The sequence below is a fragment of the Corapipo altera genome, unplaced genomic scaffold, assembly GCF_003945725.1.
Source record: "Corapipo altera isolate COAL_440 unplaced genomic scaffold, ASM394572v1 239, whole genome shotgun sequence".
In the NCBI taxonomy this organism is placed as follows: Eukaryota; Metazoa; Chordata; class Aves; order Passeriformes; family Pipridae; genus Corapipo; species Corapipo altera.
This window is the reverse complement of record NW_020884938.1, coordinates 2,842,706-2,986,884: the sequence shown is the minus strand read 5'-3', so window position 1 is coordinate 2,986,884 and position 144,179 is coordinate 2,842,706. Positions and strand designations below refer to the sequence as shown.

At 41.8% G+C, this 144,179-nt stretch overlaps 1 protein-coding gene and 2 long non-coding RNA genes across 9 annotated transcripts in view; 2 read left to right on the top strand and 1 right to left on the bottom strand.

The window, feature by feature from the left end:
* The window catches only part of RASSF8 (Ras association domain family member 8), an 81,089-nt gene extending 66,127 nt beyond the window's left edge, over nt 1–14,962 (bottom strand). Inside the window, exon 1 of one of the 2 annotated variants that reach the window (XM_027660764.1) lies at nt 14,850–14,962. The gene's annotated coding sequence lies outside the window, so the exon portion shown is untranslated. The remainder of the gene's footprint in view (nt 1–14,849) is intronic. The other variant, XM_027660762.1, reaches the window with a different exon arrangement.
* Nucleotides 14,963–28,138: 13,176 nt separating this feature from the next.
* Nucleotides 28,139–37,945, top strand: LOC113955338. 5 transcript variants are annotated; one of them, XR_003530502.1, is made up of 6 exons: nt 28,139–28,715; nt 29,250–29,322; nt 31,268–31,408; nt 35,181–35,279; nt 35,368–35,558; nt 36,931–37,945. It is a non-coding gene; the product is annotated as an uncharacterized LOC113955338 (long non-coding RNA). The 5 variants fall into 5 exon arrangements; XR_003530500.1 differs by having other exon boundaries at nt 35,349–35,558; XR_003530503.1 differs by having other exon boundaries at nt 28,139–28,676; nt 35,181–35,558.
* A 23,379-nt stretch (nt 37,946–61,324) lies between these two features.
* Nucleotides 61,325–143,761, top strand: LOC113955395. 2 transcript variants are annotated; one of them, XR_003530520.1, is made up of 3 exons: nt 61,325–61,426; nt 140,078–140,272; nt 143,455–143,761. It is a non-coding gene; the product is annotated as an uncharacterized LOC113955395 (long non-coding RNA). The 2 variants fall into 2 exon arrangements; XR_003530521.1 differs by having other exon boundaries at nt 61,331–61,513.
* The last annotated feature ends 418 nt before the right edge of the window (nt 143,762–144,179 follow it).

Here is a 144,179-nt window from a genome sequence, read left to right as displayed (position 1 = left end):
CACTACAGAAACATTTGACAAGCTCAGAGCTCCCAGATCTTTAAACACCCTTTGCCATTTAAATGCTTCCAGTAACAGCAGTGCATTTCCACACACGCTGGCTTCAGTATTGTGAATACTATGGTTTGCAACTGATACTACCAGAGTAGGCTCTCCAAGCCCTAGTATGTCCTGCCTGTAATAAGGGCTTACTCATCCCAGACAGACACTTAACTGACCTCCAAGACCTTCTTACCAGGGCTGTACAACTGCTTTTACAACAGCCCTGGCAAGGAGCCTGCATCTTATTGCAGTGCTGGTAGCACCAAAGTACTACAGTGTTTATGTCAGCTCCCAAGTGTTACACCTACACCTCCAGACAAACACAGGCTCTACTCTAACTCTTCTATTCCCATCTATCTCCTACAGGCAGTTAAGTCTTACTTCTTTAACTAAAATCAGGAAGCAAGAGAAAACCAAAAAATCCTCAAGAAACCACCTGAGACACCACAGTGGCTCCAAATCTCTATCTAATCTTGATTTAGAAAACAGAAGTTATGATTAGAGTAGATAACTATTGATGCACACAGCTAAACCATCAGCAGAGGATGCCAGAATATACCACTGTCCTGAGGTTCCCCTTTTAAACTCCCCTGACTCATGGTGTAAGTTCTATTAAATGAACTTTTAATCTACTGATTTTTAAATTAAGAAACTCAAGATTTTGAAATAAAGGTGCCTTTACATAAATAACTAAACACATGCTGTTCATGTATTTACACATGATACATACATGCTCAAGTATTTGCCAAAATGTCCAAGAACTGATGCTGCAGCTGCTGAGTATTTTTGCACAAGTACCCTTTTAGGGAATTTCCTTTTTATTCTTACTCCTGCAAAGTTTCATTCATCTCTGCTCCACCCACCATTGACCTCTTGCAGGATTACTTTATCTAGAAGTAAAATAGTGACAAATTAACTTGCCCCCTTTCTCTTGATAGCATGTTCTAGCATCGTTTTACCAGAAGAGAAAAATATCAGGTAATCAAAAGGAAGAAAATCAGCTTACCACAAAAAAGGTACACCAAGCAACCTACCCAACATCAACTACATAAAAATTGTACTCCAGCACTTGAACCAAAGGGGAATCCTTTCCCTCAATAAATAAAGTGACACTAGAATGGTTTGATCAAGGATTTAATTTCAAGAAAAAAAATTCTGATGATGGAGCACCCAGTGAAGCACAGTTATTAATCACTTATTCCCCCTCAACTTCATTAAAAACCTGTTCTTCTCTTCCCACTTCAAAGCTTGCAGCTGAAAGCTTGATTTATCTTGTTGGGTCCAGAGTGGGATGATTCTCTAAGTCTCAGAGTTATCATCAGTGAATGACAGGCTCGTCTGTGACACAGCCTGCACAAACCTAAACACACAAAGAAACACCCACTCTACTCTTCCTTTCACAAAGCAAGCTGGTGTGTGAGCAAGAAGACCTGAAATCCTGGATTCATTACCAGGCATATATATTTTTTCTTTTAATATGCACCTTACTCAATCAGGTACACAGACTAATTAGGACAAAGATCCCACTGCTCCTCTCCTATAGAAAAGTCTGTATTTTCAACTCCTCATTACAGGTCTCATCAGGTAAACATATACACTGTATTTTGTTAAACTACCCTGAAGCTTTTTTTCATTCTTTATCCTCTCTAACATTCACTGTGTTTAAAGCTTTTTTTCCCCAACTAAATAATTCATAGGTAACTTCAATATATTATACATCTGTGACAAGTTTCCCTAAAGCACAGTTTGTTTGTCTGTTGCATTCAAGTACAGAATCATTAGATTCCATATAAAATTTCGGCTCTGGAAAGCTAAGAACTTACCCTAGAATTTAGAGAAAGGTCATAATAACTTGCCCTACTCCCCCTCTTTAAACCTTTAAAAGATTCTGCAGCGGGTAGAACAAGAGATGCAGCGGGTAGAACATGTTCTGCATTTATGTATAAAGACAAGCAAAAAAAAAATGTTATAAAAAAACTACTTACAAACAAAGATTTATTCACCCCTCTGGTTTAACTGCTGGCAGTATCAGCAAAGCAATCCCATTACAGCTAATGGTGGTTGTGTGGTACAAACACTCTTTAAAGGAAAAGAAAATAAACAAGAAGACAGAATCCTTCAGGTTGGAAGGACCCACCAGAGCTCAGAGTCCTGCTCAAAGCAAGGCCAACACTCAAATCAGACCAGGTTTCTTTCACCAGCTGGGTTTTGAAAACTGACTCAAAGGATGAAGATGCTTCCTTAGAAAATTAAAGCCTCTGATTCCTTACATATGATCATTAATAATGACACGGTTCAGAGACCATTTACTCCCACTCGCCCTAAGCCAGTGACAAGTCTTAATTTTCTTTGTGAAATACTTTCACAGTTAATGAAATTCAGAGCCACTGAATTACTCCAGTCTCCCAAAACATTCCAAACAGTTTTTACTGAAGTGCAAAAAGTATCCCCTGTTATTAGTGTTTAATACATTTTTAAGCAAGTTGTGCTCACAAGTGAGTCATGGGTACATTGGTACAGAGTTGGGAGTCTCATCTCTGACGACAACTACTGTTGACTTATTTAAGAGAGCAACTGGATTTCTCATTGCCTGGAACCACTGTTTTTAAGGGGAATGAATCAACCTGAATTTCAGGTGATTAACCCACGTAAATAAGCTTGCACATTAGTTTTTAACAGGAATCATCACAATCGCCCTGCTTTCCACTCTGTCCAAGATACAACACAGATCAGTTCCCACAGGCAAACCCAAATAAGCAAACACACAAAAGCAAACTTACCCAAGTGATTTGTGTCAGCACTTGTTTGGCTCAAATTGACTTGCACCACATCGCTCTTTACCTCACTCTCTACATACATTTCAGATGCTTCAAATAAGCTTCAACACTTACTGACTGTGAGACCATCTCACATGAAGACCAACACATTAATTCTTACACACAGTGTATTTTTGATAGCATAAGCTGACAAAGTAAGCTTATTTTTACAGGCCTATATAAATCCATATTTTAAACTTTTTTTTTCCCTTTTCAAATAAAAGTCTTCACATCTCTTAAATGCATATGAAGCAGCTCATTCCACATACAGATCCCAGGATGTAGATGATAAAATAAGTGACTTGAGATCCAGCTTGGGAGTTTCAATGCTCAGTGAGCAAAACTTGGCAATAATTAATTTAAAAGAACAAAAAAAGACACAGAAACAGCCAGCAGGGTATCAGTGTGAACCCACAATCAAACTGCATCTTTTCCCAGACCAAACCAGGAAAGGCAATAAGGTAAGAGGTGATCCCAACAACAAGTATTGAGGACAAGCTTTGAGTCCAGTTTAGGCAGAGAACAAGGATGATTCTTCCTCAAAACCTCACAGTCAACTCATAGTCCTCAAAGAAAGTCCCTTTTGGATTAAGTGATTATATTCCATATCAGCAGAGTAATGAATAGAAGTCTTAAATAAAAGTAAGCAAGTTAATAAAATACTAGAAATTTTTAATTAACAGAGACCTAAACCAAACCCCCTGAAATTTCCATAGGAAGAGGCAAATGTAGACACAAGTCACCAATTCCCACGTATTCAAGCTCTGCCTCAGGTTCACACACTGTCAAATTGGTGACAATGAGCAAATAAGTACCAGCAGTGCAAACAACAGTGTTACAAATTTCAGGACATGCTTGGCCTTTGCTTTAATTAAATTAAGTCACATGAACAAAGCACAGAAAGAACATATCTCAGTACATCCACAGGTTTCAGTGTGCATAATGCCTTCGAGATGACTAAAAACCATTTGCATCCCAAGAACATTAAAAACTACAAGGTAACCAGTCAGACACCCTAGTGATGGGCTCAGCAGAGCAAAACAGAACCTAAAGTCCTTTTTTTTTAATAAAAGTGATGTTAAGAATTTCTCTGCCATGAATTTGCTATTATATGGGTTTTAAAAAACAAGTAAAACAAGTAAAAACTTGTAAATTAATATTGTTGATTCTTTATTTTGTGATCTCTTTTGAAGGTGTGTATCAATTCTCAACATCAGGAATAAATTGACGCAGGAAATCATATGACAAGGTCAGAATTTTTGGAAAAGGGCTAAAAAAATGCACAGAACTCAAACTACTCACTGAATTTACCTTGGTTTTAATGACTCACTTGAACACCAAGTGTCGTAGAAAGGACCCATGTTGGGGCATATGATTATTCCCTTTTTCTAGTGACAGTTCACCAAGCACAGGGCTGACTTTATTACAAAATTGCACAAGTCAGTAAGACAAGGAAAAAACAACACAGAGCAAGATGAAAACAGTGGATACACAGCAAGATTATTTTGAAATTCCATCAGGGATAAAAACACACAAAGGCACATAAAAAGCTGTGTGTGCCTTAACAGGAGCACTGGTGTTGCGAGTTACTATTTTGTAGGAAAAGCTGAAGTAGAAGCTGCAGGAAAAGATGTAAGAATAGCCAGTAGTTTATTTGCCACACAGTATATATGTGTCAACACCTAAATTACACTTTACATACACACTAAAATCAACAAGGTAAGCTAACAATTCACCACTGCCTCCAAAACCAATTAAGGGGTTTGGTACAAATACTGACTTTCTACTTGGCACTTCTAACATCACTGTGTCCACTTACAAGATGAACCTTTCCTTTGACACTTGTTCCCTAAAATGCTGTTAAGTATGCCATGAGATCACTGAGTTTTAAGTTTCTCTTTGCTTGAGCCTCTTGCCAGGGGAGATGCTGTAGCTTAGCTACAGGCCTGCTGTTATCCCACTCAGGGTGCCAGGTATTATAATATTAAAATCAAAGCAGAGAGATTCTCATCTAATTTGTACGTGAAATCCCAGCAAGGAAGAGGCTCAACATTACAGCTACACGTTGTGACATCACACTTTTTATGATCACCACAAGGGAATCAAATAATACATTGACCTAAACAAGTTCTTTTTTTTCCCCTGAGAGCCCAGTTTCGGATGGTGTCCAAAATTCTATTATCTCCATTTCCTAACTGCGGGGCTTGGAAGTCAAATTCCTGAAAGCATCAGAGCTGAAACAAAGTCCTGTTGGGGTCAGGACTCCACATGGATCACGGTGCATACGAGGGAAATGCTGTCTATTCACAGAAGCCACCTACCCAGTCGCTCTGTTGAGCGACAGGATCCATTCTCAGAACCAGGGGATGATGAGAAATATCCTATCTGATGGAAAACTGGAAAGTCATTACCCACCTTTTCAATTTCCGAGAACACTTCCAGGGATGGAGCAGCCACAGCTTCTCTGGGCAACCTGTGCCAGGGCCTCACCACCCTCACAATAAAGAATTTCTTCCTACCTTCTTCCTTCTAAACCTACTCTCTGTCAGTTTGAAGCCATTCCCCCTTCTTCCCTCTTGTTTTATTTTGCACTCTGTTATAGAACTGTCTTTGCTTACCACCTGCTTTATGTCCATGTGAGCAAGAAAAAGAAGGGTATATCTTAAAAATGGTGTATACATCAAATGCTATCCTCATTCATCCTGGTCAAGTTGAAGTTAGTTTGAAATGTTGTGTTCCAAAGTAGAATACAGTTTGTCCAGAGATCATTATGGACTATTAAAATAAAAGGTTGGGAAGCATACAGGCTTCCAGTTATTCAGGTTTTTGCATACACACTTTGGATGACAAGCATGAAGGGCACCACAAAACAGGGAAAAATATCCTTGCAGCATATATTTAAATAAATCCAGTCATGCTCTTCTCTGCTACCCACAATTAAAGCAAACTTTTTTTACAAAAGCTGAAGTAAATTATTTAAGTTTTGCAGAACAAAATATTGTCTAAAGGTGACAGAGCATTTCTCAAGCAGTTAGGAAGCCACGAGCCTAAGACAGGAAAGTGCACTTGCCATTTCCTTCTATTTATGTCTCATTTTTATCTTGCAGTGTGCAAATATATTTTAAGCCTGAACTCACGAGCCCTTACTACAGTAGTTATGTTCAGGGAGGGAAACACAGGGTTCTTGCAACTGGTAATACTGGTATATTGTAATATAGATATATAGCCACTGCAGTTCCTTACCCTTTGCTAAAGATGGATATTTTTATCATGAGAAGTAGCATACATAAAAAATATTTACCTATCATGGGCATTTTAGTATCAGAGTCAAGAAAAAAAAACCAAAACACTAAGGAATGTGACTGTATTTAACTGTCCTGCACATCTGTAATGGTTAATGTTTCTAAGCAGCTCCTGGAAAAATAATCAAAGCCAAACAGTGAAGGAAAAAGCAGCTGATAAATGAAACTAAGCATCTTGTCAAGAAAGATAAAAATGTGGTTAGAGGTCAATGAAGGATAAGGGGATAGGGAGGGGAAGGATTCTAGAAAATTCCTGAGTGGGATTTCTTTTAAGGGTAAGGCAGAGAACTGCCAGCAACAAAAACACTGTCTCCCAGGGAGCAGGGGGAATGAGCACTGACAGGATGTCAGGATCACAGCAGGACAGGTGCTCCATGTAAGTTAAACCCAACTCCTGGACAAGGAAATGGGAAAGCAAGTGTTCCCCCGCCCTGGCTCCGAGCTGAACAGCTCAGCAGCAGCGGAATTAGAGGAATGCTTCTCACTGTGGCTGTGAGGGAAAGTGCCAGTATCTTCCCCTCCCATCAAAAAGCAAATGCTATGCAGCAACCAGAGAAGCAACTAGGAAGCCATTATTTCATGGCAGAGTACTTAGGAATCCCACTGGCAGAGCAGGAAGAGGTGCCCATGCTGTCAGACACAGGGAGCACATTAACAAGTCACTAAGAGAAGTGCTACAAGAATGGCAGTGAGCGCAGCAGGAAGCCAGCAAGGGTTGGAAAAGAGCCTCTTATTTCAAAAGGCACATTGCAAATCCAACATAGAAATCATGGAACCACAGAATGGTTTGGGTTGGAAGGGTCTTTAAAGATCATCTTGTTCCAACCCCCCTGCCATAGACAGGGACACCTCCCACTATCCCAGGTTGCTCAGAGCCCCATCCAACCTGGTCTTGGACACTTCAAGGGATTGGGCACCCACAGCTTCTCTGGGCAACCTGTGCCAGGGCCTCACCACCCTCACAATAAAGAACTTCTTCCTAATATCCAATCTAAATCTCTCTTCTTTTAATTTGAAACTGTTTCCCCTTGTTCTATCACTACTGCCCATGTAAAAAGTCACTCTCCCTCTTTTTCATCTGTCAAGTCAGACCAGGAAAGGATATTCTGGACTGCAGACAAACCTGCAACAGACGACCCAGGGCAGTGGCCTCCAAGCAGGACAATGGCCAGGAAGGCTGCAGACCCACACCACGTAGCCAGTGCTCCCTGCCAAGCCCCACAGGCAGGTCACCCTGACATTCTCACTGGCCACAGTAGGAGAGGAACGCTCCTCTCACCAGGTTGAGCCACAGAGGTCAGGATTTCACTCCACGCCTCCCAACTCTGCGGCTGGGAATTATCCTGATGAGGCGTTTTGCAATGTGTGACAAACAGAAGGCCAGCAAGTCCTAATAGACCAAACACCTCAGAACCCTTCTGTCTTGCTAGGAGTTTAAAACAAAGTCCACCACTGGAGTACTTTTTAAAGCATGATTTTTGGCTGCTGGTAGGAACCCAGCTCCCTCCCACCCTCTGTAGGAAAGGTGAGCCTCTTCCCTTAATTTCTGCCTCAGAACGCGACCAATCCCTTGTCCGCAGAGCCTCAGCTCACCATCAGCAAACTCACACTCAGCTCTCCTCTTATGGCATGTACCACCTCCCCAAGGTATGTGTCCTTTACCTTGCCCACAGGGACTGCAAGTTCCTCTGATTATTTAAAACCACCAAGGAGGCAAGTAGTCAGCTTTCCCTGCTGGTAAGCAGCAGGTCTAAGGTAGAACATTATCTTAATTCTTGAGTTAGGAGGTTTCTTTCGTTATCCCCTTAAGTCTTTCATTCTTGGAAAAAGAAAAGCACAAACAATTGTAATTTACAGTATATTTCAGTTTGAAGCAAAGGCTAAATTCACAGGACATGAGATGAGCATGCAAACTACTAAGCAAATACAGGAACTGCAGTGAAAGGAACTTATTTTTCTATTCACACTATTTTGTAAATTCTTGTTAATTCAGTTATTTTCAAACAGAACTTGTTCACTAGAATGAGTTCTGACAAAAGATTTTAAGGAGCTGATAAATAGTGTAGTAAAAAAAAAAATAAATCAATGTCCCTTGTATGCTAAATAGCTTTTGTTATCTCTGGAGTATCAGGTTACCAATTCCAATCCCATTAACGGCATGAAAACACTGCATTGTAGGCAGTGTGACTGTTCTTTGTTAGTCCTGGTGCTCATCAGTGCCAACTCCACTACTGGAAATATACAGTCTCAAACACGTACCTTATTCATTCCAAGTTTCTGTCCTTGCTCCCAATGAAACCAGTGCAAAATGCTCTGATTGACCTGGAGGCACAGATGATGCCCAAAGCAAGCACACAAACCCAGTGTGGAGGGGGCCATTCTGATGGGTGAGAACATATTTTTTAAAAATAAAACCAACAAAAAATTCCACCACAAAACCTCTTTCCGACGGGCAAGGACAAGGACATTCAATTATTGCCATATGTTTCTCTCTGGATGCGAATTATTATTCCAGGTACAAGTGCTAATTAATATTGCCAACCACACAGCTGCAATGGCACATTTAAGCATTTGGTCTCTTGATTCCCAATATAAACTTTAAAGCTGTGGCATCTTCCTACTTTCTTCTCCAGGAGGAGTCTGATAGATGCAGACATCTGAGGAGTTTCTTTCTCCCCTTCCTTCATATCTCACATAGAGTCAGGAGAAGACAGATAAGGATAGACAAGGATTTTACAAGTCTTAAGAAGTACTGGCCAAAAAAAGGTGCTATTTAGCATGGAGGGGGGGGGGAAATCTGCATCTAAGAGTACTCTCCCCTCTGTTTGCAATGAAAACTCCTTTCTTTATAATGTTAATTTAATCCCACATTAGTCAGAATTAACATTAGTATTAATCTACTGCATAATTGCTCTAAATTCACTAATTGTCAAATTGCAAGCAGCTTAGTATTACAAAGCACAGACCAACAACAAAAATATCTACTTTTTAAAAAGCAACAAGGAATGCTTTGCTCTCAGTCTCATTTTCCTTAGAAGGAGGTGATCACAATCAGTACAGGCATGGCAGGAGGGAGGGGAAGGGAGAGGACAGAAAGCAGATACAATCTGTTGAAGATCCCCAAACAGTCCCGTGACAAGACCAACAGACCCTACAACTCCTAAAAAGCCACACTGTCTCCTCGCTTCGGCACAGACACAAAACATCTGGCTACCCAGTGGAATTACAGCCTTTCCTTATCCATGTTCATGAAACTGCTGACTGATAGTGAAACCTAAAAGTTTTAAAAGGTTGTTCTGGAAACTCCAAACTCCTTTTGAATAACAGCTTGAAAACACTGACAAACACTTCAGGGGTCCCAAAAAAAAAAAAAAATTCTTTTGGCAAAACACTTTCAGTTCAGTTGAAACAGAACTTACAGCTCTTAAAAGTTATTGAGGACAATAGAGTATCAACACAGCCTGGACAATCTAGAGACACAGCAAGGTGCACACTGGAAACACATCAGGTGCTGCTGTGGTAAAGAGAGTAAGACTCAAGGTTACCCTGAGTACAGCTTTCAAAGCAAGTAAGTAAATTCAAACTACAATGTCAACCCTGGAGCAAGGGTAGAAGCTGAAAGTCAGTTGCATTACATATTTCTGGAAGTTTCCCCCCCCTTTCCGCTCAAAGGGGTAGTGAGGCATTAAAATCTGACGTCTCAAAATACCAAAAAACCATCAGGACTGCCAACACTGGGAGAAAGAACTATCCTTTCAAAGGTATAAATGTCACATTGCAGCAGAAAGGCAGGAGCAATACTACAGCAGAGAACAACATACAAGCTTACCTTCAGAGCTGTGCTGCTTGCTTGCAGGTGAAAATCAAATCCTGGAGTGCCTCACAGTTTTCCCAAGCTCAAATATCCTCTTAGCGCATCTGCATGAGCATTTTCCCTTGACAAAGAAGGTTAAAGCCTCTTAACTGAAACACGTTGCTCTACCTACAGTACTCATTGCAAGCCTCAAAAGGAGGGTCAGTCCCACATGGAAAAACTTCAAGGGTCTTCACAGGTTATCAAGAGGTTATCACTTGTAGTCTCCCTGTTAATATTTCCCTCCAAGTTCCAGTATTTGGGACTATGGAGAGCACACAGGCCGTGATTTGAAGATTCAGTTGGCAACTATAGGTGTAGACATGTCTTGCATGTGGACTCCAATACTGGAATTTAAGTAAAAACAAATTATAATGCTTGGAATTGGCAGCATCCTAGTGCATTATAATGCAGGAGTACAGTGGGAGGGTTTTTTTAGTTACTGTGGATGAAGTTGTGAAGTGTTTCCCCAAACTCAATCGGAAATAGCACAACATAACTGGCTCCAATTTAACTTTACTAGTTGTGTTTTGGAGTCAAAATTAATCCAGTAATGTGTATTACTGCCTTTGGAGACATGAGTGATCAACAGATCACTCTCTGTGAACTATCCCAATCGTTTTGGGGGGGAAAACAAGAATTCACTAACTTTGTATAAATATTTACTTATTTAAATTACAGACCTAGTTTGCTACATGCACACAGAGGAGACTACCGGAATGACCGTCTGTCCTCATTACCATTCTTCCCTTCTTGTGCTAAAGATAGCATAGAGAGTAAAAATAAATAAATCCTCAACAGCATTAGGAATTAGACAATGTCATGTTGAAAGATTCCCCAAATGACGAGCCTTATCTCTCCTCCCTGGCTGGGAGGGCAGGGTGGCTCTGACCCATGGAGGGGAGGTAGCACTTAAGCCTTCCCTAGGTGGTCTCCTCGCAGCAGGCTGTACTCCCAGCTATAATTGCTTGTCAGTCCTGACTGGATGCCTGTACACTCTGGAATAGTTCAGCAAAGTATTTAAACAGATGGATGGTACAGGCCACTGGAACATAACTCGTTTTTCTCTGGCTGTGGCTCTCTTTCAGCACATTCCTTTGAAGTCTGTGCCACTAAGGAATCAACAACAGCTGAGAAACATGTGTTATCATACAGCACTGAGCACAGCGACAATATTGCACAGCAAGATGCTTTTGTTCAATAAGCCTGGACTATAGAAAGCATTACAATGTCTTTTGTTGTAGGAACGCCCTTTTTTATCAAGCACAACAAGAAAGTAAACAGATTCCTCCCTCTTTAAGGAGCTACTCAAAAGCAGAAAGGTGAATTAAGCCGATTTCTCAAGTGCCTGCCATCTGAAAGCTTACAGTGCCTGGAGTCCTCACAGATACACTCTCCATAAACATGATATCACAAAGATTCTTACTGAGATCCCAGTGAAATGCCAACCCAGAGTAGCACAGTCTGCAGCTCCCATGGTAGATGTGTCAAATCCACCTTCCCTTCCCAAGCAGGACAAGTTTCATGATCTCAACTTCACAGGTGATGAACCGGAGAGAAACAGAGTAGGAACGGCACCACTTGGCACACACAGACCAGCCAACTCCCTCCCCACAGTCTATCAGCACAGAGAAAGATAACACACAGTCCTCAGGGGTGGGGGGGGAAACAACATGAACATCCTCTTATCAGCCAAGAAAACTATTCTTGTCAAAGCTGTGAGATCACCACTCACTTTGAAGGGGGTCAGGAAGGACAGAATTATTTATGAAACTGAGTTTGAAACTAGACTGACTGTCCAGACTCAGAAGCATGGAGCTGGCTATATGCATATGCAAGAAGATAGTAAGTTATTTATATAAAACCCCCACATATATACACACACATACACTTGCCTAATAACAACATTTTATAGAGCCAAGTCTCATTTTCACTGAAGAGAAACAACTCCGTCCAACAAGGTAAAGCCCTGCATTTACAAAGTATGCAAGTCTCAAACATTACAGGAAGGTAGGTATTGAGATTATAATAAGTCTCATTACACTCTAAAGTCCCAACCCCATCATGAAAAAAAGTACAAGAAAGTAAACAAGAAAACCTAGGCTTTCAAAAGAGCTCCAGAAAATCACACATTTACATTTAATTTCATGACAGAAGTCTTAAAAACTCAAGCAAAACCCTGAAGTTAGAATGTAAACACATATGTGTGCTAAGCTAACTTTATAATTACAGAGCTCACAAAATAGAATTACCAGGAACAGAATGCATCACACTGAGGGGGATCCTCAGCCCAGTCCCCACAGAACAGTTTTCCACCCTGCAATTCAATTTAACAGTTTCTTTCTGGAGAGGTCAACATTGTCCTTCATATTCTGCTTGAGGCAGACTTAAGGTAACATAGAAGAAGCGTGCATTGATACCATCAGAGATATACAGGAGATAAAAACAACCTCAAAACCTTTACAGCAATGCAAAAGTCTTATGTCAGTGATGCTCAAGATTTCTACTTTACAACTTTCAAAGAATGAGTACTAGTCAAACTACCACCTGATCAGATCTCAAAGGGACAACTGAACAAGGAGTAATATATTTACACACAATTAACCTTAAAAATCATGTGTAAAAGCACTCAAGAGATTCAGGAAAATCTCCGTATCCTATGAGGTGCAGGCAGGAAGGCAGCTCAGGCAGAGGTCACACTGCCATGCGATGGTAGAAGCAGGAACAGAACCCACCATCCTCAATACTCAGTTCTGCACTTCCAGCAATTGCATCTTCTTTGTTAACACGTTCCTCTTCAGGGTTTCCCTCAAAAGGGTTTTAAAAAGTGACATAAATCAATTCAATTTGGCTCTTTAGAATTATTGATGGTGTTTTCAGAAACAGTTCAAGGTACAGTTTAGAGAGACTTAAACAACTTGCTAACATAACTTGTTATCCTTCTCCTTCTGTTTCCCCCTATCCCAAAGTTTTTCATCTCCAGGAAAGATTAAAACACAAGATTTATTCGAAAAATTGATCAAATTCTGTCGGGCTCATGAGGGTGGGAAAGGATTAAGTAATTGCAAGAAGCGAACAACCTCACACCTCAGTTGTCCTAAAGGGCACACAACTAAACACGATGAATCCCAAGCAGTTATTTCAGTTCCCTCAGCAATTCATCCCATATAGTTTTTTTGCTCTAAGACTCAGAGAAGTACTTCCAGTTTAATGTCCAGCCTACTTTCTAATTAGATATCATCACACAAAAGTTAATCTGAAGTTGTTTTCTCTCTTCATTGGGGGGGGGAAGTAGGGCTGACTTTATTTGCATTTTAGCCACATAATGTTAAGAACCTTTCAAATGCTATCTATCAAGAGAGATAACATAACACAACCAAGACCCATTTCTGATTAAAAGAGTTGACATCTTATTCACAAACTACATACTCTCTACCGAAAAAGATACAGCACTTTACTTCTACAACACTTAACACAATCACACCGCTCCCAAACACAATTAGCTGGGAGCCCGAAAGCCCTTAAACAGGTGTCTTCGCAGAAATCATTAGGCAATTGATTTACTTGCTCTCCACAGCCCGGCACATACTTAATTTTACCGTGTGATGCTGACTAGAGCTCAGGCAGAAGCTCTCAAGTTCCGAATCAGACTTCTTAAAACCACACGACAGCACTTTCTGACACGGATTTAAGCACTTGCCAGCCATTCTGTTAATGTATCTGCCTCCGATACATTTGCAGTTCGGGGATGGAAGGCGTGACAGGTGTAATTCTAAAGGGGACACCGAAATCCGTAACCTTCCCATGCCTCCTGATTTTTCGACGCTGATGAAACCCACGAGCAATCCTGAACTGCAATTTAGCACACCACTCTCCTGGCATATTAAATCACCCCTCTGCTGAACAGAAAACAGGCTGGCGCACAACCCCAAACCGGACCCTGACCCAGACCTTCCCAACAACAGTTTAAAGCTGCAGAAACCAAGGACCATAATCCTTACCCTTTAAAGTTCATGCCTCTCTATTGTCCTACCGCACTGTATTTGCTTAAGCTTTTCTCGTCAATTGTACCCCGGGAAAAAAAAAAGTCTCATACATTCGCTGCTGGCAAAATAGATTTTCTGCTAATCTTTTTTTTCTTACTGGGGGAGAGAAAGAGAGAGGGAGGAGTTGGGGCAGCAATAAAAGAGATTAATCGTGAAACAAACCGACACTGCCTGGAGAGGGGGGAGAAAAAAAAACCCACCAAAACAGTCCATGTAAAAAAAAAAAAAAAGGGGTAAAAAAAATAGGTTGAATTTTCTTTTCGAGCACAGAAAGAAAAGCGGGGGAGGGGGGGAAGAAAACTACTACAAAGATTTCCCTGGGTAAAGAAAAGTCGCTTCTGAACTCCCCTCCTCAAGGACACAAGAGAAATATCCCTTACTTTTTCCACGCGATGCCCAAAAGGAAGAAAGACAGAACGCCAGGAGAGAGAGAGCGAGAGAGAGAGGAAAAGCCGGAGGAAGCCGTGGAAGTAGCAGCAGCGAAGGAAGGAGCGAAAAAGGACGAGAACGGGCGCGAGAGGGCTGGGTAGACGCTTTTCGCTCTCTCTCTCCTGGCGTTAAAAAGAAATCCAAGGAGAGGTGGAGAGGTGGGAAGCGGACGGGAAAGTTGGCGAGCGAGAAGGGGGCAGCGGGGAACGGGGCGGCAGGGAAGGGTCACCAAGCCCCGCAGCAGCGGGGACGAGCCGCCAGCGAGAGGCAGGGGAGCGGGGCGGGCTGCGGGAAAGGCACGGAGGGACCAGAGGAGGGAGCCGAGGAAGGAAGGAGGGCGAGAGTTTGGCCGCGCACTCACCGCTCCCGCTGCCCCTCGCTCGTTCCCCTCCGTCCGGCGGCGGCTCCGCGGCGGCTCCCGGGGCAGCGCCAGCGCCCGCCGGCCCCGCCTCGCTGCCCGCGGGGGGCGGCGCGGCCGCAGCGGAGCCCGGGGGGGCTCAGCCCCGCGGGTGGGAGGCAGGGCGAGTGCGAGGGTGGGTGAGTGAGGGGGTGTCCTCCGCCTCCTTCCTGCCGCTCCCTCGCTCCCCTTCACCGGGGGAGACATGTAACGGAACTGGGACGCCAGCACGGCATTGTGGGAGCTCTTAAAGCCGCAGCCGCTCCCCCGCACGCCGGGGCTGCCCCCGCACCCTGCCCCGCCGCCACCCCCGCCCCCGCCGCCACCGCGGGGCGGCCGCTCCGGCGGCCTCCGGAGAGCGGCATCGCCCCAAGTCGCCCCCAAATCGCCCCCCATCGGTGGAGCCCCCGCGGCGGCCGCGGGGCGGTGGGAGCTCGGGGCCGCCCGCACACACCCGCACCTCGGCGGGGATGGAGCCCTGGGGTCCCGCTGCGGTCCCAAAGGACAGCGAGATGCTTGGGGTTCTATTCTTGTTTTCCCTCGCACCCCCGCGGGCATGGAGTCCTGGGGGTGCCCCTCCAATCCCAACGGACAGCGAGAGGCTTGGGCTTTAGGCTTGAGATTGTATTCTTGTTTTCCCTCGCACTCTGACGAGGATGGAGCCCTGGGGTCCCGCTGCGGTCCCAAAGGACAGCGAGAGGCTTGGGCTGTAGGCTTGGGATTTGTATTCCTGTTTTCCCTCACACCCCGGCGGGGATGGAGCTCCGGTCCCCCTCCCGGGTCCCCCCTCCAATCCGGTTGTATTCTTGTTCTCCCCGAGATTTTCCCCTATTGTTTCTGTGAGAAGCAAGAATGAATGCCTTTGGTGCTTGTTTTAAAGGAAAGCCGGCAGTCAGGGTGTTGGGTGGTTTTTTTCCTATTGTTTTCTGCTTCGGGCTTTTGATGATGGAAAATTCCCTGTGAGAAAAAAATAATTAAAAAAAAAAGTCATGAACCTCGGAGCAGTGAACACTGCAGATGCGCTGTTCGGGGCAAAAAAAGTTTTGAATTAGAAGTTTTAATCAGTTTTTTGTCTTTATGCAATTTGGAATAAAAAAAATGCCGTTAGAAAGAAAAACCAAACTGAAACCTATCTGAAAATGAACTTCAGAGCTGTGATTCACAGGCATTTTTCACTGTCTACAAACATTGGCGCTGGGTCTGCTCTCAGCTACCAGCAGCAGCAGAGCAGCAGCCGTCATTCCCAGCTCTTCCCTGGGCTCTTGGCCTTTCCAAAACTGCCTGTGCACCATGTCCAGAGGTCAGGGCACACTGGTCATTTAAAGAAGAGTCTCATCAAGGGAACTCTTTTTGTTGATTTTGTTATGATTGTGTTTTAACAATATTCCTGTACTATTCCTCTTATGAGTTTTGAGTGTAGCAAAGTGGGTTTCTTGTGTTTTGTTTTTTTTTACATTCCTGATCTTACAGACGAGAGCAGGATTTTGCTTCTCTGCAACTCTGCATTGATGCTACATGGAGGACATTTTTCAAGAGCACACACGTGCTTCCATTAAATGCAAGCAAATAAATATTTTCACGATTTGTGTTTGGAGATGTTTCTATAAATACTTCCAGTAAGTCTGGATCTTGGGTTATGATCACATCTTCCTTCATAGGCTTCTTGCCTGCCAAGTGTATTTTTTGTAAGCACACCTGGCAAGATGTAAAGCTCCTGCTTAAAAAGTCTTCAGGGCACAGAAGGACACTTTTAGTTCTTTTCTATGTCTATGCCTTTTTGCCCTCTTTTGCACAGAAAGAGGTGCTAAGCAGTGTGTGAGAAAGGCCTTAAGCACAACATGAAATTAGGTGTGGTTAGGAAGAAATCGTTAAGATCAGATGATTCTGTTAGGGACCATGTGCTTTACATGGTCGGCTACACACAAACAGGCCTTCAGCTTAAGAAACTTTAAAAAACAACAGTCGAGGGATAATCGTGGGAGAAAAGAATGGTGCTGATGGCCAGTTCTGCAATCTACCGGATGAGATTTGTTTGCACCGCGGATTTCTAACTATGACTTTCAAGAGTGCCAGTGGACAACTCAAAATCGGGAAAAAAAGGATGTGTTTTCCAGGTAGATTGTTTGTTGCAAGATATTTAACTAAATATTGCTGTAAAGCTCCCATGGATTGCTGTTCTCAGAATATACTGCTTCCTTTTTTTCATGAAGCCTGTAAACTCGTCAAGGGCTGTAAAACTCATGGAAGATCTTTTCTCAAAATCCAGGCTTCTCAGGGACTCCTATGAAGGGAGTGATCTGGGAAGCTATTGAAACTATATGACCTGGGAAATTATTGTTGGGAGGAGAAAAGCCTTTTTCAAGGAGTTAATGGTTTACTGAAAACACGTACTTGATAAGTCATTGAGTTTGTATTGTTTGCCACTGCAGGTGTTCAGCAGAACTGGGGGCTGAAACATAAAACATCAAGTTTTCTATTGAAAACTCACCCTCCGATTAGTTTCTAAAGCCCAACAGATGATTTTTATACACTTGATATAATTTCCTGTTAGAAAGTTTAGTGAATGAAAATCACCCTTTTATAGAGGAAAAAGTAGTGGCCACAATTAAGAGATTTCTGGATGTTCAGCACATGCATAAAATCTTTATGTTCAGTGTTGGTGTGGTGTTTCACTTGCTGGCTGAGCGCTGGAATTTTTAATATTCTAATGTCTTCTTTTTTCCTATTTCCCTTTTGTAATTCAATTATGAAGGCGTGGAAGAGAACACATTTCTACTGCTTCAAAATAACATTTGTGAATTTTTCAGAATAATTTTTGCACAGGTTAATAAGCCGGTATGTCCAGGGAGGGCATCAAATGTTTTCAGAGCTATTTGGTATATCAAAAATCTAACTCTTTGGGAAGGTGAGGTGATGGCAAAAAGAGAAAATCGATTTTCTGTGTTGCTGAGTTTGCATAAATTTGACCAAGAATTTGACCACAGCTATCTCAAGGAAGATGGCAATGGTCATTTAAGCAAAAATGAGGCTCAAATGGGGAAATGAGGCTCAAATCCAGCCATGAAATAGGCCTGAAATTGTGCAAATACCTCCCTTATGTGGCATAGCAGTCCAGCTGCTCTTTGAGCTATAGTGAAAGAACAGGATGCCCTGTTTCCCCGGAAGATTTGTTAGGACAGTATTATGGAGTGATGCTAAATTGTACCAGCCAAGGGCACAACTTTGTCCTGGCACAGAGTGAGTCTGCTGTGACAGTTCTTCATTACTGGTGCCCACCCCTATCACTTCCTAACTTTGTTGCTTTTTATGTAATCCTAAATAATCTGTGTGACATTCACCTTCAGTCAATCCTTCCTTCCCACATTGCTGGAGAAGGATAGGGACTCTAATTCAGTACAACACTGAAGCACATCCTTGCACTTATGTGGCAATCTTGAGGATCTAGCCAAAGAAGTTTTAAGATCTGTATCACTAGTTCTTAGTGGGAGGCAGGTCTCCCATAAAGATCCTACTTTGGTTTTGCCAAAGAGGTAACTAAACTATCCCAGGAAAGGGGTGAAATGAACAGTGAATTACTTACACCACACAGACACACACACACACAAGCAGAGTCTCACACAGATGTTCCTAATGAGGACAAAAAGGAGAAAATAGCCCCACATGCCTTTTGGTTATGCAAGTTTTCCAAGAATGATGCTTTTTTGACCAAAATCGGGAAGAGAATGTTTCTGAGGTTTCTTAGTTTCCTCCTCTCCTTGACCTACCTTCAGCTACCTTTGCCTTTTCTTTCCACTGTCATTTCACCTTGGGAAATCCAATGTCTTGGTGGGCTCTTTACATTTAATCCAGACTACAAAATCTGGCTCACTGAGAACAGAAACAGCTCTGTGTGACCAGCTACAAGTGGTCAACGCAGTTTTCACTATCATGTATTTGCTTACTGCTCTTCATGGTCAGAATAGAACAACTCTGTCTCTGCAGATGCTTTCTTGAGGAAAAGTAGGTCTGGATTCAGCAAATTATTTAACTGTGTACGTGTATTTAAGCATGTGAATAGTCTCAGTGGGGCCACTTGCATGATCAAAGTTGTGCATGTGCTTAAGTGCTTTGCTGAATTTGGTCCATGGCAAATAAATCTGAACTGATACTCAACAAGCAGAAAAACAAGCTGATTTGGAGTGGGGTTAATTTATGTCTTGCTCTGTATTTGCTTAACTGCAAAATGAACATTTCAAGAGGCTGGTTTTTTTTTTTTAATAGAGCCACTGTCTGATATTCAGAAGAAAACAAACATCAGATTAGAATTTAAGTGCATTCTTCAAACTCTTTCGTCTTAGTTTTGTTTTTCTTTTCAGTTAATATTTATTTCTTGGAGCCTGAAGAGCAATATGTCCTGGTTGTTTGTCCTCTGTATTTTCTAGGTCTTGTCTTGCTGTGTATTGAGTGTGAGTGGTGTGCTGTGTTAAATATACAGAAAATTGCAATCTCCATTTAAAAATGGTTGAAATTCAAAAGACTGATATTCTAAGATGCAAAATATGCTCTATTTCCATGTCACACAACAGGTTCTGGATACTTCCAGAGACTGCAGAGTTCAAGACTCAGTTCCATGGAAGAAATCCAAATTAGCTCGAAAAAAGAGTAAAAAAATCCCAACCAAATTCCTCCTTCTTCTTCTTGACCTGGCCATGTATGTTAACTCATATTAACTAGTGAACTAGCCTTGAATAAGCAATCAGGGTGATCTTGTACTCTTATTTTTGTTGTCAATTCTATCAGTAATACCTAGTAGCTCCCCCAGTTCATGGGTCCAGCCTAAGCACAGCATGAACATATTAAGAGATAATTACAGACAGGCAAGATACTCATTACTCATGAGTGTGGTTATTCAGTTTATTGCACAGGAATGGGAATCAGGCAAGCCTGCCTCTATCTGTTCATCAACAAATGGCTCTTTTCCTCTGATTTTCCTGGATTAGTAGAAAGTCATATTCCTCCTTCAGAGATAGATCAGTTTGCTTAAGTTAGAGGAATATGTTGAAATTTAAGATGGAGGAAGGTTGCAGAGGAGTAAAACATTACTGGCAGACCTCACCCCTGTGCATTAGCCATAAGATTATAAGATTTGGATGAACACCTATAAACCAGGCTTTAAAGGTTTCACAGGCCTGCTTAAATCAATAGTTCTCTGGCATGGTTGATTGTAAACTGCAATTTTTGAAATATTTTTCCTAAAGTTCTCTCTGTCGTAGATCATTGCACAAGAAAGAGTGTTGGCTTTCATTAGAGAAATAAATAAGTTTGTAGTTGTCATGGTTACAAAGAGGAGCAAGAAAGATGTGAACCTTGACAGTTCTAAAACCAAAATGCAGATAAGAGGAGATATAAATGTAGTATGATATGGGGGGAGAAGTTACCAATACCAGTCTTTAGACATTTAATTTAAACATAATAACAACAAAAGTGCTTAGCCTGTTAAGTTTCATGCAACTACTTTTTGCCAATTCCTGGAAAGAAAGATAAGTATAAATCTCAAGCAATTGAGAAAAGAGATAAAGACATATAAAAAAGGCATATAATAAAGATCTGAGAACATGGACAGATATCAGTTAAAAAAAATTAACATCCCTATGGGAATTTGCATCTGTCTTCCCTAGAGGAGCTAAGTGGTGACAGTATCACTTCCCCAACCAAGGACTGAGAAACCATCTGAAGATCAAACTATCTAAAATAAGTCTTCTGTTGAAGAGTTGGCTTAGTATAGAAAAAAAAATCACACCTTAAAAGAAATCAAATGACAGGGACAAAAATAGTTGACTTAACTAGGAGGAAACAACAAGAAGAAGATTTTAATTTAGGATCCTGGAAATGTGCCCTTGAAACGGGTATAATATAATGTAGGAGTTAATTTGCTTGATGTCTGGAAATCTGTGCCCTTCTCTGATCAAGGACATTTAGACAACAGAAAAGTTTTAAACTCTTTGTCATTCCAATGTTTCTTTGGTTTTGGTGTTTGGTTTTCGTTTTTCATCTCCTGTAAAACTTAAAGGAATCCCCTCTCTCTCCAGTTGTGATACAAAGCTTTAAGATACTAAAATGTCCTTCCATGAAGTTCACAAGCCAGCAATATTTGAAGGGCCTGACATGGTGCTCTTGCTTATGATTTAGAACAATTACCATTTCCAGTGCAAGATATGGCTCTATGAGCAATATGTTTAAATACATTTATAACTATATTCACTTTCAGTTTATAAATCACTGTTTTGTTATTTTTCTCCAAAGCTGGCAAAAGTATGCCAAAAGACATGCCTACTTTTTTATTATGCACAGATCTTTATCATGCACATAAAAAGAAATACTGAACCTCTTTCACATTTTGCCCTTGTCAATAAACTTTAAACCCTCTGTTTTTCCTACTGCACAGTTCTTCATCTCCATTGAAAATCATAGGAATTACCTGTCCCCTGAAGCAGCACAATCAAATCTAATATACTTAAAATACAAAGAGTGCAAAATTTCAAAAACACTTCAGTAATTCCATAGCTTAAGCCCCATTTTCATAAGTAAGTTGGGGCCAGATTTCCAAAGCTTTTGGAAAATGCAAATAGATGCCTAGAGGGCTTTCAAAACACACATCAAAATGGAGAAGAGAAAAAAAAACAGAATAAAGTATTGCTGCTGAGGTTTCCATGTAAAGAAGTTTGCATGGGAAAAAGAATTTTTTACTTCTCAGGGATTTTTGGAAAAGCTTGAGAATAAACACTAAAACTTCACTGTACACCAGGTCTTTGTAGCTTTGTAATAGATGTTTTAGGCTGGCCTAGCAAAAATTGGTGCTTTGCTTTGCAAGGTCTGTACTTAACATGAGTTCAGCAGATTCATTTCTTTGTTGAAAACAGTTTCCCTGTTGTTTTGTAAAGTCTTTTTCTCAGTCTCATTCTCTGCTTTTGTGGTCCATAGGTTGGGAAACATGAGAGGGCAAGATACCTGCTTTCAGCAAAGAACTAATTTCCTGATCCTCATGACCCTAGCAAGCCAAGCTTCCCTACAGAGAAACAAATTGGATGACTGTTTTAGGATAATTGGGTAGTTCTATGCCTTACAAGTAAGTTATTGGAAATCAGAGCTGTGAAAAGCTCTTTCCTGGCTTTACCTGTCATTTCCTCTCTCGTCGAGCCCCTTGTTTTCAAGAGGTTTCATTTTTTTTGTCTCCTTCAGACACAACTGAAAAAGAGCAAAGAGAATGGCAAAAGCAGGTTTGTGAGAAAGTTTCATATACGTATATTGTAAACTGATTGTTATTGGGATTAAAATTTCCTTCCTACTGCTTTTCTTGTCCATTCCTTTCCTTTGAGATGGTGTCTTTTTTAAGGCCAAAATCTTCAAAAGGCTCGTAGGCCTGTGTGAGACTCCATCCACAACAACCACACATGTATTTACAGATCTATACATGTCTTTGCTGGATTAGAGTTTTCTGTATTTAACTTTTACAGCCACATATCTTGGCTTCTAATATCTATTGGGAATAGGTAGTTCACTGGTGAATCAAGGTGGGAGATACTGGTTCGTGCCTCACGTTCTTCCCACAGCCACAAGTTTTGCAAATTTGTTGTGCAATACCCTAATTCCTTGTCCTTCGTGGGGCACCCTACACTGGGAGCACTGATGGATCTGATCAGCCATGCAGAGTCACAGCCTGGGAGAGGCTGTGCCAGGATGGGGTGCAAGATCCCTGAGGTGTTTGACGGGGAGGTGTCCCCGTGCGACTCTCCCTCCTAATGCCATGTGCAGGGTGGCCTTACACAGCCACCTGCTTTTACCTTCACCTAACCCACGTCTGGGCTGATGTTTCCTGACCTAAGAGAGAGTAGGAATTGGCATATATTCCCTCAAGCTGTTTCCTGGCCCAGGAGAGAGCAGAGGTTGGCGTCTCTTCCCATACACTTTTCTGCACAACCAGCGCTCAGTCTCACAGGAGCATAACGAAGGTGCATTTTCCAGCATCCTGATACAAGGGAGAGGGCTTCATCCAGGCTGGCTGAAGACTAGGGTATGGATATGCCCACAGGATTGACTGAATCATGGTATAGTGATGCCTAAATAGCTGTAACAGTGGTGGTGTAAGGTCAGGTCCAACCTGAGAGCAGGGCAAGCTAATTTACTTTCCTGGGAAATAAGCTGAACTCAATGTTCTCTTTTCTATACAAGCAAAGTATTTTAGTGCAGTTATTTAAAACTGCAGCTCTGTTGCTGAATAGCAAACCCATTCTGGCCCAGCCAGTTCCCTATTTGCAGCCCCACATCTTCTGTAAGTGGGAAGGACTGGTGAGCTGCACAGGGGTATCAGGAGGGGGGTTATTGTTACTTGTATTCCCTTGTGGTGGTAGTGATCTAATGCCTACCTGGGGTCCCTTTGCAGTAAGGATTAGTAGGGTACAGTCATCCTACAGAGCACACAAGTCCCCATGGGCATTCTTAGAAGAGGGAACAGCAGAATCCTGGTGGGAAGGAACTTTCTTTCTGAGAAATTCTACTGGTGGTTAAAGGCAAGTGGCACCTTCTCCTGGTTTTAAGTCCACAAGAGAGCTCAGCTCTACAGTAATCTATTTTTGTCCAAGGGAAAATACCATGCTCATATGTGAAAATATAACTACAGAACCTCTGAAAATGTCCATGCTCGTAACTATAATGCCTGGAGAAGGGTAATTTTAATTTTGGGTCCAGGGCTACTTTCTCAGAATTGCTTCAAAAAGACATATAACAATTTATACTAAATGAGGATCTGGTCTGTAATTTTCTATACCAAGTAAAAATAAGCACTGGTTTCAGTTTTTTTCCCCACTGCTTCTGAAGCACAACCCTCCAAAGTGATGAATATTCCAATGTCCTGAACATGATGGATTTCAATTTCTTATTAGAGGAAGCAGAGGAAGAGAGAAAGTAATAGCTTTAGAGAGAATGGCTCTGTTTGTTTTTTTAAGTACCTACTTTTGCCTGGTAGTCTGCTATGTAAGTGAATTTCCTTGAAATCTGATTATTGATGTACCATTTTTCTATTATTATCTCTTTTATGTCAGACAGCCCACCAGTGTAGTTCCTCAAAAGAGAATGAAAGTGGTGTAAAAACTGAATAGTGGCTGTAATGTTAAATGTCAGGGGAAAAAATATTATTAAGTATAGCTGGTCAAACCCCAGCAAAATAGTTTTGTTAAATTATCGATGTTTTTCTAAGAAACCCAACTGCAAAAGGAATCTGTTAACGTGACATGGTAGAAATTTCCATCACAAAGACATCACTTAAATTGTTCACTAAAACTTTCTATGTAAATGTAAGCATGGGAGGTGTAAGTGATTCAACCACAACCCTCTAACTGTATTTTTCTTCACTGCTGTAAAATCGAAGCTCCAAGCGGCTTTCAAGGGTCTGAACACTAAGTAAAGGCAAACAATGCGCCAAGCAGGAAAGCAGTAAACACGCAGTAAATTGATTTAGGCCAATTTTTATTTTTTCAAGCACTAGCAAGTAACCTCTAATCTCTCTGTTTTTCTGACCTGCCCCTGACTTCCTCTGCTGTTTGTTTGCTTTTTCATGTCACTAGGCTTGTGTCATGCCTAAATAAAAGAGCAGACCGATCTTTTGTTCTTGCTCACTTTTTATTTGGTTTCTATGACCTCTACGTGCAAATGGGAAGCTGAAAACCCGAGTCTTGAATAAGACTGACTTTTTAGGCGTTTGTAGCAGAAGAAGGTTTCTCAGCTAATTACCCAGCCTTTCAGCCAAAGACAGAAACAAAGGAAGAGTCAGGCTGCTATAAGATAATCATTCTGTTTATCTGTGCTGTACAAACACCGCTTGTAAAGTAATGATAAGCCCTCTGCACTCAGATAACAGCAGATCCAGGCATCTCTTGGAGATGCTCTGCAGGTCTCCCAATTCTAAAGAGGCTTTTGCCTACACTCAGCTGAGAAATGGTTTTCCAGATGGTCCAGTGGATATTTTGGAAATGCCAACAAATTTCTTCTTCTACAGTCTACTGAAATGTACATACTGGGATGTGCATCCCCATTCCTCAGGAAAGGTCGAAGGGTCTGGGGTGCAATTAGTTCCTTCTCACCTCAGCCTGCCTTCGTTTCCCTGCCAGGCCAGTGGGCTGGTTCACTACAGAGAGCAGGAGCAGATCAAGGGGCCAATGCTCTGTTTTGCTTCTGTGCTTTCACAGAATCACCGAGGTTGGAAAAGACCTCCAAAATCCTCAAGTCCACCGTGTGCCCAATCCCCACCTTGTCCCCCAGCCCAGAGCAGACACCTCCAAGGATGGGGACTGCACCACCTCCCTGAGCAGCCCCTTCCAATGCCTGACCACCCTTTCTGTGAAGAAATTATTCCTGAATTCTTCCTTTGAAGAAGGGCAGTTTAACCCTGCTCTGAATCCCCACACTTTAGCTTCTTGCTGTCCTTGGGGTTCTCTGATTTTAAGCATGTCACAGCTGAGGAGCACTGACAGAATCTGTGTTGAAATATACATTTTTAGATTGGCTGATAAGGTATTTTCTGACAAAGGCACCCCAAATCTTTCCTGTTGGTCAATACCTTCTGGCTGCCTCTAGATGTAGGAGCTGAGGAGTGTCTGCTCCAGCTCAGCTTCCCTTACACAGGCTGGCAGTGAAATCAGAGGCACTTTAGGCAAGTAAGAATAGTTCCTGTGGGCTGAAAAATGGAAGAAAGCAGTAACAGGACTTTGTTACTTGGAACACATAGAGAGAGACAGGCTGACTATAAAGAAAATTAGGTTTAGACAGAGTTTTGATTCTTAATAGTGAGAGGGTTAAGAAGATGATCCTGTTTGCTTTTTGCCAGTTAAACCCTGCTGTAAAACTGCTTTTGTTTTCTGAAGGCTTTTTTTCTTTCATCCAAAGGCACACTTCTAAAACAACGTTCCCATCCCTGTTTCACACCAAACTTTTGGAGGAAGTTTGCCAAAGTCATACACCTATTTATGCCCAGCGCTGTGTGAATATTTTGTCTTTCACAAGCTGTGCCAAAGAGACCCATGATGAAAACAAAGATCTAAATAATTTTGGGACAAATGAGGGCTGTTTTTCTCTTTTCCAGTATTAAATGTTTATTAACTTCAAAGGCGTAATAACCTTAAAAAAATTACAATACCAAACATTGCTTTGAAAAATCAATGCTTTATTTCAGAAATGCTGCCATGAAGCACCTGTAATGGGTTTGCCTTTTTTAAAAACACACCCTCCCCCTCCACCTCATGCAAGCAACTTGTAGATGGCCACAAGACCCAGTGTCCTCAGCATTGGCCTGGCATCTCTTCTGTGAAAAAGAATGGAATGTAACGAGTTCTCAGGAGAGCCTCATTTAATGTGTGCTACTATGGGCCTCCACTGACAGAGAGGGTAGGTTGCATGTCTGAGCAAGTATTCCTCTTTAATTTGTTTTCTCCTGGTCTGTATTTGCCTTCCAAGTGGGTGAAAGAGTGCTGCTACCAATCATCCCATGGGAGATGCCTGCCCAGACAGACTGCAGCTGAAGGACAGGGCTGTTGCCCCTGGGAAGCCTTGGTAGGTGTCCTGTGGGTCATTCCCTTAATTCTTGGCCTCCTGGACCAGGTACAGCCCACAGGACAAACAGCTGTGCCTGACGTGGTCCCAAAGAAGAAGAGAGGTCAGGGACCTGTGGTGTAAATACATGGGAGAAAAGCCAAGGGGCTGAGGGATGTGGAGTGGTGACTTGTGCAGAGTCCCCTTTTCAATGTGTGACACTGGATAGGTCTGGTTATCTGAGTGCTGAGACACTTTATGAGGAAATGAAGGGGCCAATTTCACCTTCTCTACTCTTTCTTCAGGGTTTGGCAGTAGTTTCAGAGCCTAAGAGCATCATGATTTGCTTGGTTACATGGCAGTCTAATGCAGGGCATCATCTGGGATGTGATGGAAATGCTTTTCAGTCAGTACCATGAAAACTGCAAGAGTATCAGCAAACCCCCTTGCTTCCTGCTGACTGAATCTGTTTCCATCTTCCTAATTTGAGCAGACACAGAAATCCCCCAGACCAGCATTAGTTTTCAAAGCTGTTGAGAGAAAATACCTACTTTGCTACTAGAAAAGTCTGTGGGTACAATCAGGTGCCCTTTGTACCTGCACCCTTCGTGCCCTTACGTCCGTGTAACAGAGAAATCCCTCCATGGAACAGCTACAACACAGTATGATTGTCAGGCAGCTCCAGCCAAATCATTCCTGACTCGAGCCCCCAAAGAAAACTCTGCACATCTGTAATATATTTGTGGCTCTGCTTGCTCATCTGTCCTCCCTCTGGTCTTTCTTAATGAAGGGTGTGAAAAATTAAATTCTCACAGACTCCAGCAAACTAAACAGAGGGAGCAAATGAAAGGTATGTTCCTTAAAGCACCGTTATACCAGTTACTGGTTGACAAATTTATGTTGATACACGGAATGGGATCTGTAATGAGTTTCCCGCAACCCATAACACAGTCAGGGCCAACAGTGCCCAAAATGGGACTCACGTGACTCCCCACGCTGTGACTGAGGGTGGTTTTACGGCCCTGAAAAGGGCAGCTCTGTTTCTGCAGCACTAAGTGAATTTACAGTACATAACTCCAAAACTACGTTTTTTAATTGCGTAGCATCAAAACAGCCCAGAGAGGGGATGTGAACCCAAACACCCCTTATGGTGTTTGAAGCAATGAAAGGGGAAGGTTGGGGCTGTCGTTCCCCTGTGCTGTGTCTTTAAAAACTGCGAGTCTCCTATAAGCTGGAGGCAGCCTGTTCAGCCTTTTCAAGGTGGATATAACTATCACACACTGCGCAATTTACATAGGACTTATCTTTGCTTAAATTCTTTTAAAAGGATACCATCAATTTAAAGATTACATTTCCCTGGGTCATTAAAGTTAGGCACATACTAATTTATTAAAAGGTAATGTATTATATCTAGGAAATGATAGGATCTGCCAGAAATTCCAGGGAGGCTTTAGAGGTCTTGCTGTGATGAGTCAAGCTGATAACGGCATACGGTGAGACAGCTGCATTAATGGAGCTGCCTGTTCCTCACTGAACAGGGGTGCAGTGCGGCGGCAGTAATCGTTTGGGAAGGTGGCATGGAGAGGCACAGCAGTGGAGCCTATGCAGGGAAGAAAGGAAACCCATCAAGCCTTATTTACTGGGTAACATTGCATCACAGGAGTGGCCGCTAACTTCACTTAGCATGTGCCAAATGCTGCCCAGCCATGTGCAAATAAAAAGCTCCTGCGCTGAAGGAGTTTTCTCACAGTCACAATGTGCAAAAAGCCTGTGTGGATGCCCCATCAAGTAACTAGCCTTTCAGGAGATTTAAGGGTTTGCCATTTAGATAACCCTTTCCCTAGGTTGTCTCTTGGTGGATGTTTGCAGTTAAAATGACCCCAGATCCAGCATGGTGGTCGTGTTCCCAGCCCTGTGACATCAGCAATTTCAGAAGTCAAGCCTGAAGGCTACACAAACCCCATCAGAGAGAGGATGAGCCTCTGAGGTGAGCGAGAAGCTTCAGTGTAACAAGCACTAGGGGAACGACACACTGGAAAGCAGCAGCGTCAGCAAAGAGACAAGGTGACAGATGTGAACTGGAGGAAGGCTGATCCCTCAGGCTCACTCAGCACGCTGGGATCATCCCTGCAGGCCCACTGCTGTCGCTGAGAAACGCTGAGAGTAGAGCTGTCAACTAGGAAGAGGAGTGGGGGAAAAAATCCCTGTTGGAATCAATGTTGAATCGCAGAGGTTGCTGTGCAAACTGGGATGGAAAACCTATGGCTCCGGGTGAGGAGGAAAGAGCAAGGGCTGATGAGATGAGACGGCAGCATGAGAGGCCCCGGAAGTTGGTCTGGTCTTGGACTTGGCCTCTGTATCAGCAGGATTGTGTAAGCAGGGAATTCCTGCCAGCGTCTCCCTCCGGGGCTGGGGCTGAGAGCGGAGCCTGACAGGGATGGTATCGCAGTGCAGGCTGAGCTGCTCCTGTGGATGGGTAATGTGTTCAACAATTTCCCTCCTGTGAACGCCAAACTAGACTACAGGGAGAGGGCTGAGGCAATGAACATGAAACTCCCATGCTTTATGCTGAAATTATTAATTATTGCAGCTCTAAGCTGGTCCCAAGAATTTAAAAATAACGCCCTCAAAGTTCAGCATTAAGTGCCGTACCTGATGTCCACTGTTTTGAGACCACAAATCATTTCCAGATCTTTGGCTCCTAACAGGCACCGTCAGCACAAACCTTTTCCTCAAACATTCTGTTTTTAACCCCTGAGAGGGTCTGGGAAGCTGTGTTATTGTCTGCTTTTCCCTAAATCACAGGGAGCCATCACTGAGAACTGAGAGGTGGAATGCCTTGGGGCAGGAAAGGAATGTTCCAGGGGCCAGAGCAAAGGTATTTTTGTGCAAGATCTACTCTAGGCTCCATCATCCCATGCAACGAGTATCACACAGCCTCCTCCTCTCCTGCCTAGGAGCAGGAGGAGCAGAGAGGCAGGATTTGGGCAGCTCTCCAGCAGCAACATTGTGGCAGACCCTGACTCAGGGTATGAACAACCTTGCCCTTCCTGTGGATGTTTCCTTGAAAGGAGTGATTTAGCCTTAGGCAAAATTGGAACACCAAGATATCATTTGAATTCAGGAATCACTTGCTTTCTTTTTGCAAGGTTTGGGGGGTTTTATTTTCTTTTTTTAAGGATGAGACTTATTTCTTCCACATGCTTATCTTCTGGTATTTAGCAATTTTTAATGTGAGAAGGACACACAGAAAAATTAATACTTCAGTTTCTGAATTGTAAGGCAGCTTTCAGAGGAACTGAATGTAGTTTTTTCAATGTTACTGTCAAGAAATCCTTAGGGTTTTGAAACTAAAATCTCTTTTCCTCATTTGTAAAAAAAAAATTACCTTCACTGTGAAGTTTTAACCTGAGCACAGACTCTGACTTGTGTGTTGGGCACTGACTTGAGATGGTTTGTGGCTTAAACAAGGAACTTCAACTTCACCTCTTCCCTAGTTTTCCTATTTGAATTATTGTTTTTCTTCCAGCAGAGCTCTATAAACATCCAAGCAAAAAAAACTTGGAGAAGGATACTGTTATACAACTGCTAATCATTACTATTCTTCTATTGTATTTGGTGACGTAAGGAAGTCCCAGCCAGATGCCTTAAAATCTGAGGAAACGTCTGCAAGGCATCTTTGTGGTAACACATGGGTGCAGATTCCATTCATCATTTCCTTGACAGTTTAACTAACTACTCCCAAGCCAAAAAAGATCCCTGAAATCCATCCCAGAAATATTAGCTGAAGGACAGGAGCAAGTCACTAAAAGCTCAGGCAGCCTGTGTAGCTGGAAATGCTAAGGCCCACAGACTGTCAGGAAAGGATCTGCAGAACACAATCAAAAAAATGCTGGCTTGCTATACATAGGCCTAAATTCTGTACACAGGGATTTACACCTCCACCAGAAAAAAAAGAAAAAAGAAAAGGAGGGGGGAAAAAGTTTAGAGCTCTGCACATTGTACACAGTTGGAACCACTCATCCAGAAACTTGGGTTTGAACTTTCCGAAGTACCTGTGGGATTTAGAACAAATCCCAGTTAACTTCAGTAGAACTGGGGCCCTCACATGCTTGAATAATTGAAAGCTTGAGTCAGAATCACCAGAAACATGTTTTTCAACCTTTTACAATTTGTAGCACCTTAAAACTTTTTTTTTTTTTTACCAGTGGAAGTGTCAGTTCCTGTATAGTGATTTAATACTGCAGAAAATAGGTTTGCTTTTCTTAGCTACCCTCTGCAGACCCCTTAAAAACAGCCTATGAACACATAGATTGCAGGTCAAAAACTGTAACTTTGACATATCTCAAAATATTTGCTGTTTTCTCTAGAGCCCTTTGTCCTGATGTCATCCAAACAAATATACAAAGGGCACTGCCTTGTTCTTATGCTTAGAAAAAACTTAAAATGTTTAGTATTTATTTTTTTTATTTGAATGCCAATTTCATGATTTTTTGACCTTTAGCTTACAATTTTTGAATGTTTGGTGTTGGTAATGATGTACTGCTGGTATTACACACTTCATCTTGGTCCTCTATGCATTTTAAGTCAAATGTTAAAAACACAATTGAATATTGGAATATGGGGAGAAGGACACCCTCTCCACACTTGTTTTCTGCTGAGTACTTTAGACAACCTGGGGGAGTGATCTGTCCAGCACCATCAGAATATAACATTATAAAATTATATAGTGACACATCCAAACTTGAGGTGCAGATCTATGCTGTCTTCTGGGAAAAACTCTGTTCTAACAAATCTGAACTCATCTCTACTCTCTGTTGAAGCCTACAAGAATGACAACCTGAGGATAACCATGAGAGCCAGGAACAGGCCATCAAACACAGCTTTAGAGGTCATATTCCTTTTGGCACCAGAAAGAATAATGGCCATAAGTGATTTGCTTTGCATTTATGGCTTTTACCTTGGTATGTTGTTTGTCTTCTAATAAACTTCTTGACTCACTAATCATCCATTCAGAGGCACTTTCTGAGCTGTGACTGGGGAAAAGATGAATGCATCCAGTTCTGAAATTATGCAGTGAAATGCTGCTCTGCATATTATAGCTACAGCATGATATATTAGCTAATAAAACACAGCATGGAAAAGGCTTTGGGCGGAGCCCTGAGCAGTCAAGGGGCCACTGAGAAAAATGGGAAGGAGGGATTTGGTGAGCTGTGTGATGAAGGGAGGCAGTCCAGGGGAAAGGCAGAAGGTGTTAGCCTGACAGGTAACGGGAGGCGATGGATGAGGAGCTTTGGAGTGAAAGATCTGTGCTTGGTCTGGTCCTAAGAGTCATCACGGGACTGTAAAGAGCAGCAGATGGAAGTGATGATGAGCTGTGTGATGCAAAGAGACAGAACACCACAAAAATCCCTGCAAACCTGCAGAATACCCCAGCTGGACACAATGGGAACTGAAAATCACAAGTTGCCACTCCACCACGGACAGCTTGACCACAACAGGAGTATTGTCACCACTCTTCCCCACTGCAGTAGTGCCTGTAGGCAGTAATAGGATTTCAAGGATTTGGGAAAGCAGTAAGGCTCTCTCTGAGACAGGGTGCCATTTGGGAAAAAAGTAAAGGGCATTGTTTAAGTGTTTAATTTAGACTACATCCTGCCTGAAGGGAGTACTCAAAAGAACTCGAGGTTCTCCTGTGTGCCAGGTCAGATTTCTCCCTCAACCCCGAACTCACCAAGCATTGCTAGTATCTGACCTGAAGAACCTTCCTGGCTGTTTGTCTAATGGTTTGGGTCACTCTGTTTAGTTTGGTTGGGTTCCTCTAAATAAAGCCTTAACTGAGGGCATTATTAACTGGAGTGGCTGCGGTGTTGGTTGCCTGGTTTGGTGGGCAAAAAGACAAGCCTAAAAATGCATTTTGGCATTGGAAAGAAATTGTTAATTGTTGCAGTTTGGAAAAACAGATTTCTCCAAGGTTAAATATCTGAGGATATTAAAACCATGAAACAGAGACTTTCAGTTCTGAATCACAAATTCAGACCCAGCTCCAAACGAGGAAGAATCCAAAGTTTCTCCTTGTAAAATGCTTGGTAGCCTACATGAAATTAGTTAGCTTGCCTTCCTTAGATGAGGTCTGCCCTTTGATTTCCACCAATTTTGTCAGTTTTGAAAGTGATTGAATTATTCTAGTCCATAGCTATGCTGAGGTGTTCAGCTGAAATGTAGCAATGTGAGCAGAACTGCAGGAATTTAAGAACTTGTTTCATCTGTTCATTTGTTTCAGGGGTTAGTCCCATGGCTTAGTTCAAAGAGCCTTTCATGGCTGCTAAATGAGGGGAAATCTTGGGAACTTGCAGCCAACACGGCAGTTTTGGGGTCACATTTGCTTCTAAACCTTTGGGGGTTAGCTATAGGGCGATGTGGCGTAACAGTGTGACTGAGCATAAATGTTAAACAAACCATTAAAAATCATTTCTAATCTGAAAAGACAATTTTTTAAGGGCCAGGAAAGGCTACTGAAACCTTTATCTGGTCCCTTGTTCACAGCCACTCTGAACATGTCCTTACTTCCATGACCTTGTACTTTTTTTTTGCTATAGAAAAGCAACGGCCTCATTAAATAAACCTGACCAAACTGGTCCCTATTGCACACCCATTCTCTGCGTGCTAAGGGTCACAAGGACGGAAATAAAAAGGTATTACTCCAGTGAACCTTGCCATATGCATAAAGAACCTGAAGTAAGATTATCTATATTGAGAACTGGAGTTTTCTGAAATTCAAGTACCTATTTTTACACTGGATTAGCATTTCCCCTGCCCCTCCAAGCCTTGTTAACAGAACATTATACAGCTGTCCAGGGTGATCAGCAGCAGGAGAGGGACAGCCTTTTCTGCTGAAGCATTTCTGCTCTTTGGGCTTATGGAATGCCAGTAATGACTGTGAACTTGCCACTGGAGAGTTGTGACGCGCTTTGGAGCAGGTATTTGCTGAGAGCAGAAAACAGTGGACTCTTGATTTCCTCTCCAGCCTCCAAATAGGGATGTGCTTTGGTGACCACAGCCTCCTCACACTGCTGTACAGTTCTGGCAGCTTCCTTCTTCGTGGGGTATATTTGGGAAGAGAGAAATCCTAGGAAAGCAAGAAGGAAGGAGTGCCTGCTCTTTGCTTTGGTGTCCCATCCACAGGCTAAAGGAGCCACAACCACAGAATCCTAGGATGGTGTGGGTTGGAAGGAACCTTAATCATCTCATTCCAAGTCCCTGCCATGGGACCTTCCACTAGCCCAGGTTACTCAGAGCCCCATCCAACCTGCCCTTGAACACTTCCAGGGATGGGGCAGCCACAAATCCAGAACTGCAACTGAACTGAAAGTCCTGCTTGCCCTTAGAATACCAGATGCATAGTGCAGATGAGCTTTATTAAATCTGTAGAAAATCAGGCTGCGAGGCTTTATTGAAGCTGGTTTGTGTGCTGATCTAAGAGCTCACTGCCAGCAAGTGGGAGGTCTCCCCACCTCCTCTTCCCTCCCTGCCTCCTCTTTGCTCCCTACCTCCTCTTCCCGAGGGCTTCTGCCACCATTTGTCTTTCACCAGTGCTTCTATCCCTCGGACCTACCTCTGACAGCTGTCAGAGCCATTTTCTGTGAGATTAGTGAGCTGTGTAAGGAGCCCGATAAGAGTGAGAAGTGACACTGAGGGGGCTGAGACACCCTGGCCAGGAGAAGGAGCCGGGGAGGGACCTCCCCATTCTGTTCCCTCGACAAGCTGGTCAGAGTGTTGCAGTCTCTGGGTTTGCTCAGACAGTGCCTGCAGTTTTTCAAAGCCTCCTAATGTAGTTAAATTGGGGCAGGCTTTCACAAAGGCAAATTTCGTGTTCCCTTTTTAAAGGCTAAGGGCATTAAAGCCTCCCTGAGAAAGATTACCAGGGTGTTTTGACAAGGCAAAATATAACCAAGCCCTGGTCTTAGAGATAAGAGAGACTTCTGGTTAAGAGTTTCCAATGTAATTCAAGTTTAGGTAAATATTCAGAGTGGAAATTTTTAGCTAAAATATCTAATGTTTGGTAAATGTACTTAAGCAATATTAACAATAGAGCTGCCAGCCCCACCTACAAGAAGTGGTTTGCACCCTTTTGGCAGAAAGATCTAAGATTGAATGGATATAAGGCAAAGCTGGGAAAATTGTTCACTATTTTCCAGTGAGTCATCAACAGGTTTTTTAAAACTTTGTAATAACAGAGGTTTTTTTAGAGCACATGAGATGCTTTTCTTCAGAAAGTAGCATTATAATGAGGGAGGAGTGGGGATGCATGTGCTTTTCATCTGCATGGAACACAAAGAGACTACGTAATGTAAAGCAGACCTTAAAAGAGACAAATACTCATGTTAGAGAAAAATGCTGGTAGGATAAATCAGGGAAAAAAAATGTTTCAAATGCACACTGAAATCCTTTCATATCATCTGAAGTGTAAGAGCCAGGCAGAGAAAACTACACCCAGAGTCACAGCAGGGCTGATAGATTGGCTCACACGCCCAGGACTGATAAACAGGTTTTGTGCAAATCCCTTTCCTACCGTTTTGCTTTTCTTCTGATAAATATTTTAAAAAGAGATTTGTCTTACCGAGATGACTTTAGTACGAGAAAGAGAAAAGAGCAGGGGTTTAATATTAATGGGTCTGAAAGAGCTTTTGCAAACTCTTTGTTTTGTTATGTTGTGTTTTACTCTGTTTTATACAGCATGCAACTCGTATCACTTACAAACTCCCACAGAGTCTCTGCCACCCCGAGATGTTGTTACAAACCACGCACAAGCAGAAGTCTGAACGATGAGGGCAGGTACTTTTAAGGCCTTCCAGTTTCCCTATTTTTCCTTATTTCTCTCCTACTGCCCCTGCCTGTCTGCAGAGCCCTGGAAACGCGATAGCCCAGGCTCCACCCTGCTGGTGGAAAGTTCATGGAAACCATCAATCAGAACCAGTTGCCTTTAGCAACCAACAACAAATCTGCCCGAGTTCACCGCGGGGATGGACAGTGCGTGGTTGTCGCTGTGCTGATGTTCAGCTGAGGATTCCTGGCATCAGGAAAACTTAACCTGTAGAAGCTTTCAGAGAGAAAGTAAGTATTAAGTAATGTCTTTAGGGTGAGATGGAGGTCTCCTCCAGCTTGGCTGCACCCCAGTCGCTGTCGCTGAAAGCAGAAAGAGATCCTGAGTGAGTCTGGAAACTACTGACCATGAGGTGCTTGTCTCAGCTGTGGAGGGGAGGCGTGTTGTAAGTTCTCAGCAAGGCTTCTTCTGGTTCAAAAATCTGCAAGAGTGGATATATCACAGTCAGTCCTTCTAACAGCCTGAAGTATGTTATTGCTGACTTGTTATGTAAAACCTTAAACACCTTGTAAGGGGAAGATACATGTATCTATTTATAGCATATTTATAGGGGGGGTGTGTGATCTATTTGTATTTTTTTATTCGGAAACCATCTCTGATTCTTGATACCTGACCCAGGTAACCCTTGTGTTTGCAGTACCCTCTCCAGGCTCACCTGGGAACACTTCTGTCTCCTCACACCAGGGTGAAATGCACGAGCTGCAAAATTAGGAATGCACAGGAATGCACATGAAATTATATCCATTTGAAAGCCTTATCCGCGGACCAGTTGCTGCCTCCCTCGGAGAGGGTCTAAAAAAAGTGCAGCAGCCTCTGAGGGTGGGTGTCAGCAGCGGGATTATGGATTCTGACCCTCCCAAACCCAAAATGTTTTCCCAGGTCAGGGCAGTGTGGGTTTCAGCAGCTGCCCCTGTACTAACACCTATGCCTTTGGGAACAGGGGGTGGAGAGGAAGGGAAAGGAAAACAAGGACATACACTTCAAAACCAGCTCAGGTTTCAAGGGGGAAGGATTTCTCTTCGTTCTTTTCCTCCCCTGAGCGCCAGATGTGGGGAAGGAGCCTGTCGTGGTGCTGGAGGCAGGCAGAGCTGTTGTTATGCAGATCCCGGCATCTCTGCTCAGTACAACTCATCCTGCCTTCAGGGAAGTTCAGCAATTTCAACACCATCTTCGGGATTTTCCAGGGGGCACGATCTGCCAGTTAGTCATTCAGCCTATTCTCCTACTGCTCTTTTTAAAGAACCGCGGCATTTTCAGAGAAGTCAGAGGTCAGCACTGGCTTGGCTTGACATTTACTCCGTATTCTTTATCAGGAGATGGGGGAATGGTTTTCAATACCGGTAAACTTGAACACAGTGGGTACTTTTTCTCCTGAAGAGTTGTAGAGCTCAGTTCCTCAGACCTATTCACAATCTAAAAATAGCTCTGTTTTCATCAATTCATTAACAAAACCACATTGCAGTGCACTGCTCCTTGTTATTGACATTCTTAGCAATACAAATAACTACCTGACTGCTTCTGCTGGACAATCAAATGCCAGAGCATATGTTCATTTCACTGATAGATCAATTAATTTTTAACTTCCCCCTTCTCTTTTTACAGCTGTCTGAAAGCTACAGGAACACCTGAAGTCAGAGGAACTGCTACCTACCAGAACAGGTTCTACTACCTGGGTGTCTGGTCTATCATTTGGTAGGTCTGGGCACCAATATCCTTCCTGAACACAGGAGGTGCTGCAAAGGCAAAAGTGGAAGAGCCTAAAATAAAATACACTGTTTTGCATTCTTTGGACTTCCTGGTGATAGGGTGGTGAATTTTTATGTTTTTATTTAGATTTACTATGAAGCGAATGTATGCAGTAAATTTCCCAACAGATATAGGGAGAAATATCAAACAATATTATTCTTAATTAGCAATACATGAACATTATGAGGACTTCATCAAGCTCAAACTCTCATTCTGCTGGGCTAGGTAAGAAGGCACTCCTTGCTTTGAAGAGTTTAAAACTTCATGACCAGAGTAATGAAAATCAGGGACTTCTTTTCACAGATCGATAAATTAGACCTGCCAAAGTCCTGTGTCCTTCTGCACAAGATTAGTCCTTTTTCCAGACTTTCTTTTAATAATAATAAGACAAATTTTGCTCATTAGCAGAGTTGTATACATGACCTTTTCTTTGGCATGTGTGTTCCTTAATGCGCCAATTAAAATAATTCAGTTACCTTTGGCCCTCTCATTTTATTTGGAGACCTCAAAGTACATCAGCATACACGCAGTAATAACTGATAAGGGAATAAAGTTATAAACAATCCTAATTTGTATTATGCTGGGTACACCAAAAAGCTACTCTTCCCTAATCCGCTTATTGCTTTTGTAATCCTCACACAAGACCTCTGGAAATCTCCCCAGAGCATAAAGATAGAAAAGAATCAAGTGGGGAAGGGAAAAGGGAAGGACGTTTAATAATTGAGGAAAATCTTATTTGAGCAAAGGCTAATTTGTGAGCACACGAAGCTTCGTGTGGTTCCATGTAAAGGCTCTAAATATGGCTGGAAGGGAGAAAAACAGTTGTGTCTAGCAGATCTAGATTATATATCTAGCAAAACCTGAGACTAGGATGGAGGGACTTAGCTGTAAAAGATATACAAGGAAGCAGGCAGAGCTAAAGCAATTTCAACTCTCCTATCTGCTTCAGAAAACACCAATTTCGTATTTGGTTGCCCTGCTACTGAGAACTCATCTGTTTCCAGCACAAGTAAACACATCTTTGCTTCACATGGGGGAACTTTATCCCTAACATATAACCTGTCTGTGGGGACAGCCCTCTAACCATGTCATGGAAACTGGGTAAATCCAGTTATTTCAGCTCTGTTTTCTTAGTGTTGAGCCCAGAGTGAAGGTGGCCTGACAAATCTTTGTGAACAGAAGCTGCCAGGTTTTGGACAATCTGGTTTCAGTGCTGGTTTCTCCCATATTTCTGTCTCACACGGTCCTTGGGTAGGTCCTATGAGCCCTCTGAGTGCCAATGTGGTAGATGAATACCCAGTGTACAAACAAATGCTAGACTTTGGGAAGTATAATCCATACCTGTGACTTGCATTCAGATAGGTTTAAATGTGTTCTGAATTTATTCTTCTTTATTTTGGGATTAATTCCTTGCTCAGGACAGCTTGCTCCTAGTAGTTAATCTGCACCCAAGGGGATGACAAAAGGAGAACCAGCCACAAGAGACAAACAACTTCACAGAATTGACTGAAGCCAGTCTACGGAGAAGCAAATTCTGAGAAGCATAATGCTCCTGGACAGGCTCTGGGGCTCTTAGGGACCCTGCTCTTAGGGACCTGGGGCTCTTAGGGACCTGGCAGACCCTGTAGCAGATCCCCGAGGGCAGTGCTGGTGCTGCTTTTCTCCCCTGTCCTTGCAAGATTTTGGAAGTAAAGGCTGTGCAATGAAGGCAGCTTTTTTTTTTTTTTTTTTTTTCTTTTTTTTTTTTTTAATGTGGTCTTTCTGAAAGCAGAACACAATTTCTTCAGCTTTGTAATTCAAAAGTATTTTAATTCTATAATGGCATTTATTCTCCAGGCTGTGAATTGACCATAAATAGTTCTCTGCAAGAATTTGCTATTGGGACTGTGGTATTTACTAGAGAAAAGTCAGATAAAGTACTTCAGGCTAGACTGCAGCCCTTTTGGTCTCTGTTCATCACAGAAAGGAGGCTGGGAAGACCTTAGGGGATCTCCCCATCCAAGAGCATGTAACAGCTTTCCACACTGCTTCCTCACTGCCTCTGCAGCATGGGAGGGCTGGGAGACAGAGAGGGAATGACTTGAACCCACTACAGACTAAAAACCTGTGCCCCAGAAAAGCTGACAGCAGCCAGGTGAGTATGTTGTAAATCAGAGCAGCTTCTTGGACTTCCAGAGAGATCTAGAGGAGCACATCTACTCTAGGAAGTGGGAGAGACATCAATACTGCCCTTGTGCTCTCTGACTTCGGAGTACACATGTCAATGGAGTTTGGCATCTTGCACAAACTCTGAATAAATGCACTAACCCTGAATAAATGCATCAAGTAATCATGGTCAGTGCTTCAAGGAACCTGTATTCACAGACATCTGAAAATAGCAGTGATTAAAACAAATTGCCTTGAGTCAACACAGTGTCCAGGGCTGTCATGCACACACTGTGGACAAAACAGTCCTCTGCTCTTGGAATTCAGTGGTCAGACACTTCTTTAGCACATTTTAAAGTTAATAACATTCTTTATCCTCAAAGCAGACCTATTTAATTGCGAGTTGATTTTGCTGTGCAGCCATTTTGACACCTGCTTGTGCTAACTCATCTTTATGCAGGCCCAACAGTGAGATCCGTAGGGCGGGATCACTCTTTGGTTACAGAAATAGTTGCCTGAGCGTTGATGTGCTATGTCACTACCTTTCACATCAAGAAAGGCACAAATCCAAATGTCAGTCAAGGCAAATCTGCTGTCTCTGGTTTGAGTTTCCCAAATATTTCATTACTTTAAACTTTTACAGTGAATGTAACCTCACAGATGAAGCCATGACATAGCAGAAGAGAAAACAGCTGAACAATTTGTCTCCATGGACCAAATGTTAACCCACTTTACAGGCAGGTATGAGCTTGAAGACTGATGTAGCAGCATAAAAGAGTCTCCCTGCATAGGATAATTCTTTTGGAAGCAAAGCAGCCCAAGAGTCAACTCATCCACCAGTAATGTTGTCATTTTTCGTCACTTGGAGAAAATATATTTCAATGATTACCAGTGTGTCTACTGTTTATTAAAAATAAATTCCATTCTTTCTGGTCTATTCAAGAACTTTCTGAAATTCTTTTTTGCTACAAGAGGGTGACTGAAGTGGGATGCAGAGTGTTCCTATTTTTAGCTTTGTAGCTATACTTGCCAATCTTTGAAGTGCACTGATACGAACCAGAAACAACTGGATCTTCCGTCAGCAAAATGGCAAAGATAGGTGGTGCACAGTCATTGAATTAAGAAGCTTCATTGCTGCCCGTAATCACTGATTGCATATTATCTAATGGCAGAAGAAGAGATATTGTTAACATCTGATGGTTTCCATTTCAAGTATTTTTAGGAGATGCATCAATTGAAGCACTGATTAGACAGAAGTGGACCAAAACTGTCAGTTGATTGCTTTTAGACTTTACAATCTCTTTTTAAAATGAATGAAAACAAGGCTATAAATTTATTCAGCTGTAATTTCAGTCTGCTCACATGTTATGATCTTGCTCTGTTTTGCAAACACCAAAGGGAACTGATTTATGTAAAATGACCGACACTTTTCTCCCCTACATAAATAGTTCCTGTAGCTGATTTCTGCTGGGAGAGAGAAATGCCTTTTATTCCTGTTTTGTGCCCAGACACAGTTTAGAGCAATTAACTGCATTTAGGACACTTCGGATTATTGTCTATTCTTCCGACGGGTCAAGGAAAGTAGCCCAGCAAGCTCTGTTTTCAAAGAGACATTATGAACATGTCCAAAGCAGTGTATACAGCTGGGTTCAAGTGCTGCATTTCCAAGTCTTTCTCTTGGAAGGAAATGATGATTGATACTAATGCCTGTACACATTAATCAAAACGGGTATTTTCTTGACTGCCTATTCAAACAATGCCTCTGACACCGTTTCCAGTCAGCATCCCCAAGGCTCACAGCAGATGTTTGTTTGATGGCCTCTCATCTCCACTGTTATTTGGAAAGTCCATTTGGAAATAATAGCTCTATTTCAAACCACAGAAAGCAGAGGCAACATTATCAAAATCATTTACCCTGGGCAATCCAAATGAAAGCCCGGGGGAGGAAGAATGTATAACCACCACATCCATTAGAACTATTTTGGGAAAGTGCTAAAGGAATAAATGTGAGATCCCTTTGTCTCTCCTTCTCAACACTGCTAATATATCTCTGTGCTGCTGGGTGTCCCAACACACAAACATCTTATGTTTTTAAGTGTTGTGTAGTTGTGGCCATTGCTATAACATTTCATATGATAAGGCAACTTTTGTGTATTGGAATAGGGAAGTGGTTTAGAACATGATAATGTTAGTTTGTTTTTAGTGGTCTGCTAAGATAACCCTGTGTTCCTCAATCTTTTCAGATCCTTCACTGTGCCTGAAACTGAAGCTGCTGAGAACTGTTTAAACAAGTATTTAATAAGCAGAGGGCTGACATGGTTTCCTTGACCATCACAAGAAAAGGTTTTTAGGTGCCATCAGCTCCCCATTTGATTTAACGTCTGAGTCACTGGCTCAAGCAAAATAGTCATTTAACCTTGACACAGCTCAGTTTAATCTTGCCTGTGTAAGTAGGAGCAAAATGGTGCAGCACGGGACTTTAATGTGCTTTCAGCACGACTTGACCTTGTCTCCACCTGCGTGACCAGCCTGACCTGTGAAAGTCAGGATGCTGTCAGCTGGACTGTGACTTCAGCATGACTGTACCATTAAGAGAGAGCTGATCTATAACAGTATTTGGCTCTCATATGCTGCCTTTGAGCCAAAGTATTTTTCTATGATAAGATTCATTAAATCCAGTTGAAGATTTATCTTATTGTTGTTGATGTTTTTTCATGAAAAAAAAGGGAAGGTTTTAGGGGAAAAGGATAGTTTTTTATTTTTCCCTTGGACTTCATTGAAAATCTAAGCATTTTCCATGCCAAAAATGAGAAATAAAAAAAGGAGAAAACAAATCTGTCTTTTGTGATTTTTTTATTACAAACAGCCCAAACATTTATACAAAAATAGGAATTTTCTTGCAAACAGCATCTGTTCTACCCAGGGCTTCCTTTGGCTTTACAAGCTTTCAGACAGCTCTAATTCTTATCTCTGTCATATCATTAGGACATCTGGGGCTCAGACATTTTCCCTGCATGCCCTGGGTGGCAGAGCCCAGAAGAGTCCTGCTCCTTGACATCCACTCGCTTGACTGGGACTGTTCTCCATTCCCAGCCCTTTGCAGGACGAAAGACGTTTATCAGTGCTGCCAAGACAGCTCCAATAGCAGGAATAGTCTTTATTCCCAGAATGGAGAACTAGCCTGATAATAGTATATCTGCCGACAAACGCTGCTCTTATTTGGATTTAAGCATCCTCTGGAAAGGTTCTGCTGCAGGCTGAGGCATTGAGACTGAGGAATATTATTTAGAGCCATATGTCTTTCTTCTGCTGCTGTCTGCTGAACACTTCCTTTGAGAAGGGGTACAAAGGAGAGGGAAATGTAAATGATGTCACTGAAGCCTTCCTGTCCCCTGTCAGATAAATGGCACTTAGCAATCAGAGTCTTTGTCACACCAGCAGTCATTGGACATTTTAAATAGCAGTTGGGCTTAACTGGAATACATCATTCTTCTGTACCTGTGTAAACATTAGACCCTATCTGTCTATTGTATAAATTTCCTCTTTTGGGGGCAGCAGGAAGGGTCTATTTCCACACTGTCTGCTGCTTCTTTACCTACCCTGAATTTTCCATGAAAGTGGATTTTGTGCCTTGAGGTGATTTATTACTGTGGCTTCCTCGGCCTCATTTGAATCAGGATTTAAATAATTGGATTTCCAATCTTTTCTTCCTATTTGTGCTGTTGCTGTGTGCAGGCAGCTTTTGTAGGACATGGGGCCTGTTATAACTAGAAAAGAACGTCTTTTGAATGTGATAATCTCTATTTTAGCAAACAGTGTTAATTTACTAGGATTACAGTTTGTGGATTTTCACTGGTTTGTGAATGCTTCTGGAGAAAATTCCAAGAAGAAACCAAGACAGTAGCTCTTAATATATATATATTATATATATAATATATATAATATATGTATTTTTAGTGTTACTTGCCAGCAAGCTGTGTCAGCTCCTTTTTGTATATAACATGATATATACAAGGTAATATATGTATTGTAATGCTTTTGCCTCAGGAATATTGACCGAAGAGCTTCCTTTCTCTTGGATTGGTAATAGGTTACAAGGCTTGTTATTCCATCTCTTCCTGATTTATTGAAACGAAGCAAAGCTTCAAGTGTCTGTACGGTGTTCAAATGTCATGGGTGACTTCCATTAAAAACTGCAGTGATAAGTTTAATTTGACATTGACACGATCAGTGGGAGACCAGGAGCCACAGTGGAAAATGCGTTGCAGGGATTAGCATGAGCATATGGAAGTCACAAATAGATGTTCTGTTCCCAGATTTGATGCTGTTCTTACCTGATGAGGTGGGACCTTGGAGGGAATGTGAGGAACCAGGCTCCACTTGGGAAAGTGGCTGGCTCCCAGCAAAGAAGTTACAGGTCAGAGGTTGTTCAGGATGCCCTGTTTGAGCATGAGTCAGGTAGAGCTGGCACTGCTCCTGCAAGAAAAGGTAAGAACGGTCCAAGCAAATTTTCCTGAGCAATTGGTTGGCTACAACAGTCACTCCCAGTAGAAAACAAGCTGCTTTCAGTTATTTGTGCTCAAATCCCTTAGGTCCTTCAGAAAATGGCTTCATTAACTAGTCCTAACTTCCTATTTGGTGTAGACTCTAAAGTTTGAGTGTGTTCCCTTTTCTTTTAGGAAGTGTCTTTGAAGGTATCAACGAACTTTATCTTTCCTCTGTGCTTTCTCAGCCTATTTAAAGTGACTGGAGAAAGGAAATAGAAAAGGTAGCAATTTAGAAATCCTGGAGGTGTATTGTGAGACTTTTCTGGACTGTAGTCATCCATCCTCCCTGTGCTCCCTGGAAGCCTGCTGTTGAACTGACACACTGTATGTACCCAGTGCATACAACAAATAATGAGCTCTCATGGTGAATTCGTACACAATCACAGAGAAGCCTCCAGGTTGTTCCCAGTACCAACATCCATTATGCAAGTGAATGTTCTGTGGTGTAATTGTACATCACAGACCTTCCCTCTAGACCACAGTGCCTGGCTCTGCTTTGTTCGCTTCAAAAATACGAACTATGGATTTGTGTTCTTGTAGCATAACAGATGCTTTCCTCCTTGTGCCTTGGAAATGCAAGAGCTGGGAATGAATCCTGTTGTAAGAGACACACAGCCTTGAAAAACATTTTTCCTGTACCCTGGGCTCTCCCTGTCGCAATGGATCTCAGTCTTTTTTGGATACCTTTACAGCACCTTTCCCTGGGGGCTTGTGAGCCTGCCATGAGGGAACCCCTGAATAGCACAGGAATTAAGGAGTTCTCAGAGCCTGGGCTCAATCTTTGCAGCCAGTTCTGTGAGGAGAAGCTGGGCAAGAGCAGGGGATGTGACTCTTGAGCAATGCTTGCTGTATTTTGAAGTTAAATGCAGTTGTCAATACACTTTGGTAATTACACTGATGCATGGGCATGACATGGAAGTGAGGTTTGATAAAATTAAACATACAGATGAGTTTATACTGTCTTGTTAATCACCTGTCAAGTAATACAGCTTAAAAAGTGCCTGTAACTCGTACAGGGCCTTGCACAATGTCAAGCTCTTTCAGGTGAGAATAACCAGGAGAGCATGATCATAACATGATATGCTGGATTGGGTTGGGGGTTTTTTTTGTTTGTTTTTTGTTTGGATTTGGTTTTCTCTTTCTTTTTAATTATGATAAATCATCTAGTGAATAAGATCACCTCTTTTGGAAGGCATTTATAATGATCAGTGTCAATATTTATGATGAAATAAAGCACTCTAAAATTTATTTGTAGTCACTGAGACTATTTTTCACTTGGCATTAATTCACTGAGTGCATAATGCAGTCAGATGTGTTAGCCAAGAATAAACTCAGGCCCTAGTGTAGGGCTAAGAATGTTTAATGTATCTTGACAGTCATTAAGTAGTTGGTAAAGGACTAGCAATGAATTCATTATTCTCCTTATGAATCAATTCCTATTTATAGCCAACTATCAAGAATTCCACATTGTAATATGGAGATTGAGATCATACATAATGGTTCTTTCACCAGAGGCAGTCATGAAAGGACCGGTGAGACTAGAACAAATTACAGTTAATGATAGACTCTTTCTCAGAGAATTAAACACTTTAATTGGTCAATCAGGTTGGGCATTTGAGAAAGGAAGACTTGCAATTATGTGAAAGCCTGCCTACTGTACTTGGCAGCCTTATGGGCCCCTGGCAGTTTTTCATGAGGATTTAGATTTGTCATCATGTTCCAATCCTCATAGCTACTCCTAGCCAAGAATAAAAGCTGCTTCTTGTCCTCCTGGGGTTTTGGGGTTCCTTTGGAGAAGTTGGTACATCAAGATGTCGGTATGGATACACTGCTGTCTTGGGGTACAATTTATTCTCAGCATCTGTGTATCAGCTGGAGTGTCTTTTGAAGGCTGAAGTGAGATGTGATACCCAGACCCTTCTGCTTCAGAGTGAATTTCACCCTCTTTCCATACACAAGAGACAGTGCATCAGTTCCTTGGGAGTCACCTGTGCTTGCTGCAGCACTGAAATCAGGGATATCAAGGTACCAACACTTGGTAAAAGTGCTTGAAAACACAGGATTTGTTCCATATACTTCTTTTTCAGGTGAGAGTAGGCTTACATCTTGCATCTAATTCACAAGAGCTGCATTAGCAAACATTAACTGAAGACCCAGGTATGTGCAACCAAATTTATTACGTGCACTACTGTGGGAAACCTCTCTTCACTCTACATTAGTTGCCCTCCAGTTAAACATCAAAATAACTCCATAAAATGTTCTGCCTTGCAAGTTTAAGTTTGTCATCTGTCCAGAGAAGGGTTTCTCTCTCAGTCTGTGTTTTACCAGCCTGCTGTCTTCGCTGCCCTGGTTCTCAAAGCTTTGAGTTGCTAATGTTGTGTTGCTTTTAACAATCTGTGTTACAGCATCTGTAACAGAGCACCATTGTGCCTGTTTCTAGGTGTCCCACATGAATCAATGGGTTGGAGCAGCTGTTCTACATCAGAAAAAGCTCTACCTTCTTTCCTCTGGAGAGTTTCATATTAGAAGCGAGGTGGGATTTTGTTCAAAGTGAAACAAGACTCTACCTTGCAGCAGAGAGCTGTTCTTGCTTGATGATTGTGGGGAACATGATGTGCTTCACGTCTGCCAGTTACTGCTAGAAATGATTGCATTACATTAGTGAAAGTTCATATTGCAGGCTTTGCCCTGTGCTTATTCAGTGAGCTTAATAAATGATCTTTTGAAGTGCTGGGAAAAGGTAGCTTTTCCCCACGTGGATCTCAGAGGAGTGGATCATTTTGGAGATGACACAGAAGTCTCCGCACTAAGTGGTGCAGTCTCATCCTCAATCAGGGTGACAGACCAGTCTGCACTCTTGGATCAGGGGGCATAGGACTGTTTGGGCCCAGCAGGGTGATGCAGTGGAATATAAAGCTTCACAGTTTGGACAGTTTAGATGTCAGGAGAGAAAGGGGAGCTGGATCTTACACTCCATCAGTCAGAGACTTACCATGGCAGGGCCAGGTTTGAGGCGCTGCGAAGGCAGCAATTCGATGGTGTAGAAGCTTAGCTTTGCTACATTATCCTCTGGGACTGATGAATGTCACATATCCTCACTTTCCCCAGGCAGGTCAGTCCTTCATCCAGCACTCACCATCTAGGAAATGAGGTGTTTTTTGGTCCTGACACAGAACAGTTCCCGGTGGCAAGCAGAGAAAAGTGAAGAATGGCAACAATAAAACCCCAGAGAAAATCACATACCAAACCAGGTTTGTTCTCTGCTGCCTTTTACAGAGGAAAAAACACTTTATCCTACAGAAGGTCATTTCTTTCCTTTCCCTAAGAAGAGGTCTCCTCTCAGCTAAGCAGAGCAATGATGAGGGCAGGTCATCCCTGAACTATGCCAGGACAAGAAAGGTGCTAAATGGGGTGCTAAATGTGGCTGTAACATGACTGCAGTTGGACCTGGGGCCTGCACAAGAGAGAAATCCCAGCCCATTACTAGATAAAGCTGGATTTTGTGCGTATATGGGGCGGAGGAGTTCAGCACTGGAGCTCTGGCAACCACTCTCAGGGCAGCAGGAGGGAAAGCTGTGGAGCCTGCGGGCTTGAAGGGGAGCCTTCCTGCTGCTGGGTCTTGCCAGGAAAAGAGCTTAGGCATCAAGATAGGGACATAGTGATACCTTGAAGAAGATAAGAAACAAAGCTTGTCAGTGCAGAAACAGAAGAAGAAACACTGGGCAGCTGAAGAGCCCCAGTTACAGCTGCCCTGTACACCTCTTTCCTGGTGGGCAGCAGCAGCCTGCCATTGCAGACAGTAGGACTGTGCCACTGCCCCCAGCAATACTGCCTCATGTGAACCTCTGCTTCGCTCCAGCCTTTAATTCCAGCAGGCAGCCCCTTTGGGAGCTCAGGTTTGCTGAGGTGTAAAGGAGTTTGTTGAAATTCACCATGGCTTATTCACTGAATGCATTACAAATATTATTAAATTAAATGTAAATGCTTTGGAAATACAAACGCCACCCAGGGTTTTTTATCTCTCATGTTTTGCTTAGACGTACAGGATAGGGGAGCTGGCTCATGGTAGGGTTCTCAGGAGTCTCCAAGCTTTTAGTGTTCTGGCATTTAATACCTGTAACTACACTTATACTCAGATGACAAATTGGCCCTGCACCAGGGGAGCCCATGTTTATTCAAAATATCCCAGCCTTGCTCATTATTGTGACAAATCCATACTCCGGGCTTGCTGCCAGCTTGAAAGACTGGGTCCTGATCAGCAAACTTTGACGACAATCAATTCAATATAACTTGCTATATTAGCAGATGAAGTGGGAATGAGCCCCAGGGAGATGAAAAACCAGCAGAACTTCTGTTAACAATTAGGCAAAACTGCTGCCTTCATGTGTGCGTTTGCATGAGCAATAGCTTTTTGATGCACTGGGCCTTCACCTTCTGTCCTTCCTCCACAGAGAGATGTATGTCATCTGACAACTCTGACCTTTTGGCTTTGCCTACTAGGAAGATTTTACTGCTGTACCTCAGGATAGGTTTGAGAACTCTGTATTTTTCTATCCTGTAAAACATCAGTACTTCTGTGGGCTTTAAAAAGCAAATTATTTGTTGCACTGTTCTATGTCTTCAGAAGGTACAGGAGCACCCACAAAATTATGCTGGTCTCAGCTTCATACTGTGTTAGAAAATCAAAGGGTGTCCAGGTGTATTTTTTTCAGATGTCCTCTGTGTTTTGAACTTGTCCTCTTCACTCTACTTGTCACTTCTCAACTCTTTTTGCTGTTACTTTGCTGTTTTTCCTGCCCAGCTGGAAGCAGTTTCCCACAGATGTCCTATGCCATGTAATGATCCTGGTAAAGAAAATATGTTATATTGTCTTCTTCTTCCCCACTGTGGCAAGCAGGAAGTTTGGCAGATGATGTTTCCTGACAGGAAGCTGATGCAGGGCAGAGGAATCTCTGTTATCTCAAAAAAAATATCACCAAGTAAAGCAATTAAACGTGAAACTACTTTGGTGTGATCTGTTATTCATAGCCTGGTCTCACATTTGCGTTGTTATCTACGAATGAAATTGTCACATCTCTGTCCCATGTAAGATTTGTGATTGCCTTGCAAGCTGGAAAGTCAATTTAAATTGAAGGCCCCAGTTAATAATGTACAAGATAATCAGTTTCACATGGCTGTTCTCAGAGATATTAGGGAAAGTATCAAAGAAATACAAATGCCATGTGACATGATTGGCATCATACAGAAGAATTTGGGATCAACACAGTGTCTTTGGTACCTACCTGGTAATTATTACTATGTTTCTCTGGTTTAATTACATTTATACCTGTAAGATTACAAGATAATTGTGTCTGAATTTATTACAGGAAACTAGAAATTGCATGGTTTGTTAACAACAGACAAGCAGAGTATAATTGGCAAACACGACATGGTTATTTGTGTGACATCTGAGAACATGTATTATTGCTTCAAAGATCCAAGATTGCTGTGTGAGAGGCAAGCGTGAAGCCTGGCCAGTTTAGCACCTGGTAATAGGAAAGCAAAACACCAAGGAAAATACTGCATTGTAAAGCCAACCTGGCAGTTCTCCAGGGCTGGAAGCAAAATCTTAAAAATTAGGTTTCAGAAATGTAGCAATTTACTACACCCTATTTCCCCTTCTATTTGTGGATTTGGGTTTTTTTTTTTTTGGTTGTATTTTCTCAGCTGGAATGCCAAGAAGCATTTTTACCTTTTGCATATATTGTAGGCATGACTAAAAAATGTCTTTGTGATTGTAGCCAGCTGGCCTTTGATGACCGTAGCAGTATCCATGTGAAACAGGGGGATGTACATCTGGTCACTTTTGTTTTTTGAGTTCAAGGCAAGATAACATATTCTGATGGAGAGGGCCCAGGGCAGAGTGACAGGACTTGCAAGTTATTTTTTGTCCTGTTCCTGGAGGTATTGCCTTTTGACTCCTGGAAACAGATGCTATCTCTCTACTGAGACCTACACATTGCCTCTCCAAACTCAGCTAAGCCTTCTGGGCACTGGCAGAACCTGTAAAGGTTAATAAGGATACAGTGGAAACGGGCCCTAGTCAGTGATGTGGATGGTATTCTCAATTAATTGGCAGAAGCAGTGAACCACACACTCCAGGGCTGCATCCTCCAGGCATTGATGAGCAGGTGTTGCTCTGGAGTCAGGGGGGCACTTAATCTGAGTGACACATGTAGGATTCAGCTCAGGTCCTGTTGAGTCAACAGCACTGGTGTGGTACAAAAAGTCACTCATTTGAGACTCCGGCCATCACTTGAGCAGTTTTGTCTAGGAGTTGCCCCGTAGTTATTGTGCTTTTCTAGATAAATATGAAATTCTCTCACCCTGGCTTTTCTTCCCACGCGTACTTACTAAAAAATAAAAACAAAATGAAAGAGCGAAAGCCTCTTGAAGCTCACAAGCCAAGAGGTCATCTAGAGTTACCTCCAAGTTTGCTGAGTATCCTGGGACTTCAAGAACATTGAGCAGGGTGTGGCAGCATCCAGGGTCAGCATAACCCCAGGCATTTCTACACATCTTAAACTCTGTAGGGTATCAAATGTGAGTACACTCTGGTGTTTGTGTGCAATAACAGCAATTGGACTGTGTGATGGCATTCTGCAGTGTTTTGAAAGCGTTATTTTCACAATGGCAATGTTTCATTTCATCTAGAAACCTTGAAAGAGTTTCAAACATATTTAAGCTTTGTGACTAGCCAGCTAATGGATAAACAGTGATACTCCTACCAAGAGACCTTGGGAGTGAGGTACCAAGAAAATGAAGAATTTAGTTTGGTACACAGAAATTGTTATAAATAACAGAAATCCAATTCAAGAACAAGGCTAGAAACAAGTTCTCCTACAATGAAGCTCAGTGGAAGAAAAATTATGATTATATATAAAAAAGCAGAGATTTTCTTTTTCCAAAAGTGTTTGAAGAAACCAGATGGCTTCTGAAAAGAATCTTTCCTTATTTGAAAACAGTTTTTATCCCTTCAGAAAAAGAAGCATAATTGAGATTCAAGCAAGCCCTAGCTAATGAATTTTATTTGCCTCTGTGGCGCCTTCAGCATCCAAATAATTCCTTTGGTTAGATATTCTGTATAGCAATGGGCTGCATTATATGGCACAGTTGTCTTTTTGCAGTGTGTATTCAACCATGCCAGTGAAATTGGGAAAGATCTTGGGCCAAATTCTGTGATCCTCAGGCTAATGTTTTACATCACTTCCCACCCCTGAAGTTTCCACTCATTAAAATTAAAATTAAACCAGCAGCAGTTTTTAATCTTCAGTGACAATGTGTGACTTGTTTACACAGTGACAGTCTCCCTATTGCTCCCAGAAAGAAGAGCTTGAGTCTGGCACGGGAGGATCGGTCCTTGCTGAATTAGGGTTCAAGGCAATGACATTTCTTACCTTCAGAAATTTTAGATTGGTATCTACTACCCTGTAGTAAGTAGTTTGCTAGCCAAAAACTGAGCCAGGAAGTCAAAAGCTTTCCCCAGAGTCACTTTAGGAAAACAGGCCCCCAGCACCAGTTTCAAAGAGAGGAGGAAAGCAATGGCTCATGATCTATTCAGGGCAAAGGAGCAGCAACCAAAAGGGTCCTAATGCAAATAACAATTTTCCTCTCGGCCAGATGAGCTCTTCCACCAGACTTGTTAAGAAACAAAGGAGGATCTAAATCTGTTTGCACCCACTTGGTTTCTCTTTGTCTCTTTGCAGGGTCAAATTGATGTGTTTTAAAAAAACCAGCAAAAACTGCTGCTTTTGTGTCACATCTCTTTTATAAATCATCAAAAGTAATCAGCAGGCCAACAGACCTGCACTGGCTGTGTTGACCTCATAAAAGCTTACTCTGTAAAGCCTTGTTGAGCAACATCTTGAATTTTTAATCTTGACACCAAGATTATCAGCACATGATGCAAAAGGAGAAGCAGGGATGCAGGAAGGTGATAGAGAATATCTTTGTCCTGTTGAATCTGCCCTTTGCCACTCCACAGACCCAAATTAGGGTATCTGAGAGACAAAGCAACACTGGTCACATGAAATTCCAATGCCCTTTCCACCCCTATTTCCCGATGCAAGTGAGTTGGACTTTCATGTTTTTCACTGGAATTGGTTCCTTGAGAAAAAAACCAACCAACCAAACCAGAGCAAACCAAAACCAAAGCAACACTAAATCACACACACAAAGAAAACAAACATCTGTTTATTTCTACTTTCCAACCCCCAAACATCAGGCCCATGAAAGGGTTTTTCCGACTACTGAAATTACCAGGTACTGCAGTTCCAGCACCAAGCTGAAGTTCAAAGACACAATTGCTTACAGGTGCAAAAAGTAACCTTGGCCTTAAAAGAGACATCTTCAGTGCCTTTTGATTGTGCTGTTGTTGCCACAGAGCTGACTTTCCTTCCAAAGCAGATGAGCACAGACTAATTCAACTGCACTGCTGCGGTGGTGCTAGAGAGCATTTCCATGGCCACACTCTTAAAAGCTAAGGCACAAGACACTCCTCACAGGGTACAATGTTTTGGGAGCTCTAGGTTTCTCTCATTTTTGTCAACTGGATCTCTGCGATACTGGGACTCAATAAGCCACATTTGATGCTGAGTGGCCCCAATTAAGCCATTGTGCCTAATTGTTAATCAGTCACACCTGTTGATGCTTCCGAGTAAAGGTTTCCTCCCCCCCTTCCCTTTTATTTGGCCAGGTAGAGTTGCTATTTAGGTCTTGTGAGAAGGCTGAGATCCTTTGTCTGGTCCTGAAGGCTGTGTGTGCTATGAAGCTGGTTCTTTGAGGTTTTTCTCTGTGAGTATATCATGCTTTATTAACACTTGCGATATAAGATACTAAGTGATTTTGCCTGAATGTGAAGTTGCTCTTACTTTGTGCTTTATGGAGTTACTTGTGGAGGTGTATTTGTCCAGCGAGTCTATGCCTTATGTCATATTGCACGTGCCAACTCTGCTTCATTTCACTTCTTAATTTTGTTCATGGGTGACTTGTCACAGGTCCTCTACAGGAGAAATAAATGCTTTTGGAATAGACAATAGTTTAAGATGACTTAGGAAGTTGCGTGTAGAATTAAACTTTGCTTGGGGTGCAAGTGCTCGTACTGCAGGAAGGAGGAATAGCTGGGGAAAGGGCTATTCTATAGATCTAATTCCTTTCATCCAAGGGCATTTCTATAGATGAGTTTGTGGAGTTCTCAAAGTGCTAAGGAAGCTATGACTCTGCTGGCTGCCCTAGGGGTCCAGCTCTGTGTGAATTTAAACGAACTTTTCTATCTCTGCAAATTGCTGTCTGAAAGGAAGAAAGGAAGAAACTGAAACCTCCATTCTGACGTTCCTTCCCTGCTAAAATGTAAATTTAAAGAGCCTCAGCCCTTGCTTCTTCTCAGGAGCAGGTTGTTTGTGGCTTTATTTCTTTTAATAAATTGAACAACCCAATAGGAACTGACTTGTAGCACAAAAGAGCTGTTGCTTAGGGCCTGATATCTGTAGTATGTGTATTTTGGGCTACTCTTACCTTCATCCAGCAGACTAAGTGTCCATTAGCAAATGGAGCTGACTATTCTGTTTAGCTTCACTTGAAAGAAATCTTCTCTATGGGCTCTCAGCCCCTCTGTGTTATCAACTCGAACACAGTGAGTGGGCTGATGGGGAGCTTCTGTTCTAACACCTAATATAGAGTGACCTTTATGGCCAGCATGTGGTATTACTTCCTGGAGCCCACCTGCTGATGGCAGGAAAATAATGCTGGACTTGGAAACGACTGAGCTTGTAAAAGGCGAAAAAATCCCTTTTTCCACTCGTTGATTCAAAACGTCTGCTTGGCCCTACGTCTGTAGCGGGTTGGGCTGTTTTGGTTGCTAAGGGAAGAGTGGCTGTTCTTCCTGAGGAGAAAGAGAAAGCAAATTGTTTGAATTACCCCAAGTGCAGGCAGGAAAATCTAATGTGTTATCATGGTGAATTCGGTCACTTGGTTTGGAAAGTGATGTGATGCTTGATTAATTAGTGTTTCCTAAGTGTTTTTAAATTCTGTGAAGAAGTTACCTGAGATTTGTAGACCTTACTAGTGGTCTTATGCTGAAAGTTTTCAGGGCCGGATTATTATTTAGCTTATTATAAACTAAGTGCTAGAGCTGTTTGGTTAAAGTATTAAAATATTAAAATGTGTTTTAATATTAAATCTTGTTCCTGGTGAGTATTAGGGGAACACTTCTCCCTGGACTGATGACTTCCAACCCCACCAGGACTGAGGGGTATTTAAGTTCTTGTTAGTCCTGGAACTGCCTCTGTCAAACTTGGAAATGAGTAGAACCTCTTCCCTCCTGAGAGAATAGTTTTTGGTTGTGATCAGTTAACTCACTACAGCTGAGACACAGGAGCTGGTGGTGGAGTGATAGTGGAAGGGGATGGAGAATTGATATAATATAGGATCACTTTTTATTTGTTTTATTTGGGTTCTTTTCGTAAGAATATACACCCAAGAATGAAAACCTGAGGTTAAAGGGAAGTGAAAGAAAGGTCCTTGAAATGTCACTAAGTCAAGCTGCAGATACTGTGCCAAAAGTAGTGTCCCTGGGACTCTGTTAGCTGGAATCAGTATTGCCAGGTTCAGGTTTTCCAGGCTTCCTCCTGAAACCTCAGGGTCAACTTTTCCCTTTAGTCTGCTTTTGTTTTCCTGATGAAACCACTGAAATGACAACTTGGCAACAGAAATCTTTCCTATGCGTGGATTTAAAAAGAACAAGCAAAGCATGAATTAGCATTTGTATTAGAGAGACTCTTGAGAGAATGGCTGTCAAAGTCACAAGACAACAAGCCCTGTGTGTGTTTGGTAGTCACCTTGCTGATCCATAACGATGCTCTTGGCGCTGACAATGGAAGCCCAACAAAGGAAAAGAAGTGGTTCTATCTTTAGGTCTCTGACTTTGTACTCTAGAGACCCAAGCATCTCTTTCCATTTCTTTATCCCTGGGCAGGCAGGAACAGCTTTAGAGCACAGCTGGGTAAGGAAGAGCCACTTGCAAGGCAATGGGTTCTCATTAGTAGGTGGATATTGATGGCTTCTGCAAGAAATGAAGGTCGTGGAGAGCTGCATTTCTGAGTCTTCACACGAGTCCTTTGTAAGCTGTTTTAAAACACCATTGGCATCGCTGGAACAGCTATTAAAGTATGGCTCTGCTCTCCCCTTTAGCCTGGATGTTTAGCCTGACTTAGGCAGAGGACAGATAGGTTGTGAGTACTTGTGTCCTGTATTTAGGATACCTCTTCGTGTTCTACCTGAAAGTGAGATGCTCCCTGCATTAAATGGTTGCTGGCTAAAATGATGTGGTGTTTGAATGCTCTGATAATGGTTGTCACTTTGGTTCCTTGTGTAGATGGACAAGAGGTTGCTGGGAAGAAAATGTAAGAATATTCTTGAATCAGGGGAGGCTTTTTAATTTTAAAATAAGTTCACTTGCCTTTTAAGCTTACTCTGTAGTCTATGCACTATTGTCTTTTATTTATTTTCATTTTTATAGCCATTCACTTTGAGACTCTCTATGGGAACAGAGTAGGACTTGTGTCAGTAACTGCTTGGGCATTATTTCTTTTTTGTGTTTGTGTGGTTTGTTTTGTGTGGGAGAACACTTAAAATTGCACAAGGTGAGATGAGATCTAAACTTGTTGATTAGGGAACTGGTTTCCTAGAAGTGGCCAGAAAGAAATCCTGTTTCTGTATGCACATTGCAAAGGAGCTAGTGCACAGTAAGGAGGCTTCAGCCTTCCCTCAGAGGCACAGAGCCTGTGCTGGTGCCAAAAGCAGTATCATTGACTTTAAGTTAATGATCTGAGTGGGAACAGCAAAGGTAATAATCAGCATTTGCTGGGTTTAATAACTTGCACAAACACAGTGATATTAAAGGTACATAGAATGAAGAAGCCAACAGAAGACTCCTGGAGTCTTCCTTCAGACAGGAAGCAAGATGAGTCTGTTCTGTTCCTCAGTGTTGTCTTGTATGTAACTTTGAATAGCCCTGCAAAGCTTCTGGGAAATCACTGCTGGTCTGAACATACCTTCGTGCTGCTCTTTCATGTCTTCTGTGGTAAAACTCAGCCCTCATCAGTAGCTGGTTTGTCTCCAGGTACATTCAAGAGTGGAAACAAGAAGAACATGATTTCAGCCTGTGTGCAGAGTGAAAAAGAAGCATGTCTGAAAGAAAGAGCTGACTCTTAACACTCCAATGTTGCAAGCTGATAGAGAAAATGTGACTGGTCCTTTGCAATGCATTGTGTATGGCTGGCTGCTTCCAGAGCAAAGTGGAACACCAAAACATGGGGCTTTTTTGTGTTCAGTGGGCCTTTTCTTGTTTGGTTGGTTTTTTTCACCTGCCCCCACCTCCTCCTTTTTTTGTGGGGCTGGGTAAGAGCTGGATATGGCACAGGCAGAAGATTTCCTGCATCCCTGGTACAGGCCTGTTTCCATAAGGTGTTCCACCTCTCCATCTCTGTTGGCATGGGTATAATACAACCCAAAAGCAGAAGCATGCTCTTGTCCCTCATATCCCTCTATCACTCTGTGTAGAGGCAAAAGTATAATTATGAGCTGACAATCTGCTGCTTATGACCTGTTCAGGTGTTTTATCCTCTCCCAGTGGAAGCATTCAGGGCAGTGAGGCTGGGGATCACAAAGCCCAGATGGATATGAGGTGCTTTTGGCAGTGGTGGTCAGCCCAATTTTGCTTTAGTTCGGTCCGAATTGTTTTCTGGGTCTATTTGTAAAGCAGTCACCAGCTATGAGCTACTTGCTGCTTTTGTGGGAAGTTTGTTGCCACCACCTTTGACTGGATGTTGACAAGGACACACCATGCCTCGTGTCAGGATTGCCTAGTGGGAGGCACTCCAAATCCAAGGTGATTCCTCCACACTGAGCGTGATGAAGCCCTTTGAGAGGAGCAATGAGAAACAAAAGGTTCTCTGTTACAGAAACAAAATTGCTTTAGAGGAACATACTTAGGGGCATGCTGTGAGTGGGCTGCCCCTTCCATGAGGATTAGGGCAGCACTGGGATGGTTTGTGTGCCTGCAAGTGTGAGAGAAGTTGGAGCTTGCTGTCAGACCTCTTCCTGCAGCTGGGGTGGAAGGACAGTGTGCTGGCTGGCAACTACATCCTTTCCTTTTCCACTGCCTGTCCTGCCTCCTGCTTGTCCCAGCCCAGGAAGAGCAACCTGGTGCACTGGGGCTGTTTGCTCTGTGGCAATTAGCAGTGAGCCCAATGGACCACTAGGAATACAAATAGCAGGGCACAGCTATTCTAACCATCCCTGCTGTTCTGCTGCCCTGCTTTCCCTCTGTCTTGGGGCAGCAAAAACCCCTGCATGGCTGCCAGCATAAAGTTTTGGCACCTGCATCAGGTTGACACCAAGTCCTGGCTGGTTTGCAGCTGGAGGTGAGGGGTGAGCAGGAGAGGGTGGGAATTGCTTATTTTCTGTCTTTTCATTAGTTGGTTCTCTTGGCTGTTCCTGTGCATATGTAAACATTTCCTCCCTGTGTTCCCTTGCCTTTGTTGTTTCCTCTGGTGAGTTGATGTTGCTGTTATTGAATGATGATTTTTTTTTCCTCCTCTTTGTTTTCAAATATGAAGTGAGGTGAATTCATGTGTGGGCCAAAAGCAAGAAGTGTTTCCCTTGGCATGAAGGGGAAGATCTCTGCCAGTCTTCCTGAAGTCCTCCGCTGCTGGCAGGACTGTTCTTGTACCAAGGAGAGATGGACACACATCAAAGCACATTGGGTTTTGTGCGTGAGGGACGTGGTCAGAGCTGAAGCTTGATTTTTACATATTTATTGCCTCTCTTGGCCCCTCATTCTGTAATGGCAGTAACTAACGGTCTAGATCTGGCTGCTGGGAGGTGTTCTGGATCCAAACCTCACAGACTTGGCTGCAGCATTAACTGAGGTCACTCTGAGGAGGAGTTTGCTCTTCTTCTGCCTCCTTTCCCCCACAGCAGCTCTTGATGCATTAAGCAGACTGTGTTGGAACCAGAACCATGTGTATGATGTAACTGCCCAACACGTTACAGAACTCTGTGAATCTCATCAGCCAGAAAGTCTGACTGTGCCCTCTCCAGTGCTGACTGCTATTTTTCCCTTAGCCCTTCCTCACAGAGAGGGGCTTAACTTCTGATACTGTGCACAGAGCACTCAGGCTGTCTCTGACAGCACTGGAGTGCTTCCTCTCACTCCAGAAGAGTGTTTCCATCTGAAGCATAAACTCGTACCTGCAGTTTAAGCCCCAACTAAACCTCTGAGGCAATAGAAAGAGCAGTGATTCACCTCACCCAGCTATTTGATACAATTCATATAATATGCATTTGTGTGTCATAATAATGAACACAATTGCTTTTCAGTGCAGTGGAATTTCAAATCTTTAGCAAAAATAAGTATTGCATAAATTTTTTTTTCTATGTGAAACAAATAGCTGGAGCCTGTTAACTAAAAGATAATTCTTGGAGTATTAACATCTAGTATTGTTGCATAAACAAAGATACTTTTACATGGCTGAAAGGTTTTCTGAAAACTCAATATTTTTCTCCCCATTTTTGCTTTTAAATTCTATCCTGGAAAATTTTTGGGGTTTTGTTTTGTTTGGAGTTTTTTGGTTGTTTGTTTTCTCATGTGTTACAACAATGTGTACAGAGATGCACAGAGATGATGGGGGATTATATTATATATATGTAATATTGTATATGAGATAATATTCCATTGGTTTTGAAAGCACCAAGTTATTAAGGCTGCTGTGGCCTCGCATATGTGTGGTGACAAGCCATCCTCTGCTCTGAAAAGCAGGAGGTGCTGCACAGGACAGGACCATGAGCAATAAAAGCATTTTTAAGGGCTGTCTTCATTACTTGGGGTGACAGTCTGCTGCTCACTTTTATAGGTGCTTAATTGAAAGGTATGATCTGAAAACAGCTTTATGTTAAAAGTAATGTATCTCTTTAGTCCTTGGGAAGCTGTAGGTTACGAGTGAAACTTTTTCTTTTCTTGACTTCAGAAGTATAGTCAATCCTATATTTCCTGCTAGATTTTTTTTTCCCTCGTACTTTCTACCCTTTTGCCCACAGCAATTTGTAATTGAGTCTAGCAAGGAACTTAGGCATATTAGAGGTTCCTCTCTTAAAACTGGGCTTAGCAATCAGATAATTGGTTTCCTTCAGCAAATGCAAGGCTACAGAACCTGAGTGGTTTTGGTTTTGTTTTTTTTTTTTTGGTAATAAATGCTATGTGGTTATGTTCAACTAGTTCTTTACAGCCTGTCCCTAAGACTGTGTCAGTTAATCTCCTAAAATACTACAGATTCTATCACAAGAGTGAGGCTTGTGAGGTCAGAACCTCTTTCCATCAGAACCTTCAGAACCTGAGCGATATAAACTTAGATTGAAAAGCTAAAGTTCAGAAAACTTAAGAAACCAATGCAACAGGGGAGAAATTAATTGAAAATTAGGCTGCAGCAGCCTACCATCAAAATCTGAGCCTCTAATGTATAACATGTGTTCCTGCTTTCATTTGTCTACTTTACAAGAGCTAATACACAGTGTTTTCAGGGTTCACAAGGGGGCTTTTTTTCCCTCTAGGCTATTAGCTCCAGCAATGGCTTACTTAGGAAGTTAGACTTTCTCCCAGCTGGGGGAAAAAGTGGCCCTGAAGCAGAGGAAGAGGAGAAAACTGAACATTTTGTTTAAGCAACTTAACAACACAATGCCAGAGGAAATGAATCAGAAGAGAGTGATTTCTGCAAGCATGTATGTTTTGCTTTAGGAAAACAAAGAGTTTTAAACCCTGGTCTGATGAGAGTCAATAAGGGCCCATGTTTAACTCAAAATGGTAATATGGGGTACTGTTTCAGTTGCTATGGGCAGAGGAAGGTATTTCCAGAGGCACAAAGGGTGGTTAGCTAACCTTCTATCTAGTAGAACCTTCTAGGGGTACTTCCCAGGATTCTTTTGTTTGGTTTTTTTTTGTTTGTTTGTTTTATTTCCATAAGAAATAGCCGCCTTCTTCCTTACCTCACACCTGAAAACACACAGTTCTCTTCTAATGGCAAATCCTCCAGAAAATTAGGTCATCTGCACCTGATACAGTGTGGTCTTGTCTTGTTGGCACTTGGCACAATTCTCTGTCTCCTTCCTGCTGTGGGCTTATCCCAGCTCTGGGGAGTCTTAACACAGCTCTAAGCTGTGCCCCTCCAAGGAGCTCTAAAGGACCATCTGGCAGGCAGGGACTTCAGAAGACTGTAAATAAACTCCTACTTTTCTTGGACTTGTCCTTTGTGAGGAGGTATGAGGACGTTTCCCTCCTCTCCGTTTCCTATGTTAGTGGGATTTTGCTCCTTTGGAGGAGACAGAATGGGAGGGTGTACTCTCAGCCCCACACTCAGCGTGGCTTGGAGCAGTTTGGCTGTTGGATGTATAGTCTGTAGATTATTAATTTTTTTTTTTGTTAGATTGCTCATGTGGTTTTGTCTTGTATGTATTTCCAAGCCATCCTGGCCCTTTTTAAAGACAGTTTCCTGGAATAAGCCTTCTGTGGGCTTGAGTGACTGATTCATGATTGCTGTCCTTAGACTAAGACTACTGGTGTTTAATCTTGACCTTTCACGATATGACTGACAGATATTTCATGCCTCTGGTGGTTTTCCACAGTGCCTTAAGTAGGTACTGATGTTGAACTGGAAATGTTGCTGTTTTCCCTTTCCATTAGTGCATCTGAATAATTGACTATCTCCAGGTATTTTGAGACATCAGCTATTCTTTTCCCCTCCACTCTAAAAAACCTTTCTATTGCCTTATTCCATGTATGTTGGTACTTTCCAGTGGGCTTTTTGGGTTGTCCAAGTCTTTTATTGATAAGTAGTGACAGTAGTCAGTGAGTGAAATTCTGACCTGAACTTCCATATCTTGTGTCCTACCTGCCTCCCTGCATGAAGTATTTCCTGGATCCTGAGTGTAAGCCTCTGAAAGCAGCAGCTCAATGTTTTGAAGCGGGTCTTTGACCTCTTCTCTTGCATGTTTGGAGTGAGTAGTGCTTTCCTTGCTACAACCAGGCAGAATGTGTGTCCATACATAGTGTGCAAGTAGGTCAAGGGGAAAGATGTTTTTGGATGTTCTACATTACCCTGTTATTCGAGTCACAATGCAAATTCTTGTGTTTTTGTCTCAACCCAATGTGATGGAGCAGCCCAACAGGGGCTGGGCATGGGGGTGATGGGCTGTGATCAAGGGTGATGCCAACACAGGCCATGCAAGACCCTCTTTCCACAGAGCCCAGGGTTGCTGTAGCTGGTGACTGGTTGGCCTCTTCTCCCAGGCAGCCAGGGACAGGACAAGAGGAAATTGCCTCAAACTGCACCAGGGGAGAGGTTCAGGTTGGACATTGGGAGGGATTTCTACCTGGAAAGGGTTGTCGGGCTGCGCAGGGAGGTGGTGATGTCATTATCAGTGGAGTGTTCCAGAAACGACTGGATGTGGCACTCAGTTTAGCTGACAAGGTGATGTTTGGTCAAAGGTTGGACTTGATGATCTTGGAGGATCACCTTAGTGATCCTGTGACTATAGCAAGCTCCTCTGACAGACCTAAGCAAGGGGAGATGGTGAGTCAGATCTGGGATATGTCTAGAAGATTCCAGTTGGGAATGGAGTCCAGGAGACTGGACTGGAGATGGAGCTACCCGGTGTTGGTAAAAGAACCTTATTTCTTACTTTTCATACTGGATAAATAGCAGCAGCATAGGTCTGGGGCTTTTTGGGGAGCCCAGTTAATGAGCTAAGATGGGGCAGAAGCCCTAGGGCTGAGGTCTCTGAGGGCCAGAGCCTGATAATAGAGTTCAGAATTGGTGGGCTTTTCATTTTTATGAAAAAGCAGTAACTAGTCAACATAGTGTCATGAAACATAGTTTGCAATTTCCTTTTTTCAAGGTAAAGCATAATTACAATTTTCTCCCTGATCAACAGCCTACTTTCTGAAAAAGGACACCAAAATGTATTGGTCAGAAACCAGTGAAAGTAATATGCCAATGAAGTGTGTGTATGTATGAGAAATGAAACAGAAGAATAACAGGAATAAGTGGTTTATCTTCTTGTAGGGTGAATGAAAACCATTTTTTCCAAAATACACAAATTTGGAAAAGTCTGAGAAGGTCCAACGGTCCAACAGTGTATTCTGTCATTCTAAGCCGTGTGTCCCTTGTCTTATTCTTGTCATGTTCTCATGGATTTCTCTTCAGATCCCTCAGTGAACAGTTGATTAGTGAAGCATCAATTCTGCTATCAAATAAGTAATGCCTCTGAATGTTAATAGGCACATCTTCATTTGAAGTGTTATTTCTCTTCAAAAGAACCTTATTAAGAAAATCTAAGTGACAGTTTCTGACACAAGAATAGCAATGTCAAATCTTTGAAATGCTGCCCAAAGGAATCTGTGTCTTGTTCTGGTCTTAGCTTAGCAAAAATGTGAGGAATCAAAATAGTTTTTTCACCGTTTTAAAGAGCAAATCCCATCAGTGCTGCCTGTGGATGAAGTGTGCTGCTGTATGGAGTTGGGCCACAATATGCACACTTTATCCCAGTCTTTCTAGACCATTTTGGGATAGGGAGAAGAGGAAGAAGTGGCAAAGATCTAAGTCCTTACTTTAAGCTGTCCCACAACTGAGCACTAGAAATATCTGGTCAAGATATAGGAAAGGGCTTTCATTAAAAATATCTGTGGAAAAAGTGGCCTTGACTCTTTGAAAAATCTTTGACAAATGTGGGCTAAGGTTACTTCTTGCTGTCAATTTTATTGTTTCAGTCATGATGAGAGATGCTAAAACACTATTAAAGAGGTTTCTCAGCTGTATTTCCAGTTCAACTAGAGTTAGGAAATCCTGCGAATCTCCTTGGGTGTTCCTGAAACTTCCAGCCCCAAACTGCAGATGCAAAAAAATCTGCATGAGATGAGTTATTTTACAACTTGTGGTACATCATTCTTGGGGGATCCATTAACCCTTTTCTGAGAGGCCATAAAAGATAATTATCATCATGCTTAGGTGCCCTAAACAGACTTGCACTTCTGCTGGAAAAAGTGCAAAGATGCAAAAACGTAAAAACTAAGTCTTGAATGAGTGCTTTGAATATCTCTGTCTACAAGGAACTCATCATGTCGCAAGTTTATCCTCAGTCATAACTTACATATGAAGACAGAACTTGAAGTTTTGTTTCTTGTTATGTATCCCTGAGCTTGTTTGCTGACTACTAATGATGGTAGTTTTTCCCTAAGTCACTAATCTTGCTTTTTTTCTCTCTGCCTGAGCACTGAGCTTAATTTCAGCTGCTCTATAAAACCTGTTTGAAATTAGTCAGTAAGTTCAAAAGCTGTTGGAGGTGAGAGGGACCCTGTGTGTGTACATGCCCATCCACATGTGTGGATGTGTTAATAAGCTGCTTAAGCTTCATTTCCTTAAGAAACAAAGCTAACAACCCAAGAAAATCAGACTAAAAATTATTATTTTTTTTAATGGAACAACTGTAGAAACAGATATTCGATAAGTTAAGCAGTTAATGGTGACTGCAATATATTAACAACCTACATGTCATAAATGCATAATGCTATGTGACCTTTTCACAGATCATGGAATCCTCGTGATTTGAAGGACGACTTATTACAGGATGGATGGATGGCAGGGAATAGATCAGAACTGTCTTCTGATAATAACACTGAAACTATTATTTGCCATGTCAGGTTATGATTTGTGTGTTTGCTCAAAGCATTCATCCAGTTGAGTTTGGGGTTATTTTGACTATGTGTTATCTGAAGTTACTTGCTTTGTGTGCAAGACTGAGAGCTGCCACAATTGTAATTATCCATTCTCCTTACAGACTCTGCTTTTAACACCCAAACTTACCATCATATGGCATTAAGTCTGGCAACACCTCATAGGTGTGTTTTACCAACAGATCCACAAAACTGGGATAATTTTAAAGAACTTGGTGGGTTTTTTCACATATGACTGTGTATATAGATGAAAACCATATTTGACTCACTTATAAAATATTCTGCTAAACTGCTTATACTTTAATAGTTACTAGTTGGCTCTTTTTTTTTTTTTTTTTGCAAGAGGAAGGTCAGTGTTTCTGATTCTTAGTAACATGTAACTGATGGAATGATAGCTTAATTCCCTGCCTCGACCATGAAGGGGATCCCAGGGTGCAAAGCTCTGGCATGGATAAAATCCATTCCACCATGGGGAGAGTCTGCAAGGCATATGCTCCCAAGTTGGTCAACGTTCCCAAATAAAATCTCCCTTGCTATTTGATTTGGGGGAAACTGCCTCGGCTCTCTTTGCAGGGGCTCTGATGATGTGCGTCAGTGGGGAAATTTGAGGAGGTAAATGATCACAGTTCATCAACAACTCTTCTTTTGCATCGGGTTTGTGATCAGCGGGTGTGCTGCTCCTGATGAGCTGCAAATGTGTACTTAATATTATATTAGCTGTTAACTCCCAAAGTCAACAGTTTCCCTGGTAAGTTCAGAACACTTAAAACATTGCTCTGTTTGAAAAAAAAAAGTAATACTTTTTTCAGTGCAAAAAGGCCTTATTGAAACATTTACAGATACTTTTATGATGTTACATTGCTTTCCTAAAACACAGATCAACCGTGATGGATGTGTTTGAATGTGTGTCGTCATCCTCCACCCCCTGTAGCCTCCAATTCCTCCTCAAGAGGGGAAAGCGTTTCTGCTTTTCTGGGATCTGGAGAAGGCCCAGGCTTGTAATGCTCTGTTCTAAGCATGATTGGAGCCTGAAGACCTAAAAGAAACATGTGGGGGCTAGTGGGAGCTTGCAGGGAGGGTGAGGGGTTTTGTCTCTTGAGTGTCCCATTTCCTGCCTGTGGAACACCAAGAGGAGAGACCCCTCAGTGCTTCCTGTAGCAGTCAGCCTGCTTATCCACCTGGGAGGGGAAAATGGGAACACCTCTTCTTGTGTATCACTCTTCTTGTGTTCTCTGTGACAGTGTAAGGGATTTGCCATAGGAACTCTGCTGGGGCTGTTGACTGCTAGTTCTGTGAAAGCTGAATTCCTGCATCTCTGGGTTTAGACTTCATGGCTATGAAGTTCAGTAGACAAGATGTGGTTTGATTCCTGATTCCAGTAAATGTCACTGATTTCTCTGTGGTAGCAGTAAGGGCTTGCTGTGGAAATGACAGTGCACTTGCAGCAGGGAATAAGGGGCCTGATCCAAAGCCCACTTTAACTGAGAGAAGCTTCTCTGTTCTCCTCAACATGGGGTGAATTAGGCTCCCACGTAAATATCAGTTCCTCCCACAGCAGCATTCACCTGTTTTAATGCTGCAGGAGGGATTAGTTACAAGCAAATGGTGTTTACCCAAACTCCAGGCTGGCAGTAAATCCTTATATAGGTACAGGAACAGAAGTGTGTGCTCTCACTGTGTGTTGTGCAGAGATGACAAGTAGTCAAATGGATCTTTGCTGCCTAAATAGCAGGGAAATGGTGAGCAGGAGAACAGTGGATGTGTGCATGTGTGTCCTGGGAATGCACAAGCATTCAGTGCTGCTCTGAGCATTCCAGAGCACTGCCATGCACTGTTTGGTTTGATCCTGGTGTGTAGCAAAAGTGGTGGGTTATGATCCCTCAAGCAGATGTTTAGAGGTCTGCCATAAACTTGGTCAGGACCTCAGATGCTTTAAGGGGGGTGGTAGGAAGGAGGATGGCCCTGACAGTACTGTTACACCTGAGATGGTGTGTCCCAAATGGTGGGTCCTGAGCTCTGGTGGGCTCTGAAGTGGTTCAAAGAGGTCCCAGGTTTTTTGGGTGCAGGTACAGCACTACCTGCAGTGAGTCCATGGTGTTCCTGGTCTAATGTGGTGTCACTGACCTATTGAGGTGGGGTTTTTTGTGTGGTTTTTTTTTTTTTTTAAATAGTGTGACAGTTTGATGATAATATAATGTAAAAGAGATGTTTGAGGAGTCTGGGGTTTCTCTTTGACCTGAGTTATTTGTCTGGAGTTTGTGTCTCTGTGCCACTGAATCATGTGTCTCTTTTTCTAGACTTCTGCAGCAGTTGATTTCTTTCAGGGTAAAAGGGATGAGAACAGGCTGTAATTACTGGCTGCAAGTGTTTAAACTGGTGTTATAATTGCTAAGTGCATTTAATGGATGGTAGGAACTCAGCACCTATGGGGTTGGGAGAGGGTCAGCTCTTGCATTTGGTGTTTGCAGCTGGTTTTTCTTTCTCCTTTCCCAGCCAGAGCCAGACTGCTGCCCAGGTTGTGTGAAGGTAGTTAAGCCAGAGGTGTCTGAAAGTCTGAGAAATGATGGTCAACCCTACTTGTTCATCTGACATCACAGGCAGGAACATATCATTGGGTTTTTAGAAACAGCCCTGATGAGAAACTAATACTCAATGGAAAGATCATTTAACTAGATAAAGTGGGAAATGGTGAATCACATCAGGAGTGTAAGAAGATAAAAATGCTTCCCAGGACACTTGTGCAGTTGAGTGAAAGGAAATCACAGGATGATTAATTCTACCTCGAGAGAAAACAGGGTTATTTCTAAGAATTTGGTAATGTAATGCAGTAATTACATCTATAAACTAGTAGAGGAATGCTGTGTGTTAAGGTCTTTAAATTAAAAGATGATTATGTGATTCAGAGATTTTTTTTATAAAGCTTTTCCTAATTGATTAGTTTAACTACTGACCCATTAGACTTTCTAATAAATACTCATTAATAGTTCTATAAATCAGTTAGTAGTTAAGACTAAGTAAGACACTAAAAAGTATGTTATTTCTAAACCTTATAGTATAGGTTGAAAGGAAAAAAATACGCTGCTCCTGTCTGCAATCACTTTGTAGTGGAGTTAGTCCTCATCACAAATGGAATTACTCCTGACTTGTTAATGTGAAGGGACTCAGGCAGTAGGTTTAGGTCTGTACTGTCTCTGTGGGTACTATATTTATAGTAAAGAGTGATATTTATGGCAAAGGCAGTTCTGTCATGGGTGGCATGAAGGTGCAGCCCATAACTCATCCTTTATTACAATGAAGGGAGAGCTATCTAAGCAATAAGAGATGCTTTGTCTCTCTTTTCTGGCACCTTTGTAGTGTATTTTGGAAGCTACAGGCTGGCAAACTGAGACTTGTCTGCAATCAAATGATAAGTACTGTGCAGCTGCCAAGGCTTGAGTTGAACCTCCTTCCACTCCTGCATTTTAATTCACCTCTGTGAGTCTCCCAAAATGGGTCTGAGTAAAAGTAACTGTGAGAGGAGGTGAACTCAAACAAGAACACACTTGCACTGTTTGCAGATGTGATAGCTTCTGCAATTTAAAGCAGCACTGAGGCTGCTCTTCCTTGTGACAAGGGTTCTTGGATCAGTTTTCAGCCCACCCTAGAAAATGCTGTCGGTTGGGGATACCCCAGAGTGTCCTTATTCACCTTCCCATGATGTGCTCTCAGTTGCTGCACTAACCCAGCATATCTGTGGGTTTAGCCCTGGTGAAAGGTGGTTTGCTGACAGCTCTGAAGACACGTGTTAAATCTACAGCCAGGTGTGAGCACCAGCTCAGCCCTGCCCTGCGGGGTGGCCTCCCATGGGACCAGAGAGCTGCCAATTCCTGCTTAATCCTTGGCCTTGCTGGGGCCACCAGCAAAAACACTAATGGGTACCACTTGTAAAGGCTTACTGGGACATGAATCAACAAGCCTGACCAGCAGCTGCCCCACAGCAGCTCCAGCACAGCTGCTGAGGGCAAGGACTTGCTGTCACTGCCGAGCTGAACTATGTTTGTGCCTGTGCTTCTGTGTGGAAGCTGTCAGTGCAAATCCCTGAGCATCCAGGCTCCTCTGGACCACAGCAACGGAACTAACAAAAAAAAAAATCTAAAAGAGGCATCTCTCCAAAGAGATTTGCCCAGAGACAAACAGAAGCTCTGCTACTGCCTGTCTTTCTGCTGAGATTACTTTCAGGCTGTCTCACACCTCAGAAGAAAGATGCTCTGTGACCAGAAGAGGGTTTTTTAGAGGCATGTGTGTATGTGTGTGTGTATATATATAGTGTCTCAGTCAAGTGTCTGGAAAGCATTTGAAGTAGAGGGCTAAGGGTGGGAGAGTAAGAAAACGTGTGAAACAAATTAAGGCTAAAAACTCCAGCCTTAAATCTGTGGCTCCAAGAGTCCTTTGTCTTTGATTCAAGGGATGTGAAATACCCGTGAGACAAGCAGCAATATTCTCTTGCGATTTTCCCCAAGTAGCTTTCCAGTTGGATTGACTTTTTGTGTCCTAGTAGTGTTCCTGGTAGTGAGGAAAAATGCACGGGGCTGTTTCCAAAGGTAATGCAGCTTCTGGAGCCCATAGATTTCTTATTCTGTGCTAGTGTCTGTAAACACACCAGACCTGTTTTAAATATAAAAATATGGGTTTTTTTTTTTTGCTCAGAATATAGTTGCTGCTTTTAAACTTGCACTGTACTTTGGTATAATGGGGGTAAACTAGGTTTCCTGTAGTCTGAAGAGGAAATGCCCATGGGAGATAGAAGGAAAGGAGAGAAACTTGGAATAGAGATACCTAATTGGAGCTTTTAAGGAGGAAGAAAATTAAACTTGCACTTCACTATTACTTTCATAATGTTACTGTATGGACAACATAAGAGTAAGATGAAAAGGCTTTAACATTCAACTTCTCTTTTCTATAGTCAATTTACTCCAACAATAGTCTTTCTCTGCAACCACCTCACTCAACAGAGGTCAAGTAAAGAAAGAAATGCAGAAATAATTGAAAAGCACTCCACTGAGGAATAACAAGTGTGTGTTTTTTTTTTTTTTCCCCTGTAGCCAAGACAGAGATAAATAATTATTTGTTAGAGCTATGAATCAACATATAAACATTAAGGGGGAAAAAAAAAAATCACCTGCTGGTTGTTGTATTTGTGATGAGACACCTGCTAGTATTTGGTACAGGGGTGACTGAGGTAAGAGGAGCTGCAACTTTGTGCTTCCACTGCCACAGCAAGTCAGCATATGTTCAGCAGACCACCTTGCTGGAAAATACCTGTTTGATGAAACATGAATTCGTTGGTTTTGTAAGAATTTCTGATTATGGAGACATGGGGAGAAGAGAGTACATGGACCATGAATTTCCCCAGAGATGCTACAGAAATGCCTAATGATTCAGATAACATTAAATGTCGGGACTCTCTCCTGGTGTTGCCGAGTAACAGATGCTCAGCAAAGGCTAAAGCAAGAGGGCATGACAGCCTTTCTCTTGAATACCTCCCTTCTTTCTCCTCTGGGCTTTCCTGAGGCAAAAGTTTCTTCTGGGTCACTGTTTAAAAGCCACTGATGGACTGAATCTTTCTCAACTTCTCCAAGTTTTCCTTAAAACTCCGTTACAGAGAATATCTTGTATGTGTTTTCTGTTTGTGATACTATAGAAATAATAATCCTGGTTTAGTGATGTTTTGAAGCCCAGTGTTACTTAGAGCTAGGGGGTAATCTCAGCTGACTTTAACAAAGTTACTGGCATGCTCAATATTTGATAGATAACTAAATAATCTGAGTCAGAAGGAGTGTGGTTTTTATCAGCCCTGCTAGAGATGAATGAAGGACATGTTTATAGCAACGTTACCCCAAACAGTACCAATAGGGATCTCTAAGAAAAGCACTTAATGCTTTGTATTTACACTTCTGCATTCCCAAATATGGCATAAGAAGTCTGGGTAAGACTCAGGTTCTTTCTTATTCTAAATACTTAAACCCACTATCTTGTAGTAGTGACTCGTAGCTCTGCTATCCAGGAGACAATGTAATTCGATGTATTTCTTTACTAGTATTATTCCAGAGGATTATGGTCTTGCTCTTCCCTTAATTTTGTCCAATTATTCCTTCAGAGATGATAATGTATAAAGACAAGCGATTTATTCCTGCCTCTTATCTACTACTAGAGTTTTTGGCTTCCTCTGGGAGGCTGTTTTGCACTCCAATGGGTTTGTTATTGCAAGTCAGTAATTCCCTCTTTTTTTTCCCTCACTACCTTCCACTACAGCATCTCATGAAAGTCCTCAGGAAAGCTTTTCTCTGCTCTCTGAGAGCTGGAGATTGTGCCAGGATCCACCTCTTCTCTACTTACCAGGGTGTTTATTTTGCTTTAGCTTTGCTGTCTTCACGGCTGTTGCTTTATCTTAATTGTCGCCTATAGTGGTGGGCTCTACAGGTTAATGGTGCAACAGATTATTAAGTAGTCTGCCTTTTCCAGTCTCACCTGACTGCCTCATTCACTACTTCATGCTCTTTTCTACTTGATGCTCTTTTCTTTAAAAAAAAAAAGGCAACAAAAGCAGACAGCTCTTTTAAATTATTGGTTTTAAATGAGTTTTCCATTCTCCTGCCGTGTCAATACCTTCCTTTGCAACTTAGCCTTTGACTTTACAATACTTGCAGTACTTCCCAAGCATCTTGAGTGTCTCTGTTGTAAAGATTTAGGTACTAAGCTAGTTTCCAAGTGTTTTTAAGTGCATTAATGGAGGATGTAAATCCAGTTGATGGTGACTGTCCAGACCACAGTAAGCCATTATTTCATCTTCTTTTTCTTAGTGGTGTATGTATGAGGTGATTTCCTAAAAAGGGGGAGAGCTTGTGACATATCCTGTAGGTCATTAAACATTCTCAAGCTGAAGATGAGAATCTGGGGGTGGGGGGAGGAAAGGCTGTGCTTGCTCTGGAGCTCCTTCTTGGGAAATAAACAAATCTGGGGCTTTGCATTATGCTTATTGGAGAGATCTGTGTTCCTATTTCTGGAAAAAATTCCTTAGTTATCCCAAACCCATAAAATATTTATATCTTTGCAAGCTGAAAGTAACCGTCTGACTAGGCATCAGTAGCTCTCCCGTAGGTTTTTCAGAGCCCGGTCCCATTGAGCTTCCTCCTCTTATTCCACTTCTCTGTTATTCTCCCAATTTTTGTTGCTTTTCAGTTTAAGTTCAGTGAGCATCATACTTCTACTCTTTTTTGCCTGCATGAAAGGGTGGTACAGAGAAAACGTCTCACAGTAAAATACAGCCATTATGAAGCACATCTTTGGTAGGTAAACTCTTCTCCAGGCTTTTCCCATTTTCTGTAGTGGCTCCTTGGGCCCTAAGCAGGTTGGCTCTGTATATATATATTACTTGTATGTAGTTAATAAGTTACTGGGAACCACCTATGTCTGAGCAATCTCATCACTTAGATACTGTGTGTAGGGAAAAAATGCCCTCTGTTTCTCTCTCTCTATATCACTGTTTGCAGTTCATAACAGGAAAAGAGTGTCAGCTCCTCATGCTAAAGAGTTCTTGCCTCAGGTCTATGCTAACAAGAATAGAGGAGTTTTTTTCCTCATTTAAAAACCGCTCCTCTACCTCTACACTTGAAGGTTTTGTGGTGGTGTTTTTTCACTATTTTTTCTTTTTTGTTGCCTTTTTAATGTTTAGGGGACTTGTTTAAAATTCCTGATCGTGGTCTTTAAAATAACTCTCTAAATTTAGGTATGCCTTGTCCCCTGCCCTGGGACTAGTTTGCATTGCATGGTACAGAGCTGGGCAGAGGCCATTTGAGTTAGGGCTGAGTGGCCCAGCTTGGACAGCAGGAGCAGGCAAACTGTGGCTCTGGATGCCCTGGCAGTGCCAGTTTAATCTGTGGTGTGGTTTTATCCCACTTCCAGGATTCAAATGTGATGTTCTGCCTGGAGCAGTAAGATGGACCAGATCCCATGGAGTGCCTCTGGGCCCTCTGCCTACTGCTGCATTAGGCAGTGTACCTGTGCCTGTAAGGAACTGGTTTTCATGGGGAATATGTTTTCTTATCTTCCAGAATAGGTTTTCTTATCTCATGTGTGCTGGCAAAGGGTCAAAAACGCTGTGTAAGCAGAACCATGCATATATTTGCGGATCTCCTAGAGCAAGGAAGAAAAGGGATGCCTGTGTGTGTATGTAAAACAGTGCCTTGTTGGCTTCAAAAATATATATTTTATTTCTTTAAGGAAAACTTATCGTACTTCTGTCACGGCTCTCCCTGCACCGACATATACTTGTGATAATTTTGTTTAATTCCCTACTTTGAGTGTTTCCCTGCTAGCCCTGGACCTAAGAAACCCCAAATGTGGAGCTTTATGTGGAACAGACATAATGCAAAGGAGATAAAGCAACTGTTAAGCAAAAAGTACAGCAATTCAGTATAGCATAACCAACATGCTGTCAGCATGAGTGCTGCCAATAAAATACTGCAATAAGACAGGCACAGCACTGAGAGGTGCTGGCTGTTAAAATCCATACTCCTGATGAGGAACACATGAGCAGCAAGCTGGTTAACTGCTGGTGCCTGCTCTCTGAAGCCCCCCTCTGTTCCTGGCCCTTCCTTCAGAGCTTGTGAGTCACTTCCCCTCTTCCCTGAAGAGAAGCTCTTTAGAAAACAGTGTCCCAGGGCGCCGTGTTTATTGACTTTTGCGGACTCTCAGAACAAAAATCATTCCACATACCTGCAGAGATGTTTTTCCCTAACTGCTGACTCCATAGATTCTCCCTGAGTGTTGAAAGTCAAGCTGTTTTCCTTTTGATTTAGGGTCTTGTTGAAGATGCAAACCCCCAGGACAAATGTTACTTTTGGGCATGCCATGAATGCCTCTGAAGCCTGGCTCCCCACAATCTTCCCCCAGCACACATGTGACAAGGGCCAAAGGGGTTTGCAGCCACCTCTTCCTACAGGGTGGAGGTTGACATGACTACTGGGAGGAGGGTGTCAGTGATGATGATGATGGGCAGCTTGATTTGCCCATGTTCAGTAAAACAGGGATTTACCCAGGAGGGAGTTTTGGAGTTGAAGGGCTCTATGCCAATTCTTAGCCTGGGACTGAGTACTCCTGGTAACAATTCAAGGTCTCTGGGAATTCCAATGAGTGATCTGAAGGGTCAGACATGCTTGAGTTTTCTTTCTCCCCCTATCCCTCCTCCTCCTCCCTTTTTTTTTTTTTTATTTTCTTTAGGGTAGAAAAGGTCCCGAGAGGTGTGATTGCTTCAGTTCATAAACCCTTAGTGGGAATCTTTGGGAAGTGCTTGATACTTGCTGCTCACCATCAACTGTGAAGTTGTGTTGCTTCTGTAGCAACCAGGGATGTTATCAACACAAGACAGACCTAACTTTAGGAACAACCAGATGCAGAAACTGCTGTGTAGTGTCCCCAACTCAAGGAAGGGTCAGCAGCTCTGCCATCCCTCTCCCAGCTCCCCTGCTGTACTGGGGACTGGATTGAACCTTAACAGCGTGGGCCTGGCTGGCTTGGAGTTTATCTCCAAACCTTATTGATGTACAGATTAGCAGCCTCTTAGAGTTGTCCGTGTTTTATGCCCTTTATGTTTGTTTCAAATAGTGGCAGTGCTCAGGAGCTCTTTGTATAATAACCACCAAGAGAGTATTGAAAACATCCCTCTGTGTAGGGGGAAAATAGAGAATCTGAGAGCATGTTTCCCTGGGAAAAGATAATTTATATGTGCTTTCCAGTACTCTCTGCAGTTAAATGGCTTCTCGGTCTGATTCACCAGTATATTAAAGCTGTTCTTTAGCTCTCTGAAAGCACAAAATAGCTTTATAGTAGATCAAGTAATCACTGGAGAGTATCTCCTGGTGTTGGAGGACCTTATGCCTGGTAAGGTTGTCATGGCAGCTCCAATGTCATTCCCTTTCTAGGCTGTCAGCATCAGGGATACACCCAGTGAAAGATCCAGCATCAGTTTTTCCTAGGATCACCACCTCCCTGGGATTTTCAGCTGGTTCTGGGTCTGGCAGTTGCCCTGGCTTTTAGTAGGGACAGATAGAGCTCAGCTAGACTCTGCAATCAAAAATCTTGTTTAGACATCAATGATTGTTTCTTTTTTAGTGTGGAATGCTCCTTGGATGAATCGGAACATTGGGCCAACCTGTTTCAAATTTAGTGTACAGGTTTCCGTTTTAAATTGCAATAGATGATCATTAAAACTAAATTATCACTCTGGATTTGAAAGTAATTTAATTGTATATATATTTTCACTTCTCAAAGCATGTGTGTGTTTATTTTCATACAGAGAAGTATTAATTTTCATAATGACTGTACTGAGTCTGAGTGCAATTCTGGTGAGAAGGATTAAATTTGATTTGCAGACTTGAGCTCAGTCATGGAAACAGGACCCAGGTGTTCCTCTTCATTTCAGTCTTTTTTTAACAACATCACTGCTTTTAACTATGAATTTTTAAATACACTGTCTAGTTAATGTGAGTAGCATTCCTTGTACACAATGGATTTACATCATACAAAACAAAGTTAACATCCAACAGGTTATGGTATGGCCAAGACCACTATAATATTGGAAGAATAAAGGGTCTTAATGGCATGTGCATCTTGCAGGCAGCAAAAGATCCACTGTGGGAGAAACTTTCTTTTCTTTTAAGCAGCAGTATAAGCTACTCTGTGCCTATAACAGCACTTCTTTCCTGGACTACAAACCACCCACATCTCCACCCTCACTAAATCCAGAACGCTATCACTTAGAATACTGTTTATTAGTTTCTAGAATCAGTCAGTAACAGCATTCTTCTGCTCATAAAGTTCAGTAAATGACTCTTTTCAGACAGAAAATTTCTTAAATTTTGACCAGGATGCATGACTGGAAAAGGCTTAGTAAATTAAAATCTGGGAGAAGCAGCAATGCCTTATTTTTAATGGAGAGAAAATTGTTCTGTAGATGCTTTTCTTCATGCCTTAATTTTGAGCTCTGCAATATTTATTGGATACGACAGTGAAGAATAATCATACCTTTTTGCTTTCCCTGTGTTTTTTAAATGAAAGGGTGAATGTGGTGTGTAAGCACCATGGCCATCACAGCCAGCTCCTCCAGGAGAGGTCACAGTGTGTGGTCTGGTTGCTCAAATCATTAAGGTACAGCCTGTGGCATATTCTGAAGTGATCACATATCACTGCTGGGATATGCAGCCAAGAATGGCTTCACCCACCAGGATCAGCTGTGAGGGCTTTAGGGTGGGTTGGTTGTTTGCTGCTCTAACCCCCAAACAACTTACCTTTCCTCAAACACATGGTACTTGGTTTGAAGTCTTTTTTTATGCCCGATTTTTTTTTTTCTGTGCAAGACTGCAGAAAAAAATCTCAATATTTTGTTGCTTTTAATATTTGTAGTTCTTATTTTATCTTACCTTGGTGGTAAGATAGGCCCCAGAACAGTAGAACTACTAGCCAAAATATTTCTAACCTTTTGAAAACAACATTATTTCCACCTGGATATGTCAGCTGATGCTCTGATTTTTGAGGTTGAGTGTTTTTGTATGCAGACAAAGCCAACAGTTGCAGTTTTCCAGATTCTCTATTATTATTTGGGACATCATCCAATTACAGTAAATAGCACAGGGACAAAACTGACTGCTATAACCAGGCAGATATGTTAATTGAAAATGAGTTAATGATCTAGAATTCACCTCTTACTGCTGAAATTATTTGAAGACCTAATAAAACTGGGGAATGTTGTAAAATTGCTTGAGGAAGGTTAGGGCAGCTAGTGGCTCATGCTGTGTTGCAAGGGAAAGTTTTTACTGTGGAAAAAACTTGATTATGGGGCAGATGGAAGTGTTCAGACACTCTTTGAATGCGTTCTCTGATTTCATGTGGACACTTTGAGTCTCTGGTTTTGGGTGTCCAGAGGGTAGTAACCTCATGTCACTGAGAGAGGAATGGTTTGCAGGTCCTGCTTGCTTCCAGGTGGGGTTTGAAGACTTCTCATTGTGTTGGGTCCCTGTCACCTCAGACTGGTTATCTAAAAAATGAGGCACTTGTCACTTGTGTGATGGAGGTATTTAAAAACTGTGTGAATGTGGCACTTAAGGGACACAATTTAATGGTGGCCTTGGCAGTGTGATGTTAGTTAAGGTTGGCCTTGATGATCTTAGAGGTCTTTTTCAACCTAAATGATTCTATTCAGACTGTAAGAGGTGTGCTGTGATCTAAAGATTTGAGGTGTGATCTCTAACAAATTAGGAGGGATAGTTAAGGCTGGCCCACTGTGTCCCCTTAATAAACTGTTCCTAAGCCCAAAACTTATTTCATCTTTGTACAGTTTGAATAACAAATTAAATTTTAACTACTATTTTAAGATTATTTACTTGTATATGTGCATTAAAATGTAGCAGTACTGGCTTCAGCCTTTTTGATGTATTGAATGGTACACAGACTGAATATTATGGCTTTGGTTAGTCCTAATAAAAGCAATTTTCCAGTTTATCTATGTATCCACACACTTATAATTGGGTAAAAAAAGCCTTAAAACTAATAATTACCATCTCAAATGCTTGCATCAGGCAAACACCCCAAGCAACACCTCCAGCAGTACTGCTCCTGGAACTGAAAATTGCATCCTTAGGTTCCCATTTACCTCCCAAGGATTTCCTTGGGACTGTTCCTCCCTTGCCTGGCACTTGTTTTCAGTCTACCTCTGCATCCTGTCCCTGGGTGGCTGTTGTACCTATGGAACAAATTCCTTGGCAGACAGGAAGAATATCTTACTTACCTTCTTGACCTTTATTGCCTTTGCTGTCTCTAATCTAGAATCAAACTTCAAGGCTGGCATTTGTAGTTGCTCTTTTTATACAGAAGAAAATGTTGTAACCTGTCATAATTAATACCCAGTGTGTTTTGCTAATAGTGCAGCTCACTAATCTGCTCAAATCTTGTGTTGGTGGGAAAATATTTTGGAAGAAGAAATAAAAGTGAAATAACCGTTACATGTGTAAAAGTTTCATGCATTTTAATGGAAATGAATAGTAGTAATACTGCTTAATTAGAAGCTATATTAGGAGAAATCAATTGCTGAAAGAAAATATTTCTGATATAATGCACTGCAGTGTTAAGGGAAATCCAAACAAATCTGTGCACGTGTGTTACTCCTTAGATGCTTCCCGGGCTTGTTTTTAATGAGGCTTTTGTCTCCCACAGTCACTGCTAACACAGAGAAATTTGGAGCCACTTCTTCTCTCTTATCGTGCTGTGTGCCTGAAACCTGCCAGCTGAGGTGTGGCTCATCACACAATAAATGTTAGCATTGGATGTCCACTCTGATAATCTTACAGTTTGCTTTGTTTGACAAGTCTCTCGTGTATGGATGTTTGTTTAGTTACGGTAATTTCACGAGCTACAAATGAGGCTGCACGTTGACCAAGTCGTGCTGAAACAAGTACAAGGGGAGAACCAGTGCTTGAATCAGCAAGTTGCCAGTCTGTCAGCTGAGTTTATGGCTCTGCAGAAAACAGGGAGATCGATACAAGAACAATAGAGGCTGTTGGAATGTTTGAGCCTTGGAAGCAGATTAAACCACTTTTTGATTTTTGTAGAGTTGAGGTTTTGCATGGACACGTTCTCTCGTGCATGTTTCAGAACATAATTCATTGTGTGACTAACATTCCAATGCTATTTACTTGAATACATTATGAAAAGACAACCTGGTGTTCTCAGCCACACATGTTTTTGGAAAGCTTCCAAATGCAACATTACTGTACCTAGAATAATCCAGAGGGGAGTTGGGAAACTTAATGTAGGTTTATTCTTTTTTTCTTTTAAAAGGAATTGAAGTCTGATACAGTTTCATTCTTTAAAGGGAGATTACTGAGCAGTTAAAGTGTGGGAGGTGCTCAACCTTTTCGTGTCTGTAGAAGGGGAAAGGCTTTTGTTGAAGGCAACAAGAGATGCTCTGCACTTTATGGCTACTGCTTCAATAAATTTCCTTCTGGTACATTTTACACATGGGTAGTGTAATGCATTTTTTGGTATAATATAAATCTATGCAAACTGTGTGCCTAAATTTTCGGTCGCTGTGTGTGGATGCTTATAGTTGTTTGTTGTGTTAAGCATCAGTAATTCTGCCCCCTACCCCCAAAAAACCTGTTTTCACTCAGATTAGTGCATGCTCAGGTTGTGCTGTGTGTGGATTCCTTTCTCAATAGAATGGTCAATAAGAATTAAATACTGCTGAGTTTACACATGCTTCATTCTTTTTTTTGCCACTGTGTGCTGGTTTTGGTTGGAGTAGAGTTAACTTTCCTCATAGTAGCTAGTACAGGGCTGTGTTTTGGATTTGTGCTGGAAACAGTGTTGATAATTTGAGGATGTTTTAGTTAGAATCACAGAATTATTTAGGTTGGAAGAGAACCTTTAGTCCAGTGATTTCATCGCACTGACAAGGTCACCACTAAACCATGACCTCGAGTGCCACATCTGTTCGTCTTTTAAATACCTCCAGGAATGGGGACTCAACACTTCCCTGTTCCAGGGGCATGACAACCATTTTGGTGAAGAAATTTTCACTAATATGCAACCTAAATCTTCCTAGGTGCAACTTGATGCTGTTCCCTCTTATCCTGTTGCTTATTACTGAGAAGAAGACTGATCCTTACCCCCTTTATAAGCTCCTTTCAGGTAGTTTTATAGAGCTGGTTGATGAAACACAGAGAGGAGGAGAAGGAAGCAATGCTGTTCCCTATCATCTATGATCTCTGCAGTTGCAGCTTCGCCCAGCATGCAATGTGTGTGCATGGAATTCCATAAATCTTGGTGAGGTGGATTTGAGCCCAGTCTCTCACACCTGAGTTTTCTAACTGCCAAGCTGCCATTGGGAATTTTGGGATGAGCGTCTCTATGTGCCTTTCACTTATGCTGTCAATGCCCTGGTTCTGGGTGAGGATGTGTAAGAGGCTGTGGATTCTGTCTGTCTCTGGAGACAGAGAAGTCTACAGGCAGTTAGTGTTAAGTGCTTAATATTGAGATTTTCAGAGTAGCACAGAAAAGCCAAAGGCTGTTCTTCATCCATTCAACAATCTCAACCCTTGATACTCCTGCAGCTTGTTTGGTTTGTGTCAAACATCCTTGTTGGAGACTCCAAAACAAAGGACTATTTTCAAGATTTTTTGTTTGAAAAGCAGCACATGCCCCTTGCAACGGAGGGTAGAGGTGCTGGTGGGAAATCCTGGCTGCATGTGCTCAAGTACAGCCCTTGGTTACACAGAGTTTCTCTTCCAAAGCTGAGCTCCTGAACTGGGAACTGGAGTGCTGGGACCGGCTCCTATTTCTCCCATCTCCACACTTATCTAAGGCATAACTTAAGGTTTAACTCCTGAGATGTGTGTAGACCAAGCAGTGGCAGCAGGAGGGGAGTCACCTCTGGTCAAATGTGTAATTGGCTGTACTAGAAGACCAGGGCTGGCTTAATTCTCCCTAAATTTACTAGCACAAAAAAAAGTTAAGAACCAAGTGGTTCTTAGGTGGATATCTTCTCTCCTCCTGTAGCCAATGCAGTGGGAATAACCTCTTCTAACTTCCGGAGCTTTCTCAGTCCTCTCCTTAATCATTGGAAAGGTAAATGTGGTGAGTCATTTCACAGATGGCTGTTGTAAAATAAGATGAATCATTCTCTGTGAGGACTTTTCCTTTGTCTATAGGAGCTGCTTCAATGACCAGAGGGTTCAGGTTAAGTAAGGAGGTGTTTGTCTATGGTCTCCCTTTTCCAGTGAGGATTGCTTCTGGAGGAGATAGCTAAGGATGTTGTCCTCCTAATTCAGATGTGTATCTTAGATTCTTAAACTTAGCTTGTCCAAAACCTGCCTTTTGTTTAAAAGTAGGTTAAAACTTTAATGGATATAATTTAAGGGATAACTTTTATCTTGGTCTGAACAAGATCAAAGACATCTCAAAATTACATTGTGGAACAAATGATGTGCTCTTTGTCTCTTTGGAAGCAATAATGCAACTGAAAACCAGTTTTTGAGCCTGTTTTCTACTCAGGGTATTGAATCCCTTATGAATACTGCTGTGCTGCACGTACTGAGTTCTTGTAGAGTAAGGTAGAAACAGAGGTTGATTTTTAAACATCTTTATTTAAAACCAAGATATGTTTGGCAACTCAGAAAAATGTAGTCAGGGAAATGGCAAAAGGACTATAACACTTTTTTCCAACTTGGTACGAGCTTATTGCATCTGTTTGTTAAATAATAAAAAATCATCCTTCATTAAAAAGGAAGTCTGAAGTACTCCCAGCACCTAAAAAATGTGTTGGTTTTTTTTTAAATATAAATAACAGAAGTATAAATATGATGTCTGCAAAATCAGAGGCTTTTGACTGTCCCTGTTTACAAGTTGCTGTGTCTCCAGGGTGGCACAGGTGTGCCATCAAATCTGATGTTGCTGTCCTTGTTGCATAGCTAGGAAACGAAACCTCTGATATTATGCTTGGCTTTTCACTGATAAATACTGAAATATTCCAGCTAGAATAGACATGAGTGCAGTGGAACAATCTGATCTCCCTCCATCCTGAGGATGTTGCTGACTTAGGGCTGCTTCATAAATTTCTACTGGTGTTAGCAAGAAATAAAAGGCAGATATCTGGACTGCTCATCTTGGATGGTGTAGTAACTTCAAAAAAAGATTGGTGTGCTAATCAAAGGCTAATGCAGAGGCTGCTGGGAAAATATCAGAGCAAAGGACTGGTTTCAGTAGTTTTCTGTGTAGAGTCTTGAACTAAAGGAGTGAATATTAATGGAATTGTGATGCCAGGAGCCTTTGCAAATGTGTGTGTGTGGTGTCTTCAGAGGTGACTGTGTTTTCCTTTGCTTGGCAATCTTTTGTTCTCCTGCAGGCAGAGCAGTACTTTGACTCAGGAGCTGGCTGGTGTTTGATCATAGAGTGGTTTGGTTTGGAAGGGACCTTAAAGCTCATCTCATCCCAACCTCTACCATGGGCAGGGACACCTTCCACTAACCTGGGTTGCTAGAGCCCCATCCAACCTGGCCTTGGACACTTCCAGGGATGGGGCAGCCACAACTTCTCTGGAAGTTTCTCTCCTTAGCTTCCAGGGCCTCACCACCCTCACAGAATTTCTTCCTAATATCTAACCTAAGCCTACTCTCTTTCAGTGTGAAGCCATTCCCCCTTGTTCCGTCCCTTCTAAACAGTCTCTCTCCATCTTTCTTGTGGGCTCCCTTCAGGTATAGGAAGGCCACAATTAGGTCACCCTGAAGCCACTCCTTTTCTGTGTATGAAGAACAAATTTAGAAGCAGTTTCATGTGGAAGGACAGCGAAATCTCCATTTCAAAGATCTTCAAACTCAGACCCTTAAAAATATTTCCCTGGTAAACATTGTGCCAGGCTTGAAAACATCCCTCAGACTGAGTTTATAGTAGAAGACAATGGCACTGTTATTATCTCCTTGTCTGGAGAAGAGATTACAGAGAAGTCGTCCTTGCCATGCAAATCTGCAAATCCCTGCTCCCAGGGGGATCCAGCAGCAAGGCAAGAAAGCAGGTACTGAAAAAGCCATAGATTACTAAAATAATTGCATCTAAAATGTATTTCAGTTTGGTTTATTAAATATATAATTGAATCAGGGAAAATAATTTTATGAAGTGGTATTTAGAGCAGAACTGCCCAAACAATCCAGTAATGACTTAAAAATCAAATGGAAGAATGTTTTGAGGCAATATATCAAAAGTTAAGGTATTTTTGAGTTGGAATCAAGACTATTCTCATAGGTAAAGGACTAAGTGCTAGGTCAGGACATTGTACAGTGTGTGATAAAGGTGTTGACAAAGGTGTTAATATTTATATTAAAACCATACAAACTGTATTCTGCTTTTTGTTTTCTGTCAGGACTGTATAAAATTTACTTTTTACCATATTACCTCTGAACATGATGTCATGATATGCTATGACACTTGGGTCAGTTTTCTGCTAAAAACATGGTTGTAGGAGTCACAGAAAGTCACTTATTGCATATATCTTGATATATAGTAGGAAAACCCATCAGCTCTCCAGAATGGATTTCTCCCTTCCTCTAGATGCTCCCTCTGGAGAAGGTAATATGGTAAAAAGCAGATTTTGTGCAGTCCTGAATACAGTTTGTATGGTTTATTATAAATATTGAAATAATAACTTGTGTGTTTGTAGCTGTAGGATTTTTTTGGGTTTTTTTTTAAGTGGAGTTTCATCTCCCTATTTAAGGAGGGAGTGTGAAATATCTGTAGAACTTCTGATACAACTTTGATTTGGTGAACTCTGGGAAATACATAAGCAGTCTTTCCCAGGGTATCCTGTTACTCTGATCAACCAGAAGAGGACTGGCCACTTCATGAGTAAAAGTGGGTTACAAGATTTGAATCCCAGGTTGGTTTTGCCTTTTTTTTTTTTTCCTCCCTACTGTGACTTAGCTAATTTGCCTTTGCTGAATCCTGAGCTAATATAGGTGCTGCTAAAACTTATCCAGGTGTATTTGTGGCATTTCAAAGTTTCTTGCACTTAAATTTTTATTTTGGAGTCTGAAGTCAACCAGTCCATGCAATCACCATAAACTTTCCTTTGGGATAGGGACACTTAACAGACTTTATCTGCACTCCTCTGGTGAGCTTGGGGTGTGTGAGACATTCATGCTTCTCTGTTTCTTTCCCTGCCCTAGATTTGGTCCTAGCTGGCAGAGAGAGAGTCAGGCACCTCATGCTCTGACGGCTTCATGTACGTAAAGAGTTGATGTTTGATGTGACCCTTTGGTAACTGTTCTGTGAATTGTCTGTTTTCTTTCCTTTTACTCTTTTGTAGCATATATTGCTGTTACATCCCAATTCTACATGAAAGGGACCATCTAAGGGACCAGCAATAGATGTCCATTATTGAAAAAGAATGGCAAAAGCCAAAAGGGTTCCAAAAAGAAAAACTCACAAGGTTTATTAGCAAACTACACACCAGGCATGGAAATTGGTATATGTTTTGCCCCATCTTCTGATAATAAGAATAAAATAAAAGATGGGACAGAGGAGAGGATATCACCAGTCCCAGGTCCAGCACTGAGCCAGCCAACAGCGAACAGACCTCTTTGCAGCCCTTGGCTCTTCAAGGTGAGCTTCTACTCCACCTTATCTGAGTTTTCACAAACACTAAACAGTCTCTAAAAATTAATACTAGTGCACCATATATACATCAGCTCCTTAATTATTGTTATAAGCAACCTGCCTCTTCAAACATACTTGCAAGGATATGCTACTGCTTTCCCCCTTCCCAGGGCTGTGGTATTATATATTCATAATGACAAAGCAGAAGCAAGTCTCAGATGCAGATGCTCTCCTGTATCTTAAAGGGACTACTTCCTGTATCTGCCACACCAAATTAAGACTAGTCTTAAATGATGCTCTAAGAACCAGGCACAGCGGTAAGGAAACCTGTAACATAAAACTGTAAGTAGCTGGCAGAACAAGTGAAGTGCACAGCACATGTTCTGTGTGTCATGAGATGATAAATACAATCCTCTTTAGGGCTAAATTAGAGAACATGTCAGAGAAATGCAATGACTGCATTTTGTTGTGGATTTCTCCCCCCTCCCCCCAGCGGCAAAACGTATTAAAATGAACCAGGAATTTAGCCTGAGTTACAAAAATTCTTATTTCCTTCTAAATTGTGCTTAGAAATGGAATTCTTTGGCTGCAATTGCAGTGAGTGGTAGAAATAAGCTACTCCTGTTTGAAATACTGCAGGGTGCCAAGTGATGCAGGATAGACCTCACAGTAGTGTTTGGATTGCAGTGAAAGGCAATACATCCATCTTTGGATGTTACCATCCATCTGTGTTTATATGAATTCTGTTGGTGAGGAACTAAATATTTTGGGGCCTGACTTCACCCTGTGAAAATCCAATAGCTCAACTTCTCTTTGTGGCTTGTATGCCCTACTGGCAGACACAAATGCTTGGATGGAAAATTGGAACCTTTCTGAATTAACAAAAAAATCTTTCAGGGCAAAATTAGGCTGCTTTGCCAGGAATACTTTTTTTTTTCTTTTCTCTGCTTTTGTAGGTGTAGCCTTGACTTCCTTTATCTGCTACAGAGATGAACTTGATCTTGCAGGTCAAGATCAATAAGTCTCTCTGTTTCTACCCTTCTCTTTGCTGACAAGAGGGGTGGGAAGACAGCTCAGGGGAGTTTGGTTACACCCCACTTCTTGGTTGGGGCATATGGTAAAATTCTGGTCTAACGAAGAGAAGTAACAATTTTTTATCTCTTTTGGAGATGGGTGGGAGAAAAGGGAAAGACAAATCACTGTCACATCTCTAAGCCACAAGCAAGGCAGGAGTTCTTTTGTTTCTCTTTTTGAGCAATGACATGAGTACAGCAAGAAGCTGAGAGCTTCTTTTGTGATGCTGTGCCCATCACTGTTCCACCCATGCTGACTTGCAATGTAATATCACATTTCCCATACTTCTACTTTGAGTGATGTCTTGAGGACCTGCTCAGTGCTGAGGTGCTTAATTTTCAAGTAGACTGCTCCATGGGTGGTGTTCTTGTATCCATAATGTTACAACTGTGACTTTTTTTTCTTTTAGCGGATAAATTTGCCATAGAAGTTGCACTTGGGTGAGAGAATGCTGTATGCAGGCTCCCAGTGCTTTCTGCTCACTTTGCATATCAGAAGGCAAATTTTAGGAGAGGTAAAAAGAGTTATGAGATCTGCTAGGAATCTTTTAATAAAGATTTTGGCAAAACACAAGATTCTGCCAAGAAACACTTCTGTTTGCAGCACTTTATTTTGATGTCGCTGATGCCACTTCCACTTCCAGAACTGGATTAAAGATGGAGTGTGTTCAATTCACTGAAAAATATTCTAGTTTTCTGATTAACCTGAAGAGTGTGCATGCATGTACATGCACATGAAAATTGTATTTCCCAGCTAGTTGTAATGGATGCTGTGCTTGTCTGTTTTGTTGTGTGGAATTCTTCTTGGTGATACCAGTACTCTCCCTCTTCTACAGAGAAATCTGTAGCCCTGAGAAGGATGAGTGAAGAAATACAGGCTTAAGTCTCTAGGATATTGGTTAAAATGTTCCTTCTAATCAAGTTTCTGACTTTAATGACAAGCTGAATCTTGCAACCTGTCTTTGAGTTGTCTAGTAGCACTGCTTGTTGATGTGAATGGTGACTTAAAATAAGAGGAGAGATCAACATTAGCTGAAAAATGTTTGTGATAGTTTTGTATTTTTTTATACAGTTTCTAAATTCAGTGGTTGCCAAGCATTTTAAAGTGGTTTTCACTCATCCATAAAGAAACACCTTTCACTTTGAAGCACTAACCAAGTAGGATCTCAGGAACTTCAAATCAGAGACTTCTGCTTGGAAGGAGAATATTTACCTAGAGCTGGAATGAGTGTGGCTACTCCAGTCCTTGGCTTTGTTGGCTATGGAGTGCTCTAGCCCCTCTGGAACATGCTGTTCCCACCTTTATTCACCCTGAGCGAGGGGAAGGTGTCTCAATCTGAACAAGACTTACTGCTGCAAATCTTGCATGATAATTACAGAATTAAACTCTCTCTAGCATGCACGTACTCAAGGATATTCTGCCTTTGGGGTGAATAATTGCTCACTTTAAATGCTATATGTGCATTTGTGGTGTGTATACATATGGGGGTGGGAAGGAAGAACGGGCAGGCAGAAGATGTAATTATTCAATAGAAACCTTAGTCTTGCATTATAAATATGGATCATGACTTAGGGAGCCTGAGGACATAATATATTCATCTTCTGCTTGAATATCTACTTTTAATCATAGATTTGCCTGAAAGCCCTTACAAAAGATGTGCACTGACATTTGGAGTCCTTCTGACGTATATACTATGTACAGATACAGGGAGCTCTGGCAGCAGAAGGGCTGAGGATGAGAGGATGCTGAATTGAAACAAGGCCAGCCAGTGTTTTCCAAAACTTTTCATGCAATAGCAAATGCCTATAGGTAAGGCAAGCACATGTTTAGCATAAATGTCAAATCATTCAATTGAAAGGATGCAATTTCTTGAGGCAGCAGTGTGGGCACTGGGGAGTGGGCTGGCAGCAAATGTGGGCTGTGTTCACAGCCCTGGATTTGGGGACACTGCTTAGTCTCTTCCTGCACGGCTCCTTCGTGCACTGTTATATCTGCTCAGCCTCGTGAACTCTTCCAATGAGCAACTCTGTGGTTGTGTAAGTGCAGAAGGGGAGTCATGAGGCAGCTCTGCCCAACCTGCTGCCTTTGGTTTGGCAGAGAAATGCATGGAATTCCACAGCCATGCACCTTGTCCTTCATACAGCAGTTGCATTCTTAGCTCTCTTAGCTGTGGCAGTGAAACAGGTGTATAAAGAGGCCTCCAAAACAGGCTCATGTCCCCACTGCTGGAGAGGTAGAACCACCACAACACATCATATGATTATCCAGGTCTACCACAGTGATTCTGTTATTGGTCTTAAGGCTGTCCTGTAATTCAAGTTAAGTGCTGGGTAAAATTAATCAACCATTTTGCAGACTATGCATCCTTCTGTTGAATACTTTGTGACAGGCAACTACAGGTGTCTTACTGTGGTAAAAATGAAAAAAAGGTATTTCCTTCCACTTATGGCTTTGGATTTAATGGTAAAGAGAGGTTTCTGCAATACAGTGCCTGTGAAATACCAGATATGACTTGCCATGGTATCTTATAGATATCTTGTAGGTGACCAAGTAATGTCTTGTACACAGCTATGTAGGTCACCTCCCCACTTGGGTCGTTTTACTTTTACTTTTTTATTTAACTCAACTCATGGTGTTGCATTGAAATGGAACATTTGAGTGAATGGCTGTTTGTGAAAACAGGTGAGTACTTGGCTTTTCACTATGAGTTATGGACTCTTTACTGAGATAAATCTTTGACACTCCTGTGGCAGAGATATGCAGTAACTTTTAGCTCTCCCTCTCTAGAGAGAAGGAAAGAGATTATGAGGGGTGTGCTGTCTTGTTGTTGCTTAGATCGTGAGTAAATGTGTCTTCTCTTTTGCCCTTGGCTGTGGAGCCAGACTCCATAGAATGGATGAATGCAGGTGCTGATGTGTAAGGGAGGAGATCAACTTATGGAACCAGAGGCCCAATAAATGAAACTGACAGTTTGATATCAAACTTTTCTCTGGAAATTATGCATTTTGTTAACTATTATATCATCTCTACCTTTCCCTGTGCTGGGAGAGAAACACTGCCTGCGACAGCAGCATGTCATTGTACATGTGTTGTCTTCACAGTCTGTGACTTATGTGTTTGTCATGTATTTCAGTGACAAATGGTGCATGATAAGTGTCTCCTCATGTATGGGTTACTCTGAATTTGTTCAGAGTAAACTAGGGACTCTTCCCTGAGGAAGCTCCTAAAATGTATCGCATAACTTCTCAGTAATGTTACTGAAACCAAAGATTAAAATTGAGGAACAATTGTAAATTTCCTTGAGGAACAGGCTTACTATTAATGAATGAAATTTGATGAGACAACTGACCTTTCCTTGTTCCCAAGAGAAGTCTGAGCTGCCTTTTTTAATTTTTTTTTCCTATTGCTTGTGGGGTCAGGAGACACAACTATAAATCTATGCGTGTGTGTGATACACTTAGTAAATGATTGCTTCAGCACTTCAGTGCTAGCAGCATCTGTAAGTTGTTCTGGCAGGTACCAACAGGCCATGGCACTTCTGGTGTAAACGGGGAGAACTGGCATAGCTCCTGCAGAAACACTTGTGTGCAGTTTTCCTCTCCTACAGAAAGAAATTGCAGTTCCTGCAGGAGGGATTTCAGTGACTGTGTCCTTTGTGTGTTCAATTTTTCTTAAACTCACTTTTTGCTTTGCTACTGTAATGTATTTAAATAAGGTGCCTTAAAACACTTGAGCTAAAAGGGAAAATGAAAACCAGTGTTATAGAAACCAATGGTACAGACTTTTGTCTTCTTGAGGGTTTTAGCACTAAACAAATTTCTCTTCCTGCCCTGTCTGCATTGTAGTTACAGCTCTACAACTTTCCCTCCACTATGGGTAGAGCCCTGCTTTATTAGCACAGAGAGCTTCTTTTAGAGCTTGCAAGTCTTTCTATGTCATGTATCTTGATAGTTAAGGTTTAATTTGAAGGCAATTCCTCCATTTAGCTTGTCTTTCCTGAACATCTGTAGATCGGAGGTAAGAAGGCCACATTTGGGCAAAATATAGAACCAAGAGAAGTGTCACTTTTTTTTTTGGTCTGTGGCAGAGCCTCTGTACACACTAATTTATATTTCTGAGCTTGTTTTTGGTAAATGAGAGGTGAAGAGGACAATGATTCCTGGTTGTTGGAGGAGTGATGGGATATCTGAAGGATAATCTGTTATTCCCAAGCCTGTGCCTTGGTAACTGTATCTGGGATAGTTTATGGAACAGGGAAGGGTCTCCCTTTTGTGCACTTTGGGTTCTACAGATAACAAGTGCTTCATAACAGGAAAATGGTGTTGTTGGATGTTGCTGGAGATTTGGGCACGTGCCAGCTGAACCACTAACACAAAGCCCTCCTTCTCTAGATACGCTGGGAGCGTGTTTGGCACTACAGGTATGCCCTTAATTGAGGGATAGGAAGCACCTGGACAGAGCTGGTATTAACTATCCCTGTGGTGACTGACACCTTGGCTCAAAGGGAGATGAAAGATACTGCACTGCAGAGTGACAGAAAGGGATAATGAGCGTTTTGGAGGGTTTCCCTTTGAGCCTGCAGAGCTGATTAAGTGAGTCTGACTGGACAGTGTGCACTAGGACAGGTCATAAAATGTGCTGTGTTGCCAAAGCTGATTTACACGTCTGGTCATGCTGGGGTTTTTCCTGTTGTGACCAGATGCTGGTCTGTGAAGGAGGTAAATCAGCATTATCCTGAAAGAGGTCATCTGCCGTGGGTTTCTGAAATTGAGAGTTACTGTCAGAGTTTATCCAAAATAGCATCAATAGTTTTTTGGGAGGAAACAAAGCTTGCTTTTATGCTGTGCTATGTTACATTAATCCCAGTGATATTTCTTTATGCTCTTGCTACCAGTACTGCTTTCTGTTGGTAACTAGGCTACTTTCCAGACAGTTGTGTGCTGTTTGTATAGCACCATGGGGATGGTTTGGATAAGGACTAAGCCCAGAGCAGTTCAGGGGCTCCAATGTCATGGGGAATTTTCCATAGATAATTTTTATTGAGATTGCTTCAAGCTCTCAGTTTCTTTACCACTGCTACAGAAACTCATCAGGAGACCATAAAAGACAAATGCACTTAGAGTTACATGATCATGGAATGGTTTGGGTTGGAAGGGACCTTAAAGATCATCTTATTCCAAGTCCCTGCCATGGGACCTTCCACTATCCCAGGTTGCTCAGAGCCCCATCCAACCTGGCCTTGAACACTTCCAGGGTTGGGGCAGCCACGGCTTCTCTGGGCAACCTGTGCCAGGGCTTCACCACCCTCCCAGGGAGGAATTTCTTCTGAAAGTATAATCTGAACTTACTCTCTGTCAGTTTGAAACCATTCTGCCTCGTCCTACAGTTCCTGATGAGGAAACTTAAATGAGTAGTTTCAGCTGAACTGTAAAACCCTGGTGCTTTGGAAAGTTATGGAAGCAGACCCATCCAGTTGGTTCTCACCTGGTACTCCTTTACAGGTGGGCCTGTACCAGGACATTGGTGGAGCTGTCTTCCCTTTGTAAGCCACATCCTGTGCAGTGGCTTGGCTTGATCTTTGTCTTAACCAGTAGTGTCAGGCTTAGAAGGTGTGAGAGCCTCTCTTTTCTTCCTTTTAAACCTGGTATGTTGACCCTTTCCTGTTATCTGTACACCCATTTTGTCATCTAGGATGCTGCACTCTGGGAGAAGAGAGGCTTCAGAAGTATTTTACAAGTTAGAGAAGAAATAATTTTTAATAATTCTTAAAAAACAAGGGTCACTTTTTTAAATTGAAGTAACTTCAAATAACATGTGACTACATTTTCACTTGCCTGTAACATACATAGATCTGAACTTGAAGCTGATCAGTCAACAAACCATCCCCTCCTGCCATTGCCAGGACAGAGTAGGGACCCAAGAATGGATGGAGCACAGTTGACTGCTTGAGCTTCCTTGAAATGAGGGACTCTGTGCTGATATCTGCAGGGATATAGTCAACTTTCAGATAAGACTGTTCTCTATTCATTGGATAAATGAGCAGAAAGTGTATGGAGACCAGCTCCTACATTTTGGTAGATAAGTGCCAGCAGGTGTCTTCCCTTTTATATCATATTCCTTTTTTCCCCTCCTCTTGTTAGATGCCACAAAAGTACAAGCTCAGAGTGACAGGTATTTTGTGGGACCATAAACAGTTTTTCTAATCAGACTTGACCCTGAGCTCAAACATCAAATCCAATCATTCTTAGTGGGGGTAGAGCAAGAGAGTTCAGGTTTGGATCTTACTTTGAAATTCAGTCTCTGTATTAATTAAATAATCCTAAGTCTTTCAAGGTTTCAGCTTAACTTTTGATCTGGACTCTTGCTCCAAGGAGGAATTTTCAGGTTGCCAAAGGTTTTGGGCCACTTCTGCCAAGTTGTGGGAAGGGATACTCACAAGAGCATGTGAGGTGCTGTAATAATATGATGGGTAGATGATCAGACTTATAGGGCCTCATTTCTTTCTCTGTTAAGACTTGATCTGCAGGCATTTAAAATCCTTCTGGATTTGTCTTAATGCAACTCTATCATAGCAGGTAGCTTGGGATGGGGGGAGGAAACTGTCTCTGGCAATTGGGGATAGGCAGGAGAGGATAATGGTGAGATATCACCCTTCTAGTCTTCCTATAGCTCCTCCTGCCACAGTTGTCATCACTTAAACCCCTTGCTCCACTGCATTGAACAACTGCAGCTACCACGCAGGTGATGCTGCTCCCTGCCTGGGAGTACTGCCAACACTACAGTGGAAAAGAATCTCTGCTTTAATTCTTCCAGTTTTACAAAACTTCAGAAAAACTGTGTGTTTCGTCACTAAGTGTTTTATGTGTAATTCTTTAGCTTCGAGAGGAACTAAAAATGATCATAGAATATCCTGAATTGGAAGGGACCCATAAGGGTCATTAAAGTCCAACTCCTGGTGATATTTCCTTTGTACTGGTACACACACTCACATATATATATATATGCATTATAATAGCTTGGTTTCCTTGAGGATATATGACTTATAAAACTGCACTGCATGTCTGTTCTTTTCCCTGGCATATTGATTTCAGTAAACTACAGGAGAGCTGGACGTTTCAAAGATAGTTGTGTTACTTTCCCTTTCCACTTAAATTTCAGGCTCCTCATTCCTATCCTATCTTTCCTCTGCTTCTATATTTAGCTTACAGATCTATTTTGGATCATGCTGCTGAAACTGATGTAGGAATTTGACCACTTATGTGGCAGTTACACCTATATTTAGAAAATTCTTCAGCGTCCCATTGAACACAACTTTCCTTGCAGTGTTGCTTATTTAAAGAGTAGAAAATTAACAAGCACTAAGATCTGACATCTGTACTGCAATTAAAATAATTGCTTAATTAAGAGGATAATTTAATGCTTACTAACAACATTTTTTGTAACCATGTAGTGCAAAGTAAGATTTGTGTGCATCTCATTGGTATAGGCCTAGGCCCAAGCTCTGGACCTGAATATATGCTAAGTGTCTATTTTATTTTATTTTCCTAAAAATTATAATCAAGTAAATTAAGGGTCAAAAAGTTTATGAATCTTATACTGAATTTTAAGAGGCTTAGCCAATGGTTGTGTATAGCAACTAAGCAAATTCTTCCAGCCTCTGCTGACTTTATAGTCTAACTTAAAGGAAATGGTGGACGAGGTGAACAGTTATCTTCATTAAGGCTTTGGAGCTGGATCTGCTGCATGTTGTTCTAGAAGAATTTAGCATTGATGTATTTTTTTTTTTTAACAAATCAGAAAGCTTTGCGATTGTGCAATGAAGGTTTTTTTAACATGTACTAAATGGAATCTTTTTAGCTGCATGTTCTCTTTGATATAACTAAATAGATTAGTAAGTTGCTCTTCTAAGTCTGGTATTAGGACTTGTTTTTTAATGAAGAAGCAGTTATGTAATTTTTTTGTAACACTCCATAATTTTATTCTGAAATCACAAGTCCACCACAGATAGAGGACTTGACCAGTGATTTTTGATAACATACTTGCTCCAAAAGAGCCTGTAAAAATGAAATTATCCTCTATTAAATATAAGGATGCAAGTGACTATATGTAGGGTGGATGTATGGTAATATTTGGGATTGTTTTGAGTTTTCTATTCTAGGCATCCCCTTGAAGACTAAGGGGGACAGTGATAGAGACATGGTGAAAATGCCAGAATTGGTTTTGATCATTCAGGAGGTGAAAGCTTGGCCTGAAGCTGGCTCTGAATCAGTGCAACAATATGATGTCATATTTTGGCCAAGGTCTGGCTCTTTGAAATTATTTCTGATTGCTTGGATTAACTTTATGGAGATTCAGATGGGTATGGAATTCTTCTATATGGACCATCTTTAGCTGACCTTCAAGGAACCCCTTCATCAAGTCCATCCTTTTCACACCCTTTATTAGCTCCACTTAACTGTGGAACTGTACCAGTGAGCAGACCCATTTTAAAAACTGGATAAGGAAAGAGAGGAGAGAGGAAAAGAAGGGCAAGAAGAAGCAAGGCATAACCAAACCCCTAAACTCCCTAAAACAGGCATTTTCCCCCATGGTGCATTTTTGTCCTTGAAGAAAAAACAGGGATTCAGACCCAAGGGGGACTCAACTTTGCAGTGCATGGAGCAGAGGAGAAGTTGGTGTGAGCATCCTTCAGAGAGGTGCTGCAACTCCAGGAGCAGCCTGGTTAGTGTCCAGGGAGTCTGTGGAGAGGGGTAATGTGGATGGATGGCTGAGGAAATCTTCCTGGTTTCAGCTTGCTTGAGAAAGTATCAAAATACTGGTGTATCCCTTTGCCTTATTCCCACTGTGGCTCCCATACATCCATGTCTTTATTTATTGCCTTCTCAGTAATTCCTTAGCTTTCTTTGTAATTTGAATGGCACACCTCAGCCCCTTTCTCCTGGAGCTAAAATGCTGAGCAACGTGGCTGTTTTGATATGGATTCTCTTTCTGTTTCATAACTTCGTCTTCCAGCTTCAAAAATAGTTTCCCCTCACTGACTTGAGCTCATACAATAAATACAAGCAGTTGAGTCATCCTGGAAGGGCATTGCTGGGGATTTTTTTGGATGAATCATTTTAATTGGCTTCTCTGGAAGCTGCAATTTTTTTTTTTGAGCATTAAAAATTAATTAAGCGAGAGGAGGGAACACTTAAGCACAGTGTGCCTTTATGAGATTACCAGATATTTGAGAAGTAGAATTAGAAGTCATATGGAGCCAGGTAAAATGATGTTTTCTTCATAAAAATGCTCTTAAGTGGAGGGCATAAAGAAAACACCCCAGAAACGTCCACAAGTTAAAGAACTTAGAGGCTTTGTGTAGTGTTATAACTGTACAACTGTACCTGGGGTAGAGAAATATGAAAAGGCTGAACCCTGACTGGCATAAATTAGCCTATATCTATTAAGTCTAGAAGCTGTTTTCAATGTGGAAGGGGAAACAATAAAAAAAAAATCTATAATGTATATCTGTATCCCATTTGGTGTTTAAGTTTTTAGAAAAATTAGACTAAAATATCTAAACTAAAAAATGTAGACTAACCAACTCTAAAAGCTGAAGAGAATGGATGACCTTAGTCTTTAAATATTCTCAATGGACCAGAAACTCCTTCAGTCAAAGATTTGCTTTAAATTTCATACTTTGAGTTTGCAATGTTTTTGTTGCCTGTGTATTTACAAGAACCAGATTAAACTAAAACCCTTCCCAAGTATTTCTTGTATTTGACAGTCTCCTGAGCAATGCTCTTTGCCTGTGCTTTTATTTTGTGGGACAACTTTTTTCTCCACAGGTTTCTATACTTTTTTTGGACAGAGATTTAATTGATTATAGACCAATCCTTTTAGTTCACCTGAAAGAAAAGCAAGTTCTACTTTTAGTTGTAGAATCACACATGGCTTAGTTCATTTGGGGGTAAAGAATATGTGAAGATTTACGTAACATTGGCTGGCTAATATTTAACAATATTTATTATCAACTGTTTGAAGGCATAGTTGCTTCTGCATTATGTGACTTGAGTTGTTCCCTTTACTGGGAACTATGAAATTCTGTCCCAGGTTACCTCTAAAAGATGAACTATTATTCAAGCTTACAGGTGGTGAGATTAAGACATTGTTTGTCAGAAAGTAAATGGTCTAATTTAGTCCAGATAACAATGGGGGATAACTTTTGTTTTCTAGGATTTAATGGGGGGTGGTGGTGTGTGTGTCATCATCCCTCCCAATAAAAATGTTAACAGGGTGGGTTTTTTTAATACTTTTTTTCATTTGAAACCAGCTGGACCATTCAAAAATTAAATTTTTTCTTCCTCCACTCACACTAAGTTTTTTATTTTAGTCATGTTCTTCTCTTCCTTTTTTCACCACTCAATTGTTTTGTTTCATTGGTTTTGGAAATGAAGGAAAACAGCCAGGATCTAGGTAGAGGTAAAAGACCAAACACAGGTTTTATTTCCTGGGTTTAGGCAGAAGTGCTTCAAAACTTTACATGAAATTTTATCAAAGAAAGCCTTCACACAGCGCTTTGCTTTGGATTGACTTTAAATATTATCTATCAGTACAGAAGGGTTTTAACAGAAATCTTAGTGTCTGACAGTTCCTTACTTTTGAGAAGTAGATACCAACTGGTGAAAGTCTTTGCCTACTTTATTGAACTCCACATCTTTCTCTTTTCCACTGCCCATTCATCTTTCTTGTGATCAAAAAAAAAAAAAGAATTAATTTCAATATAGGTTAAAATGTCACATTTTTCACTGTCAGACAAACTTGGTGTAAAAAATGAGAGGGAGGGAAATAAAGTGCAATTTTAAAGCATCCTTTTATTTTTCTGGTTCTCTCTGGTTGCTCAGGGCTGACTTAGTCCTTGTTGGTAACTAGAGCAATTTCCCTTAGAAGTGTCTTAGAATCATCACAGAACCATAATTTGGGACACCTTCAAGTGGACCAAGTTGCTCAGAGCCCCACCCAAACTTGATATGTGATCCAACTCAATACAGGAACTCTCCAGGATGAATGTGCAATATTAGAATTGGCTGATTAGAGGGGAAAACTTCTAATTACTAATCGTTTTTTGTTATAGGCATAGAGACTGGGATCTGATGATTTTTTTTTTAAGCAACCAAGTCACTTTGATATAAATTATGCATTGTTATTAAACAGTAATCAAATGATCCAAATGCAATTTAATTTTTAAATTAAATCTTTTAAAAGCATGCTTTGTTAAAGCACTGAGCTTTAATAAAGTGCTGCTTTCTGGTTCTCTTTTATCAAGATCTTTATTCACAAAGCTGAATATTTTATAGTGCCAGGGGCATTGCATTATCTCCTCTGATATTGCCAACCAGATAAAATGAAAAAAAAAAAATCTTTACTGTAATTTCTTCACAGTTTGATGGGAAACTATCTGGCAACTTGTAAAATAGGACCATATTGCTTTGAAAATGCAAATGAAGAAAGTAACGTTGGCATTAAGAAATAGCAGCCAAGGAATTATCTGATCTATCACACAATTTGCATTTAATTCAATTACTGATGAATCTTGTTTCCTTACTGGTGACTTCTGATCCCTGCTCTGGTGGCTGGGGGAGTGCTGTGTCTCTGGGGGCCAGCACAGCTGATACCCCCCTGATCTGCCCATGGGCCTCAGTTTAGCTGCTGAACCAGCTGAGTTGTGTGCACTTAGTTAAATCCTGGGGTGTTCTTCATGCACTGATCAAATATATGGCCAATCTCTGTGTGTGAGTAAAAGTGGACAGTGGTGGTTTTATATAAGGTTTGCCCATAGGGGATTGTGCAAGCAGTGCCCAGCTCATTAAAACCTCACAGGGGTGTTGTGGTGCTGGTTGAGTGGTGCTGTCTGACCTAATTACAGGATCATGGCATGGGTTGGGTTGGAAGGGACCTTAAAGACCATCCAGTTTCAACCCCCCTGCCATGGGCAGGGACACCTTCCACTAGACCAGGTTGCTCCCAACCTCGTCCAACCTGGCCTTGGACACTTCCAGGGGTGGGGCAGCCACAACTTCTCTGGGCAACCTGTGGCAGGGCCTCCCCACCCTCACAGGGAAGAATTTCCTCCTAATATCCAATCTAAACCTACTTTCTGTCAGTGTGAAGCCATTCCCCGTGTCCTGTTACTTCAGGCCTTTGGAAATAGTCTCCATTTCCTCTTTCTGTGCCACCCAACCATTCTCACAATCCTCTTGAGTTCTTTTAATCCATGCAGTCATGAGGTAATAAAATAGCACTTCACTCATACCACGTGAACAGCTTGAATATAAAGCTGGGGGTAGGGTATAATAGGCAGAAAATTCTGTTAAGGTTGCAACAGCAGCTTTATTGCTTATACAGTTCTGAGGTAGCCTCAGGGAAGGGAGGGACATGTTTGCTTTTTGGCTTTGTTGGTCCCAGCACTTTTCTTTCAGGGGACAAGTCTTTTGAGTAATGCCAACATGGGCTGTGATCATCTAGTCCTCTTAAAAATCAGGCCCATGGTTGACACCATTTATGTGGAGATTGCTCTGAAAGAGTTAAGTGTTTCCAATGAGTTGCTGCATTGTAACTCCATAAATACTACCACTACATCCTATTTAAAGTGTTGGGAAATGAGGCTGCTGTCTCAGATGCTGTGGTTACCAATTTCCTGATGCTTGCTCTTTCCAGCCTCTCACATCTTCATCTTGTCATCTGCTTCTGGTTACTTGGACCTTCTTCTTGTAAAATATTGCAAAATAAATAGCTGTTGTTGCTGCCAGTAGTGCTGGGATATTTTTTGTGTATGTTCTGCCTTAAGAAGACATGAACATTTCCCTTACTGATGGTGTGTCCTGAATCTCACTGGACCCAAAGAAATGCTGTTGATAACCAGTCTAATGAAAAATTGAGTTTGTTTCACTTAATAGTTTATTCCATCTGCACAAACTCAATAGTTCTTCTGTGACAATGATAATTCTTGTATTTCAGACTTATCCTGAGACACTTCTTTTATAATCTCTATCTTGGTTGAGCAAGCTACACTTTCTAGTGAATCCAGGATATGCATTTCAGAATTGTTAAAAATGCTTCTGCTTATGGCTCCAGCTCAGTAATGAAGGTTTTTTAGGCTGGGATGGATGAATTGTTAAAAATGCAGAACTGTTTCATTTGGAAGGATTTTTAAAGGTATTTTCACACAGAAATGTTTTGGGTTTTTTTAATTGAAATTAGGTAAAAAGTTTTGAAGTGCATGAAAATGAAATGCAACTTCTAGTTTCACACTGAACAAATTATTTTAGTCAACAATGAAGGCCCTGCTCTATCTTATTGATTCTGCAATTCACTTTTTCCCTATCTTTTCCTTTGCATATCTCTAATCCAAGCTGAATTTTGCTTCTCCCTTAATACAAAGAGGTGATAAAGCTGACTTTGAGTTACACTGAACATCAAGAAATAATCTTTCATGTGTTTCCACCTGTTTTACACCACTTGGACAATGTGAAACAACCAGTTCATTGCAGCGAATCAGGTCCATGCAACTGTTGAATATCGATCTAGGCTGCTTGTCTTGTATAATAATACCATAATGGTCACAAAAGAACCACGTTTTCTGAGGATGTGGTAAAAAGAGAGAGACAAATCCTGTGCTGAAATGTTCTTTTGAGAGAGAAGCTGCTTTCTCCTTACCACCTCCCAAAAGGTAGGGTTTCAAGGGGTGTGATAAAGCCTCTCCCTGACTGGCATCTGCTGCACAGTGGATAACTCAATGGGATCTGGGAGCAGCAGCAGGGCAAAAGGTGCTGGAGACCAGCAAAAGCTTCCTTCCATGCTGGAGGACGCTAAAGGGGAGGAATCTCCCAGTAAGCAGAAAGCACAGAAGAAAAGTCACAATGTACCCCTCCAGTTGCTGCTGCTTTGTTTGTTTTTCTTTCCCCCAATAAACTCTCCTCCATCCAGTCTTACTGAAGACTTTCCATTGATCTTTTCCTATTTGTCAGAGACCTAGGATGCTTGGGTTGGAAAATGGACTTTGTGATATAATCAAATACTTTAATCTAGTATTTTTGGAGGCTACCATTTCACCTGATTTACAGAGAAGAGAATGCCCATAACATTTTCCCTGTGAGCAGTAGTGTCTATGATTCATCTCCTGGCAGAGCAACTTCAGCCAGTTTTTCATTTTAACTACTTCCATGTAGAATAACTTGTCTCTCTTCTGATCCCTGAGCTGACCAATACGTTGAAGATGACAGTAAAATTATGTTTTAAAGGAGGTGATGGCAAAATCCCAGTAAAGAGATGAGGGTGTCACTCCACTGTTGGAAATGAGAGAAATTCAAGTTGGTAATAAGTGTAATGATAATTAGCATGACCTTCATTGAACAAGGTAATTGTGATGACAATTGGAGTTAATTTAAATCAAGTAAAAATTAGTTTAAGGAAGTAGCATTAGGAACTATTTTTGCTGCATTAGGCACTATTTTTTTCACCAGGAGGGGAAGCCAACAGCTTCAAATAGTTAATTTTTGGGTAAGGATCCAATAAACATGAAACCATTCCAAGTGTCTCTCTGGTCTAGAAATGAGGCTGCATCAGACACTGATATCAAGGAATGCAAATCTCCTCCACTGGAGGAGAGGACACAGGAGTAGAAACCAAACAGTTCTGAGCACAGATGAACCGTGACATGCACTTGGTCAAACTTCTGCTTTTTTTTTTTATGGCATGTGTAAAGCCATTTGTTTTAAAGCTGGTATCCTTTTATATTAATATATGTCTCTTTCCCTTTCCTCCTTGTGTGGTTGTGGGTATTGTTTGGCGAGTTTTGTTTTTGATTTTTTGTTTTTTGTTTTTTTTTTTTGACCAGGAGATTTGTGGGAGTGGTGGTGGAGTTTGAGTTACTTTTTGGGGTGGTGGTGTTTGGGGTTTTTTTTGTGGGTTTGATGGGGTGTTTTAGGATGGTTTTTTTTTGGAAATTCAGAGATAAAATTAGTGATAAACACTCTTATGGTCTGGATAATAGTGTAATGTGTATTTTGTTGCTAGCAAAGCTGGAGCAATAACAATCATGGCAAAATTGAATATTATGTCTCAGTAAACTAACACAGTAAAAGTGTGCCTGAGTTTTTGGTGAGTTGTCCCTTTGCCTGCCTTGGGGCTTTGCTGTATAAAGGCATGTCTACAGAGAATCCCTGGCAAACCAGAAGACCTGATCTTGAATTTAGTGCTGCTCAGCACAGGCTTGGCTTTATGGATCCCATATCACTGCTGTTGCCTTTGTGACTGACTTCTGAAAGCTGTTTGTATATACACTGCTGTCTCCAGAGAACCTCTTTGCTCTTTTTTTCTGGGATGATGTGGTCACAAGGAGAAGTTAGAGTCAGTTTTCAGCTCCTTGTTTCAGACTTTTATCTAGGGGAGGAGATGGGCTGTTTCCACATCTGTATATTGGAAACTCCTCTTCCTCACGCAGAGCATTTTTCTTTGGACTCCTATTTAAAACGCTTGTCTCCAAGAAGTTGATTCCTTGAGTTGTAAAAGCTGTGATACACAAGAGATAGACTGATGAACTGCTAAAAGTTGTGCATTTGAAGCAGTCTCGTGGATCCCAATGAAGGCTGTATTTCCTTAAATAACACCTATTTTAAGTAGAAGAAGTGTTGCTGGGCTGTCTTGTACCTGCTCTCTGCACCTGTGAAGTTGGCTGTATCCAGGAGCATCTGTCCTTTGCAGGCAGTCCCATGGCCCCAGTTACCACATCCCCTGAACCCTGGATAAATATAACCTCAGCATATCGCTCTGGGCTGGGAAGAACAGTCACTGCTCTTTTATGGATGAGGCTGAGAACTGGCTATGCTGCAGAACGGAGATGTGATGTGCTGTGGTGTGAATTGTACCAGGCTCCTGAGGGTAGGAATAGGCTGTGCTGGCAAGCAGAGAGTGCAGACCCTCTGCGGGCCCTGGGTGGATGGTGTGTATGCTACAGGCTGTGCCAGCTGTGTGGGACAGCCTGTGCCAGCTGCCATCACTGCTGCAGTTACACAGGGGACTGTGAGTAAGCAGGCAATGACCTACACTGTCATTCTGCTACTTGGATGCAGCCAAAGTGACGTGCCCAAGGTCAAGAGGAGAGCCAGCGTGGAGGAAGCGAATTGGGCTGGGGAATTGGGAATAACGCTGTTACCTCTGAACTGCTCTCATAAAAGCAGTTTTCTCTCTGGTGAGAGGACTATTAAATGTTGTGCTAACATCAAGAGCTGAATTTTGAGAGAAGCTCTTGCAGTTAGCTGCTGAAACATGGTGACACAGAGCTGTGGCGTGGCTGAGTAGCGAGCTGGTGTCACTGGTTGGATTTCCTTCCTGGGGACTCTGTCAAAATGGTGCTGCTTCAGTAAAATCACTGAGGCTAAACTGAATGGAGTTTAATCCCTCATACAGCTTGTATGCAGCCCAAGTGTGGGGGATCACACTGCTGAGAAGCACCAACACTATCCAGAGAGGAGCACTTGTGCTCCACAGATGGGGAAGGATGGAATCCTCGCGTACTGCAAGGGAGAGAGGAAATGGTGACTGCAAAAACAAACGTGCAGCAACTTCCAGAATGGTGGTGATGTAATCTGAAGCGAATGAGCCCTTTAAAATTAAGCACAGACGGTGTAAAAAGTGCTTTACCAAATCCTGTTCAGTTTCTGTCAAAATGTATGGGCAGAAGCACAGATGAATTCAACCACTGGGCTAGTTTTCAAGGCTTTGACTGTGGTCGTTGGGAGCAAGTGATTATTCTGTCTCTTTTGCTGCGGAGCATTTTTATCTAAAGTGTGGGACATGTGATTTTCCTGTTCAGGGAGCACAAAGCAGACACCTCGCTTGGAGAAGAGTGTTTAGTCTGGGCGAGAACTGCTCTTTGTGTGCACGCATGTGATTTATTTATAATAGATAATTCCTGCTATCCAGATGATTTCTCCTGACCTCCTTTCAGCTGGAGCCAGAGCGGTCTTTGTCAGTTATGTAAGGTCTGGTAAGTGTGGTGCATAAGCAGCAGCCTTTAATTTTCATCCCCGTTGGAAAATGAGATGAGCTATCCCACTTACCCCATGAAATAATAGGGTTATGTTTGGAAAGGCTGCTGCCCAGTTGGGAGGACAAAGCACTGCACACTCTGCAAAGGTGGAAGCTTGAGGGAAATCATGGTGTTTGAGCAGAGCCATTTACGTAAGACACACAGCCAAGGAGGTCCCAGAAAGGAGGGAGCTGCACTTTCAAATTGGCTTTCTTCCCTTTTGTGCTGTTGTGACTTTCTCCTCATCTGCAAAGGCAAAATAGGCAGGAGATTCAGGGGATTCCTCAGAAAATTTCCAGACTACAGGAAGTAGATGTGCAGGGGCATAGTGCCGCACAGAGGGGTTTGGTTTACAACTTACCTACGATATTTCAAGCATATGCTTAGTGAAATTGTGGACCTCTACAAATATAGCAGAACTGTAAACATGATTTTAAAGGCCCTATGAAAATTTTAAGATCGAAAATGAGTTCCTAAATTGAGATTATGATACCATTTCTGCACCTCAGCTATGAAGATGGGCTGAGAAAATTGGAGCTGATCAGTCTGGAGAAAAGATGGTTGCTTGGAGACCTCACAGCACCTTCCAGTATCTGAAGGGACCTATAAGGAAGCTGGGGAGACTCTTCATCAGGAATTGTAGTGATAGGTCAAGGGGCAACTGCTTCAAACTGAAAGACAGCAGCTTTAGAGTAGATATTAAGAAGAAACTCTTTCCTGTGAGGGTGGGGAGGCCCTGGCACAGGTTGCCCAGAGAAGCTGTGGCTGCCCCATCCCTGGAAGTGTCCAAGGCCAGGTTGGATGGGGCTCTGAGCAACCTGGGCTAGTGGGAGGTGTCCCTTCCCACAGCAGGGAGTTGGGATGAGATGGTCTTTAAGGTCCCTTCCAACCCAAACCATTCTATTATTCTATAATATAACTGCATAATACTTTTTTGAAAACTAGGCAGCCTAAGTTTATCTTTAATTTTATATTAATGTATTTTAGTTGAGGAATTTTTTCCATCTTAGGATCTGTTTAGGCATTTGTACCTCTGTCAAAGGAAATGGTAGCACTTTACTCTAGTTTTATTCATCCTACCCATAGCAATGTAAGTTATAAACCCAAGCTGAGAGAGTTAGGAGTGGGCTAAATGGAAAGGGAGGGTGTGTGGGTAGAGAACTCACCTAGTGTATTTTCCATGAGGACCCTGAAATGCTGTGCCAATTGCTCCTGTTCTCTCTCTCAGGTGGGCAATTGGAGCTGAGGGTAAACTATATCATCTTAAACCTATGTTGTCTTTGTCAAGTAGATGTAAATCATAATGTCTCTGCAATGTCTCATTTTTCAAGTAACTGACTTGTGCATTATCCAGCCTCAGTGTATACACTTGTATTCTGGACATTAACAAGGGAACAAAATCATAATAATGATTCTTATTCCTTATAGCACTTGCTGTGTTGAATTTACAAAGGACTGTAAAGAGAGGGCCTGCATTACTTTATTGAGGAGAGGTCAGAGGTGAAAAGAGGTTAAAGTGATTTGGACTAAGGCTGTTAAAGGGACCTTTGACTGGCAATTGTGGTTATCTTGTTTTTAAACTCTTACCATCCTTGCCCATAAATTGCAATCAGGAAGACATTGTACTGTAACAAATGTGACATTGCACTCCCCTTAAACTTCCATAGACTATTTGTACCTGTGCAGAATTAGCTGTGAGAAAGGCAGATTTAGGAGACAGTGTGAGCCCACCTCATCCCTCTACTGTCATGACAAAGCAAAGCACATGTTCCCCAAATTGCTCTGAGGTATGGATGGCCCTTTCTCTGCTCTTCTGAGCTGCATCAGGCTGTTGTTTAGACATTACCGGAGAGGAGGACAAGTATGGATGTTACAGATTCCCTTTTTAGCAAGCCTGTTCCATGTAAAATTGTCAACTCCACAGTGTGGTTGCTCCAGATGAAAGTTCTCTTTCCCACCCCCAGTCAAGGGTGGGGGGGGAAGTTTTTATGCAAGAAGAGGGGAGGAATAAAAGAATATTTAACTATAATCTGCCTCTGGCAAGTCATGTTCTATTTAAGACTTCAGCGCACCCAAACAGCCAAACCTGGCAGGCAGTGCAGCTTGAGAGCAGAACTGGTTCAGCACACGCATGAGCATCCCAGGCTGCTCTTGGCAGCTTCCTTGGGACCCCAGAGCCCCTGTGTCTCTCTGCACCTCCCTCTCTCCCACATCAGATTCTCCACCACCTCTGCAGAGGCACAATCCTGACATGCACGTGGAGCTCGTGTATTTTGATACAACATGTTGGTGGTGGACTCTGTTGCTGCAGTTCAAGTGTTAATTTGCTGCTGTTTCTCTTGCTGTTGTATTAGTTGTTGAATCTTTCCCTTACATTCTCTCCTGCTTGTTTTAAGGTAGAGGTGATTGCATGTTTGTCCTCTCTCCTGAAACACTTTCCTATGCTTTATCTCCCAGGTAAGTCATGAGTGAAGACCTTGACTGATAAGTATACAGGTTTTGTGTTTGATTTCCCCCACTCTCAAAGGAGGAATTAAGTAGGGGATAATTTCTTTTTCTCTACTAAAGCTGATACAGAGAGATCTTGTCCTTTTTTCCCTTCCCTGAAGGGAAGGAGGAGATAGTGAGGAGCAGGATTGGTGTACTCCCATGTTGTATTGCAGTAAATGTTAACGAAGTTTGGGAAACTGGTCTAACTTCTGTTTTCCAGCCCTGTCCTGTGGTGGTCTCCTCCATTTCTATCCAGGTGTGTCTGCTTGGCAGGTTGGTGAGAGGCAGCAGCTCCCTGTGGAGTCCTGTGCTGTCCAACCCAAGGAGAAAAAGTTGTATTTCCCTTTCCTTCAGCCTCAGAACTTATCTTTTTCTGTGCAGTTAGAGAAAAAGTGACAGTAATGGACTTTCCCCGGGGATGTTTGTTTTATTTGCAATTATAATTAGCAGCACTAATATGTTTACTCTGTCTGATAATGTATGGAAAGACACTGATTTTGTTTTTTCTTTGTAAGTCTCTATTCTGTCAGAACTGCAAAACACTTGCACTCTAGTGTGACAAGAGACAGCACAACTACCCTTTAAAATGCAACTTAATCCATTTCTGTTGTCAATGAATACCATTACCACTCTTTGACTAACAGAACAACAGGCTGTTGTTCTGTTAGTCAAAAGTCTTGTTTTTCTCCATTATGAAGAGAAGTTGATGGTCAGGATCTCCTTTGTAAATAAACAAAGGTGGATAAAAACCCACAAGCTGCCTTTCACTGAAGCAAACAAGAGACTGTTTCTGCAGAGACAGGTTTGGATTTCCAAAGCAAGTACTGGATAATGTCAGAACTGTTGACAAGCAACAAATCTTGACTTGCAATCCATGCCAGATCCCTACTGCCCAGCTGAGCCGTGGAGGGGCTACCTGGTGGGAGTGGGTCTTCACCCTCACTAACCCTCATTTGAGTGCTGTGGAGAAAGTAAAAGGGTGCAGTGTCTGTACTTTGCTGGTGGTGTTGTACATGGGTGGTGTTCTTGTGCCCACCTTTTGCTGGCTTTGCACACCCTCACTTTCCTGGCCCTGAGCATCATACAGCTAGTGCAGCTTTGTCCCTCAGGCTACTCCTCAGTCAGAACTGACCAAAATGTACATGAGATGTACAAATGTATGTCTAAGAGCAGCCTGTTCTGGCATAGATTTCTTCCTCTGAGTCCAGCCTCGTGTTTTGGACGTGTCAGAGTGTGCAACTGCCTCTCACCTGGGCCAGCACACCCCAGAGCTCAGAGCTGGGCAATGCTTTCTCTTATTACCTGGCTCACAGTGAGAGTCTGTAGGAACTCTCCACACTCATGGAAGTCTGGTAGATATCATGCAGCTTGGAGGCATTCTGGTGGTGCTTTCTTGGTTTGGTTTGTTTTCAAAGAGTTATAAATCTTTGTTGTGCTAATAAGTCTATGTACTTGGCATATGAAATCTCTCATGGACTAATTTTCTCTCATTCTGCACCTTGTGAAAAGTAGAGCTTTGTGAAGTCAGTGCAATGGCCTGACTTGGAATTCCATGTTTTTCTGCCGCTATGGTTTATGCTGTGAGTCCATGAGAATATCCCAATTATGTGTTGATTTGTACCATCCAGGCTCCACCATTTGTCCTTTTGAGAATTTTGATTTGGCAAGAACAAGAAAACACCGCGTGCCAGACATGTCTGCAACAGTGCCTTTTAACAACCTCCCTCAGCTTTTGGCCCCCCTCCTGCATCCTGTTTGTGTCTTTAATATGTGCAGATATATGCTCATGTACCAGGGGTATGAGCAGGCATGCAAAGCATGCATTATAAACAGTTCCTGATTCTCTCTGTTCCTGTGCTAGTTAAGCTATCATAGTTCCTACTGCCAGGAAATTCTCCCTTTTATTTTCTTTGCACAAACACAGCAATTGCCCGCATATCTTTGCCTAGGCTTACATTAAAATAAACTCTTTTTTTTTTTTTTGAGTGATATCAGTTGTACTGGGCCTGATTCTGGGATATATCAGTCTCTAATATGACACATTTTACTGAAAACTAAGAGTGATCAGCTTCTTTAAAAAGCTATTTGAAATATCAAGGGGGATCAAGCTGTTGAAATAGGAGTAGAGGGATCCTTGACTGAATTCCTAGCTGAACCTTGCCCTATGTGCCAAGCAAAATGAATTCAGTATTGCTTCTTGACATGGCTTTCCTAAAGAAAGGTTTAAAAATCTGGTGGCACAGTTCCTTCTTTCCCAAAAATACATACTCAAACTACACCTTTCCATTTTTTTTCAAGAAAGGTAACCCTCCTGAATTGTGTGTAACCTCACCTCTATTATTTAGGAATTAAAATGTTGTGTGCTACATCTAGACTCTGCTAAAAGAACATCTAAGTTAGGCATTAAAAATGCAGGAAGCGTCATATTTATGGTTAATTCAGTTGCTTTTGTACCTGTGTTGAGGTGGCTTCTGTAATTACTGGATTGTGCAAGGATCCTTTAAAGCCTTTTCACTACATATAATTATTTTTGGATTTGTCTCCTCTGTGCATTTCCTTGCTGTGAAGTGATGTAACAGGCAGGTGAATTGCAGGAAAAAGTGTAGGAAAAGATCCCTATTAAGCATCACAGTTGGCTGTGTGCTGAGGCCCATACATATGCTCAGGTGTTGCAGAGCTGAGCATTCCCTGCCAAACCATTCTCTACCCTCAACAAGCACTTCTTTGCCTAGTTTTGGTCATCACAGTGTGTGATGTACATTATATTAGTAGTCAGTAAGCATCAATACTATTATCATACTGCTGTAGGCTTTGAGGGCCTCACTTAATCCTGTATTTTTCATTTCTATTTTAAGAAATACCTACTATATCTCAAGGAAAGGTTAAAGGTTAAAGGTCCCCACATTAATGTTCCAAAAGTAGGAAATGGCAGAGCAGGAGCTGCCTGTGCATCCCGACCTTTCCAGGTTTCATTTCTCTTTTCAGAGAGCGAATCAAACCCCATCCAGAGGTCGGCTTGTAGTCAGTAATCTATGCCTGCAGCACAACTTAATAACTCTTTTTCCCCCTTCTTTCACGCTCATTCATCCCCTCCCCCATATAGTAGGAAGTGGGGGGAAAAAATATTTCTCAGGGCTCAGAGCAAAGTTAATCCAATAATTGTGGTAATTTATGAATTGACGGTTGATAGCAGAAGACTTAATTATTATTCTCAGCCTTAGCTGGCTCACTGTGATCAAATATGATTACTTGTGAAGTTGGGTTATTGTTAAATGAATCATAAGCTGAGCACAAGGCACTGACCTGATGGCACTGTGGTCCTCAGTGGCATTGCATTATGAATTAGATCAGTCCCTTATCTTGTGTAGGCCCTAATCCTACAAACACTTGTGAATATTTTAAAATCTACTGGCAGAATAAATCCATGTCTGAGGATGGATGCAACCTGAGATGAGAGGATTTTGGTAGCCTTCAGTCCTTACAGATGCCTTTTGGCTGTTTTCACCCTGGTTTATATTTGTATTTGTGATCTTTGTACTTTTGTTTTAGCCCAAAATTCAATGCCTTTAGACAAAGGCTACGAATTTTATGACCTTTGCTTGTCAACATGGGAGAGGTTGCAAGTTAATTCATAGGCCTATTTTATACAAAGACTTTATTTTGTTCTGGCCTAGTTACTTTTATAGGGTCATCCTTAATGTCAATAAAAAATGGAATCCAGGTTGGATGAATCCTGTGTGTTCTTGCACAGCCCCTGTATGATCCAGCCTATACAGCACCACTGCTGTGTACTCACAGTCACCTTCTTGACATCAAACCTACTGATTTTTCCAGTGCATGTTTATTGGGGGTGTGTGTGCATATTTACATACCTGTGTTTCTTTTTCAGATGGATGTCCCCTTTAATCAATATTTGATTCACACCATCAAAACAAGGTTAGAAAATGCAGTGCCACAGGGAGATAGTTAACCGGGGGTTTCACCAGGAATCTAGTGATCTTTTGATGTATTTACAATAAAAAACCCACAAGAGTAGAGGTGGCTCTAATTTGCTTTCGTAAGATCTCTTTTAAGAAAGCTGATAGGAGGAAATAAAAGAAAAATCTGGCTAAGGCATGGGGCTTAAAAACCTGAAGAGCATCCCTTAGCCCCAGAAAAAGTGGTAAATGCAGAAATCTGACTGAATCTTCCCCACTGCCCTGAGAACAGAAGCCACAGTCTGGTAAGGCAGGATGTCAAGCAAAGGTGGTCTTGTTTTTAAGGTAAAAATGGAAGAGCAAGAGGAGTGCTGCAGGAGTCCCCTAGAAAGGGAATGTGGTCCTGGGTGCGAAGAGACTGTGGGATGCCCAATGATGGCCTGTGCAGATGAGACCCAAGGGAGAAGGAAAGGGAGAGAACAACCTGGGAAGCAGGGAAAATATGGTCGGTGGTACAACAAAGATAACCTGAGGGACTGGGAGACCAGGATGGAGACATGAAGACAACCCATTTCTGTGGTCAGCCAGGTAGGAGTTTCTGCTCTCAGCATCAAAGCTGATGCCAACATCCACAGACTGTCCTGTGAAATACTTGGTGGCATTGCTGTGTCCTGCAGACCCCTGCAAAACACCTCCTGAAGTGGAATAGATAAATTCATGCTGTCTCAACTACATATGTCTTCTTGTGGAAAAACAAGTAGGTGTGATTTGACAACCAACTCTGTGATTGGGCTGATTTGCCTGCTTTCCCTTTACCCCATGGAGAGCTTTTGTGTGTGCTTGTGTTTAAAAATACCACATTGTTTGTTTGCTGTCAACCAGAGTCCCTACTGTGCTTCTAAAGTGCTATTCTAGATACTACTTAATTTGCTAATGAATTGCTTTGGTTTTGATGCGTGTTTAGTGTGCAAGTCACTCAGAAAGAAGGAAGGACCAAGCTGTTGCATTTAAAAGGCATCGTTGTAACGTCAAATGTTCTCAAAATCCCAATAAAAACCAGTTTCCCAAAGATTTGTGAGTAAGTTACTGCAGTGTGCGGTTTCCCAGATCAGCCCAGCAACGATGGAAGTGTAAGTCTTCTATTCAGCCTCAGGCTTTTCTGCTCCCAGCCATGCATGCACTTCCAAATGCTGCTATAGCAGCAACGTCTCAGCTCAAGAGACATTGAGATTCAAAGAGAAGTGGAAATCCACACCCTTTTCCTTCCAGATGCCATGGAAAGCCAACTCCCAGCATGATGACATCCATGCTGTTGCTACAGTGGCAAATGAACAGTGTCCAGTGTGTGATCTGGCCTCCAGCCTTCCTGCTGTTCCACAAAATATGTTATTCCAGCTCAAGCTTTTTAGACAGCTTGTTGTGAATGCACAGTGAGTTTTGGGAAATGGTTATGTAGAGGGTAACCTGTGCTTCCCAGGATGGGACCAGTTACCCACTGGTAACTGAGTCCCTTAAGGAGGAAGTAAAATGTCCATACAGAACCATGTTGGGGCTGAGCAGCGTGAATGCATGAAAGATGAGCTTGCACTTGTTCTTGGAAACCTCCTTCAAAGAGTATAAGCACTTGCAGAGCCAGGCCAAAGTCTTAAATGTGTAAGCAGGAGGTTTAATAGCATATCCAGGGTGTCTCCCTGGATATGCTATTATCCAGCCCCTTTCATGGACAGCTCTCTGTACTGGGTCTTCCCGAAAGCTTCCTAAATGCTGTTGCAACGCCCAAGGCAAGAACCTGGAACCACTGGTTCTGTTTCACCTTAGGTACACTCGGGTTGCAGCTGCAGCACATGTGTGTATATTAGAAATAAAACACTGTTTTGTCAGTGTGTTTGTCTAAATCCTCCCTTTGTCAGGCACCCTGGGAAGGGGTGCCTGGGGCTTCAGGGCTGATTTTCTTACCTGCTCTGTAGACCTGGTGCTGTAAAACAAATACATTCTACTCTGTGATGCAAATGGATCTCATTTTTGGTGTGGAAAGAATACTCCTAAGAGTTTCTAGGTTTATGTAAATACTTTACCCTCTGTGCTGGCAGGGAGACACAGTTTAGCTATTTATGGAACTGAAGAACCTTTGATGTTGGCATCTGTACTATAAAAATAGGTCACCAAACTACCTTCTGCTGTGGCTTTTGAGCTGACTCGAGATCACTTTAACTGATGATGTCTAGATAGAGAACTTGATGTCCTCGAACAACATACTTTCATTAAGGTAGCACTTTTTCTCTTCCTATTCTTAGCACTTGATCTGTGATAAAAATTTATGGATCCCATCTGCTATATTCCATATGAGGTAATAGAGGAAATTGCACATTTCAATTCCTAGTCGTGATAGAGGTAAATACCACCAGAACTCTTGAGTCTGCAAAAGTTGGTGTGTGTTTGGGTTTACCAGGCTTCTCATGAGTACAAACTACCTTCCCAAGGAATTCTTGGGTTTGGAGTAGTGTTTCTTCAGCTTCACTGTCCCACTTATCTTCTTGAACACATAACTGGGTTTAACTGGCATTTGTTTAGCACTGGCTTGTGTCAGCCAGCCTTTCCATGAGGAGTAAGGGACAATGTGCTGATACAGATAAACAAAACTAGCTCAGCCTTTGCCACATTATGTAAATAGCAGATTTATGGAGTTGCCTGAAGGAAGATTATTTGTGTTTAATTGGCTGATCTCTGAGTCTGTATTCCAGAAAGGTCTGACCTCAAACATGCTGAAGTCGATGGAGGAGTCTCTGTGCATTTCCAAAAGTCTGATCCAGACTCCAGTGGTGCTGAACTCAAACTCCCAGCAGCAAACACTGCTGACAGGTCTATGCTTTCCTCCTCTCTGACCCTTTAATGTTTAGTTCAGCAATCAAATTCAGCCAGTGTGGGAGATCACATAAAGCAAATTTCAGAGCAGGATTTGTACAGTTTCCACATGTGCTGGCAAAAATGAATTCCCAGGCTGCTTATACGTTTGACCACCACCTCTCTTGCTTCCCAACTGTTTTGATGTTCTCCAGACAAGGAACACAACTCACCCAGTGACAGCTCAAGCAACTGCAACCTAAATGGGACCATCCTGGTTCTGCAAATCAAACTCTCATAGCATCCAGTTCACAAATATCTACATCCCAAGATCTGTCTGAGTTGAGAAAAATGGATAAATAACTTCAAATAGATACATCAAAATCTTTGGTTGTGGTCATTGTGTAGTTAAAAAGAAAAAATACATTTTTTGAAAAAATATTTCTAATTGTTCAGGCAACATTCATAGACTGTGTGATGATTTGTTCTGTTTATTTTACTGTTCTTAGATAACAGTAGTTTGCATTCATCTGTATTTCACTCTAAAGGACAGTAATGATTAGAAAAGCCATGTGAAGATGTGTGCGTGTATGAGATTTTATATATGTATATAAATATATACACACAATTCTTTGTTTTCCTATAAGCTTTGAGAGGAGATAGTTTCTGCTGCTATTGTTTTTTTTACCCCAAGAGACAGTAGGACAATACCCCAAGGACAGATATTTTCACATACTGCTCTACATTGTACTCTTCTCTCTATTTTGCATGGTTAGCTTAAAGTTTTAAAACCTTGCACAGATCCCACTTACATAGGAAAAGAAAATTATGAAGGGCAAAAGACTATTAAAAAAAGTACTCAAATAAAACCAATCAAGGCTAACATTTTAACACACACTGCTTGTTGCACAAAGCACTTTATCAGAGCCAAGCTCCCGGGAAAAAAATATCCCCAGTTTTTCTTCCAACTAGACTAACATTTTCAGTTACTGAGAAAAAAGTCTTTTTATAGACCTAAAACTAAAAACAAGTGCATAATTACAAAAACATTTGAATATAAGTGGACAAGCATGGGTTGATTGATGGCCTGAATGAGTGGATTTAACAAGTGATTTTATTATATTAGATTTTTTCCATGGTGTATGCTTGATTATTAATAGTTAATGGCACACATAAGCCAAAGACAAATAGGTTTGCATGGACCAGTTGGTCTGATTCTGAAATGCTGCCTTCCTCATGCAATATTCATGTTTAATTTATAGATGCTTGCATCCACAAATGTGTAAGTAAAAGGGATGTGTAAGAACACACAGTAGTTACCATTCTCCCTGATGCTTGCCAAGACAGATTTTCTCAGTTGGTTCCCTGTGGTGAGTGGCAGGAAAAGCAGCTGAGATGTCCAGGATGCCACTCCATGAGAGCAGGTGGAAGAGGAAAGCTGTCTTCTCAAATAGTAAGCACTACCAAGTAGCAATTTCAGCAGCAAAACATGGTTTTCTCAGGCTCCCTGGCCACATGTTTCTACTTGACTGTTAGGTTTTGATTTGGTGGTGTGGATTCATGTGCTGGTGTTTGAAACATTAATCACAGGCAGGATTATAAAAACGCATCTGGATAATAAATCCTGTATTTGACTGTTAACTTAACACACTCATTGTGGTGGTTAACATGGGTTGATTGGGGGTGTAAAAGAAGGCGATAGTCCAAGTACCACAGGTTGTTCCTCATGAAACCATCAGAGTGACAAAGCCTGGGCAGCATGTGGGAATCAACACCTATCAGTGTCCACTTATGTGCTCCTTTAACTCTATGCACAAAAAGAACATCAAACTAATCCCCCCTTTTTTTTTTTCTGACATAATCAATCGGACAACAAGTGTGAGTAACTGTTGACTACTAATTCCTTTCTGGAAAGGTTCCTCACCAGTGTCCTGCCACTCCACTGACCTGTTACGAGGTGTTAGTCAGCTGTGACTCAGTTTTCTAAGCCTGCTCATGTTGATACACTGTTGAAGCACTTCTGGAAATAACAGTGACTCATGCTCAGTCGAGTAGGTCCCACTGAGGCTATGAAAGCGGGATGAACTCACCTGCAATATTTTTAGTGCTGTGAGTTTCTTTAGGCTAAGAAAACTCTTGTACCCTGTAACATATCCCACATCTTCCTAGGAAAGTTTCTTCAGGCTTTCATGCAGCTGTTCCTAGGGAGGTAGGAATGTCTCATCTGTATCACTGGATCATCTCTTGTGCCTCATCTCAGGACTTTTTAGGAGGGGTTTATGAAGAAACCCTGTGTTTTGAAAGATGTATTTGAGCTGGAACAGGTTTCATTGAATCATCAGTTTTAAGTATTGATGAAACTATGGTGGAAAACAATCAATATAGGCAGAGTGTCACAGAGTTCAGTGTAGGTTGCATTGAGCAGTATATTTTGGCTTGAACCCATATTTTTCATACTTGGGTTAGAGTTTTGCCTCATGGTCCATCAGTGAGAGGAACAGCTTTGTCATTGCATAGCGCATTAGATCTACCCTGCAGGAGCACCTTGGGCATTCCTGCTTATTCAGAGGGGAAGCAAAAGGTCTGTGGCAATTGCCAACTCGTGTCACATCCAACAGGTGATGTGACAAATAAGCCTTCATCTGTGAGGCTTATTTTTGTGCACATATGTCAGTCTGTAAATATACAATATGTGTGAAATGCCTGTGTACTCCTGAGGGGAAGCATCCTTGTGTTCACATCATCCGTGAGAATTAGCTGAGCACTGAGTCCCCCGTAATTAAACTGCTCATTCCTTGGGCCACCAGTTGTCCTTCTTTCTGTGTTTCTACATATGGTGGAAGAACGATTTTTGCTGCTTGGAGAAAAAGGAAAGGGGGGGAAGAGAAAATACTCTGATTTATAGGCTTGTATTGCCCGAATATCTGGGTCAGTAGCCAAAATATGAAGCCGAATAACACTAAAGTCTGGCCTGTACCTCAAGGATCTCCTCATTTTAGCTGTAGTTCAAATTATAGTATGGCATGATATATGTAAATACCGTGGAAAATAACTTAGTTTGGTGCAATGAAAGGAGAGCAGCACTGCAAAAAAAAAAAAAAAAAATCCAATTTCCCATATTCAACTTGAATAAATCCCATAGCTCTCAGAATCACTGATGCTATCTCTGGATTTAGTTCTGCTGCGACCAGCAAATAACGAGATGTGTGCCTTCAGCAGAGCCATTTCAGAAAAACCTTCTGGGAGAAAAAATACTCTAATTCAGGCCCCTGTTTGTCCAAGTCTTGTGTTGGTCTCTGTTAGAGCTCACCATTCCCCTATAACCTGCCTCTGGAGAGCAGCAGTCTCACAGCTTTCCGGGGATAAATGAGAGAGAATTGCTGAAGGGTTAACACTGATAACGGGAGGTTTAGGTGATTAAACAGAACTCTGTGGCATTTACTTTTAGCACCTGCAAAGTAGCAAACCCAGGTGTACATGGAGCAAAGTGTCACATCCCCCTTTTGTCAGATGTTTGAAGGTGTTAACCATTTCTTGGTTATCTTACTGACCTCACCAGTCTTTGTCCCTGATTTGTGCATTAATTATGAGATGAAGATGTTAAGTGGAAAAATAAAAAGAGCTGAACTCTTTGCTTGGCATAATAAAAGCAACATATATTTGCCAAGAGCAAGATTTGCTAGTGTATTTAACTAAGAAAAGAATATTAGGGGGAAAATGATGATTAAAAAAAGGAAGAGGTTGGCCATTACTTGCAACAGAGTTTTGTGGTTCTGTGCATCCAGAGAGAATGACTCATTATTTCTGGATAACCTGCTGATGTCATTCATGAAACTTTGTACGTGAGCCATAGAGTAACAGAGTAGGTTTATTCATACAGATGAGGACAGTATGCGACAGTACAAATGAGACTGTACAGAAAATGTGGTGACACTAGAGAACAACACGATCCAATGTTTCTTGCCAAAGCCTCATCCTGACTTACAGGCCTCACTGCCCAAAATGTAGCTGCAGAGAGAAAAATATTGGGTCTGCTGTAGTGATTCTGCCAAGTGAAGCAGTTTCACGTGCTTTTGATTCGCAGAAAGCATCAGGGAAAATATCGACAACAGAAAATGCTGTTAGCAGAGAGTGTCTTATAAAAGATACTTAGATCTTGTTTTGTGTGCCATGGGAATAGTGTACTATACTTGGACAAAGAGGAAGTTTGTTTCTGAAAAAAACAACAACAAACACCCTCCCAAAATACTTCTTAGAACTTTCTAATATAATTATTAACTTTCAAAAACTGCAAAGCTCCCAGTCCAACACTCCTTCCACAGAAGATTCAGGTCCCCAGAGAAGAGCTGGTTTCACTTCTGTTCTTTCTGTGTTTGATACCCATAAAACAGAGAATTTGGTGTGACTTCCTAGCCCAGGCATCCCTGTGGAGGTCTGCCAGTTTGATTCCTGTCCTGATCTGTTCTTATTTCACTGTTGGAGTGCTCCCCACATATAGAACAACTGTTACCTGTGCAGGTCCTATACTAGGAGAAGAGAGGGTGAGCAGAAGGGAATTGTTTGAGAATGCTATGAAAACATAAACTAGAATGACCTCAACCCACTCAGTTGCCTCCCCTGATTAAAGAATTAAGAACCTTTACTTCAAAGAATAATGGGCAATTTGTGTTAGTGAAGTTCAGGACTATAAGAAATAAAACTTCCATGTTACATATCCTAGATTAGAGTTTAAATATAATTTGTAAAATACTCGTAATGTTGGGCACTGAGCAGTCCCTATGTGCTAAATCAGACTGTAACCTTATCCTGTAGCTCTTCCTAAAGAGAGGGGAAGGCACAGTTAAAACATGAGCAGAGCCTGAACTTCAGTGCTTCTGGATATTGCTGTGCTTAGTCATGCAATCTACTGTTCTGAGGAAGCCTTTGTAGCTTTATTATTGTTTTATAAATGCACTGGATATACAAAGATTTTGCATATGAATCCTCTATCTAAAAAAAAAAAAAATCAGAAAATAAGAATCTGAAGGTATTTATCAAACAATGACTATAGAAGAGCATTTTGACTTTTAGCAACCTGTGGATTAGACAATTGGAAAACAAATCCCTGGGTTTGGGTTAGGTTTATTCTTTGAAAACTAAGTTGACTTTTGTTTCCATATAATATAAAACTGCTACTGAAGGGAGAAGCCAATAACTTCTTTCTTTAGCTGCACATGGACAGTGCTGCAGATGAATATATTTGCAGCTATGAATTTCAGACAAAATTGTTTAGATATAATCAGCTTAAAGGGAACTATTTTCTGAAGCTAAAGGTATATAATTGATGCAGTTTTAGCCATAAGAAAATGTAATAAAAAATGCTTTTGTTTATAATTTCAAGAAAGTGTTTATTTAATTTAGGATTTGGTTAAGGCCATGAATGTGTTTGGGGTGCTTTTTGTTGTGGGGAGGTTTGTTTGTTTGTTTGTTTTGGTTTTTAAATTTGTCTACCAGAAAAGTACAAACTCCAATCCTGGGCTGTTTTATTTCTTTTCTCCTATTTGAATGCTCCAGGTCGGTGTAGTTTTAAATGACATCCCTTTCCCTTCTTCCTCTCATGTTTTGATCATTCTCAAGAGATGAATAGCTACAAGATTGGTTTTGCTTTGATGTGAGGCAATGCAATATTTTCCTGGCATCCTGGAGGTTACCTGTGAGGGAGAACATGGATCTCACCATTTCTTTTTGTTATGGTGGTAATTATCTTTATTTCATTTAGTTATGTTTACTATAATCCTTAAACAATGCAATGGCGTGTAGCCAAGACAATATTCCCTGATGCTTTAGTTCATTATAATACTCACTTCTTTTTCTCCTGCCTCCATTTCATTGGGATTCTGAGGTATTTTTAAGCACTGCAAACACTTCCAACTGTTTTCAGATCCTCACATAGATCCTGCACAAAGCAACACATCTAAAGTGTCCAGGTGTTGCCTTCCCATTCAGTACTGTCCTCCCTAGTGGGAGCCAAGGAAAGTCACAGCAGGCAGGACAAAGCCGGTCAGTTATGCAGGCAAAACTGTCCCAGGAACAGTTTTGGTCGGAAAAAGCATTATAGCTGAACTTGAAATGCTTTTGTGATATTGTGTTAGTGGTGCAGAAAATCAGTGATAGCAGGAGAATCCTGTACTCATCCTGTGTTGATGTATTATACTGACACATTTTCAGGATGAAATATTCCTCTTTTGAGAAAAAGTCTTTGCTAGTACTTCTTTCTGTCATTTGCAAGCTTCAGCCCACAGAATCAAGAAGAGTCACTCAGAGGACCACTTTTCACCCTTTTCAATTGAAACAGTTTCTGGTATTTAGTGTTTTTGTTGTTTGTTTGTTTTTTTAATGGGTCGAATTCCCAGCCTTTTTATACCTCTAATCTCAAATCTGGAGGTGTGAACACTCCCAGGGTGTGAACTCTGGGTACTCCAAAACAAATATGGGTGACAATGGTGGACTTTCATCAGCAAGAACACTTGAGGAATCACACAAGCCCCAGCACTAATAAAACTTAGTTAATTTCATCTTTTATGTCTTATCACTGTAGGTTTTGTACGTGAGAAGGTCAAACTTCCGTGATTGTCTCTTCTGGGTTGGTAGGGGTTGACCAGCCTGTCTTTCATGTGTATTTACCAGTATTTACAAAGGAGCAAGACAGTGCAGTTGTGTTCTTTATATGGAGAATATTAATAAAATCTCCATCCTTTACCTGCTCATTAGTTTGGGGAAAAGTTGTAAGATCTTAGTTCACTTCTGAGACTAGTGATGCCTTTTCAGACTGCACTGTTTCTGAGCAAATGCTTTAGTTACTGGGCAAGGGCTACAAGCTGAAATTCGTGGAGACAGAGGGAACAGTTGTGCTAACCCTGTTCCTGTAGGGACTTAAACCTGGCAGAAGAAACACAGCAAACAAGTTGCAGTCGTGATCTACCCGTGCCCGGGGTGATGTGGTGTAGCAGCTCATCCTTCTGTCACTGAAGCTGTGCCTTTAACCACAGCCCTAAAGTGTGCAGCAGAAGAGGGAGAGGTATTTTGCAGGTTTAGGACAGCCAGCTGGATTTCTGGAGCCTCTGAGAACCAAATCCCACTTCAGCAGTACTGAACTGTTCCCAGTTTAAAAGGAAAAAACCTTGGAGCCAGTCCAGTTTAGAATGGGTTGCCCTTAACCAGCTAAATAACCTCAGTGGGACTCAAAAAGGAATCAGTTCTTGTCTTACACCGGGTAAAATTCATAGCTTCTTTTTTTTTTTTTTTTTTAATCCCATCCATTATTTAGATTAGGTTTTGCATATATGAATGCTTATGTTGAACAGCTTTTTATACCTATTTTGTATCAAGGCTTGAAGGTGTAAAACACATCTATTAAAAAAGAAAAGGCAACACAAAAGGAAAAGGTATCTTGGGTGCTTTTGTTATTTGTCAGTCTCTAGGCAACTCCTGGCTGAGGGTAAAGCTAAATTAAATTATTGTAGTAGTAGACTGATATATATATATATGTGTGTGTGTGTATATACACACACACACCTTAAGACATATTTTTAACACATGTGCATCTACCACACCTTGCATCTGACAGCTTTATTTGAATCCAGGCCATTCACTGGGAAAAGCAGCTAATTAATTTATCTCATGAATATCAAATATGCAATTAGTCACAGAGCACTCAGTATTCCAGCCATTACCCCTTCTATGTAGTCTCCACACTGGTAACAATGATTCCAAGAAATGACTCCCATTCAGTGCCTGACCTGCCATAGAAAGACATAAATGGGTTTACCATATGCTGCTTAATATTGTAATTCTTTCTTTCTTCTTGTGTGCATGAGCGTGTGCAGTCGGCTAATGGGTTCTCTTCAATCACACAAGGGGAGTAAGAGAGTGTTTAGAAGATTAAAGAATATTGTAGTCTCAAACCCCTGAGATGAATATTTCTGTCCAAAGACAATTCTAAAGAAACACACGTGCATGTGTGGGGTTTTTTTCAGGTGTTACTGTGGGTAGGACAAGAGGTAATAGGCTAAAATTGCAGACAGGGAGATGAAAGTTAGATGTTGGATGGACGGCTTTGAAAAGGTAATGATAGTTATACATTGCTAAACAGATGAGCAAGGGGAAATTGCACAGTCTCTGTTACTTTTGCTTTTTAAGGAGTGATGTGACCACACCTAGAGAACAGCTTAGGCACAGCTGAATGTGACTTGGAGGGGAACAGCGGGAGATCTAAACTCTCATGCTCCTGTCTTGCCTTATGGCTGCATTTCTGTTTCTTCAAAAGCCTCATCAAACTTGGAGGCTGTATTTCCATCCTCAATAACAGGCTCAGAGATCAAACAAGCCGAACTATCAGATGAAGCTGAAGCACGTTTATTTACCATAAAGTAAACATCATTACTGTTGCCCTTGAGATATTTTGTAATTAAGTACAATTTCCCATGCTGGCAAACCTAATGCCATTTATAGAAACACTTCCATTAGTTCATGATTTAACCTTGGGGAAGATACTGTTGGTTGAACAATTTTAAAAATCAGTAAGTATTACTGTAATTGTAGGAAATCCTTGCAAGATGAGGTCCAGCTCCATTCTCTGTAGCTGTTTGGCAATACATATACAGCATAGCAATTAGGAATTGTTTCTGTGAGAGTGGAACAGTAGAAAACATCTCGTTATACACCACTGAAGCATTTGGTCGTACATCTTGCCATTTGCAATAGAATCTAAACTAATAAAGCATTAAAAAGAGGGGAAAGAAGTTTCAGTACTTTTTCCAAGTCTTCATCTTTGAGGACATGGTTTTACAGGGGTGATGTGAGGTTTAATGATGAGCAGAAATCTATCAATGCTTTTGTTTTTATGAAGTTGTATTTAATTTCTTAATTTTGTTTAATGTCTGAGGCTCTTGATGGATATTTTTATAAGTTGCCAAGCTAATAGCTCATAAATAAAGCACAACAACCACTCTGAGTTGCAGAATGTAGGCCATTGTGTTCTTGGCATCGAGCTGCTAGTTTAGATGTTAGTATGGAAATCAGTCCCTCGGATTAATCACCAAATAGAGCAGAGGGTGAAATACTGGGGTTTGGCTGAATCAAAGTCTTTGATGAGGGGGAGGAAAGAGTTTGTTAGTAGTCAACATGTAATTCCCGGGCACTCTGGTGTTTAAAAGAAAGTGCTATGCTGCACATGTGGACATGTTGTAGTGTTCTGAAACTCCAGGATTTAGCACACTTCAGGTTGTTGGTGGTATTGTTAACATTGGCCTTTTTCTTTCTGTGTCTTGGGGTGACCTTGAGAAATGTGTTGCCACGCCTCTGTGCTTCCACCAGCGCTTATGGGAAGTGCTTAATGGGTGCCAGCCTCTGGTACAGACACCATGGAATGAGGGTTGTCAGGTGAAGGACCACCACCCACCCCACAGGTAAATCCCTCTGGGTATCCCCTTCCTGCTCCAAGGCTCACATCTCTCATGGGTAGGAAACTTGCACTGTGGAGTGAAGGTTTTGCTTGTAGAAAAAAGAATCAGCAGACAAAAATATGCATCCGTATATTGCAATTTTATGTAGGAAAGTGGATTATTGATGGGTTACCTTTTTACAAATAGACGAAGAGTGTGAAGTGATTGTCCATTTATCTGAAACTACTTTTCCAGCCATCAGTACCTACAAGAATAGGCACTGTTCTTCCCTCTTTGTAGCCTGGACAAGCTGTGACCCACTTGTGCCACCTCCCCTGAGTGAGCAAAGCTGGGCTGTCAAGGTGAGGGTGATGCAGGGGTGGGAGTCTCCAGCATGAGCCCCAGGCTCTGGGCTCACTTTGAAATCCCTCTGGGACCAGCAGACCATGATGTGTTTTGCATTCACACATCGTGGACCTGTCAGTGAGCCTCAATGGGAGTTTACCAGCAACTTTTTTGTAGCTGTAATAACTGACCTGAAAGTCAACTCTAATCTCTTAGGGCGTTAGATGTAAACAAATGCCACTCCGCATAAAAATGCCTTTCCCGTATATTCTTTTTTTCCCTAAAGATTGAAGGAAATGCTTTACAAAAACAATTCTCTTTAAACACTTAAGGGACACTAATTACTTTTAATTTCAATGTGCGATGGTCCTTATCCAAGGGAAGTATGCTGCATGGGCTATAAACCATTTTTATATCATATAGCATTTAACAGAGCATGCCTGGAGTTAGTTGAGCAGCCTCCCTGGTTCTCTGATCTCTATTATCCTTCACCATGATTAAACATTCAGTGTTTCACTGCCTAACGGTGAAGGGCATTCAGGAAAGCTAACTGAGCTCTTCTCTCCAAACTGCCTCTGAGCAGGGCTGTTTCTCTCTGTTTTAAGGTCCTTGTAGCGGAGCATTGCTCTGTCTGGGGAGGTCAGAGGGTGATCACAGCCGTGCACACACGGGTCAGGTCCTGTTGCTGTTCCCACAGCAGAAAGATCAGCTCCAGTGACAGTGTTGTCCTCAGTATCCCAAAGCTGTGGCTCTGGAGCTTGCTTTCCAAGTTTCCTTATGAAGCTGATGTAAAAATTGTATCCTATAAAAAATCTTATCCTATAAAAATCCTCTCTCCCACAGCGAGGCAAATATCCTCTCTATAAAGCCACTACATTTGTTTGGATCATTTCCCCATTTCTTCTCTCCTCTTTGCTGGTGTGAGGCACTGGATGGACACGGACACTCGCTCCCCACAGAGAGCATCTGCAGGGCAATGCTTGGGATTACACTGGCTCTGCTAAGAGCTGAATCTCATTTAATTCCAGGTCAACCCAATAATCCCAGCTCTTTCTAGAAGGCCAATCTGTTTGCCATGTTTTCACATGTTCAGTTTCCTGCTCCCTTTGTACCTGATCCTGCTGCTGCCACCCTGAAATCCTGGAGATGCAACTCTGCAGGGTCATCTGTGTAGGAAATAGGCAGCTAGATGTTCACTTATGCGAACAATTGGGAACAGGTTTATTCAAGCTTAAAATCAAATAAGCGCCGTAACCCTTTTCTGTGTTGTTGTTAGAGTAGCCACTCACCACATCTGCATTACTAGAAAGCTGCTACTGGCAGCTTTTCAGCACTCAGCTTTAAATCTTCAATAGTTGTTGTTCAGGTCACAGTCTGTTCCTCCTTTTGTGTTTGGAAATATCTTAAGATATTGTAGCTACTACCAGAAATAACCATGTTCTTAAGCTGTTTGCTGCACACCTTAGGGAGTGTTGAAGTGTGTGCTCCTGGAGATGTTTTCACTCCACTTACTTTGGAAATCAACATCGGGTTTAGTGGCGAAACTTGGGCAGAGCATATGGAAAACCACATGGTGATGGTTTGCCACTCCAGTCCATGAAAGTGGCTTAGCTGTCCTCCCATTCCCAGGCATTTCTGCTTTTGGGGAAGGATCTGATTCTCTCTGTGGAAGGGATGGACCTGATGCCTGATCAAGACCGATCATTTATAAAGCCAGGTGAATAATTTTAAAGTCTCTAATGTTAGTTCTGGTCCTGACCAGAAATCAGCAGACAGAAGCACGTATCCATATATTACAGTTTAATGTAGGAAAATGGATTGTTAATGGACTGTCTTTTTACAAATAGATTAGGAGTCTAAAGTGATTGTGCATTTATTTTAAACTGCCTGAAATTCTTAATATTGTTGAAGCACGACTCTATCCTGAAAACTTGTTTCTTTTTCTTCTAGTCTAAGTGACTTAAATATTTTTGTCTACTCCTGCTAGAAAACCAACATGACACATACGATTACTTTCATGAAAATACATCATCAGCACTGATAACACTGGAAAAAATGCATATAAATCTGAGAAAGGCAACCAGTTATAATTATGGCTAAGGATATGAAATCTGTTTTGCTTCAGTGTTTATGATTACATGATTGCTGCTTGAAAACAATGATAGATTTATATTCTATCAGTAGGATAACTTTTTTAAGAAAACCAAACCTCTCAAATATATATAGTAAAATGGATGCTGCACTATTCATTTCAGTGAACTTCAATCTCACTCGTAACCTCTGCACAGAATTGTTATGTTAAAATTTGCAGAGACCCAAAATATTTTTCTCCCAGTAGTAGCTTCCAGTTGTTCTTCAGCCTAAGTAGGATTTGAAGCAGTGACCGGGAGATGAAAGTCTCTCTATGCCATTTTCAATCCCCTGAGCCGTCTCGCCACTTTCTGCATTTAGTTTTCAGAAATTAATTTTTAAAAAAGGGAATTGTTTTTGCAAGCATCCCTTTGAATTCCATCCCGGTGGCACTTTAGAACATTATTGCAAATTATTCAATTTATATGCATAGTCAAGCCTACATCATATTCTACTAAGGCAGGAAGAGACCAAAAAGAAAAAAACACAGCCAAACCAAACCAACACCTAGAAAAGAAAGACAAGAAAAACAAAGTCAGAAACCAGGCCACTATTCTAGGAAAATATTTTTCACTAGGTTGAAAAAATCACCTGTTCATCAAGGTGATCTTTTTTAGAAAGTCACTGTAAGGAGAGATTCAAATGACTGCAGTAGAACTGAAAATATATACTGTATTATGAGCCCTAATTAATGCAAGTATTAATGTTTTTGGCTTCAGATGAGATGATCCAGCATTCTTAAAAATTAATAAAAATTATTACAGAGACTTTACGCACATATCTGAACATGTTCCAACTCAGCAGCTCATCATTATGCACAGAATAATTGTCTGCTCATTTGCATCCTGTGAATTTTAAGGCTATGCCTGTATTACTTTCTCATATACTTTGCTTTGCAGTCCATGCTTCTGATGGGAAAGGTGAAGTAACAAGGAGTGGTTAGTTAGCTCTGGAAAAAGTGTGAGGCATGGTACCATCCCTCCAGTTCCATGGGTTCAGTGTTTTTCCCAAATCCTACACCCAACTCTCTGGAAGTGTCCAGGTGTGAAACACCTCGTCCTCTTTGGATTTGAATGTACAATGGATTCGAGCCCAGTCCATTGCCTTCAGAAATGTTGCAATAATTAAAATTCAGAAATGCATTGCTAAAAAAAGAAACAAGAAGGCACGTGATGGCGGAGCTGAATTCCAGCCTGCAAGGCCTTAAGATAAATGCTCAAAACATAGGGCACATTTATCAGTCTCAAGAAACGCTCAGGTATTAATGGTATCTTTTTACACGCGGAATCAATTAGAGAAACAAATGAGTTTTTTCTAATGCTGTGCCAAATTAACTGTATGGACAAACTCCTTTCATTTAAATGAAGAAGAGAGGAAAGCTGGATGTCTTTGGCTTGGAGTCTTTGAGCTTGCTGAGTCCCGTGAAGAGACACAGGATAAACACAACAGGAGTCGTCTGATGGAGAGAATATGATAGAGTATCCTGAGTTGGAAGGGATCCCTAGGGAATATCGAGTCTAGCTCTTGGCTCTGCACAGGACAGTCCCAGGAATCCTGTCATGTGTCCGAGTGCATTGCCCAAACACTTCCTGAACTCTGGCAGACTTGGGGCTGTGACCACTCGCCTGGGGAGATCTTCAGCCACACCCAAAGAGGGGCAGTTTTAGCAAGGTGCTCCATAACAGCTTTTCTGTTGGCAGGGTGTTGAGAAACACAGGTTTCTTGTCAGAGGTGGAAAGACAGGAACAGTTTTGTTCCTCTCAGCTGTAAGTGAAAGGCAGAAATGGTGGTTTCTGAGGTATCTGCACTTCTGCTTGTGCTGTCTCTACTCATGGCTGATGAATAAGGAAGGCCACACAATATGGACTTTTGGAGATGCAAGAGCTGCTATTTGCATCACCTCAGACAGGCTTGAGCCATTTCTCTTCACTCCTGAAGGTTTTGTAAATGCCCCATGGCCTGTAAAAGTCCAACAGAAGGAGCAGAGCCAGCTTGCCTGATCCTTACCCGGAGTCAAAGGGAGTCAGCTGTAAATTGCTCTCTCTATGCCATGCCCTGTTTTTTAAGAAGGCTTTTTCCTGGGAGGCAGTTTGGAATTGCTTTTTTTGCTGGCTTTTTGATTTGGTTTGCTTAGAGGAGCTATTAATTACAAGTTGGTAAGGTCTCAAATGAGGTCTAGAGCAGCTGCTTCGAAGACACAGATAAGCTGCTGTGTGGTGATGGCTCTTGGCTGCTCCTGACCTGGGTTGAATTTGGGCAGTTGCTTTGTTCTGTAATGAGCAATCCCACAAGCTATCCAGCCTTCCAAGCCAGACTTTTTAAGAATTAGAGTGCACTTCTAAGATTTAGCCTCACTGTTTATAGAGCTGATTGCCCTCGAGTTCACCTTGGGCCTAATTGGCTTACTGGCTTAATTAACAAAGTGCTTATTAATGTCTAGTGGCAATTAATTTTCAAGGGATTATTTTCTATTAAGATCATGAATACGGTATTAACATTGTGATTCTGGAGAACCAACAAGTACAGGTTGTGGGGGTTTTTCTTTTATATATTCAGCAAAATTTATGTATTTGGTCATATTGTGCTGATTTGCCCTGCAGTTATAATAATTAACATGTGCATAAAACCAAGGACTGCATACTGAGATTAAGGCTTGGTTGGAACAATGGAATGATAGCTTTTACTGGATCTGCATAAAACATGATGGGCTGATGAGCAAATAAATGACTTTTGTCAGCAAACATGGTATTTGAATGGTGATGAGCCTACATTTTGAAAATTCAAGTGCGTTGTTTGGTGTTTTAATATTTATAGGTGCATGAAAGTTGGAATATGGACAGTGGAGCTTGAGTTCTAGCTATGATCCACAGGCTCACTTCAGAATGCCAGCTTTGTGATATTTCATTAATGTGTGTTTTAATGGGACAGTCTTACTGCCATATGAATCTGGAGGTGTTGGGAAAGGCCATGGATGTTGCTTTGGCATACAGTGTAAACTCAGGGCATATAAAGGCATACCTCCCTGGACACAAATTCCTTGTTTTTTACCTTGCTGGCTCTGGGTACTTTCTGAAGAAACAGAGCATTTGATAACCATTAGTCATTGAAAGACTTTTCTCTTGTGAGCCTGTCTTTTTGGAACATGTTTATACCTGTATATCTGCACGTCGTGTGGCAGTGAGTTTCCCAATGTGTGCATGGCTTAAAAATTTACTGCCTTTCCTTGATCCTAAAACACACAGGCACTGGGGTTTTTTTAAATTCTCCTTATTTCTTGTATTCTAAGAAAGAGTGATTAATCACCCCTTGTTTACCTCCACCCTACCTGAGACGCTACAGACATCTCTGCCAGCAGCCCACAGGATGCTTTGTTGTTATGTGAAGAATTCCTATTACTTCATCCTCACACTCTTCGTATTTTTCCTCATCCTTGATTCTTTCAGTTCGGGAAAAAAGGTGACTGGGACGTATGATAAAGATGTATAAAAGAGAGGAGATGCAGATGCAAGCTTTGTTTTAGAGAGTCTCTAACTAGCAGATTGCCAGAAGCTGAGAAGAAATACACTGGCCCTTCTTTTAACCTGTTTTCCACATTACCAGGTACTGATCACTGCCAGAGACAGGACCCTCGTCTGGATGGATCTAGGTCACTAGTTTCATATTTTTCTGCATTTCTTGATCCTCTAGTGGTTCTCTAGATTGTCTTTCACACTCCTTCTGCTTGTGCTTCACACCATTATGTCTATACAAGCTTTTATATCTTTAAAATTCTGTTTTCCCCCAACCTTATTATCACTGTGAATGACTTTCTTCAGTTTTCTTGTTTGTGCAAGACTTCTGTCTTTTCAAGTGTAATGTTTTACTTCTGATACCTTCTTTATTCTGCAGTTTACTGGGACAGCTTTTCTCTGGGGGGCAGGTAGGATGGAGTTGCTTTAATGTTGTCGGTTGGTTTCTTTTATCCTGAGTGCTGTATATTTGGGGTGTGTTGATATATACTTTGCCAAAATGCTTTGAAAGATCTGTTTGACATTTGTAAAAGGGCTGGTTCTTCACCCCTCTGTTGCAAGAGTGGAAAAAACCCAGATTTTTCTTTTCTCATTCACTGTGTTTGGGTGGCATTTTGCAGCTGAGTCAACAGTACTGGGAATTGTATCTCTAAGCTTGTAAAATTTGGAAACAGAAATTAGAAGGTGGGAATTTACTCCTCCTGAGAGCCACCAGCACAACTGAGTTGTGTAAGACCCACTCATGTTTTATAAAGCTGGTGAGAGGCTGATATGTGCTGCTCAGGCTCTGTGTTGGCCTTCTGCCACTGGGAGGGTTTCATCCATGGTATCTCCTTTAACAAATTGCATGGAAAAGTCATGGGGAATGAAACTGTGGAACTGTATATTGTATTTAGTACCATATTTTGGTACTAAAATATACCCCAAAAGAATAACAATAATATCATCAGCAGTTGCACATCAGTGATAGAAAGCGGCACCTGTAAGTTAACATGAAGTGTATTAATCACCTTTCTACAGCAGGCAAACATTCACATTTAATTTTGGTTTAGAGTTTTGCAATAAAAACCTAATTTTACTTCCTCCCCCTATACAAGCCACATGCTATAAAATAATCAAAAGCAATCATCCAAGTGTGAATGCAATAAAAAGCTCCATTCAGATTTATTATGCAAATATGAAAGGGAAAGTTTAATATAGAGCATAGTGAAAATAAGGCAAGCATATTCAGCTAGCATGTAACTGTGTCTAAATTTTAAAACTTGACTGGTATTTGGAGGTACATCCTGATAATAAGTCACTGAATTTTTACATATCTTCCCAGTAATAACCTCTATTTCTGTAATATTTGATATCCCAATTGGTCTCAGGCATTCAAACATTGTATAAGAGTTTATCACTGGTGGTGCAGGATGTGGTGCAGCACAGTTTACCTCATTGCATGGCAACCCTTCTGGACAGGCAGCAGGGTGGTTTAAACTGCAGGAGTACACAAGGCAGGGATTATCATTTGGGAAAATGCTGCTTCAAATAACGGCCTTTATTATTTATCAAGTGATATTTGGCTGTAACACAGGGGGAAGCTGTTCAATACCACACGGGCAGGAGGGCCAGAGCTGAGGCAATGGATTTGTTGTAGCTGGTGTCCAAGAGGACAAAGCTCTAAGATGTGTGCTGTCTTGGGAGCCCTGTCCCCATCATCTAATGATGCCATCATAGTAATCTTTGGCTTTCCCTCTTTCTGACTCGGCTTGGTCTAGCAGGACAGGACCAGCCCTGATGGCTGAGCCCTATCCACTGGTTCTGGTCGCAGCCTTGCTTCTCCCATGCTGCTCCTGCTTGTTGTTAAACGATCCCCAAGCATGGGGATCTAGTCAGGGTTTATCATTCTCCTCGTGGGTTACAATCAGAAGCATGGCATGTTAATTTTATGTTAATTTGCCCTTGCTGCCTCTGCACGGTGTTGAAAACTATAGCTCCCATGAGCGTCTGTGAGAAATGCAGACACCCACATTGACAGAAAAGAAACTAATGTTCCAGCAGTCCTGAGGGAAAAACATCTTGCTGCTGGGTGAGTCCTTCTAAATGGCTTTCCCTGAGCAGTATAAACACAAAAAAGAACAGTCTGTTCCTGTAACATGCTTTCATTTTAAGCATGCATAAGTAACACTCACCGCTTGGTTCCTAGGAAATGAAATATGTGAGGTGTAATATCAGTGCTTTAGCTTCCTTTTACTCAAGTGCCCACACCCAGAAATGATGGAAAAGGGTAAGGACAAAATGTCACCTCTTTAGCACTGAATTAAGCTCTCCAGGACACAGACTGCCCTGTATTTCTACCATTGGCATGAAGAAACACTGGCTTCTGTTTGAGCAGAAGCAAATCAGGGTAACCATACACTGAGTGCCAGCAGTAGTGCAACAGGCATTTTGTATCTGTACATCTGGTAAGTGCTAAGGCCACTTCTCCCTTGGTCTGCAAACTGAGCAGCACATGCATGAAAGTTCCTAAAAGGCACTAGGAGAGACCTGCTGTCCTTGGCCAGGGCTGTGTAAGGTGTTACAGCTGAAAAAGGTTTTTGTCTGCCCATTGTGTTGGCAGTGTGCTGGAGATTGCACAGGAAGAAGCTAATTACTCCATTTCATCCTCTTTTGTTGGGTATTTTCCCTCTCTCTCTCACAGAGTTGTCCTTTTTCCTTGCACACCTACTCTTGACAGAGTCTGGTGACCACATGCTCTCTGTGAGGTGACAGTAGGAGCCAGCCAGGCCAGAGGTTACTCATCTTTGTGTAGATGCTCTCCCCAGACTCTGCACAGTCTGGACACAGATGAGCACTTCCAATGAGTTTATTCCCAGGAGTGGGAAGTAAATAATTAAAACTGTTCAGTTGGCTCACATGTAAATGCAGCCATTTGGCCTGGTCATCACTGCGGAAGGGCTTTGTGAAACCCTAATTTTTGTGGGATGTACATTAGGGGCAAGTCAGGCACAGGGGTGTAGCAGTCCCAGATGACATTGTTGATACCCTCTCTGAAATCAATCAAAAGCTGGTTTTGTGCATGATTGCCACAGTAGGAGGATGACTGGCACTGTGATCCTTGCACATGCTGTGCTAATCAGGTCCAAACCTTGGGCAAGAAGTCAGGCAGTGCTGGACAGCTCTCCAGTGTGACTGTGCCTACCAGAAGCTGCAGGTAATATTCTGTAAATAGCTGTGTCCTTTGGACCTGGTCCCAGCTGCCAGAGAAACCAGGTGTGCTTTGCAGAACAGACACAGCCGTGGTCTGACCATCCCTGCAATTCATGCTATTGCCCTTGGCTTAAGAAGGGAGTGGTACATGAGGCAAGATTTTTCCAGAGGCAAAGCCATAAAACACTTGGTTTTCCTTTACTTTACAGAGCCAAGTTCTGCTGAGTCAATGTCAGGGAGGACCTTATTGTAACTGGTTCCCTGGGCACAGCTGGTTTTCCTGCATGGAGCTAGGCATGGAAGGACTGGGGGAAGTATAAACCCAAAGCCTGTGTTTGGTGTGCCAGGCTCTACAGACTTCCTGGGATTTACAGAATTTCATTCTCTAGCTAAAGCAATCTCTGGATTCAGTTCCAGTTTCCCGGTGGTGGTAAATATGATTATAAAAACTTGGATGGTCTTGATGAAAACTTCTTTGACTGTCATCTTGGTATGGAGAGTACATCAAAATGGACTGGTTTTGTGGTTCAGCCCCTACTTCTTTTGTCTTGCCCAGTCAATAACACCAAAAGCATAGCTGTTTTAACAAGTATTTCTGTAAATCTACCAGCTGGAATTGGGGAATTCAGGGGAATGTTACAGTGTCAGGAGGGTGTGGTTTTTTTGACTGTGGCTTGCTTTTTTTTCTTTTTTTTTTTTTTTAAACAAATATGGTTTTGATCTTTTTTTCACAAAGTTATATTTCTTTTCCCATTTGAAGTAAGTCTCTAGTTTGGTTTTTCATTTTAATTTACATGACTGCTTTCACTTACCCCCCCGAGAAATTTAACCACTCTGGCAGAGAGAACCAACTATTTTGACTGGTAGAATAGATAAGTACCCAGAGCAGCACTTCTTGCTGCATGAGGACACAAAGTACTTGACAAATGTTAAAACATTGTATTTCACAGTATCCAGGAGAGAAAGCAATTGTTCTCAGCATTTTAAGAGCACAGGAGATGAAATTAATGGTTATATGAACATGTCCCCTTAAGACTAATGTATTTTTATGTGAGCATCACTGAGTTTCAGCAAGTAGCTGTGGTGTGAGAGTCTTTAGACTTTACTTTTTTGGTTTTGGTCTTCACTGGAGCTAAGCATGTGGTTTTCAAGTATGATAGAACTTTAATCTTATAGGTATGTGTTCTAGCAGCACTTGCATGGAGCATTACAAATATGTATCTGGAGCTGTGCAGCTTGTGAGCAGATCTTGATATGAAACCCAGGTCTTCTGTCTGAGCCCTTATTTATACACAATTTATTTTGTCCTTGCTATAAGCTTAGTAGAGTATTTAGGCAAGGCTTGTGCCCCCCAAGTATTGCAGTGATTTGTCAAGTCAGACTTGGAAAAGAGGTGGTGTTTCCAAGGCTCTGATAGATCCCTTTGGTCTGTTACCACTGTTTGGATGGGCCATGCCCCTCCAAGTAATCTCTCCCTTCCCAAGGGTTGAGGGGTGAGAAATACATGTGAGAAAATGAGAATATGCTCTGAAATATCCTCTTCACCACCACACCCTACCACATCCCATTTCCTTCTTCTGGGCATATCTGCCTGGCAGGCTTTCAGCTGTCACTGCCAGTTTTGTTGAAGGTGCTGCAAGGTGCCAAGAATATCATCCTAAAAACATCTTTGTTGTCACTGACAGGGCTGTTACTGCTGCCAGTGCTGGGCTTCCTATCTCCTGCTGATAAAAGCTTCTGGCTTAGGAAGTGTTGACTTAGGACCTGTCACAGTTTGGGTGTAGTGGGAAGGACTGGCTGTGTCCAACAGGGTGGGAGAGAATGGGTCAGACAGAGGCTTGTACAGCACATGAAGTCAGGCCTAGGCAGTGGCTAGCAATAGATCAAAAAGAAGTGCAAGGGTGAAGAGAGGCAGCAGTGGAATTCCCCACAGCACCCTGGATCACTTTGCATGCCTCCAGGGGATGGTGTGTATTCTAAAACAAATAAAACTGGACGTGGCATCAAACTGAGCTGCCAGCACTTCTAGTATCTTAGGAAAAGTGCTTCCTCAGTGCACACTGAGGACTGTGCTCAGACTTGCAGCACTCTACTTCCAAATGTTGAATATTTTATTTGAGATTTGATTTTACTTCTTGTGGAAGTAGACTAGAAAAGCTCCTGGTGTATTGCCTCTAGTTACTAATTTAAATTGAAATTAGAGCAGGAGAGTATCCAAGACCATTAGTTTGCCTTAAAACTTCAAGCATCTGGCAGTGTCTCCTGGCTGGTGCCAGCACTCTCTTTAAGTTGCAGAGAATGCCTGAGAGAATTCCTACATCTGGCACAGGAGGAGGCTGGCAGTCTGGTCCTCCTGCATGAGTGCTGAAGTTGGGATGGAGGTAACATCTCTAAGGTTATAGGAGGTGATTCTGCCCCTCTAGTCTGCTCTCATGAGACCCCAACTAGAGTACTATGTACAGTTCTAGTGCCCCCAACATAAGAAGGATGTGGAACTGTTGGAGCAAGTCCAGAGGAGGCCATGAAGTTGATAAGGAAACTGGAGCACCTCCCCTATGGAGATAGGCTGGGATAGCTGGGGCTGTTCGGCCTGGAGAAGGTTTTGTGGAGACCTCACAGCACCTTCCAGTATCTGAAGGGGCTGCATGGAAGCTGGAGAGGGACTGTTCCTCAGAAACTGTAGTGGTAGGACAAGGAGTAATGGGTTCAAAAGGAAACAGGGGAAATTTAACTTAGATATAGGGAAGAAATTCTCCCCTTTGAGGGTGGTGAGGCCCTGGCACAGGTTGCCCAGAGAAGCTGTGGCTGCCCCATCCCTGGAAGTGTCCAAGGCCAGGTTGGATGGGGCTCTGAGCAACCTGGGCTAGTGGGAGGTGTCCCTGCCCATGACAGGGGGATTGGAACTGGATGGTCTTTAAGGTGTCTTCCAAACAAAACCATTCTCTTATTTGTGACTGGGAGGTGCAGCCTGGAAATTTTTCTGTTCCTTGCCTCTTTGGAACACTGTGGGCTTGGCTGTGTGTTCCTATTTAAAACCAGGGCATCTTGAAGAAACTGGAAAGGAAGCCAAACCACCTTGGGAGCAATGATAGGTTGCTGATACTGCCATGATGATCTACCCAGCATTTATGGCTCTCAAGACTTGTCCTGTGGAAAATGCCACCAGGAGCAGAACACAGGCTGGGTAACAAAAGGCTGTGTTTTTATGGTCCAAGGCCCACAGGATGAGCTCTGCTTCTGAGTGCTGTTTGAGCACCAAAAGGTGATTCTTCAGTCAAGTCACCTCGAGCAGAAAAGCTTTGCTGAATTAAAATCTGTATGGGGTAAGTCTTAGAGAAACATGTAAAAACAACATACTGGAGTCTGAAAGACCAACTGCAGTATAAACAAACTGCACTGTAACATCATTCTCCCTAACTGCATACAAAACTGCATTATTTAAAATGTGTGCAATTTTATTTGAGAGAAAAAACCCGAGCAGAGCAAGGCCATGAGGTAGAGCGGGAAAACAGAGGTAAACAAATATACAGAATTAGAAAGAAGTGTTGATCTTGGAAATTACAACTTTTCACTGCGCAAAAAGACATGAGGATTTTAAAAGTTCAGAGAAACAGCAAGAATACCTGGCCAGAAAGTACAGGCATCTGGCACATGAATCATAAAAAAACATTGTGACTTAGGAATCTCAGCCAAGTTGTTCTGATTCTATCTGGAGAAATGAGCTGGTTCATTAACTCACAAGCCAGTGCATTAAAGTGTACGTCAGAGTTTTTTAAGTGTTGATCAGTTAAATAAACCCTGTGGATGAGCTTGTCAATAGATGAGGGATTTTAGCTTCTCTATTTCTGTTTTGCGACTTGGATGACCTTGAATTTGTCTTCTGTTAAGGGTCCCTGATCTTGTTCTGGCATTTGGGGCTTTCCATGGCAGACATGAATATCAGCTCAGGCTCATTGACAGCTGCTTCATTTATAGGTTCAACACAGTGTCCTCACAAGAACAATTTTTTCTGTCGCTGAATTCACATCCTCCATGACCCAAATCCCATTTGGGTTTAGCTGGTTTTTCCTTCCATTACTAAAATTGCAAAAGTCTAAAAGTTGTTCTTCTCTGGACACCTGATTAGTTTATTCTGTCTCATTCTCTTTGTCTCCCTTTGCACCTATAGAGAGGCCAAGGTTATATCCAAGGACTTATGGAGGGTAAAACAATTCTTTTTCGACTTATTGCATTTCCTTCCTAGAGTGGTTGGTGTCTCTTTTTCAAAAGTTTTCATTTTTCTATTTATTTATTATGCACATCCCAATAGCACTGTGATTTTCACAGCCCCTCTGTACCATACAACTGCTATGTAATTTAATGAAAGAATATTATCATCTATTATCAGTTACTTTTAAGTGGCAGAATTTTTCTCTGAACATTTTGATACCAGTTCATTTTGTGCATGAACTGCTTTTCCTTGCTGTTTCAACTTAATTTTAGTTTTTCTCAGTATGTCCAACAGGATTCATTTATTTTTACCTGCTCACAGTTTACCTTATGAATCCCTGGTGAATGTGTGAGTTTAAATAAATCCTACCATAATTTAAAAACATATTTTCAAGCTTCATGTTGTGATCTTGATGGGAAACCAGAGAGTAAAACAAAGGAAGTGAAAGCATATAGTGGCTCCACGGAGGTTAGTGGTAAAATATTTCTAACCTAATCTAGACTAGCATTTTAGTTATTCATCTTCTTCTTCTTTACAGTGAATGGGACAATTTAGTGATTGATTAATCAGAAATTTCCATATTTTTTTTCCTTTTTTAAAAGGAAGAACCAGGATTAGGATCAGGCAAGATTTTTTGCTATTGTCCATGAAAGGGAATCTGAACAAGTTCTTTTGGGATAGTTGGCCAAAGCCAGGAGGTGCTATGTGCTCTGACTATAACATAGTTACTTACAGAATGTTTGGCTTAGATATAAGAAGTTTACTGGCAGGAGCTGGATGCTTCTGCTGGAATTCTCCTAGTGGGAGATAGAGGTGTGTTGACCTTACTTAGATGATTTAGTGTTTGACTTCACCCATTCTTACTCCTTCCTCCATAACAAAAAAAGGTGATTCAGCTTCCCCTGCTATGGTTTGATCCCATTTCCAGCTCTCGTGCCCAAAGGTCTGTTATCTCCACCTGAGGAAGTCACAGCCTTTCTCAGCTCTGTCCTAAATTACTTCCTCCATCACCACTCTTTTCATCCAAGATTTTACCTTTTGTCCATCCCTAGAAACCCACTTCTCCCAGCTTCTATGCTGCACAAGTGGCACTTCAGTACAAGTGGGATGACCTTCCAGCAATTCCAGTGCCCCAGGAGGCAAGTTGGGCCCAGGAGAGCTGAGCCAGGGACACTCAGTATACAGGGAGAACATGGAAAACCCAGCTACAGACCTGACAGTGCTGAACCTTTCTTGAGTGAGGCTTCAATTCAGCCAGAACCAGGTAATATTTTTTATGGGATGTCTTGCACACCTGAACCCAGTCTTTTAAATTTAATCTTCTCACTGCAGAGTATGAAGGCACTTGAATTTTGTGCAAAGAAGTTTTGAGAGCTCTTTTAAAACATACAAACAGTGTATGTCTTCATAAGTCTGTATTAAAAAACCTGTTACTGCTCATGCTTTCAGAAATCATATTCTGGAGCTCTATGGTGCTTCAGCACTTTTGGGTGACTGGCAAGGGCTGGGAATACATGGACTCATTACAGGCAGTTTTATACCAGCTCAGCCAGCTTGGGCCCTGTGTTGTCCCAAAATCCTGTGCTTCTAGTTGGGAATGTGGAGCTTTCCCTGCCTCCTGCACTATGCCTTCCTGAGGAGAACAATGGGAACAGCAATCCCTGGGGGTGCTCAGCCTGGAGAAAAGGAGACAGGGGAACCTTCTTGCTCTCTGCAACTCCCTGGAAGAAGGTTGTAGCAAGGTGGGGTTTGGCCTCATTTCTCAGGAAACAAGGATCAGAATGAGAATATATATCCCCAAGCTGAGCCAGGGGAGGTTCAGGCTGGACATCAGGAAGAATTTCGTCATGGAAAGGATTGTTAAGCATTGGAATGGGCTGCCCAGGGAGGTGGTGGAGTCACCATCCCTGGAGGTGTCCGAGGAATCACTGGACATGGCGCTCAGTGCTCTGCTCTTGTTGACAAGGTGCTGATTGGTCACAGGCTAGACTTGCTGATTTTGGAGGTCTTTTCCAACCTAAATGATTCTGTGACTTGAGGAAGAAAGTCACTAGGAACACAAGGATAGGTTTTCCACAGAATCTGTGGATCTCTGTCTTTGGAGGTGTCCCAGAATTGACTGGAAGACCCAGAGCACCTTGGTCTTGCTTCAGTTCTGAGCCTTGGGCAGGAAGCTGGTCTTCTCAGGTGCCTTTCAGTCTGACTGATCCTGTGTTTCTGTGAAAATATAAAAATATCTAGAAGCCCAAACTGACAGCTGATTTCTTAGATGCTGTGGGAAAGAAATTCTTACTACAGTCATACAATCTGCGCTTGAATTATAGCTTAAAAATAAAAAATGACAACCCTTTTCAGCTTGTTTGATGTGGCATTAAAACTGGAGCTACACTTTCTGTTTCAAATATTGATAGTGAACTGTTGGAGGGAGAGAAACTCATGTCAGTCATGCCAGAGCTTCAGGAAACATTATGAGATCTGGATGAAATCTGCCAAAAATGGTACACTGTCACTTTCTAAACACTCAGCTAGTTTTAAGTGATGTGATCTGGAGATCTTTAAATGCTGACTTCATTAGAAAACAGAAGAAAAACCATAAATAAATGGTTTTAGCATGGTTACATTTTTAGCAGAAAAGGTTATTTTAGTTGTCATGAAACATTAATTCCCCTTTTGTGCCTTTTTGTATTAAAACACTAATGAATTTGTATCCAAAACCAAACTACCTTTAATTATGCACGATATATATTCATTAAGCCCCAGAGGGAAGGGGGGAAGTCATGTGACCAGCATGTGTCTCATTACCATATGTGAAATGATAAAAAAATTAGCAATGGATGGACAAAAAACAAAATGGAAACAAGTTTATTGTAACAGGAGGGAAGGAGTTGTTGGAATTTTTTTGGTGCCTAATGTTTTTTTGCTGAACTTCACGGGTAGAATAACAGCAGTGAGTGTGACAGCCCTCACACCATCCCCAAACAGGGGTGCTATAATAGGAAAGTACCACATCTGTGTCTGTGCTGCTCCATAGCTGAGGAAATGGCTTTGGAGCAGGTGGATTGCTTTAATTATGCAGTGGCTGGGAATGACCCATGGGGCTGCCTGGGTGGGGATCTCAGAACATCCAGATCGCTTCAAAAACATCCAAGCTTAGTAAACACCAGATCTCTGGTCCACTTACAGCAAAGTTCTGCAAGAACTAGAAGCTATGGGATGCTTCTGAAATCAATTTTTTGCAAATGTGCCATAGCTGGCACTTATTTAATCCTTCAGCAACTGGAGAGGCACTGGAATGTTTACTCAGAATATACAGCAAAAGCCTCTGTGCCTGGAGCTGAGTTAGGTTTTAGATTATCTTGCATGTTGATCAAGTTATTACATGGTGGTAATGTGGTCACACTCATTACATTCTCATTGCACTAATGTCTTCATCTCAAAACATGTCAAGCATGAATTTGGGACAGTAAGCATGAGGGCTGAATAAAACCGGGAGGCTTGTAGGAAAAAAACAAATGAAAAAAAACCTAGAGAAAAGCAGGCAAACCCCTACAAAATATAGTCTGAGTTCATATTTTAGTCCTGTTGATACCCTATGAAAGCAGAGGAAACGTCTGTATCGGTCAGAGGAGGAGACTTAGACTATTTTTACGAGGAATACCTGAAGTTGTGGGCTCTTGTACATCCAAAGCTGCAAAGGCAGGTACCCAGTTTTTCAGCACTGGAATCGAGACTAACTGCTTTCCTGTCCATCAGCTGAACAGCTGTCAATCTAGGGCGTAGGGAGAGCTTGTTGGGAATTTTCAATTGGGATAGTCAGCTCAGATCATAACAAGGTCTTGTGACTGTCAATCTCCCTGGGAACAGAGCGCTGCCTGCGAGCCCTGCCTTGTTTTTCTTGCTGGGTTTTGAGTCCAGGGGAATTTGGATGTAACTGTTCTGGGGCGTGTTGTGTGCTTGGAGAGCAGCATGTTCTGCTCCCTGCCTGAGATTGCCTAACCTCCCCTAACAAAATCATCTTCTGGAGGAGTGCAGTTCAAATTATGATTCAAATTGTGATTATGAACGGGCTTTTTTAATGCACAAGGGGCAAATTGTGTGTGTTTTTATTGCAGATAATTTTTCACTTACGATAAAAGGAGTATTAATCATGGTTATAAAGGGAATATGATATTACAACTGTGTAATCCTCCCTTTATAACAGCAGAGAAAATACATCTCATGAAAATAGAGTTAACATTTTCTCAGTGTTTAAAGATTTGATATATTCATGATATCGCAAGTATTCCTCTCTGACTTTAAAATTACATATTAGTCCAATTTGGTTCTTCTCTCAAAATATTCCATTGCCCTATGTATCTTGGACTCTTTTCTGCAGTGGAGTGTTTTTTCACATCACTTGTGAAGTAAGGAAATAAAATAAAGGAATGGCTTTCAACTATTTTTCCTGTGTTGTTATGTGTGGGGATAAATATCGTATTACTTTTTCTTTCTCTGTTGTTCTACATGCCTACCCATTTTTTGAATGCTTATTTTTTCTGATGCAATTTATTTTTCTAGTTCCTCCTGATGAGATGTAGCTACCTGTCACTTAAGAGACCATGGTGGAATGCACTGGCTGAAATGCTCAGTTTACAAACAAAATTCTTTGATCTTTCTCCTTGGCAGGTATAAAGCAGAGGGTCTTTTGGAAAGCAGGACGTGACTCTGCAGTCACATAAAGGAGTTGTTATAAGCTGGAGTGATATCAACAGTCATGGGCTAAAGAGAGAGGGACGTTTGTCTTTTAATGAAAGCAATTATCTCGTCATCAGCTTTTTATGCACATATTATCCATTATCTGTTCCTTTTAGGTTTTCTATTTCATATTAGGGGCTCTTTCATTTTCCTTTGAACCTTCCAAATGTATATCCTTGGAGTGCTGCATCCCAGATGTGACCAGGACTTGCCTCTGGAATCCCGGTGTATGGAGGTCCAGGAAGATTGGTGGATAATGCTGGTGTGGTGGCTTAGGAAGGTTGTTTTTTTGTGACACCCTGAACCATCCTAAAATTGGAACTTGGCTTTTTTTTTTTTTGCTTTGCATTGAAAAGTGTTAAGATATGTTGATTTGATATGAATGGCAATTGTTTTTCAAATGTGCTCCAGGGGCAATGGGTCAACCTGGAACAATTATGTGGTTTCACTGATTTTTCCAGCACTGTTCAGCAAGACCAAGATGTTCAGATTTTGTAGAGATCTTGAGGGAATTTATCACTACTCTCAATACCTACCTCTAGAAGACATGGTTTATTACTGTGTAATAAGCTACTCCTTCCTGCAAATTTACCAGAAGGTTTTACTTGTTGATAACTCTCCAAGCTAATTTGTTTCCTCTTTCAACTGACTGATAATGATCCAAGTTAACTACCTTTCCTCAGGGCAAGTGTCCCACTACTCCATTAAACTTACAGATATGTCATTTTCCACGTGTGGCAGTTGTTGGGATGTGTTGATTTTGCAGTACTTGTTTAAAATATAAACTGTGGTTATAATCTCCAGTCACAGCTTTCTCTCCACTTCAATGAGTGGTTTTGGAGGGGAGCTTTGAGCTGGTTTTTAAGGGGTTTGTGAATCTGTCCATGACCTTTTCTCAGGGTCTTGTAGTGAAATGCCATAGGCAATGTGGGCCCTATTTTAATTCATATTACTGGGATGCAATCCCATTGTTTTGATTGTGTTTGCTGTGAAATTCAGTGGGATCGTCTTCCAGCCAGTGAGGACTCTTTGCTCACATATAAGCTTTATTATCTAAGTAGCTTTAAATTCACTTCAGAGGAATAGAAATGCCTTCTTGACATCTTCTGGGAAATTAGGGCTAGTGAAGCCTTTGTCAATATTTTAATTTATTATGGGCAATTTACTAGAGACCAGTGGTAACTCTCTATAAAAATGGATCTAACAACTATAGGTCATGTTGGAATTTGAGATCCAGTAGAAGCCAGTGAGAATTAAATCCTATTCCTTCATGTGGAGTTTAAGATGTGTTTCCTACATTGTTTTTTGAGCCATCATTTTAAAAGGCATTCTCTCATCTAAATTCAGCCACTTTTCCAGTAAATCTTTTCTGTGTTTCTGGAGATGATAGCAGACATTTGTGTCAGAATTGTCTGCCTTGTGTCATTTCCCCAGCACTCAAACAACACTTCCCACTACTTTTGCCTTCTAGAGAGTAGCAAGTTCTGGGAAAAAAAAAAAAGGCACAACCAAAGAACGAAAAAACCCCAACAGAACTAAGTTATAAGCACTGTTAAAATGATGTTGTCCTGATTTACTCCTTTCCTTTGCTATGATTGTACCTGCAACACCTCCAGCTTTTTGGCAGTTCTCAGCACCGCCTTCCTCAGTCCTGCCTGCAGAGCTGTTCCTGCCTTCTTTTTAAGGCAGCCTTTTTGAAGAGCTGGCACTGGAAATCACTCTCCTGGCTTAGCCTCCAGACAGGTTGGAAATTAGTTTCTTGTGCTGGTGGTTCCCATATTGCCTGTTCAAACTTCACTCCTATCAATAATTGCTTCGACTACCTTATACAGATCATCTAAAACCAGGATGGAGGTTTCATACTGAGTTTCACAATAATTCTTTTTCTAGCTGGTCAAACCTTCATTTTGCCAGACAACCCATGAAGCTGCAGGTCTGAAACATTTTTTGAAGCTGTTATAAATAAATACCTGAGTTATGTTTTGTCAGCTATGTTATTGTCTGGTTTTGAGAAGTCTCTGTGGGCAAGGATTTCATCACACTGAGCTCAAATTCAATTCCATGAAAGATTCAAGAGTGCAGCTATAAATCACAGCTTCTTCTCAGAATAGGAGCTGCTGTCTTTGTACCTGCATGCAGGTGCTTCAGCAAAGGGTGTAATTTTACCCAGAGTATTTGTGGAGTTGCTGCCGCCTCAGAGGGAAAGGCTGGGAATAAAGGTGTGAGACCGGGAGCTCCTGTGAACATCCTCATCCTTAAGGCAGCAAATTGTGTTGCTTCCTATTCTCCCATAACCCAGCTTCTCTCCTCCTGTGTGTCTGTAGATTACGAGATGAGTGTGGCAGCTCCCCTTCCCTAATTTTTTTCCTCTCCCTTTCTTGCAGGGATCTGCACAAAATCGTACCAGCCCTGAATGAAGGTGGGAGAACAGCAAATGGGCTGCTGTGCAGAGACACAGCTGGAGATCAACTCCAATACAGGGAAAAGAAGGTGGATTAAAAGCTCCTCAAGTGAGAAAAGGAGAGATGGAAATGAAGGGTGTGCACTTCTGGTGTATCCTCACCTGCGAGGAGATTTCTGTAAGAGGCAATCACAGTTACCATGTGGGAGAGGGAAGGCAGATAACACATCCAGAAATAATTGCAGAGCTTTTCATTAGCTGTTATTCAAATTGTTATCTTAGCCTTTGTGCTCAATTATCTGACGGCTGCTGAACAACACCCAGAGAGCTGGGGAAAAAAACGCAGGCCCAGCTCTGGGATTAATTTAACATCTTAGGTTTAATTGGAGTGCTCTGTGGGCTTGTCCCTGGGAGGATGGGAATATTCCCCCCTCCCCAATGATCAGCAGGAGCTGTTGGGTGACAGGCATCTGAGCCAGCCCCATAAGCCTTCCTGCACCATCACTGCTGTTGCACAGATGTGCTTTGAGTGTGAGCACTGGGACTTCCCCCTCCAGAGGTGCTTTGAGGTGCTGGATGGAAGGAGGAACAGTAGCAAGCCTTGATGCTCTCTTCTGACTGCAAGGGGCAGAGAGATCTGCTGTGGCTGAAGGACACCCCTGGCTGTCTCTCTTCCCTGTGAGGAAGCACTGAGAGCCTGTCAGCTCTTTTAACTGGCTGTGGCTCATGTTTAACTCCACCTCTGGCAGTGAAGTGGCTGATTTGGCTTTCAGATGGGGTAGGGACAGAGAAAGCACCCCAATCTAGGTGCTGGGTGCCCTTTTTGGTCAGTTCTGCCAGGGGTTTCTACAAACCCAGCTGCAGCTCAGGGCAGTATGAGCCTTACCGATGCTCTGTCAGAAGAGAGAAGTTGTTGCCACAGCTGTAAGTCTCCTAAACATTTCCCCCTTGCTGTCAGTGAGTTCGTCTCTCTTTCTTGACCTTAATATCATTGCATTGAGAGGGTTGGTCTGTTGTATATTGACCTGAAATGAAGGTTAGTACCTGTGATGACCTACCCTTAAGGGGAAAGAAGCACCATGCCAATATGTAGAAAAAACACTCAGGACTTGATTAAAAAAGTTGTGAAATCCTGACTCTGCTGTAAAGAACAGGAGGTTGAACTCTTCACTTCAAAGCAGGTGGGGTTATACCTGTTGTCCCAAACAACATCAGCTCACCTCTGACCTTACTTTGTGCAGACAGCTTCACTCTAAATCCACTCCTCAGCTGACCGTGACTGCACCAACTTAAACCTCGGCCAACAGATTTTTCATTTTGTATGAACTGTGGGCAGTTTATGGCTGAACTGTCACTCAGCCCCCACTTCTGTGCTAGCAAGGCTATGGAACAACATGCCTGATGCAGTAATCTGGCTCTTGGTGCTCAGCCATGTGGAAGTACAGTTATTACCTTCCTCTGCACCGTGGGAGTCCCAGGAAGGCAGAAACACAGGACAAGCTCTCACTCTCCTGCCCCATCTTGCTCCTTGGACATCAATTTCCTAGTGGCAGAAACACAGACTGCAACAAAAGCTCTGCTCCCAGCTCTTTTTTCTGGAGAACAGGAAGCAAGGGAGGCACAGTGAGTCAGTTGTGTGGCTTCCTGCTACCTGAAAACTACCCTCTGCTTAGCGTTGTGCCTCCAGGCACCTTCTAGCCCCGAGCACACACCTTTCATTTTAATAACCCATGTGCTTAGTTTCCCCCCTTGTTGGGGGTTGTGGGTTTTTTCAATAAGTAAGATGAAAATATTTTGCAGGATTGGAATAAATCCAAAGCACAGAACAAAGGAAAACCAAAGGCAATTTAACCAAAATAATCCTGTGTGAGAAAGTGGTGTGGAACTATGTGATTGCTGTGCAAACAGCCTCTGCCTTTTGTTAATATTGTTGAACTCTTATGCTCCTCAATATTTTTTCTTCTTCTACCTAAAGCTTTTTTTTTTTTTTTTTCAGTGTTTGCTTTTAGTTCTCTATCTATTCTGCATTTATTTCAAATATTTTGATGGAAGAGCATGTGCTTTCCATTTGAGAATCAGATGTCAGGGTAACCAGATGCCTTGGATGTGGCAACTGCACTGTGTCTTGGCAGCATCCTCTCCTTTCACTCTTGCACTGACAGCCACTACATCACCATTGACCCTCCTCTGGAGCCACCCTAAGCCAGATAGTTCCCTCCTCTTCCTCAATGAGCAGAAACCTGTGGTCCCAGCCAATCTTCCATTTTTTTCTTGATCCTCCTCTTCTTCTACACCTCCTTTTGTGGACAAAAAGTCCCCTTGCTTGGACTTAACCACTAAATTGAAGACACAAGACTCTCTGATACGCTTCTCTGCTTGCTGTGTTTTTCTGATTTCTCCTGCAGTATCACCTCAGTCACATGCAGCTAAAAATAAACATATTTTCCTCCTGCTCAGCCTTTTCCACTCAACCTGTGCTGAGAAGATTACAGAACAGGAAAAGTTACCTTGGTTTCCAAAAGCACTGAGCTGTATTTCAAGTAAATGTACAATTTTAAAGCTTCATAAGCAGGTTTAGAGAGGACAGCAGAACTCTGGTGGATCCTGGGAGCTCTGAATGTTCTTAGAAAGTTCTCAGAAAAATAATCTAAGAGTTTATTAGTGCTGGTTAAATCTTTCTTGAGCATGGACACCAGTCTTTGAATAGACAGCCGTGGTCATACTTAGGAACATCTTCCTGAACAGCTATGGAAAAAAACCCGTAAAAGGTAAAATAGATCACCACAAAAAGATACTCTCAAAACACAGCAACAAACCCCTTGCGTTCTCTTTCCTGAATAATTGAAAAATGCCCCTGCTTCTCAGTGTAGTTGTGAATGGATATTTGTGTAGGTCATATTAGTTAAGAGACAGACCAGGAAAATGTTCAAAGGGGAAATAGATGGAGAAGAGAAAGGAAATAAGCCTGGATGCATGAGCAGTATTTTTCAGTTTGATCAAACATGTATGTATTTGCAAGATCACATTGCCTCCCTTTATACCTTTAAAAAAGGCTTGAGGCATATAATTGAAATTATTTCTACTGCAATTTTGCAAGAATTACATATTCTGTACAAGTCAGAGATGGAAAAGTGAGTTATTTTGTGTCTTCATGGTCTATTAGTCTTTTTTCAGCTCATGTACCCTTAGAGGACCTGGCAGGTCCTCAGCTGTGGAGTCTTGTCTGCATGGGCAGATGTATAGATTCAGACTCCTCCACTTGTATCCTGAGGGACCAGACACTACCCAGTGTTGCCTGGACACTGTTGCTGTAGTTAATATTCAGGGTTACCTCTGTAACCCTTATTTTTCTTGTTTCAGACATGTGCTGCGTTAAAAACATCCCATTTGAGAGATACATCCAGTGCCTTCCACACCAGTCACAAATCCCTGCTGCGCTTTGGTTTTGGATTTCCCTCCCTCAGAGGTGAGGCAGAGCACGGGGAGCTGGAGCAGCACTTCACCTGCTGTCTTCCAAGGAGGGAACAAAGAGAGATGTGGATGAGTCGGGAAAGCTCTGTGATATTTGACATGGATTTGTTTGGTAGGTGCTCGTTTTGCACCTCCTGCCTGTGTGAAGCTGCTCCTGGGTGAGTGAGGGAGACCTGCCCTGGATCCTCTGTCGTGCATGAATGTTACCTCCTTTCCCAGCATGTTACCATGGCATCCTACCTGGGGTAACTTAATAAAGGAGAAGGGGAGGATACAAAAGGGACATGTTTATAGTCTATTAACCCCTTCAGGAGAGCCATATGGAAGGGTTAAGAGAAACTGCTATAGAGGATGTCACTGCTTTGGATTCTTGCTTCTTTATTGCTGTTTGTTGGAGATTGCAAATTAAGTAACCCCTGTCCCTTCCTAGGTACCATCAACAGAGACAAATGTGTTAATAACCTGGCCCTCTGCCCCTGGAAAGATGAAAAGTCAAGCCCTGAAATCAGGAAATAGGGGACAACAGGGCTTTACATCACTCTGATGCTTTCATCCTGTAGATCACCTGGGGTATCTTATTTTTTGAAGTTCTTTCTTTGCATTATTCTCCCTAG